Source organism: Salvia splendens, chromosome 7 (assembly GCF_004379255.2).
Source record: "Salvia splendens isolate huo1 chromosome 7, SspV2, whole genome shotgun sequence".
NCBI lineage: Eukaryota > Viridiplantae > Streptophyta > Magnoliopsida > Lamiales > Lamiaceae > Salvia > Salvia splendens.
Genome location: NC_056038.1, coordinates 15620457 through 15763172, shown reverse-complemented (window position 1 = coordinate 15763172; position 142716 = coordinate 15620457). Strand labels below are relative to the sequence as shown.

The 142716-nt window shown below is 39.8% G+C and overlaps 11 protein-coding genes and 1 long non-coding RNA gene across 18 annotated transcripts; 7 read left to right on the top strand and 5 right to left on the bottom strand.

Annotated features, from left to right (window-relative positions):
• Positions 1–20278: 20278 nt before the first annotated feature.
• LOC121811681 (U-box domain-containing protein 62-like) lies at positions 20279–25558 on the bottom strand. Of its 3 annotated transcripts, none has more exons than XM_042212579.1 (8): positions 24974–25557; positions 24647–24845; positions 23548–23629; positions 22371–22428; positions 21671–21759; positions 21374–21469; positions 21222–21292; positions 20279–20562 (listed from the first exon to the last, which is right to left on the bottom strand). In XM_042212579.1, exons 1-8 carry the CDS (start codon positions 25428–25430, stop codon positions 20439–20441), a joined length of 1176 nt encoding a protein of 391 aa, XP_042068513.1. In that variant the 5' UTR covers positions 25431–25557; the 3' UTR covers positions 20279–20438. The 3 variants fall into 3 exon arrangements, with proteins under 3 accessions (XP_042068513.1, XP_042068514.1, XP_042068515.1); XM_042212580.1 differs by having other exon boundaries at positions 21374–21466; XM_042212581.1 differs by lacking the exon at positions 20279–20562 and adding an exon at positions 20576–20865 and having other exon boundaries at positions 24974–25558.
• A 14633-nt stretch (positions 25559–40191) lies between these two features.
• LOC121741070 (structural maintenance of chromosomes protein 6A-like) lies at positions 40192–43756 on the top strand. The gene is made up of 4 exons (XM_042133763.1): positions 40192–40394; positions 40490–40595; positions 42463–42599; positions 43536–43756. The coding sequence occupies exons 1-4, from the start codon at positions 40235–40237 to the stop codon at positions 43631–43633; spliced, it is 501 nt and encodes a 166-aa protein (XP_041989697.1). The 5' UTR covers positions 40192–40234; the 3' UTR covers positions 43634–43756.
• Positions 43757–71524: 27768 nt separating this feature from the next.
• Positions 71525–74099, bottom strand: LOC121810477 (cytochrome c-type biogenesis CcmH-like mitochondrial protein). Its single transcript, XM_042211241.1, has 3 exons — positions 74016–74099; positions 71957–72088; positions 71525–71859 (listed from the first exon to the last, which is right to left on the bottom strand). Exons 1-3 carry the CDS (start codon positions 74097–74099, stop codon positions 71674–71676), a joined length of 402 nt encoding a protein of 133 aa, XP_042067175.1. The 3' UTR covers positions 71525–71673.
• Positions 74100–77390: 3291 nt separating this feature from the next.
• Positions 77391–77784, bottom strand: LOC121742431. Its single transcript, XR_006038048.1, has 2 exons — positions 77693–77784; positions 77391–77611 (listed from the first exon to the last, which is right to left on the bottom strand). It is a non-coding gene; the product is annotated as an uncharacterized LOC121742431 (long non-coding RNA).
• On the top strand, positions 77609–83994 carry LOC121742430 (DEAD-box ATP-dependent RNA helicase 18-like). The gene is made up of 11 exons (XM_042135565.1): positions 77609–78181; positions 78445–78681; positions 79514–79774; positions 79888–79967; positions 80081–80186; positions 80259–80372; positions 82288–82386; positions 82478–82567; positions 82867–82973; positions 83050–83193; positions 83369–83994. The coding sequence occupies exons 1-11, from the start codon at positions 77912–77914 to the stop codon at positions 83634–83636; spliced, it is 1776 nt and encodes a 591-aa protein (XP_041991499.1). The 5' UTR covers positions 77609–77911; the 3' UTR covers positions 83637–83994.
• A 125-nt stretch (positions 83995–84119) lies between these two features.
• On the bottom strand, positions 84120–88668 carry LOC121741645 (probable apyrase 7). Of its 3 annotated transcripts, XM_042134498.1 has the most exons (4): positions 88396–88668; positions 87515–87578; positions 85085–87218; positions 84120–84961 (listed from the first exon to the last, which is right to left on the bottom strand). In XM_042134498.1, the coding sequence occupies exons 3-4, from the start codon at positions 87081–87083 to the stop codon at positions 84669–84671; spliced, it is 2292 nt and encodes a 763-aa protein (XP_041990432.1). In that variant the 5' UTR covers positions 87084–87218; positions 87515–87578; positions 88396–88668; the 3' UTR covers positions 84120–84668. The 3 variants fall into 3 exon arrangements, with proteins under 3 accessions (XP_041990432.1, XP_041990431.1, XP_041990430.1); XM_042134497.1 differs by having other exon boundaries at positions 87515–88668; XM_042134496.1 differs by lacking the exon at positions 87515–87578.
• A 14753-nt stretch (positions 88669–103421) lies between these two features.
• Positions 103422–106915, top strand: LOC121811315 (probable methyltransferase PMT23). Its single transcript, XM_042212154.1, has 8 exons — positions 103422–104060; positions 104271–104420; positions 105104–105374; positions 105450–105560; positions 105752–105926; positions 106008–106247; positions 106339–106533; positions 106629–106915. Exons 1-8 carry the CDS (start codon positions 103608–103610, stop codon positions 106816–106818), a joined length of 1785 nt encoding a protein of 594 aa, XP_042068088.1. The 5' UTR covers positions 103422–103607; the 3' UTR covers positions 106819–106915.
• A 3676-nt stretch (positions 106916–110591) lies between these two features.
• On the top strand, positions 110592–112148 carry LOC121810476. Its single transcript, XM_042211240.1, has 3 exons — positions 110592–110750; positions 110883–111923; positions 112012–112148. Exons 1-3 carry the CDS (start codon positions 110592–110594, stop codon positions 112090–112092), a joined length of 1281 nt encoding a protein of 426 aa, XP_042067174.1. The 3' UTR covers positions 112093–112148.
• Positions 112149–115589: 3441 nt separating this feature from the next.
• On the top strand, positions 115590–118846 carry LOC121742299 (inactive receptor-like serine/threonine-protein kinase At2g40270). 3 transcript variants are annotated; one of them, XM_042135407.1, is made up of 10 exons: positions 115590–115608; positions 116020–116136; positions 116210–116348; positions 116498–116569; positions 116642–116785; positions 116861–116923; positions 117030–117466; positions 117598–117788; positions 117861–117993; positions 118078–118846. In XM_042135407.1, exons 2-10 carry the CDS (start codon positions 116028–116030, stop codon positions 118644–118646), a joined length of 1857 nt encoding a protein of 618 aa, XP_041991341.1. In that variant the 5' UTR covers positions 115590–115608; positions 116020–116027; the 3' UTR covers positions 118647–118846. The 3 variants fall into 3 exon arrangements, with proteins under 3 accessions (XP_041991341.1, XP_041991339.1, XP_041991340.1); XM_042135405.1 differs by lacking the exon at positions 115590–115608 and adding an exon at positions 115642–115680; XM_042135406.1 differs by lacking the exon at positions 115590–115608 and adding an exon at positions 115707–115852.
• A 2839-nt stretch (positions 118847–121685) lies between these two features.
• LOC121742337 lies at positions 121686–125050 on the top strand. Its single transcript, XM_042135450.1, has 4 exons — positions 121686–122268; positions 122636–123130; positions 123486–123998; positions 124695–125050. Exons 1-4 carry the CDS (start codon positions 121795–121797, stop codon positions 124776–124778), a joined length of 1566 nt encoding a protein of 521 aa, XP_041991384.1. The 5' UTR covers positions 121686–121794; the 3' UTR covers positions 124779–125050.
• A 6236-nt stretch (positions 125051–131286) lies between these two features.
• Positions 131287–139215, top strand: LOC121742047 (UTP--glucose-1-phosphate uridylyltransferase 3, chloroplastic-like). Its single transcript, XM_042135067.1, has 17 exons — positions 131287–132152; positions 132531–132711; positions 132796–132945; positions 133083–133244; positions 133340–133512; positions 133575–133641; positions 134135–134301; positions 134750–134908; positions 135670–135761; positions 135848–135942; positions 136287–136364; positions 136489–136584; positions 136803–136877; positions 136946–137037; positions 137145–137307; positions 138066–138126; positions 138805–139215. Exons 1-17 carry the CDS (start codon positions 131506–131508, stop codon positions 138915–138917), a joined length of 2571 nt encoding a protein of 856 aa, XP_041991001.1. The 5' UTR covers positions 131287–131505; the 3' UTR covers positions 138918–139215.
• A 470-nt stretch (positions 139216–139685) lies between these two features.
• LOC121740884 (U-box domain-containing protein 1-like) lies at positions 139686–142421 on the bottom strand. The gene has a single exon (XM_042133534.1). The coding sequence runs from the start codon at positions 141942–141944 to the stop codon at positions 139911–139913; it is 2034 nt and encodes a 677-aa protein (XP_041989468.1). The 5' UTR covers positions 141945–142421; the 3' UTR covers positions 139686–139910.
• Positions 142422–142716: the final 295 nt, after the last annotated feature.

Here is a 142716-nt window from a genome sequence, read left to right as displayed (position 1 = left end):
TAACGCCGGTGGTAGTGGTGGGGATGCTGAGGAGTACGAGCGTATAATGAACGAAGCGCTAGAGGCCTATACGAACCGTGAGATTGATCAATGGATGCAGAGGGCCTTGCAGCCGGCGGTACCTCGACCTCGACCAGTGGTACACCGCCGAGCGGTGATTGATCGTGATCACGTAGCTGCACATCAGCGCCTATACGAAGACTACTTCGCACAGGAGCCGCGGTTCAACGCCAACCTTTTCAGGCGCCGTTTTAGGATGCGCAGGTCCCAGTTTATGCGTATTGTTAACGGATTGGAGCAACGATATCTGTATTTCCGCTTTAGGCACGATGCGGCTGGCAGACCCGGCCACACTCCTATTCAAAAGTGCACTGCGGAAATCCGGCAGTTGGCCTACGGAGGCGCTGCAGACATGTGGGACGAGTACCTCCACATCGGTGAGACGACTGCCCTGGAGTGTATGAAGTATTTCTGTCAGGGCGTGATTGAAATATTCGGTGATCAGTACCTTCGAAGCCCTACCCCCGATGACTGCCGGGATCTGCTGCGGATGCACGGGGAACAGCATGGGTTCCCAGGGATGTTAGGCAGCATAGATTGTATGCATTGGGAGTGGAAGAACTGCCCCGCCGCCTGGAAGGGGATGTACACTACCGGGTACAAGGGAAAAAAATCCCACGATGATCCTCGAGGCCGTAGCTGATTACCGGCTGTGGATTTAGCATGCGTAGTTTGGGATAGCTGGTTCGAACAACGACCTCAACGTCCTCAACTATTCGCCACTTTTCAACGAGCAGTGTCAGGGTGTCGGTCCGGCCATCAGTTTTGTCGCCAACGACAACCGACATGATATGGGCTACTACTTGGCGGATGGGATATACCCTAGGTGGCCCGTTTTTGTGAAGATGATCCGATGCCCAGGAGATGAGAAGAAGGCCTACTTTGCGGCACGGCAGGAGTCGGCGCGCAAGGACGTGGAACGCGCATTTGGTGTGCTCCAGGCTCGATGGGCGGCAGTTAAGGGGCCAACGGGTTTGTGGCACGTCGACTGCATTGCTGATATAATGTACGCGTGTATAATCATGCACAACATGATTGTCGAAGATGAAGGTGGACAACTGACTGATTGGGCCAACGACGATAATGAAGCTGATCCAAGCCACAGCGTTGCCGCCCCTAACGTACGGAGTGGGGTACCCCACGATGAAGACGGCCGCCTCCAAGTACATGCCGACATGCGCCAAACGGAGGCTCATATTCGACTCCAAAAGGATTTAATTGAAGAGTTATGGGCGCGGAGGACTGCACGACGTTAGTTTTTTTTTATTATGTAATTTTTTTAAATTAATGTACTTTTTAAATTTTATTAATATTAGTGAATTTTCTCGTTTTTGTGTCGTAAATTTAATTCCGTATATTGTGTGATTGTTAATTATTTCATTTTGTGCATATTTGTTAATAGTGATGTGGATAGTATGTGGCTAGGCTATGACTGGGCTATTGCTGAGCTATTTGCTTGTTTTGATGATGTGGCAGTGGCTAGGCTATGGCTGGACTATTGTTGGGCTATTCCTATTGTGGATGGCCTAATAGATATAACATCCCATTAGATTTCCAAGATGTGAGGTGGATCCATTAACTCGGGTTGCGTCGGACTCGATTTCGGTTGCATTGGAAAGTAAAATTGTCAGTTCATAAATACTTTGAAACATTAATCCAAAATAGGTGTGGAATTTTAGCGGTCAAATCTCCAAATCTTTCCACTTCTTCCAAAAACGCTAACAAATCTGCACTCCTTCCAAAACTGAAAAACCCTAGTTGCATCTCGCCCTTTTAGCACAAAATTACACCGACTACATTTGTCCGAAGTTGCATCTCTTCCCAGGAGAGACTGCAAAAATATTACACCGACTACATTCTTCCGTTCTGCCTCGCAGTAGTTTGTTCCGAAATGGGAAAAAGTAGCGGGATTTCGAACACCCCTGGTGAATTTTAGGTTTTAGTTCCGGTTTGGGAATTAAGGGTTTTTTTCAATTTTGAGCAAAGAGTGCATCAAATTTTTGTGGGTGCCTGCCATCGTCCGCGCCTTACGCCCATGCTCGATGCATCGTCCGGGGTTGAAGCGCGGACGATGACCTATCATCTGCGCCTTCGGGCGCCCCATTGCGGGATCGGCGGACTATGGTCGCGGACGATGCCACACGTTTTTTAATTTTTGTATAAATACCCCTACCCCACCTTCATTTGTAACGTTTAATTTTCACGATTTCACTCTCGAAACTCACATTTTTATTATTTCGACGAAATGGATGCAAGTCCCAACAGTCCGATGTTTGGGGAGGCGCGTTGGCTGGGTACAGAATCCGACGAATATCGGCCGTTCGACGCCAACACACAATACGATCCCGAATTCAGTACGGAATCGTACGGTTTGGATGACATGGAGCCGTCTTCAAACCAACCCGTCGCCCCCTCCCGCCGCGCAGCTGCAAAGGCCGCCGCCGCCTACGCCACCCCATCCATCGCCGCTGCGGCTTCCTCCCCGCCAAAAAGAAGCAGTACCGGCAACGCCCGTACAAGTTGCCACCTCCGGGAACTTGTGAAGAGTAGGCCCCCGACCGTACGAATTACCACCCGGATGAAACTCTCGTATTGGCGAGGTGTTAGGTGGATATATCGGAGGACCCGATATTCGCGAACAACCAGAGGCAGCAGGTGTACTGGGAGCGCATCGTCGAGCGCTACAATGCGGTGAAGCCGCCGAGCGCGTACAAGCGCCAACGGGAGCAGCTCCGCAAGCACTGGGACCAGGTGAAGAGGCAAATCAACCTGTTCTCGTCGGAGTACGAGAAGTGCGCGAGGGCGCAGGGGAGCGGCGAGAGCTTGTGCGACGTGCGCGCTAAAGCGTTGTTGTCGTACCAGTCCCTGTACGACGAATTCAAGCACGGGGCCATCTGGGCACTCTTGAGGGACAAGCAGAAGTTCCAAGGTAGGATTCTGCACACCGGGGCGACAAAGAGGACGAAGACCATCGAAGCTGGTGGTTACACGAGCAGCGAAAGCGGAACTCGTCCGGTGGACCTCAACCGGACGTACGAGGACATTGAGAGTTCTGGCATACCGATGTCCTCCCTGCGTCCCATAGGCGTCAAGGCTGTGAAGGCCAAGGGGAAGGTGGCGGCGACATCATCCTCGACCACCGCCGCGCCATCGCCGATCCCGACCCCGACCCCGAGCGCGACGGTCGCCACGTATGAGTCGTTGGCAGCAGCCTCGATGGCGAAGACGTTGTTGCAGACGCACAAGGCCTTCAAGAAGTGTACGGACCCCGCCGAAACCGAAATTCACCAAGGGTTGATCGATGAGTTGCGCCGGAAGTTGGGAATTGCGTAGATCAGCCAACTTGAATCGTGTAACTTTTGTGTAATTATTAATGCAATATTCACCAGTTTTTGGTTACTCGTTGTGTTTTTAAATTAGTTTGCATTATATATTTGAAAACATTTAAATTAATTAACAGAACAATATTAAAACATATACCCATTGCAGGTGGGAGGGTAAGAGGATAAAACTGCTGACGTGACGCGGCTTAGGGCGCCCCATTGTGGATGCTTTGAAGCTTTTTTTTTTTTTTTTTTTTTTCAGAATCTCAATCCGTAAATTGAACTACACTATGTAAAGTTATTGAAGTCCTCGTGCCCCCTTAGTGTTAAACGTAACACTAATATCAAGTGTTGGATCATTATTTTAGATGGATGTATTTAATGATTCGCGTTACATCATTAGGCCAATAAAGTACATTATGAGGGTAAGATTGGAAATACACAATTAATTCCACCCGTTTCAAAACTGCAGGTTCGCTAATCACGCGCTATATTCTCAGTGACGATTCTCATTCAATGATTCCATTCTCTCTTTCATTCCACTCTCTTCCCTCCCGTCTCTCTCCATTCCCCCCACTCCAAAAATCCTAAGAGCATCCACAATGGCGCCTAGCGCACCGCTTAGGCGGTGCGCTCGGCGAACCATTGCAACCGCCTAGCGGTTTTCTGAAAAAAAATCACCTAGCGCTGGGCGATCCGCTCGGTGCCATTGCAGGGTCCAGATCACCGAGCGCATCGCCCAGCAGATTTTTTTTTAATTTTCGAAACACTATATATACGCGTTTTGCACGTCATTTTCATTCGCACCACTTGTACTTTTTAATTAATGTATTTTTTTAATTAATGTATTTTTTGATTTTATTGTATTTTTTTTAATACAATCACAGCTATTTGACTTTGGGTGTATAATGTACTCCATTATTGAGGTTGGATTTTGATTTTGGGCGTATAATGTACGAATCCATGTTCCTTTTTTTTTGTCAATGGTCACTGTTGTCGGGGGGTGGTCTCCAAATTAGATGCATGTTTTGTAAATTACCGGTCAAAATTATTTGTGTTTTAGAAATGGGCTTTTGTAAATCATTGAATTTCTGTGCTGTTCTAATTATTGCGTTGAATGTTGTTCGATTCGGCTCATTTTGTGTATTATTTAGCATTAATTCGATTATTACATTATCCTAAACATAGAAAATTAGACCATTTGTGTTCGAACCATCGGCAAGTTTTTCTGTAAACACTTTCCGGTCGAAAGTGGTCAAATTCACTTTGGTGTAGTGCTTAAATTCACCCTAAACCATCTCTCTAAGTTTTATTTTGATTGTAATGTACTGTTGTTGAGGCATTGTCGTTGATGTGAAGGGCGATTTGTGCTCTAAATTGTATGTGATTTGCAATTGGGCTTCTGTTAATTAGTGTTTTCTGCAATTGCCGTTTTGATGTATATTTTTGGTTTTTTTGTTGTTTGTTCATAGTTGATTTGAATATTGTACATTAACGGTGGGATTTATAGTAGGGAATCTAATTTCAACATTCCTTTATTTTTTTATACTATGCTTTGTTTTTGTCCCCTCTTGTTTTCATAAACTACACTATTAAAGTGCCGTACATCATTATTTCTGTTTTATATAGAAGAAAAAGACAACTACAAAAATGGTGAGTAAAGGAGGCACATCTAAGAGGCAGGCTAACCAATCGACATGTAATTGAACGTTTTTCTTTTACATTCGGGTAGTATACATTATTCACACAAATTGGTACATTAATTTACATATTTTGTTTAAAGAACTTCTGTACATTAGTGTGCAAAACAATAATACATTATACATGCATACTTGTACATGACTTAATAACATCATTTACTGCGACATCATTTACATAGATTAGTACATTAACATATGATGTTTTTATGCATCATGTCATGTTACATTATGAAGCTAAATCTGTACTTCATGTTCTATTACAGTATTCAATCATATATGTACATTAATTTAAACTGATGTGGTACATTAAATGTTGTTGTCATGGATAATTTTTTTTTACATTATTTTGACGATAAATGCTACATTATGGTGATCTATTTGTACATTACATTACCAAGATGTTCTACATTTTGTATACTTTGGTATACTACGCTCTCTTACTTCATTATTTTGGTACAAAATGCTGCATTATACTAATCACAGATGTACACTACTTACATCGGACATTGTACATTATTATGTGCTATAGTTTTCAAAAGTACATTTGTGCAACATATATTAGATTATTTCATATTATGTACTCCCTCCGTCCCGGGCTACTCGCTCATTTCTTTTTCAGCTCGGAGATTAAGGAATGAGTGTATAGGAAAGTCAAAAATGACGGCTGTAGGTGAATTTTTTTACTAAAAATGGAAAGAGTGCAAGTAACTTGGGACGCCCAAAAAAGAAATAAGTGCGAGTAGTGCGGGACGGAGGGAGTACTATATTAATATGTGTTACGCTAGTGTGAGTTACATTTCTGAACCAGATTTGTATACTACGTGGACTTGATTATCTATATTATTGTTAGATGTATTATGGTTTGTTGCTGCCGGTAATGTAATCCACTCAATGCCAACGTTTTTGAATAGGTACAAAGCGGCCAATAAATGTTATTGATGACGACTTTGACGACGACATGACACCTTCACTGCGGCAAGAAATGGCTGCAAATATCGAGGCCGAGGGTGTGGCCGAACTAAGTAGAAACAAGAAGGAAAACATTTTTTATTATAGGAGGTATCCTTTGGAGTTTGTGAAGTTCATGAAAATGCTCAATCTACGACAAATAGAAGTTGTAAATGAATTGGGTTTTGGAGAAATCCTCCACTACAACATAACAGAAATTCCAGGTCTGTTGTCCCACTAGATACTGTGTTTAACATGCCGCGTTGCAAGATCGAGTATGCTGTCGATGAAAGCCAACACTTAGGCGAAGATGACGTGCATCTAGCCTTTTGGTTTCCAAAAGGTCCTAAGCTCATTGAACGCGGAAAGTCACTGAATAACTTCGTCTACAACAATGAAATCGCAGCACGTTGTTCAAAACCCGTTATACGTGTACATAAGCAGAGATTGGGGAGTTGATGCTGCAGTACTCAACGGTGGCCCAGATTTCAAGAAGCTATTCATGTTTTTTATGGAGAATGCAGTCATTGAGACGCCGGGAGATGACATGATGAAGCCAAAGATTCTGCACTTCATCGACGATGTTGACGAGATAAAATATATAAAGTGGTGTGGTTACCTAAACTCTGTCCTTGACTATACGTACAAGAGATGGGTATCAGGCACAAGTGTGACGTTTACTAGGCTAATAAGCTTCCTTGCAGTGCATGTTGTACTGAATGTGTTGTATTGAATTTTAATTCTATTAACAATTAATCTGACATGTGTATTTGTTTTTTGTCAGTGCGCGTATGTTGACAGGGTTGTGTTCTGCCGACGTAGAGTGATCCGTGCATTGTCAACCATAAAATGATGGATAACTGATTCACATAGACTATGTCATGAGGAAGAATTGGAGCTTAATAAATTTGGGTCAGGCACCTTGGAAGGCCCAATCAACAAAGAGCAGTATCTACGGAGGGAAGAAAAAGGAGGTTACAACCGTTGAGCAGTGGTGATAGGGTAGGGGCCATCAGTAATAGAGCGAAACGAATAAGGGATGACTTCTTCGCATGTAGTGCACATATGGCTAAATCTATTTCTGCTTTGGTCGATCAATTTAAGGTAATACCGACTAAGTTGATGGAAGAAGAATGATTCAGAGTTGGGAGCCAAATTGCGAAGAAGCTTCTTGGAATGGATGATGATAAAGTCCAAGCCGATGAATAGATTGTGGCAACCGTTACTCAAGCCAAGGAAGATGAGGATGTTCTTAGTGGATTGCTGAGATGGAGGTTATGATGCAAGCTTATGACAAGAAGAAGTCCATAAATGGAGACTTCGAAAGACCGTCATTCATACTGGATGGCATCCCGGAGGGCTTTTTTATACACAGCCAGGTGAAGCCATCCAGTATGAGTGAAGGCCTTTCGAAGTATCCATTTATGGATTTCTTCTTATCATAAGCTTGCATCATAACCTCCATCTCACCAATCCACTTAGGACTGAATTCCTCCTCATCTTCCTTGGTTTGAGTAAGGGTTGCCACAATCTCTTTATCGGCTTGGACTTTATCATCTTCCATTCCAAGAAGCTTCTTTGCAATTTGGCTTCCAAATCTGAAGCATTCATTTTTCATCAACTCAGCCGATATTAATTTAAATTGATCGACCCACGCAGAAATAGACTTAGCCATATGGGCACTGATGCAACGAAGTCATCCCTTATCGTTTCACTCTGTTATTGCTGGCCTCTACCCTATCACCACTGCTCATCGCTTGCAGCCTCCTCCTTTCTTCCTTCCGTAGATACTGCTATTTTTTTATTGGGCCTTCCAAGCTGCCTAACACCCAAATTTATTAAGCTCCAACTATTCCTCCTGTCGTAGTCTAAGTGAATCAGTTGTCCAGCCTTTTATGGTTGGCCATGCACTGATCACCATACACCGGCAGAACACAACCCTATCAACACTGACAAAACAAAGACACATGTCAGAGTTATTGTTAATAAAGTTAAAATTCAATACAACACATATTCAGTACATCACTCACCGCCAGGAAGCTAATTGGCCCAGTAAATGCCACACTTGTGCCCGGTACCCATCTCTTGTACGTATAGTCAATGACCGAGATAAGGTAGCCACACTAGTTCATATTTCTGATCTCGTCAACATTGTCGATGAAGTGCAGAATCTTCGGCTTCATCATGCCATCTCCTGGCATCTCGAAGACTGCATTCTTCATAAAAAACATAAACAACTTCTTAAAATATGGACCACCGTTGAGTCATGTAGCATAAACTCCTCAATCTCCGCTGATGTACACATACAACGGCTTTTTTTACAACGTGCTGCAACTTCATCGTTGTAGGCAAAGTTTTTCTATGACTTTTCGCGTTCAATGAGCCTAAGACCTTGGAAACCCAAAGGTCAGATGCACGTCATCCTCGCCTAGGTGTAGGCTTTCATCGACAGCATACTCGATCCTGCAATGCAGTCTGTTGAACACAAACTTGTAATTTTTTGTATGTTGTAGTAGAGGATTGCTCCAAAACCCAATTCATTTACCGCTTCTATTTGTCGTGGATTGAGCATCTCCATGAACTTCACAAACTCCAATAGACACCTCCTAAAATAAAGATTGTTTTCCTTCTTATTTCTGCTTGGTTCAGCCATACCTTCGGCCTCGATATCTACAACCATTTCTTGCCTCAGCCGGTGCCCTAGTGAAGATGGTATGTCGTCGTCAAAGTCGGCATCAATAACATTTCTTAGCCGCTTTGTACCTATACTTTGACATCAATAACATTTCTTAGCCACTTTGTACCTATTCAATAACATTAGCATTGAGGGGATAACATTACCAGCAACAACAAACCATAGTACATCTAACGATAATGTAGACAATCTAGTGTACGTGATGTACAAATGTGGTTCAAAAATGTAACTCACACTAGCATAACACATATTAATGTAGCAGATAACATGAAATAATCTAATACTCCCTCTGTCTCATAGAAGTATGTCATATTTCCTTTTTCGTCCGTCCCATAGAAATAGTTCATATTCATTTATGACAACCTTTTTCTCCCTCTCTTTTACTTTATTATTTATGGGTCCCACCATCCACTACAAAATTTTAACTACTTTTTCTCCCCTGCTTTTACTTTACAAATTATGCATTCAAATTTGTGTCAACCATAAATGACCTATTTCTATAGGACGGAAGGAGTATATGTTGCACAAACGTACTTCTGAAAACTATAGAACAGAATAATGTACAATGTCAGATGTAAGTAATATACATCTGGGATTGTATAATGTAGCGTTTTATGATGATATTTTCTGTTGACACTATGTTTATACTTTCTGTTGATGTTATATTTTCGATAATGAAATCTGATTCTAGATTTGAATTAATTCAACCATAACATTTATATTATAAAGTGGAAATAAAATCACCAACCTTCATCCATGCTTCATTTGATGTAGAGGTTTGAAATCCACCAATTGATGACAGTCCTCTCTTTAAATTGATCCTCCAATTGATGTTATTTCCTCGTTGACCTCATGCCTTTAATGATTCTTTCTATGGACAAAGAATCAATGTACTACATATAATGTATATATTTGTATATACTGCCGTAATGTATACATTTCTATATACTACCATGACTCATTTCTATTCTATGCATGTAACTTTTTATTGTGTATATGATTTGCATGCATGAGCACAAATATATAGTCGATAGACGTCCTTTCTGATGAATTGCGTCTATTCACATGTACAGTTATGCACCAACCGAAAACTTTTCAATTTAATAGATACGTCGGTTTGAACTGTGATTATCAATTTACAAACTAACTTATTAGTTAGGTCACAATTCTTCATGTCACACGCACGACCAATTCTTATGTGTATATATACAATCATTAACTTTAATATATATTATATAATTATAATATATATTGTAATGTAATTTTCCGTTTATATACACATATACATATATATACTACTATTACATAATCAGAGGTAAGAGAAAGAGTGTTATCAATACACCCGATTCTAATTTTTTAGTTGAAACCAATCCATCACGGTATTGTCTTTAATATTAGAATCCAAAGTGTTGTCCAAGACCGCAATGGACACAAAATGTGAGAACGGATAAGGTTGAGGTGTTTAAGTGTTAACATCACTGTCTCGATGCATGTCGTGGAGGAATAGTTCCCAACATCACGCTACTAGTCCGCTTGTGTATCCGATTGTGTTGACTATGGATGGTTCAAAGCCAAAAACTACCTATCCTTATGCTTACATACCTCTTGAGGGTTGAGCTTGTGTCTGCATGCATATGCATTTGACAATTTCCACTCATGTGGGAGATTGTTGGAATCGTGTTTAGTCAATGGACTTTGACCAATAAAAAATGTGACGATACATGCGATCTACTTTCGGAGTAGATGGCCGTGGTATATTCATTTTCTCTAAACCGATTTTCGGTGAGTGAGAAATTATGGATTAAAGTTTGTCACAATTGTAAGCTGTAAATGAGTTATGAGATAAAACCTAGGGATTAATTAAAAGTGTTAATCATCCCACATTGGTAGAGAGAACCTTATTAGTGTTAGGTTTGATATACTGAAAAGCATGTTTCGAGCACGAATAGAATCTTGCTTGTATACGGAAAACTCTACAATCCACTTTTAACCCGATTCAGTATTATTCGAGCAGTTTGCACGAATCGAATCAGTATATTATTACATTTTGTTTACTTGTGCATTTATAAGATGTTGTTTAAAATTTGAATGCATAAGAAGCAAACAAAGCCTAAGTCTTTTGCTTAATAGACTGGTTGTGAGCATCGTCCACTTTAAGGTAACTACAGTTGGTTTTATGCAATGCTTTGCAAAAGAGAAAGAAGAATTTCACAACCTAGATAGGCTTTGGCTACCTATCGCGAAATGTTGCAATGTCAATCCGATTATTTCTAAGCCTTATTGAAATAAGATGACATTGGTGTGGTATAGCACTGAATGGATCTAACAACAAGACATGTCTTTATGCTATCTACTGAAAGACTAGGTCTTGATAAACTACTATTTCTTTATCTACATACGTTAGCATTAAGCATACGATATTGATTATGCATTACTTTGACTTATCAAATGGTGCGGGTTTTTCACAACCCAATAATCCTGATATCTTGGGTAGTGGTGATTAATATCTAACGGTGCTAGGAACAAGGTTTCTCGAGGTCAGTCTCGTTTGATAATGTCCTCAAGAGGAGCTCGAACAAGGTTTTATTATTCGGAAACTGGCCAGTTGGAATTTAATTATTCCATGAATAATAAATAAGTGTTTCTCGCTAAGTCCACTCTTGGAATTTAATTATTCCATGAATAATAAATAAGTGTTTCTTGCTAAATCCATAGCAAACTTCAGTTAATTAATGGACATTTATATCTTATGCGCGGGAAATAAACATTTAAATAAAATGGAAACCCGGATTACTTATAATTTCGGATTTGAATGGGCAGTGCAATATTATTACTGTAGTGGCTGATAATGATATTCCAATATAAACTTGTATTAAATTGTGGGTTCAATTTAATTAGTAAAGCTAATTGGGTGAGGCCACATCCAAACCACCATAGATCCCTGACTGGACCCAAATATGAAATTAATATAAATAGGAAAATAAAGGAGAGATAGAAATCATTATTTTCACTACAGAAAATTTCGTCCCTCTCTAATTAGAGAAGGGGACGAAAATTTCAGTTCCTCATCCGTGAGATTTTTCTGTCTTCTTTATTCAAGTCCTAGTATTTTGATAAGATCAGGCACACTGATTTCGGAATACAGTTCGGGAACTAGTTAGAAGATCCGTGGTCTAGTATTGAAGATCATCGTGGAGAAGGCGCGAGCAATCGATGATTCATTGGAGAATCAAATCGGTGACTCTAAACCGTAGAAATCATGTTTAGGATTTATTTTCTTTAAGCATGAATTATTTGCATTCTAGCATGCAATTCTGTGTTAACATGTGGATTGATTAATCCCATAATCCGTCAAATAGATCCAACGTCTGATTTATTTATTTTGTACAAGTCTTTCGCTGTGCAAGGGATTCAAACCCCAACAACTAGACATGTATTTAATAAGATGAATTATTACGTGTATAATTATCGTTGCCCAGATGGGCGGTAGAGCCCACATGCGCACGCTGCCTCGCCGCGAGCCGCGAACCACGCTCCGTGCACCATGTCTTGTGACCCGTGCTCAGTGCATCCTGTCCCGTGACTCGTGCTCAGTGCACTGTGTTCCGTGACCCATGCCCAGTCTGCCGTGTGCTATGTGCCATGTGTCAAAAGGTCTGCGATGGACCCGACGTATTGCAGGTGCCAAAAGGTTCACGATGGACCCAGATGCACAACGGGTGCTAAAAGGTACATGACGGATCCCGATATTGCACTGCTGACCATATTGCACTTCATGCATTGCTGACCATATTGCACACCAAGCTTGTCATTTGCATAGCTCTCTCCCTCTCTCTACATAGTCTTCCGTCGAAGCTCTGTCCTCACCATCATCCAGTTCGCCAAAGCTTGTTCTGTCTGCGGTGCTACAACAGACAAGACGAGGCCGTTTTATCTTTGGGGACGACACGCCAATCCGAGAGCACTACCGGGGCATATCTCATCTTGCGGAATTAGAACTCCTCGACTCGGCTTACATCTTTACGGTTTACAGTTTTGACTTGTTATTTCAATTAGTTTATTGTACTTTTATCTTCGTTCTTCTTTGGGTTGTATTACGTCAGGCTAGTATTTATCTTGTACCCGGAAACCAACACATAAAACTATGTCATAGCTCACATTAGCATTCAAATTAATTTACAACAACGACGTTTATCTATATTTTTCAGCTGACGACAACAAGAAAATTGGGTCTAGATGATGACGACGTTTGATGTGTTCTTCTGTTGTTTTTCTATGTTTTTTCCATGTTTTTTAGTTATTTTTTGTATTTGTTAAATGTAGGATGTTTTAATTTTAAATTAAGTATGTTTTTTATAATGTTTTTTGTCTTAGAATATATTTTTTGTTATTTTATCTCATTTATTTGACCTCAACAATGAAAAATGAAATATAGAAAGAATGAAATGAAATGGGTCGTGGGATGGGACGTGCGATAGGTTGTACCATTGCAGGGAGATAGGTTGTGGAATAAAATGCTAATGTGGTAGGACAAAATGAGATAAGCTGCGAGATAGGACATCCTTGTTGTGGATGCCCTTACAATAATCCTCAAATATAAATCAATTTTCATTTAGAAATTAGAAGCACTGAAAACTAGGGGTGGGTGTACGGTATACCTTACCGAAAATTTGCTATGTGAAAAAATCATATATTTACCTTATCAAAATTTTTGGTATACCGAATTTCGGTATACCTTATTTTCCATACCAATATATACCTTACCGATATTTGGTATACCGTACTTTTGCGATATACCTGACTTTCAACATTCAATGAAAATAGAATATTTGAGTTTTTAAAATATTATTTATATTCTATAATTTTAAAATACATTAAATATTATATATATATATAAATATATTTATAATTCACAATAAACTTTATAATTTAAAAATATATAAAATATATTTTATATATAATTATATTTAAATTTGATTGTATATATCAAATTTCGGTATGTCGCAGTATATCGTGGTACCGAAAATCACGGTATATCGAAAATTCGATATTTTTGGTATTTTTTCGGTACGATAAAGCCAGTATTTCAGTATTTTTCACCAGCCATACTCAAATCCTTACAGGTGTTGGTGGAACACTACCTTTAAGAGGTTCCGAAATTAAAAAATGTGCTCCCTCCGTCTGCGAATAGGAGTCTAATTTCTTTCCGGCATGGATTTAAGAAATGTTAAGAAAAGTAGGTAGAAGAGTTAGTGTAATAGGGGTCCCACTTGTATATATTAGTTTTAAAGATATGAGAGTGGAATGAGTTAGTGAAATGTAGGGCCTCTTTAGCATTTATAGTAATTATGAGACTCCTATTCGCGGACGGACCAAAATGAAAAAATGGGACGGACTAAAATTGCAAAGTTATAGTCGGAGATATTTAAGCTTCACAATTATGATAGGTATAGAATAAAAAAAACTCCAACTAATAAAGACCGAAGATAAACTAAAGATAATAATAAATCTAAAAGAAATACTTCATCAATAAAGTAAATAACATATTTCGACAGCCTTCAGGAATAAGTATCTTATAGGATTTCCCATGGATTTGAAACTTTGTTTTCCACTCTATAAATAGCGAGTTTGAATATGAGAAGTAGATCAAATATACTACTTCCGCCATGTCCACTACGGAACGATTTGATCAGCTATTGTCTCTATATCACTCCTTTCCCCTTGGAGAATAACTCTCATATCCATCCACGCGGTTCCTTCCCTCGCAATCCACCTCTTTCTCCCAAAATCTCCCTTCATGCTCGTAAATTAGATGGCAACGACCCCGCTGGCCTCTACGGCATCGACGAATACTTTGACTACTACAACACTCCTCCCGAAAAGCGAAGTCGCTTAGTAGAGCTATGCATGGAAGGCCTAGCTTCAAAGTGGTTCCGGTAGGTGCAGAACGCCCTTTTGTCTAACAAAATTCCTCCGGTTGTTGAATTGTCCTCGGTCCCCCTGCCTCTGTGGATTGAATTGGCTGGAGAAGTAACCTCTAATATTCTGCAAAGACAAAATTCCTCCGGTTGTTGAACCATCCTCAGTCCCCTGCCTCCGTGGATTGAATTGTCTGGAGATGTAACCTCTAATATTCTGCAGAGGCTGGCTGGGGCGGAGGTGATTCTGACAAGTGCGCAGGCGGGGTGTACTACATGGTGGAACTGGAAGGTTTCCAAGGATCCCGTTTTGTGGCGAGTCATCAATTTCTCCAACCCTAGGCACGGGCTTTTCAATAAAGAGTACAATGCCATGTGCCGCTGCGCAGTGGATGGATCGTAGTCAGGGACAATTGGTTGACCTCACCATCCAGTACTTCGGCGACGATGCACTCATGGACTACATCGCCAATAGGTAAAATTATATCAACTGTTACATGGGTTGCAATTTCACCTAAATTAGATAATGATTTTCAAGTTGTTCATTGTGTTCTAGAGTAATTGTTGGAAAGGATTGGTCAATCTTTTTCTTTGCTAATTATTTCACAGATTCATTTTAAAGATTTTAAATTGGATTTCAAATCTGTAATTGCGTAAGAAGCTTTACAAATTGGCACTACATTGCCAAATTGGTAAAATTATGTGAAGAATAACTATTCATTGTTATCCGTTGCTAACTCTTCTTAAATTGCTTAACTACAATTAATTAGAGACATCAAACTGTCAATATAGTATTAAATATATCAATATGATGCCTTGAATATGCAACATTGAATTGACATTTTATGCATATTATATTGACATATTATCAGTGGCGGAGGGAGAGGGGACAATGGGGGTACGAGTGTACCCCAATTTTTTTTTTAATAATATTATATATTTAAATATAAATTCAGAGAGAGAGAGGATGGTTTGAGTTTTTAAGAGGAAAAATCGTGGCAAGTAGCGATAATTGAGGTGTGGAATAATGGGTATGACATAAGCTGTCACTGTCGGAAGCCCCACAATTTACATTATTTTTTTAAGATTCAAACATACAAACAAAAATACAGCTTCAAATATTCAATCATTTCTTATCTTTAGTCTACACTTTCCAATTCAGAAGTTTCCGTTGGAAGTTTTAGAATTATTAAAAACGTTTCTTGGAAATTTCCTTTAGTCAAGTAAGGTTAGCGGTGACTTTTTTCAAAAGTAGATGTGTTAATGTGTTACTCCATAAATCATAACCGAAATATTAAAATTGGTCGCAAAATTTATAAATTTAAGCTTTGTAGTCAGTATTGATGAAAATAATTTTTTTTTCAAACATTGATTTGATGGACCTTGAGTGCCAATTTGATATATTCATTGGGAGATATGAGAAGTGATGAAGACTTTCAGAATTTGCGAGATATTAGTTCTCTTTTGGTGAAGCTTGTTGAAACAAAAAGATATGTGGTTTTGCTTATCAAGTTGATTTTGATTCTTCCGGTTGCCACTGCAAGTGTAGAGAGAGTGTTTTCTGGAATGCCGTTTGTGAAGAATAAGTTGAGAAATAGAATGGGTGATCAACCTTTGAACGATTGTTTGGTCACTTTCATTGAGAAAGATGTGTTTCTACAAGTATCCGACGATGATATAGTGAATTGTTTTGAAGAAATGAAGACTCGTCCAAAAATAAATTAGATATAATGTAGTTTATTTTTGTATTTTGAAATGTATGACTGTAAAATTTGTATATTTCAAAATATATTGATTTTAGTATTAGTTTTTATTTTTGGTATGTTATATAATGATTTATCATATGACTCGCACCCCCGAATATAAATTCCTGGATCCGCCACTGCATATTATGATAGCTATGTTGACATTAAACTGTTTTTTGAAAAATACGAAAATCAAATTTTGACATTTAAGATTTTTTTAAACATGAGAGAGAAAGAATAATTTATTTATTTTCCTAATCTCTTGCTTCTATAACCTTTTTTATATTTTGCCCGATTGATCATAGAAATAATAATTATTTATTTTTTAAAATTATTACTTCTGCTTCGACCTTGCTTATATTATGCCCGATTGATTATACTTTCCCATTCATTAAAAATAGTTTCATCTTTCATTTCGATACGTATATAAAAAAATAGTCTCATTCAAAAATTGAAAGTTTTTCTTAAATACTTTAACCATTTTTTCTTTCGGTCTCATATTTTTCTATCTTTTATTTTATCAATTTCTCATTAAAATTCGCGTTATCTACTTATGGGACTATTTTTAGTTGATGAATATACTCACTTCATTCACGAAAAATAGTCTCATTTTGTCATTTTGGGATATCCATAGAAAATAGTATCATTTCTAAAAATAGAAAATTTCTCTCATACTTACCTACTTTTTCTTCCATCTCTCTTACTTTACCAATTTCTCATTAAAACACTTCATAGGAGACTATTTTTTGTGGACGGATGGAGTAGTATAATGTATAGTAGGCATGAGAAGATAATGTATAGTAGGCATGAGAAGATATGACTTGTTTAGAAAAGTTTCTCATTATTTTATATCGAGGCTTCCTTTATCTTTAAAATTTATCTAATCATTTATTTATTTTTCAGATCACCAAATCTCAAACGACTTAAACTAGAAACTTGCTTTTTCATATCAGGAGATTGTGCAACTAGAATGGTTACAAAACTTAGACACTTACACTTGACTATTAGACCCGGGATTGGTAGTACCCACATTGAAGCTATTGGTAATTCTTGCCCAATGTTGACATCATTTTCATGCAATGGATTTAAGTGCAAGCTTCCAACACCTGAATATAATGATTTTGATGATCAGTTTCGGAATATATTTGCTCTTGCAATTAGCAAAAACATGCCTAATCTATGCCATTTTCAAGTTTTTGCTCATTGGATGGGAAATGAAGGACTTGAACTCATCCTTAACGGTTGTCCGCACCTTGAATCACTTGATATCCGACGATGTTTTGATCTCGATCTTCAAGGGGATTTGGGAAAAAGATGTCGTCTGCAAATAAAATATCTTAAACTCCCTCATGACTCGGTTAGTGACATACCGTGGCCAAATTGCGATGGTGGTGATCCGTTTAGTACTTCTGCCTTCAGATTTGAACATAACGTATTCGACTATTTTTTATAGTTTTACAATAAATATTATAATCAGCCAGCGTTTTAAGTACAACTTCAGTAGATAGTAACACTATATTTCCTCTATTGATTTTTGACTTTATATACATGCACAAATAACAGGTACTTTTTTTCATTTATGTGTTCTGTGTTTAAATAAGTTGTGGTTATAACTGTTCTATTTTTGGTGTATCAATAATCCTTTATGTCTTTATTACTACTCTTTCTCATCAATAGACTTTATGCATATATTTTATTTCAACTTATTACTATTTCCTCCGTCACATTCAAGATGTCCACATTTTCTTTTTAGTTTGTCTCATTCAAGATGTCCACTTTCTATACTTAGAAATAAATCTCTCTCTCTCTCTCTCTCTCCTCTTTCCTCATTAAATTATTCAACAACATTTTCCTCTCTACTTACTCCACCTAACAACTCCTCATAAAATTCCGTGCCACTCAAGAATGTGGACATCTTGAATGAGTCGGATGGAGTATAATAATAATACCACTCTAGGAAATTTTGGACAGGAAAACTGCTTCATGTAAGAGTGTCTACAGTGGTGAGCCGCGGCAGAAGAGATCGTGCCGCGTACGCGGCGTCGACGGGGCACTGCCGCGGCGGCCTATTGCACACCGCCGACCGCCGCGGCGGTGTCATCAGATTTTTATATTTTTTTTTATTTTCTTAATTTATTTCTATAAATTCAACATATTCCTCTCATTTTTTACTTCACACATCCACATCTACACTACAATTCCACAACCATATTTTCATCTTTCTAGATTTCTTTACTCAATATGCGCAAGGCCACGATAGTGATTCCCTCGTCACAGGAGAATCCGGGTACCCGAGCAACGGGTACTACAATAGCGGGTCAGGTGCAGCGAGTACCGGCACCAGCACTAGCAACCCCGCAGTCGACTCGGGGGTAAGCGCCGGCTATGGCAACCATTATTATAGTCACGCTCCGCCTCCATCCCAAACGTGGAGATCCAGTCCCCCTCCCCCTCCATCCCAGGTGTGGGGTAGCCCTCCATCCCAAACATGGCAACATTCACCCCGGTTGCGAGGTCAGTCCTCCTATCAGAGGACCGTGGGTCGTCCCCAATCTCCATATGAAGAGTACCGGCTCAACATGGACGCGGTCAACAATCTGCACGCGGATACGACTACTCCCATCGTCCTACCCACCCAACCGCTGGGTGATTTTGATATTTTCACATTCGAGCAGATGAGTTTGAGTCCGGGGCGGTGGGACCCCGCTGTACCGCCCCCGTCATCGGCGTCGGTACAGGGACGCGTGGAGACACCGGTGAGGGGCCAGAGAGGCGGAAGCTGCGGTCGCGGTGGCCGCGGCAGTGGGAGAGGCAGAGGCGGCGGCAGTGGCTGAGGGGTAGGGTCTTACTACTCGAGAGATGCGACAGTTGGTACAGATCAGACAGAAGTAGGCTTCTGGATCTGCGTCCTGGAGGCCTACAATGAGTTCAAGCCAGAAGACGTTGCGGAGCAGAATGAGGATCAGATCTGTAAAAAGTGGGGGAGGATTGCGGCCGTTGTCAAGAGGTTCTCGCGCATCTACGAGAACAACTTCCGCACAGCTGAGAGCGGCCGCAGCGAAGCCAACATAAGGGCTATGTCATACGAGATGCATCGAGTTGGTGGGCACCGCAGATTCACCTACTGGGAAGAATATCTCGTTCTCCAGGATTTTCTGAAATTCAAGGCTATTTGCGAGGGAGAGGGTGGGTCTGGGCTGAAGTGGACGAGACTCAGCCTAGCCGGGAACTACAGCAGCAGCAGTGGCTCACATTCTATCGACCTTAACGAAGAGGTCGAGGAGGAGCCCCCCTCCACATTCTCCCGCCGCCGACGTCCCCAAAGCCAGCAATCGCAATCCAGTATCCGAGACGCTAGAGCCTCCGGTGCCGGTGCTTTTACGTCTGGATCCCGCTCAGAATTGTCTACCCGGTTGAGGTGCTGGACAAGAACTTGGACCTCTAGAGGACGAGGCAGCTGATTGAGATCGCTGGAAGGTACGAGAGCTCGACCGACCCGATCACCAAGGGGGTATACTTCGACCTCATGCAGGCTGAGGGGTCAGCTGTGGATGACGGGGGCAGGACAGAGATGGGGATGGAGATGAAGCGGTAAATTCTAATGATGCCACCAAGTGAGCAACGACGGTTTTTTTTAGTGTTTCTAGTTAATTGCTGGGTTGTTTGGTTAGCCGATGGCTAGATTGTGAAAAGTCCATGATGATGTGGCAGGAAGAGTTTTTGAGTAGCCTATGGCTAGTCTGTCTCTTATTGTGGATGCTCTTAAAACTAATCATGTCATTTGAACTAATGAGGTTAGAAATGCTAGTCAGTGTGCCATCACACTAAAAATAACTTTCCACCCATCTACACCTGTTCATAATCTCCTATTCCGAGTAAGATAGTGGAGTAATAAAAAAGAAATGAGACGGTTTTATGATCTCTATACATTATCAGTGAGATAAATGCCCCAACAAAGTAACAACAGTGAAGCATAACACAATTAGACACATTAAGTTACAAAAGAGCAAAGACATTATAGCACATCAGCTTGTCACTACAATACAACTCTACAACCAGCTAGGTGTCGCCTTCGTTGGTAGTGGCTTTGAAGATGGACTCTCTGAAACTTTAGCTAGCGAGCGATATTGAAGCTTCACGCTTTCTGCATTATCCAAAGTCTTCACCACATACCTAGCACGTTGTATAGGCGAAGCAGATTGAGCAAAGCAGCCATACAATAGTAAAAGACAAACCAAAAGGCACATCAATAATCAATGGATAATATTATTTCAATAAAAAAACAGAGGAAGGAGTTCATTTCATCTGTTTTGTCCTGACAAGCTTTGCTCTCCCTAGGATTGCACATTCAAGAACATTGAAGTTTTACATGCATCACAGCCACCTGGGAACTTGCAGATGTGAATCTAATCTGAGTATATTTTTCATCCCTCATAGAAATTTAGAGCATGAATACTCAAAACGCTCTCTGACAGCCTGATGTTGCACACAAGAAAATTGCATCAGACTTGGAAGGTATTTTACCAGCTTCTACACTCAACTTTCTTTGGTTATCCCGATTCGCTATCATTATCTTTTTTCCTACTAATCAAGACGTATAGAGATTTAGTGGAACAGATGCTACTCAAACCATGATGATAGGAAATTCATTTGCAATTATTTAAACTTCCTCCAAAAGATCAATCTTAAATCTTCCTAATAAACAGGGAGTGAATACAACATATGCACATAGAGTGTACAGTAACAATGTCCATTTATCAGATAAATACCCACATAATAATGAAGGCTACCATTAAAGAATAGTACTGCAAGGTTTTAGGACTAAGATTTACCATCCATTCAAGCACTGATTGGTAACAATTGCCTCACGCCCCACAAATCGTTGAGGTGTTCTCTTGTTACCCTGATTCAGTTATTCAGAGTTAGAAATAAAACTTGATTCACCAAGTTGTGCACAGGAAATTTTGATATTCTTCAGATAAACCTTTATTATAACTCGATCCATAGCGGAAAACGGGAACTGGACACCTTTTGCCCTTGGCTGATATGTGAGCATAGAATCAACAAATGTCCCCTTCTGCTGTACAACAGGGCAATGGAAACTTTTTTAAATTCAACAAATTATAAATGAAGCCCTGAGCTATGGAAGGCCGAAAAATTAGTGTAGTTAGAGAAACCAAAGTACATATTTAATGGTTTATTCCTATTGGCTTCTCATTTCGAAGGCTTGCTATATTTAATTTACAAGAGAAGAATAGTAGAAGATGAGTCGATGACTAACCAGATCATATCTTTCTCTTCTTCTTTTCAGCACATAATTAACATGTGATTCTTCTTCCCTAATGAAAGCCTGAACAGCTACGCGTAGAGCTATAGAAAACAAAGCCAGAGAAGTACATAAAAAGTTAAAAACAGTTACATTTTCGTTATAACAACTATCATTTGCAGAGCTTTTAGCCATTCATAATTCACGAATTGGCGTAACTGAGAGTCCAGATATTATGTCAAGAAAAGAATGTTTAAATGGATTTTACATGTGTTTAGTTCAAGCTAAAATATATGATGAGCCCTCGAAACAACCTCAGGCCTGAGCATTTGTCATGTAATAATAAAACTGCAAACCAAACATCCTATCATTATATATGCTCCAAACATAGTTATAGAACCTAACCCTATCGCGACTTGTCATATCTAGTCACCCAAAGTAACCAGAACCTAAGGGTAGGTACTGGGTTGAATAGAAAAGAATGATAATCCAACCTCTATTTAAAGAGCCCAAAAGGATGATTTGCAAGAAGTACTTGTGATAGAAAGTGAAGGCAGGGGTAGAAACGATGTATAGAAAAACACACACATCAAAGTCCATATTCACATACTTGTCGAGAGAAAATGGTATTGACATTCACACCCCAAGAGACACTAGGGGACTCATCAGTTTAACAGTTTTTCTTTCCCCAATAACTGTAGTGTATTAAACTTACAGAGGTTTGGCGTAATTCTGTCCTCTGACACTGGTTGCGAGCATGTATAGCAAGCTTTCTGAAAATGCATTAGCTATTGTTAATTGCATATTGTGCATTGTTAACATAATTAATAACACTAGTTAACTGGAAAAACCTAGAAATTCAATATTTAACTGTATCAGTTGTTTGATATTCCTTGAAACATAATTCAAAAAATATTCCCATGTTAAAAGAAAGTAAACTCAATATAGACAATCATTGTAGCATATTAGCTGTTCTTGTAGGGCTTAAACTATTGTTCGGTGCACAATGTACTTAAGTTTTAGTTTGACAACATACATCACAATATAGTTTATTTGTATGCACATTTGTATAGAACCTTTTAATTTATTAAAGTTCTCTAGTAAGTTCTAAAATCTCAAACTAGATTATGCATAGATTGAAATTTTAATAAAAAAGTAAATATTTGATTTATAATATTACTCCCTCCGTCTACCAATGCAAGGCCTAGTTTAACAGGACACGGTTTTTTAATAAATGTTGAGGAAGGTGGGTCCCATTTTTATATATTAGTTTCATAATGAAATGTGAGTGAGATAAAGTTAGTGGAATGTGTAGTCCTTTAGAAAAAGTACTAAAAATTAAATGGTATCAGTGGAAGGAAGATAATAGCAAAATGAGATTATTATTGGTGGACGGAGGGAGTATAATGCTAGCTGGAGCATGCTGAAGTTCCAGTTAGTGGTATATATTATGTGGCTGGAAAAGAAAGAATCATTTCGTACTTGTTTTGCATACCAAAGATGCTACAGTATCATGCAGTTTCCGTCATTGTTGCATTCCTAAGTTCATACGTTCATCCCTTTATTTCTATGACAACCTATATATTTGAAATAAGAGTGTAGATTTCTGAATCCATTAAGTTACTATATATATTTTAATATTAATGAAAACTAGTTTGAACATGTGAAAGGGGAGACGGATTGATTGGTTGGATATGAAATTTAGATAGATTGTAAGCCAGGGGTTAGAATCTCTTAGCTACTAGTCCTTGCAACTTTGCAAGCATTATTCCTTGAGATAAAGTTTAAAAGGTAAATTAGTTACATTGCTACTATGAATAAAAATTCAGTGTTATAAACAATAAATATGTTCTCTCTCAAGAGTGAACTTATAGCTTTCCTTGGAAACTTACCATTCTAACAACTTGTTGTATTCCATCACTGCCGAAGGAATGCCCACAAGGTAATATCATAGCTTCTTCCATAAGTGTCCCGCTGTAAAGAGGGAACATTAATGCATTTATAATATCTACTTACATTACATAAAACCTACTAATATATAATAGAAGATAAATGATAACAGATAACACTATTTAGTAGCAACCACCTACATGTTATTCTTTTATGTTTCATTTTCCCAAAGAAACAAGTATTCCCTCCATCCCACCATAAACGACTCGTATTACTTTTTGGGACGTCGCAGCTAAAGTGAGCCATTTACTTTTTTGGTAATAATATAACACAATTACTCGCTTTTACTTTATTCTCTCTTCACTCTACTTTATTCTTTCTCCACTTAACTCTCTAAACATCATTTTCTTAAATCCCATGCCCAAAAGAAACGCCTCGCTTATGCCAGGACAAGTACTATTATATGCCATTAAATATACTAATTCTTTTACCATGGGTCCATGAGATACAAAAACATTAAATACAGTGAAGCAATACATAAATATGCCTGCTAAATGTATAGAAATGTCATTAAAAGATAATACTACTCTATAAAATAAAATAAGTGAAAGGCACTAACTATCCTTCTTTTCAATCACAAGACAAACCATACTTTCATTAGACAGAAAATATATCCATTAGGCTAATCTATCAAAATACATGTTTAAGAATGACAGCTGCATATTACTTTCCAGAATCAGGTACTCATTTTCAAGAAAAGACAATACCTTCCTAAATCCTGAAAATGCAATTACCCTAAAATGATCACCATCTCCAATTCAACCGACCACCACCAGAAACTACTAAAGAACTCAGATCCCTTACTCCCAGTCCAAATTTGAGTACTTGAAAAAGTATGTGTTGCAATGATATCCTTCACAGTTAGGATCGGTTATTTAGTAAATTAACAAAATTATGTGGGTGTACTTTCGATTCAACTACGTTTAGGAATAACCAAATACTAACACCCAAACTGCAGTGTGTGGACCAAAACTCAAATGGCCCGCGCAAAAATTAGCCACAAATGGAATACAAAAACATGTATGATGGAGAAGCACATACGTTAGCGGGTCCAATAAAGTAGCCCTCAAGGAATCCCCCGATTCACTTAGATATGAGCCCTCCTTACTTCCGCTAAATCCACAACCATTCTCCGCGGTTGGAATCTCCTTCTGCCCCGATGAAGTGCTGGGACCCTCTGCCCCATTCAAATACTGCGAGTAGTATTTTCCAGACTGTCCCATATTTGCATCTTTGAAACCTAAATGGCAATAGAGGATAGATGAAGTTCAATAACATTGGAAATGCAACTGATCACCTCTGAGTTTAAGGGAAACAGGTACACGGATAAACATTGGTTTGATTATATCTTTCTCTCTTTTAACTCACCTAGTGATGAAATGTGTTTCATCTTGTGACTATTACTGTTAGCACTATACCTATCTTTCTGATTGCTGTCACATGCTTTAGCGACAGTAACAATATTCTCCACATCATTTCCAACTTCTTCCTCCTCCTCCTCCTCCTCATCATCCCCGTCGTTGTCTTCTTCGTCATCGTTGTCGTCGTCCACATCACCAGGCTCCGCCGCGTCGCCGCCAGAGCTGCGGCTGCTGGCATTCCATTGGTGGCGGAATTGGGACGGCTGAGGGTTGAAATAGTGGTGGTGATCGAGGAAGGAGGCGGTGAGCTCTCGGGTGGCAGCTTTTGGAGCGGGATCAGCAGCGGCGGAGGGACGGCGATGCGGCGGCGGAGGAGTGCAGGCGAAAGGTTCTGGGAAGACTAGCTGGGGATGCTGGTTGAGAATTTGTTGGGAGGGGACTAGTCCCAACTTTTCAGAGGCCATTAAGATTAGGGTTTTGAGATTGGGGAGAGCGATTAGGGCGAAAATTGGCGAGGAAGAGAACGATGGAAGAGCTACCTGGTCTAGCCTAGCCACATATGTCAACTCAACTGCTGCTCACCCGAAACTTCTTGTTTTTATTTTTACATTTGTAATTTTGTATTCTTCCATCAAAATGATCGAAAACTAATTTTAATATATCCTTAATCACTAAAAAATATTAACATTTACTTTCGCACAAATTTTAATTTATAGTAATTAGTAAAGTAAGAGATAATAAAGGATAATTAATGTAAATAGAGTTAGTAGAGAGTGAGCTCAACGTTATTACTTATTAGTAGTGTAGTGTAATGATATAAGTCGTAAATAAAATGACGTGTCTGACTAATGTGTTACTATTTAATTATTCCAAAATTAGAAAATTCATAACTTTTTAGGATGAACTAATAAGGAAATAGTTGTTACATTGGTAAATCAAAAAATAAAAAAAATAGAATTACATTTAAAAAGTACGATTAATTTTAAATAATCGGACGTAAGTATTGTGTTACATATTGGCTAGCGGCTATTTCAATTTTCATTCCATCAAAATTTGGAATATAACGCATGCTCGTTTTAATTACAAAAAATACGTAAAATTGATTAATATTGTTTTGTGAGTCAATGAGAGATAATAAAGTAAGAGAGATGAAAAAGTCGAGATGATATTGTTTCTATTTTAGAAAATATTTTATTTTTAATATGACGATCAAAAGAGGAAAATATTTCATCATTAATGAGACAGAACAATATCAAAATTAAATAGGACAACCTAGAATATAGTACCAAACAAGTTATCATTGATCAGTGATTCGCATCAATCAAGGTAATATCCAACGATTGAATAAAAGCCCGTGAATAATCAACGCAGAACGATATCGACATTAAAGAATAAAAAATCTTACATTGGAGTCAATTATTTTCAAGCCATAAGGTTATAAGAATATAACTATCTACAAATAGATAAATTAAAACCACAATTAAAAACATTACTTGTCTAAAAATTAAAAACATTACTTGTCTAAAAATTAAAAACATTACTTAGTCAATGATGGGGTACGAACTAAACAAGCCCAACAGCAGTGACGGCCCATCAGCCCAAAGCCCAAGGAAGAGTATGAGTTCGGCATTACCAAAGAGTTCGGAGGAGTTCGGCATTACCAAAGAGTTCGGCCTCAGCCTACAGCTCGGTAAAAGCCAACCAATCAAGCTCTGCTCTCAGGTCGGCATCAAGCTCTACTCTCAGATCGGCAACCAAAGCAGTTCGGTCTCAGTATTCGACCGAACAAGGAGTTAGTGGACCCATGCAGGATTTCCACAACTTCCAACACACCCACTACCACGTGGCGTCAACTCAGGCCACGATCTTAGGCCATGACCTACACGACATCCACGACTTAGGGTGGTGATGCAAGCCACGATCTTAGTTCAATATATAAATAGAACTTAGATCTGATAGAAAGAGGTTGGAATCTCTCTAGAGAAATAATCATATAGCAAGTCTGTGTTGTAAGCTGTAATTCGCAGATCAAGCAATACAAACCTGCCCTCATTTCTCCCCGTGGACGTAGATTTACCTCAGTAAATCGAACCACGTAAAATTCTCTGTGTCGTAATTTATTTTTACGAGCATTCATCATCATCGAAAATTCGCCGATTCATCACTGGCGCCGTCTGTGGGAAACAGAGAACCAAATTTGTGATAAAGCGAATTTTTGACCATTTTTTCAACCCAAAAAATGCATACCAGATCGCAGAGTACCCGTATTCCTGCCCGTGAGAACCAGGAGGAAGCCAATCCATCCCATAGGTCTGGAAAACAGCCTAGGGATAAATCCACCACCAGTTCTCATGGCGGAGGAACAAGCCGCTCCAAAAGCCGTCACACCGAGTCTTCCCAGCAGCCCGATTTGAACGGGGCTGTCAAGCTGTTTTTGGCTGAAAAGCAGGAGGAATTCTTAACCTTCCTGCAGAGAAGCCAAAAGCAGCCGGAGGCGAAAACGGCGGATTCTCTCTCTCCCTCCATACGAGACAGTCACTACCGCAGTAGTATCATGTCTTCCAGAAGAAAGAATCCTCGGTACCGGAATCACAGGAGAACTCCATCTCCTCCATACCGAAGAAATGTCGGGTTCGCCATGTACGGAGCATTGAGGACTCCGTTCTCGGACGATATTACCCGAACTTCCCTACCACAGAACTACCGAACTCCGTCGATGACCTATGACGGACTCGTGGATCCTCATGATTTCTTGGGACGCTATCAATATAACATGGCGAACCAGGGTCTCAACGAGGTCCACATGTGCAAGCTGTTTCCCGAGCTGCTAATCGGGAACGCAAGAAGGTGGTTCGATAGCCTCCCTCAAGGCAGCATTAGATCCTACCGAGATCTAATGGATGCTTTCCACAGGAGGTTCTTTCAGAAAGCGGAAGCCAGAAGCACTTCGGCTCAGCTGCTTTCTATACGTCAAGGTCGCGACGAAAAGATCAGCGATTTTATGACGAGATTCCACAAGGAATGCCTACAAGTAGATAATCTCAATGATCTACTTGTCATTTCGGCATTCCAAAATGGAATCCTGCCCGGAGCTCTCTACAGAAAGCTCGTGGAGTGCGGTCCGCAAACAGCTCAAGAGATGTGGGACATTGCGGACAAGTTTTCTCGTGCCGATGAGGCAGACCGTCGAAAACGGTCTTTAGACAGCTCATCTAGAGAAGACAAAAAGAAGCCCGGTCATAGCGATCAGAGGCATCCTCGCCGAACACCTTCTCCACTAAAGGAGAGATAGCGGTCATCCGAGGTGATCGAAAAAGAGCAAGTGTGTTCGCAGATTGCGCTTAAAAGTGCCGAGCAATCAGTTCGGCACCATCAAGCATAGCAATCACAGCAGCCGGAATCAGAGGCCGGCGAAATGACCGAAGTCACACCGGAGCCGAACTCGATGGTGTACGGCACTGAAGCCGTGATTCGGTTGAGATCGGCATATCCAGTCCCCGAACTCAAGTTCTCCTCAGAAATGAATGGTGATGGACTGAGAGCCGAACTAGATCTTGCCGAAGAAAGAAGAGAATTGGCCTGCCTAAAAGCAGCCAAGTACAAGGAGCAAGTAGCCCGGTATTACAACCAAAGGGTGAAGAAGCTGCAATTTCAAGTGGGAGATCTCGTCTTGAGAAACAACGAAGTAAGCCGAGCAGAAAAGCTGGGCGAACTCGAGCCCACATAGGAAGGTCCATATCGGGTGTCAGAAGTCCTCGGCAAAGGGTCTTACAAATTGACTCACGCGTCAGGAGCACAAGTACCCCGAACATGGTACGTTTCCAACCTCAAAAAGTTCCATTTGTAAGAGACAGTCCGGTCAGTCAGTCTTATGTGTTTTCTTTGTTTTTTACTTGTTCTTGTCTCTACGTGCGTTGTGTCTATGTGAGTGTCGTCTCTTACAAATAAAACTGAGGTATCTCGTTCTTCAAAGGCTGATCCCCTTTTTAGAACATACAAGCCAACGATTGTGCGTCAAAGCTTCTAAAGAGGATACAAGACCACAATTCAGCTTAAACAAGCAGTTCGTCTGAAACGAGCTGCAACAAGCCCACGATTGTGTGTCAAAGCTTCTAAAGAGGATACAAGACCACAATTCTGCTTAAGAATCAAGCACTTCGTCTGAAACGAACTGCAACAAAAGTCCGATTCTCGCGATAAAACTTGCCTGAATTAGGACAAGGGAAAGTCCAATCCACGCGATAAAACTCGCCGAATTAGGACGACCAAGTTCGGTCAAAGCAGTTTACCTCATAAGACCGAGGACGACCATGTCTAGTCAAAGAGGTTTACTGCATAAGACCACTTCGGTTAACTGGGAAAGTCCGATCCACGCGATAAAACTCGCCGAATTAGGACAAGGGAAAGTTCGATCCCGGCGACGAAAATCGCCAAATTAGAACACAAAGACGAGTCCGGTCAAAAGATGTTTATTTCATCAGACCAAAGACGAGTCCGGTCAAAAGATGTTTATTTCATCAAGACCAAAGACGAGTCCGGTCAAAGATGTTTATTTCATCAGACCAAAGACGAGTCCGGTCAAAAGATGTTTATTTCATCAGACCAAAGACGAGTCCGGTCAAAAGATGTTTATTTCATCAGACCAAAGACGAGTCCGGTCAAAGATGTTTATTTCATCAGACCAAAGACGAGTCCGGTCAAAGATGTTTATTTCATCAGACCAAAGACGAGTTCGGTCAAAGATGTTTATTTCATCAGACCAAAGACGAGTTCGGTCAAAGATGTTTATTTCATCAGACCAAAGACGAGTCCGGTCAAAGATGTTTGTTTCATCAGACCAAAGACGAGTCTGGTCAAAGATGTTCATTTCATCAGACCAAAGACGAGTCCGGTCAAAGATGTTTATTTCATCAGACCAAAGACGAGTCCGGTCAAAGATGTTTATTTCATCAGACCAAAGACGAGTCCGGTCAAAGATGTTTATTTCATCAGACCAAAGACAAGTCCGGTCAAAGAAGTTCACTTCATAAGACCGAGGACAAGTATGATGAAATTTTTTCGCGAAGCTGTAAATACAGTGTTAAAAGCGAAAACAAAATTTCATTTTTCAAATCTTGTTCGGCACACAACTCCGCTACCCTACGAGATGGCGTTACGCTATTACAAAGGACTATTCTACTGTCCAGGGTTGCTAAAGTTGAGCCATCTATTCACAAAATCCTCGTGAAGCTGAGTTCGGGCGTTCCAGGCAGCCGCAGAATAAGCAGGTCGACGAGATGCTCTAATCGACCTGCCACCTCTTCTCTGAGCCCGGGAAGCCCTAGCACCTCGGCGGCGAAGAGTCTCTTCACGAAGCATCTGCTGATCTTGCTCGCTCATAGTCACAACTCCTCGGCGAATTTCAGTCCGTCCCTGTCTTGACGATTCCGGTTGCTCCTGAGCCCGTTCTCGTCTTGACGTTTCCGACTGTTCCGGAGTTCGTTGTTGGCTGGGAGTAGGATTTTGAACAAGGGAACCAGAGGTTTGATCTGGAGTGCGAGCATCTGTTGGCGCGATATGCCGAAGGAATCTTTCTATGGAGGGGCGCCGAGAAAGAACAATGTTGTACCGAGAAGCCCAGCGCCGCAATGATGTCACGACTTGTTGGCAAGCCGAGCTCTCCAGCGCATTGTTCCTCCGGAGTACATTATATTCCTCCCACAGTTCGTCAACTCGACTCTGAACATCTGATATGGTCATTCCCCCGCGCACACGGATGTAATCCTCGTACGCAGTCCTCTCAGCAATGGTCGTATTCAGCTCGGCCTCCAGATCATTCTTATCGGACTCTAAGTCCTTATTATCGGCATCCAGCTTCACTAAACGAGCCAGAAGCTCGTCATTCTTCGTCTGATCGGCTATAGCTCTTTTCTCAGCTTCGTCTAAAGCCGAAGAGTACAGCCGCTTCCAGTGAAGTACCTCCAGCTCCTTGAGAGTTAAGAATACAAAGCAGCTACGTCAGTTCGGCATTTCAGCTTACCGAGCAGGTAGTAAACCACAACAGGAGTAAGAGAGTACGAAAGGCTATACGAAGACACAAGAGCAGAAAGAAGAATTTTTTCATTCATAAGAAAAAAAAAAATTTTTCTATACAAGGAGGGCTTCAAGGCCATTTTACATAAAGGAAGAAACTAAACTAAGAGAAGGGAGACGAAATCATACTTCGCTAGCTTCGTCTCCACCTTCTCGGTGAGGTTCAGCTTCCTTCTCTGCTTCAGCTTCAGCCTCTGCCTCCTTGCTCTCCCCAGCCTGCTCGGCGCCACCGTAGCCGATCTGCTGCGTCTCCTGATCGGCTTCCTTCTCCGGATGCCCGGCTCGCTCGACTTCGGCCTCCCGCTCCAGCGGCTCGGCCTCACCCTCTCCGTTGTAAGTCGAAGCGGGTGAAACGGGTCCCACGGAGGCAAAGATAGCCTCCAGGTTCTCGTCCCGATCAGCTCGACAACTCCGGACTCGGTCTGCAGAAAGCAGGACCGAGGATGAAGCGAGCTCCTCAAGGAGCGGCAGATTCTGAAGCCGAGCTGCTATCTCTCGGCTGTACAGAGGCAGCACGACGTCGGCCCCCTGCTCGCCCTTATCGGCAATTAGCCGTACCAGACTACCGACAAAAGCCGAGAACTGGCTACTCAAAAAGAGTTTCTCCGTGTAAACACGGAGAGCCTCCCCCTGGGCAACCACGGCGGCAGCATCACTCCGTTTCGTCTGCTCTCGCTGGATGACGAGCTGGTTTTTGGCAAAACTGAGCTTCATCCTGGGCCGAAATCCTAGCAGCTCTGGCTTTCTCAAAGTTTGCCTCGGCCTGCTCGGCCCGGTGACAAGCAGCCGCCAATTTCCTCTGCATCTCAGCATAGTCGTTGGACGCTTTGGAGAGTTCGACGGCGACGAGCTTGGAGAGCATATCGTTCCTCTGAAAATGGATAAGGAAAAAAGTCAACAGAGGGCACCAAAAATACAGGACAGAAGCCAAGCCAAAGAATCAAGAAGACAATTCACCTCGGCGAAGTCCGTGGGCCATAAAAATGGCTCACAGATATGCTCCGAAGGAGGCGCCAAGACCACGTCTTTCTCTGGCGCTCTCGGGGGCTTCTGGGTCTTCCCCTTCCTACTTGCCGAAGTCGACTCCGGCTTCTTTGGACCCGAAGAGGTCTTTTGCCTCTTCGGATTCTTCTCGGCATCAGGCGCCGAGCTGGTAGCCTTCTCTCTCTCCGGCTCCTCAAGCTCGGAGGACTTTCGGATAGCCTTATTCAGCATGAACACTGCCAAAAAGCAAGAAAACAAGGTTAGTTTTCTTCGTTAAAGCAGTAGAGCATAAAGATAAAGAGAAATCCTCACCCTCGGCCTCTTCGTCCGAAGACGAGATATTGAACACGAGGTCGCCCTTGACGAGCTCAGTTTCCGAATACTGTTTCCTAATCATAGGAATCTTATTGAGCTCGCCCTCGAGCTCGGCCAACGGTTCTAACCGAGGATGGGGAATCACGGACTTCGGCCTTCTCCAAGGAAAGCCCGGAGCCGAAGTCCTATTATAAAAAAAGAAACGGTTTTGCCATTTCGGCCACTTGGTTTTGCAGAAGGCCCTAAAAGGCTGTAAGGGGATCAAGTAAAACCAAGATCCTTTCCTTTTAAACTGGAAAAAATTAAGGATTGCCCTCAGAGACAGATCCTTATCTAGCCTACGCAGTTCGGCAGCAAAAGCCGATAAGTGCCTCCAAGAGTTCGGAGTCACCTGACCTAAAGGGAGTTGAAAAAAATCAAGAAGCTCTACAAAAGGTGGGGGAAGAGGAAAACGAAGCCCGCATTCTAAGCAGGCTTCGTAAACGGTGGCATAACCCTCCGGCGGGTCGTTAGCCCTATGATCATCGTCGGGAACCACCGCCTTCCCCCCAGGTAAAAAATATTTCTCGTGAAGGGATATCACAGTATCCTTACTCAAGATACTGTGAAAATACTCTACGGTCTTCTCCCCGGATTCTTTCCGGCTAGAAGACCCCTTATCCCCTTTCCTACCGCTACCCGACACCGAAGAAGAAGAAGAAGACATTCTTCTTACTTTTTGAAAGTGAAGAAAGTCTGAAGAAGCTCTGGAAAGCGGAAGAAAATTTCTCGAGAAAGAGAGAGTATAGAAGACGCAACAGCAAAGGTGTTCAAATGAGGAAGAAAGAGCATATTTATCAGATTCGGCGAAGATTTCAAAATCGTTGCACCGTTTCGAATCCCACCTTTTCAGGATTCAACGGCCGGATTTTACTGTCGCATTTAATGCAGTCACATGCAAGGCACGTCCCCTGACGTCAGCCTCCCCCGTACCTTTATCCAGAATGCCGAAGTGACTCGCTTCGCCGAAGTGATTCACTTCGTCTTTCGGGGGGGGTAGTGATGGGGTACGAACTAAACAAGCCCAACAGCAGTGACGGCCCATCAGCCCAAAGCCCAAGGAAGAGTATGAGTTCGGCATTACCAAAGAGTTCGGAGGAGTTCGGCATTACCAAAGAGTTCGGCCTCAGCCTACAGCTCGGTAAAAGCCAACCAATCAAGCTCTGCTCTCAGGTCGGCATCAAGCTCTACTCTCAGATCGGCAACCAAAGCAGTTCGGTCTCAGTATTCGACCGAACAAGGAGTTAGTGGACCCATGCAGGATTTCCACAACTTCCAACACACCCACTACCACGTGGCGTCAACTCAGGCCACGATCTTAGGCCATGACCTACACGACATCCACGACTTAGGGTGGTGATGCAAGCCACGATCTTAGTTCAATATATAAATAGAACTTAGATCTGATAGAAAGAGGTTGGAATCTCTCTAGAGAAATAATCATATAGCAAGTCTGTGTTGTAAGCTGTAATTCGCAGATCAAGCAATACAAACCTGCCCTCATTTCTCCCCGTGGACGTAGATTTACCTCAGTAAATCGAACCACGTAAAATTCTCTGTGTCGTAATTTATTTTTACGAGCATTCATCATCATCGAAAATTCGCCGATTCATCAGTCAACTAAATTTTGTGTTCTTGAGTTGTATTCTAATTTCCTAAGATCTCCTTTGGATCATGTGATTCTTCAATGAATTTAGAGCACCAACGACCGTGCTCTTGCCAACGAGCACGGTTGTGGGTCCGGTCCCACTTTTTCTGCCTGCTCTTAGTCAAGAGCACAAGACCCACAGCTGTGCTCTTCCGCAAGGACGAGCACAAGGGTCCCGACATTATATTATTCAATTTAAATAAACACATTTCCATAATATTAAAATTCATTAAAAAATTGAAATAATATTACAAATTACAAATAAAATAAAAAAGACATAATTAAAATCCTAAAAAATAAAAATTACATAATTAAAATCCAAAAAATTAAAAATTACATAATTAAAGCTAAAAATATCCTCGTGGAAGACAATTCATCCGGCGGCACTACCCCCAATTATTTTTGGAGGCCCAATATCATAGCCTCGTGCGATCGAAGTTGCGCGGGGGTCATAGTTGACCTATTGGCCATATTGAGTTGGGCCAAAATCCCCCACAACGAGTTGGTGGGGGTGGAGGTGGCGTATAGGGCACGTGAACGGGAACGGGTTCGGGAGCATTGCCGGATAGAGTCGCGGCGCGACGGCGGTTGGCCGCCGCCTTCTTCCTTCCTTGCGGTCTGCGTTGGGAACCGCTCGGGCCGGCGTCGGGGCTACCCAAGTTAGCTCCGGCGAGTTGGCTAACCACGTCTTCGGAGCCGACGTCGGATAGGAATACCGACCTTGACCGTTTGGAGGAGCCGCTAGAGGAGGATGTTACGCCTCCCCTATACTTCGGATGCGACCGCGTCTCCTGCCAAATGTTGAGGTACTTGAACCGCTTGTAGTTCATGGATTGGTAGGTGTTCATCGCGACAGTGATGACGTCGACCTCGCTCCGGCCGCTCCCCGCCGACCGCTCTTCCTGGAGGTAATACCCCTGGAACTTTTGGATTTCTTCGTTGGCTCGGTAGATGGCGTTGCGCACCATAGTCTTGTTGCGTTCGATTGTTCCCGCCGGCCTATTTTCATTGTACCGGCGACAGATGCGCCACCAATAGTGATCGACGAATTGGTTCGTGCCAACCTCCGGATCTTCGGAGATTGACAAGAACGCCTTGAACAATTGCTCCATCTCCGCCGGAGTGTACGGTGTGCGGACACCGCGAGTAGGAGGAGTCAAAGTTTGGGAGGGGGCGGTCGACCTCGCTCTAGGCTCGGGTGTCTACCCGTATAGCCCTTCGGGGGCATCTTGGTCGTCGATCGGGTAAGGCCGGTAGCCACCCGGAACTCCCGAACTTTGGGTTTGAGGAGGGGCCGAAAATTCTATTTCCAGACTATGAAACGGTTGTGAACCGAACCAATCGGGGTTCCAACCGTGGGAGCCCGGGGGGTGATTGTCGTTGTAGACATTGTTATGTTGTAGGAGTGGAAGAAAGATTGAGAATGGAGATGAGAGAATGTAGATGAGAATGGAAATGAGAGAATGTAGATGAGATTTGTGTAGTGTGGTGTGAATTTTTTGGTGTGAAAGTGGAAGTATTTATAGATGAAAATGTGTTTTTTTAGGGAAAAAAATGAAAAAAATGAAAATGGGAAAAAACGGATATAATGTTTTTGGGAAGTGAGAAAGTATTTTTTTTTATTTTTAATCATTTTTTTAATTAAAAACCGATTAAAGAAATTCAAATGCAACGGCTATGCCGTTTCCCAATCAGCGTCGGCCACGTCACCTGCTCGCTGACACGGACGTGCTCGATGCATCGAGCAGCGCCGTGCCAGCGGCGGACAGCGTCTCCGTGCCGCTGGCATGGACGGACGGACGTCGTCCTGCTCACCGTTGCAGATGCTCTTAGTATGAATAACCGATTTAGAGATATGGAATTATAGACTGAGATGTGGTAGTTAACTGTTTATAGGGCTTCAAATCTCTATGTTTGAGTTGAGATATGTACTAATTAGGTATTTTTGGATTCTGCACGATATAGCTCCTAGTTGGAAAAATTTGGCTTCAACTAGTATATATTAAAACATCCTAAATTTTCGCCAAAATTTATAACTTTTGGATCAGGCTACATAACTTTGTAAAACAGTCATAACTTTATGTACAGAACTTCAATTTAGGCGTAAGATATACCCAAGCGAAGCTATTTCGAAACTAGAGACATTGGAATGCACTGAAGACTGGTCGGAATTCACCAGCTTTAACTATTTTTCCTTCAAAATTCAGCAAACATATCAAAACACCAAAATTTTGAAATATGGACTAAGATGAACTAAATTAATGCAATATTCATTCATTTCAAACCAACTATAACCCCTAAAAAAGTACTCCTATAAAGTCCATTTTCATTAGTTCCCCTCATGTTTATGGCACTCCTCTTGATTTTCGAGCGTATGCAACCTTGTTGACCCGTGATAAAGAGCAACAAAACCGATTTCAACAAGATCTAACTGAAGAAATTTAGGCCACTTTGGCCACATCGATGGTCCGTAAATTATGTATTTTAATTTTAATTATGTATTGAGATTTTAGTAGTATAGTAAAATTATTTTATTTTATTTTATTTTATTTTATTTTATTCATAAATCTTAATTTTAATACTCCATCCGTCCCAAGATAAGCGACTCACTTCTTTTTTGCCCTTGTTTATAAAATAGTTAAAGTGGAGAGAGATTGAAGTAAGAGAGAGAATTATGTAGAGGAGAGTCTTCTCTATAATTCTTACTCTTACTTTTTCTCCACTTCAACTATTTTATATTATTTTTTCAAAACGAGTGCGAAAAAGAAGCGAGTCGCTTATCTTGGGACGGAGGGAGTACTATAGAATAAAAATAATAAATATAAATAACGTCAAATGTTTGATTTAAGTACTTTACAATGTACAAGATGTATGCATAAAATAGATTAAATCACATAGTAATCTGTTTGGTTGTCAGGATTCTATTTGAGAAAGTAATCAAATTTCATAAATTTTAAATTTATGTGTTTGTTTGGAGTTTTAATCAAATTGAAAAAGCAATCAAAATCCTGAAAATAAGGAAAATAATACAACTTTCCAATATTCTGAATCTTAACTTTTCTTATGTTTTTTTTTACAATTTTAAGATTCTTTCATATTCAGATATTTAATAGGGTATAGTAGTATAATTTTATTATGATTATATTTATTATTGGTACTAATTAACTAATTAGAATATTTCTAAAACTAATTTTTTTTTAAATTATAAATCATGCGTACTACTTAATTTTAATATAATAAATAACTATAATTACAATAATAATAATAATAACTATATTATTATTATTATATTATTATTTATAATTGTTATTATCATAATTTTTGTAATTATAATTTATTAAACAATAATAATATAATTAATTAAATTATGAATCATATAATAATAATAATAATAATTATTATTATTATTATTATATTATAAATTATTAATTAATCAACATACATGAAATTTTAAAGTTATTCAACTATAATATCAATAACTATTATGATTATAATATATTTATTATTATATTATTTATGATTATAATAGTAGTAAATAACTATAATTACAATTATATAGTATTAAAAAAATCTTAATATATAATAAATATTATTTTTTTATTAATAAAAAAGTAGTTATGTGTTTATATCAAATATAAATCTTAATACTCCCTCCCTCCGTCCTTAAATTTTGTCACATTTTGATTGAACACGAATTTTAAGAAATGTAATGAAAAGTGAGTTGAAACGTTAGTGGAGAGTGAGTCTTATTTTTATATACTTTTATAATAAAATGTGGGTTGGAATAAATTAATAGAATATGAAATTCACTACTAAAAATGATAAAAAATGAAATGTAACCAATTTTATGGGATGGACATAGATGAAAAAATGTAATAAAATTTAAGGGACCAATGGATAACTATTTTTCAAGCACAGGAAAGAATATTCTCAAGATTCATTTTTCGAGGAATTATTTTTCTTGCGTAAATATAATGCAGAAGATATCACTACTAAGGCCATCCACAACGCTGTTCCTATACCGTTCCTTAAACCACTATTTGAGGGCCCCACTGTACTTTTTTACTCCATTCCTTAACTAAGGAACGAAACCTGCACCCCTCCGTTCCTTATCCGTTCCTTAACCGTTCCTTAAATTACTATTCATTCAATTTCATTTTTTTTATTTCCAACCCAATTCAATTTAAATAAACACACTTTATTAAAAAACAAACACACTTTATTAAAAACACACACAACATTAAAAAAAATTTAAACTTTTAGAAAAATAAAAAGCACACAATTAAAATCCTAAAAAAATAAAAAGCACACAATTAAAATCCTAAAAAAATAAAAGTACACAATTTTAATAATTTCATCCGCCAAAATTTGCCCAAATGTGCTCAATTAGATCCTGTTGGAGTTGGGTGTGGGCACTAGAGTCGCGTGTCCTTGCACGAATAGATAACCGTTCTTGTATAGACGGATGCGCTCCACTTCGAGGCGGACTACTTGCGGTTGAGCTTCCGGGGGATTCGTCGTCGAACCAATTTCCCGCCTCGGGTCCTTCGTCTTGGACAATCATGTTGTGCAAGATTATGCACGTATACATGATGTCGACCATGTTTTCCACGAACCACGTACGAGTCGGGGCTTTGATGATGTTGAAGCGCGCTTGGAGAACCCCGAACGCCCTCTCCACATCCTTGCGAGCAGCCTCCTGCTTCTGCGCAAAAAGAGCCTGCTTTGGGTTCGCAGACCCACTGCACGTCTTCACGAAGGTAGGCCACTTCGGGTAGATGCCATCGGCGAGATAGTACCCGATTTTATAAAGCCGGTTGTTGGCGACGAAGTTGATGGCCGTCGCTTTACCATCCAAAACTTCGGTCAAGAGGTCGGACTGGTGGAGCACGTTTACGTCGTTGTTCGACCCGGGGACCCCGAAGTACGCGTGCCAGATCCAAAGGCGGTAGTCGGCAACGGCCTCAAGTATAACAGTTGGGTGGGTGCCTTTGTGGCCGCTCGTGTAGGACCCCTTCCACGCCACCGGGCAATTCTTCCATTGCCAGTGCATGCAATCGACGCTGCCGAGCATCCCGGGGAATCCGTGCACTGTTTCGTGAAGGTCGAGCAGGAACTGACAATCGGTCGTGCTTGGCCTCCGGAGAAATTCGTCGGTGAAGGCTGCCCGGACGCCTTTGCAGAATTTGAGCAAGCACATTCGCCCAGTGCTGTCTCTGATGTGGAGGTATTCGTCGAACATGTCGGCCGTTTGTCCAGTCGCAAGCTGGCGGATTGCTGCAGTACATTTCTGCAGCGTCGTGTGGCTGGGACGGCCAACCGCGTCGTACCCTTCCTGGAAGAACTCTTCCCGGGCTGCCAAAGTATTCGCGATGTGGAGAAATAAAGGTTTCCCCATGCGGAAACGGCGACGGAAGTACGTATCTCCCCAAACCGGGTTATCGCAGAAGTAGTCGCGTAACTAACCTTGCAGCGGCTTCCTCCCAGTTACGATGGATGTACGTACGGGAGCGTCGTTGGGGCGGCGCGGCTTCTTCGGCCTCCCGTCATCGATCTTCTTCAAGTGATTGTTGCAATATTTGACGCATTTGTTCAAAAGGATCCATTAGTTTGATTAAATTTGGGAGAAGGAAAGCAGAGTTGATTTGAGATGAAAATTGGGGTGGAAATAGAGAGGAATAGATGTGTGTTTGTGATTGAAATGAGTATGAAATAAGAGTATTTATAGAGTAAATAAATAAATAAAAAATAAAAAAAATACAAAACGGATATAAAAAAACGGTCACATTACCGTTGCAAATATATATATATATATATTTTAATAAATTCGATTTTTTTTTAAAAAAAAATTGAATTATTGCGTCACCGGGACGAAGCCCACTCGCGGGGCAGCGAGTGGGCTTCACGCGTCGAATGGGAGGCCGCCACGTCGCCTCGGCGCGTGGCGGAACGTTTCGTTCCGCGTTCCTCCGGAACGGAACGCGGCACGGTATGGGAACAGCATGAGAACGGAATGGCGACGGAACGAGGCCTGCAACGCGTGCCGCCGCGAAACCGTTCCGCCGGAACGGCATAGGAACCGCAACGGCATAGCGTTGCAGGTGCCATAATAAATAGGAGTAATTAAAAGATACGGGTTTAAAAATCTGAAATAGCAGTAACGAAGAACCAAAGAGAATTTGTGCCCGCGCAGAATACTCTTGTGTTCTGATGGAGCCCTCCTCTCTCTTCCCCGACGACCCCTCTCGCAGGTCGAAACGCCCGCAAGCCGGTATAATCTCTAGAATCCATCACGAGAACTTCATGTGCCACAGCAATCTCGACATCGACTTCGGAGACTTTGTTAACTTCATCACCGGTCAAAATGGGAGTACGCCCCCTCACTCTCTATATATATACCTATCCGTGCCCGTGTGTATATGTGTGTGATTTGGTTCCTATTTTTAATTTTCCCTGTTTAATTAGGTGGAAAGAGCGCAATATTAACGGCACTTTGTGTAGCATTCGGGTGCCGAGCTCGTGGTACGCAGAGAGCGAATACTCTTAAGGATTTTATCAAAACTAGCTGCAGGTTTGTTTTATTTTTTCACTTCCTGGAAAGGTTTATGTTTAGGTTTAGGTTTGGGTTAGAAATTGCAATCAGATTTTTCTGATGTTTTTACATTTTGTGAATTTAGAGCATCTCCAATGCCGGCGTCAAAACCGCGACGCCGATTTTCGCCGACGCCGGTTCTGACGCCGAACCATTGTGACCGGCGTCGGCGAAATCGGCGTCAAAATCGGCGTGGCCATGCCGATTCGCGCGATGACCCCGGTTCTGATGCCGATCCTCACGGCGCCATTGTAGGCCCCGGGTCGGCGTCAAACCGACGTCAAATTTTTAATTTTTTTTAATTCGAATTTAAAAAAAAATTAAAAATACTATTTATTTATAAAAATTGTTTTTAATATTTAAAAACAAATTTTACAAATAAATTTATACAAGAAATTCGTAATAGCCCATATATATTTAATGGGCTTGCGAATTATGAAACCATTCTAGGTAGTCTCTCTTTTATAAAGACATCATTGAATGTTTTATGTTCCACATTCGATGTGGGACAAAAATCACTCTAGGTAGTCTCTCATTTATAGAGACACCTTGAATGTTTTATGTTCCACATTCGATGTGGGACAAAAACCACTCTAGGTAGTCTCTCCTTTATAGAGACATCCTTGAATGTTTTATGTTTCACATTCGATGTGGGACAAAAATCATTTTAGGTTGTTTCTCTTTTATAGAGACATCCTTGAATGTTTTATGTTCCCCATTCGATGTGGGACAAAAACCACTGTAGGTAGTCTCTCTTTTATAGAGACATCCTTGAATGTTTTATGTTTCACATTCGATGTGGGACAAAAATCATTCTAGGTTGTCTCTCTTTTATAGAGACATCCTTGAATGTTTTATGTTGCACATTCGATGTGGGACAAAAATCATTCTAGGTTGTCTCTCTTTTATAGAGACATCCTTGAATGTTTTATGTTCCACATTCAATGTGGGACAAAAATCATTCTAGGTTGTATCTCTTTTATAGAGACATCCTTGAATGTTTTATGTTTCACATTCGATGTGGGACAAAAATTATTCTAGGTTGTCTCTCTTTTATAGAGACATTTTTTTTTAAAAAAATTAACTTCTTTTATAGAGACATCCTTGAAGGTTTTATGTTTCACATTAGATGTGGGACAAAAATCATTCTAGGTTGTCTCTCTTTTATAGAGACATCCTTGAATGTTTTATGTTTCCATATAGAAATATTGTACTTTTTTAATTGTACTTTTTAATTTTTGTACTTTTTTTAAATTATTGTACTTTTTTTTTTAAATTAATGTACTTTTTAAATTTTAATAGTATTATTCGAATTTTCTGTATTTGTCTCATAAATTAAATTCCGTATGTTGATACGAGTGTAAATTAAATTATATAATTGTTATTAGTGATATGGATAGGTAGTGTGAAGGCTATGTGAGGGCTATTTGATGTCCAGTTGATGTGGCAAGCTGAAGTGGCAGGAGAATTGTAGTGCTGATGATGTGGCAGTGTGAAGGCTATGTGAGGGCTATTTGACGTCCAGTCTTACTGGAGATGCTCTTAGGGAAGATGCATGTGTGATATGTAGTACTACTTGTTTGATTTGAAATTTTAGCCTTCCAAGTTCGAAATCAAATATCATGTGTCCTCAATTCTTTTATGTATGTAATTTATGAAATGACTGCGCGCATCTCATTTCTAGAATTTTTTTCAAGTGTGCCTATTATGTAATACTATACACATCATTCTGTAGAGTGTAGACATCATCTGTCCAATTTGGGCTAGCAAGTTATTACTACGTAATTGACTAGTTGTTTCTTGTTATACTGATCTTGCTACCAACCCTTTTTTGTTTCATATACAGCTCTGCACTTGTTCAAGTTGAGATAAAAAATCAAGGTGAAGATGCTTTTAAGCATGAATTGTATGGAGATGTCATCATTGTGGAGCGTAAAGTTACAGAATCAGCTAGTGGAGGCATCACATCAAGAAACAATCAAGGTTTTATTACTTGGTTCGAAGCTCACATTTGATATGGGCAGTATGAGCAGAAAGAGTTTAATATGTTTTACTTATTTACTTTGTCTAAGCTCACATCTGCTTTTTGTATATGTCCAGAAAAAGTTGAATATCTCCAAACTCCAAAGTTACAAACTCCATGCCATTAAAATGATATTTTAAGAAGTATATATAAGAGTAAAAGTGATTGTGAATTTTCAAACTCCTTTTGTAATGCCTTCTTTAAACTGTCAGATTTCATGATGCTTTGCCTTGGGTAATCGTTTCTTATAAATAAATTACCTTCTTACATTTTAGTGCAGCTTACAAAAGAATTAGTGCCATTACCTTGTTATTGTTCTATATGCATATTTTCTAAAATATTTATTAGTAAAGATTGTCCCTGTATCTATACATATATATAGCTATAATTGATTAACCTGTACCTATGACATGCTCTTTGTTACACTACTGAAATTTCCTTTTGACATAGGAAGAAAATTAAAGTGTAACATTAGTTTTCTCCCATGAGAAAAATTGTTGTCTTCGTTTTTTTTCACAGTGCTCAGGTAACAATACTTTTTGTAAGATGTGCTTCCTTGCATTTGATGTCTTGAATTTCTGGCATCTTGGTAGTCTTCAATTTTATTAGTATTCTCATGCATGTTTCTCTTTATATTACTCCCTCCGTCCCACTCTAAGTTACACATTTTCCTTTTTGGGATATCCCAATCTAAATGACACATTTCTAAATATAGAAACATCACTATCTCTTAATTTATTCTCTCTCCTTTATTATAAAACATCACAACATAAAATCCTGTGCAAAATTAGAAATGGTTCACTTAGAGTGGGACGGAGGGAGTATATAATTTTACTATCTTTAGTTAATGACAACACTAAATATCTGAATGCTATCCTGATTTCTCACTCATCCAGGTAGGAAAATTGGCACCAAGAAAGAGGATCTTCGTGAGCTTGTAGATTACTTTAATGTCAGTACTACAAACTTTTTCAATGCATTTTTTGATTCATGAAAGATGAATTGATTCTGCTGCAAATTTTTTTATGTAATTTTACTTCTTTTATAACTTAGGGAAGCTATCCTTTGGGTTTGATATGAACAAGTTATTGACTTGGTTATTTGTCCCTTATCTGAGTTCTCAACTCTGGCCTTGTTGATTCAGGATGCTATCACTTGATGTTTATTGATTCTTCTGACTTTCATTTCCCCGACTTCATTTCTTGCTTTTCTCACTCTTTCAATAGCTTTGCAGTCCATCATTTTATCGTTGGATAAAATCTGTCCACCATCTTTATACCAGGGACAATCCTGTTCACATATTAAGCCTGCAAAAAACCAAAAACTCATGTTTAATATAAAAGGGTATGATTATGTCGAAAGCATGATAATATCATGTTGGAAAAATAGTAAACTTACCACCGCAAAAACACTTGGTCCAACAAAATTCTTCTTCAGACTCTTTAGCCATTTCTTATACGTTTCTGCAATTCAGATATCACATATCTACATCAATTAAAGTTTTTGATGTTCTCAACATCAAATATGATACCCAAAATTTTAGGCCTCACATTACCAACTGGTGGAGTGTTAATCAATGCCACCTCCATTAGAATCATAAAATACCACTTCAACCGCTGACCAACCTTTCTTGTCCTTATGCATTTGCGTTACAACTTAAGTTGGCAGCATCATACCATCACAGTTTTTAGCAATTTCTGTCTTTATGTGGAAATTCTTCTTGTATTTCCTTCTCTTCATTTCAGAGGTCCCATGGAGAACTGAAAAGTGATGTACACACATCTTCTTCAGCTAAAAACAATCGATTTCCACTGTTCAGCATAATGGAGGATTTTCTTTCGTCATAGCTCTCGATGAGGTATCGTGCCAATTTTCCTAGAATACTTCTCATATTGAAGTGTAACAATGCACCAAATCCCATTTCTATTTCAGCTACTCTTTTTTTTACATATCATATTAAGAAAGAAATCTGGCAACTTATATTCTACTAGTGATTTTACTTTTGACTCCTTGTAAACAATACCTTGTTTTCTCTTTCTTTCTTCATTTATCTTAATCTTCATCTCCTACTTTCTTTCTCTTTATTCTTTCTCCTCTTGTTCGGTTGATAAACGTGAGATACAAGTCTTGCCGGGCGAAAATTACAAGGAAAAGAAAACAATGAAAATTACACGTTAAACAATTGAACAATTACACGGAAATATGTTGTGGAAAGCGGTAAGCCGAGTCGAGGAGTCCTCTTTTCGCAAGACGAGATACGCCCCGGTAGTGCTCTCGGTTTGGCGTGTCGTCCCCAAAGATAAAACGGCTTCGTCTCTAGAGTAGCAGCACCGCTAGCAACAGAGCTCCGGCGAACGGGAGTGAGGCGGGGGCAGAGCTTCGACGGGAAGTTATGCAGAGAGGGAGTATGCAAAAATGCTTGTGTAGTGTTGTCTCTAGAATGCAGAGGATGCATGCCTATTTATAGGCCAAGTCCACCTGCAGGGCATTGATGGAGTCAACAGTCATTATGTGTGCCATGATGACTTGACTGTAACCGCCGGGGGTTATTGACTGGTGCACTAGCTAGTGGGAGCTGAAGAGACACGACGCACCTGGACACGCTACACGACGGGATACACCATGGACCCGTCGGGGTCCATCGGGGACCTTTTGTCTCCCGTTATGGGTCGGGGTCCATCGGGGACCTTTTGACTCCCGTTGTGAGTCGGGGTCCAACGGGGACCTTTGGTCTTCCGTTCTGCGTCGGGGGTCCAGCGGGGACCTTTTGTCTCCCGTTGTGCGTTGGGGTCCAGCGGGACCATGAAGTGAACCAGGACCCGTCGGGGATAGCGTGGAGTTTGGGGTGGTCTAAAAAGAACAAGTGGGGCTCGAACCACGCTCAACGACCAGCTCCAAAGAACAGCCCAAAGACCACCCAAAGACCAATTGCCAATTGCCAAGATCCAAGGCACAAGGCACCAGGCAACCGGTGTACGGGGCACGGGCATGGGCACGGGCACGGGCACGGGACACGGGACATGGGTCACGGTGCATGGTGCACGGTGCACGGTGCGCGGGTCGCGGGCGGGCGGCGGCGGCGCGCACGTGTGCGCGCTTGTGGGCTCTGTCACCCGTCTTATTCCACGATAATTATAACACATGATAATTCATCTGATTAAATACTTCATCAAAGAAGTCTATCACCCCTGATATGGGATAATTAATACTTAGTTAATTTATTCCTTAGTCTTTTCTAGCTTTATTGTGACCAACTTTAATGAATATACTCCATAGCTCATTTCTAGCTTTATTGTGACCAAATTTAATATATTATTTCTCACTCACCGGGAATCGGATTTGAGAAAATGAATATACTACGGTCAACTACTCGGAACGTAGATCGACATTATTGCATTTAATTTCACAAAATTAAATGTCTTGTAACATTTATTATTAGTCAAAAATCATTTGACCAAGCACGATTCCAACAATCCCCCACATGAGTGGAAATTGTCAAATGCATATGTATGCAGACACAAGCTCAACCCTTAAGCGAACTATCCATAGTCAACACCATCGGATACACAGGCGAACTAGTAGCGCGATGCTTTGAACTATTCCTCCATGGCGTGCACCGAGACAATGATGTTAACACTTAAACAACTCAACCTCATCCGTTCTCACGTTTTGTGTCCATTTCAGGCCTTGGACACCACTTTAGATTCATAAGTGTATTGTTTGAAGCGGCCCCACTTCACACTTACATAGGTGATTCCTCGTTGAGTATCTTGTCATACTCGTTCTCCTTGAGAACTTTATCTCAACGAGATCCTTTAGGAATCATTAAAAGTTATAGACTTAACCTCACCACTAGGCAATTTTTTTTTCAACACTCTATTGCTCTCTAGGGAATAGATATAGATGAGTGTTTCACACGAACTCTTATAGCATAGTTTTCCCATTGAACCAAGTTCTTGAGATCTTCAGTCATCATTGTTGGGTTACCACTATGACAATTCTTTAGTTTGTGGATTTCAAACTCATTCCCTCTATCAATTTATTCATTTGATCATGATTTAACCCTTTGGTTAGCGGATCCGCTAGATTATCCAATGACTTCACATAGTCAATTGTAATCACCCCTGTTGTGATTAAATGTCTCACGGCATTATGTCGTCGATAAATGTGTCGAGACTTACCATTGTACAAGCCACTGTTTGCCCTCCCAATAGCGGCTTGGCTATCACAGTGAATTAACACTGGAGGCACGAGCTTTGACCAACACGGAATATCTTCAAGGAAGTTTAAAAGCCATTCGGCTTCTTCCACGGCTTTATCTAAAGCTATGAATTCAGATTCCATAGTGGATCGGGCGGGCTATACATGTCTGTTTCGTGGATTTCCACGAGACAGCACCACCTCCAATAGTAAAGACATATCCACTTGTTGAAAGTGAGTCTTTGTTATCGGATATCCAATTTGCATCGCAGTACCCTTCAAGTACCAGGGGGTATCTCGAAAAGTGTAGCCCATGATTTTGAGTATACTTGAGATATCTCAAAACTCTTATAAAAGCTTTCCAATGCTCTTTGCTTGGATTGCTCGTATAACAACTCAACTTGTTCACGGCGCAAGCAATATCAGGTCGAGTGCAATTAGTAAGATACATAATGCATCCAATGACCCATGCATAATCTTCTTGTATAACGGGCTCACCCCTGTTCTTGCTCAAGTGAACATTGAGCTATATAGGCGTCTTAGCCGGGACGCCATCATAGGCGGTGAACCTCTTTAATACTTTCTCAACATAATGAGATTGTGTTAATGTGATTCATTCGGATGTTCTTATAATTTTCATTCCAAGAATTACATCGGCTAGACTCATATCCTTCATGTCAAAGTTTCTCTTTAACATGGCTTTCGTGTCGTTAATCACTTGGGTGTTACTACCCATGATTAACATATCATCAACATAGAGACGCACTATAACATATCCATTATCAGTGTTCTTAATGTAAACACATTTGTCACATTCGTTGATTTTAAATCCATTTGATAACATCACGTTATCAAATTTCAAGTGCCACTGCAACGGGGCTTGTTTCAATCCATAGAGGGATTTAACCAGCTTGCATACCTTTTTCTCTTGTCCAGGTACTACAAAACCTTCAGGTTGTTCCATATAGATTTCATCTTCGAGGTCACCATTTAGAAACGCAGTCTTAACATCCTTTTGATGAATCTCAAGATTGTGCACAACAGCAATCGCTAGAAGCACTCGAATTGATGTAATCCTCGTTACAGGTGAGTAGGTATCGAAGAAATCGTACCCTTCCTTTTGTTTAAAGCCTTTGACTACCAGACGAGCTTTATACTTATCCACTGTTCCATCGGCCTTAAACTTTCTTTTAAGGACCCATTTGCATCTTAAAGGTTTAGCACCTTCAGGTAGATCAACCAACACCCACGTGTGGTTTAGCAAAATTGAATCAATTTCGCTTTGAACAGCTTCTTTCCAATGCAACCCGTCTGGGCCTGCAAAGGCTACTTTTATCGATGTTGGTTCTTCATCCAACATAAATGCAATATAGTCAGGACCAAATGTCTTTGATGTTCTGATCCTGCTACCACCTCTTAGTACCGCATCATTTGGATCATGCCTTGTTCGCTTGCGCGATTCAGGCTCTTCATCCACTGATTTAGAACTAGTGGCTTCATCCTCAATTCTCGTCTCAGAATTAGGTGCAATATTTTCCTTGTCTTTGTGAGGAAATATATTTTCAAGAAATACAACATTTCTTGACTCGATTGTTGTTCCCACGGTCACAGTTGTAACTTGTGGACAACGAATCGATATGCACTACTATTAAGTGCATACCCAATAAAGATACAATCAACCGTTTTAGGACCGATTGTAACTTCTTTGGGCGGAGGAACCATTACCTTAGCCAAACACCCCCACACTTTGAGGTATTTGTAGGATGGCTTCCTTCCCTTCCACAGCTCATAAGGAGTAACATCCTTACCTTTGCGTGAAATTTTGTTTAGGATGTAGTTGGCTGTCAAAACAGCTTCCCCCCACATGTTCTGGGGCATCCCCGAACTGATCAGTAACGCATTCATCATCTCTTTGAGAGTTCGATTCTTGCGTTCTGCAACACCATTAGATTGTGGTGAATATGGTGCAGTCGTTTGGTGAATTATACCACTTGCGTTGCATAATTCCTCAAACGGGGCTACGTATTCACCCCCTCTATCACTTCGAATCATTTTGATTTTACATCCAAGTTGATTCTCGACTTCGTTCTTATAATTTTTGAACGCTTCTATTGTTTCGTCTTTACTTCCTAAAAGATAGACATAACAATATCGTGTGCAATCATCTATGAATGTGATAAAATATTTTTTACCACCTCTCGTTTGCACCAATTTTAAGTAACATACGTCTGTGTGAATTAATTTAAGGGGTTTCGTGTTCCGTTTAACCGAATGAAACGGTAGCTTAGTCATTTTCGCCTCAAGACAAGTTTCACATTTGTTTTGAGTTTGTACTTTATTTGTCTTTAGTAAATCTAAACTTACTAATCTTTTAATGACAATTTGATTTACATGTCCCAATCTATTGTGCCACAAGTTAGAACACTCAGTCAAATAAGAAGAAGTAGATGCATTCTTATTATTAGCCAATGGCTTAGGAACATGGCGTACAGCTACACTAAGCTTGAAAAGTCCGTCGGCTACAAAACTTTTTCCGAGTGACTTTCCAAACTTATACAAACCTATCAGATTCAAATACAAGTTTAAATCCCTTATTCACTAGTATTGATCCTGACACTAGGTTCTTGCGGATGTCCGGGACGTGCAGCACATCCTTCAAAGTGATGGTGACGCCGGACGTCATGATGAGAATCACGTCTCCAATGCCGAGGACTTGAGACGAGGCTTGATTCCCCATGTTGATTTTCCTCCCTTCAACAGCGGTGTAGGAGGCGAACTTGCTCTTATCGGCACAGACGTGGGCAGTAGCTCCAGTGTCGATATACCAGCCACCTTTGTTATCAACAAGGTTGACTTCTTTCGTGACCACAGCAACAAGGTCACTTTCATCCCAGTCCTTGAACTCTTTTTCAACAACGTGGGCAGCCGGCTTCTTCTTCGGCTTGCGGCAGTCTTTGGAAAAATGGCCAGGTTTGCCACAGTTGTAACAGTTGCCTTCAACCTTCCTCGCAGGCTGCTTCGTCTTGCCCTTGTCCTTTGCAATTGGACGTGAGCGTTTGTTGGAGGGACCGCCCCGCTCCAACAGATTGACCTTAGCAACAGGTGGGCCATGGCCCTTAGCCAAACCATCGCGTTTGCGCACGTCTGACTCGATGCTCAGCTTCACGATCAAGTCTTCAAGATTCATCTCCTTTCGCTTGTGCTTAAGGTAGCTCTTGAAGTCCTTCCAGCCGGGTGGAAGTTTTTCAATGACCGTGCCCGCCGTGAAGGCTTCAGGCAGGGCCATTCCCTCGGTGGCGAGGTCGTGGATGATCAGCTGGAACTCTTGCACTTGGTCCATGATAAGTCGGGAGTCGACCATTTTGTAGTCCAAGTACTTGGCTATTACAAATTTCTTAGTACCCGCATCATCACTACGGTACTTCTTATCTAGCATTTCCCACACTTGTTTTGATGTGGGAATAGTACAATACACATTATAGAGACTATCATCTAAAGCACTTAAAATAAAGTTTTTACAAAGATAGTCTCCTTTGCGCCAAGGGTCATACTCGACGTACATCTCGACACGTGCTTCGTCCTCGCTTGGTGGGGTTGGCTCGTTCTCCTTGAGGAAGTTCACGATGCCCAACGTTGTTAGGTAGAACAAGTCCGTTCTCTTGAAGTCCGTTCCAGTAAAATTCGACGGCTTCTCGGCGGGTGGCATCATCCTTGGTGCCATTGGTGCCGAGCTTGTCCTATGAAAGAGACCAAGTCCGTTGCCCCCGTAGGAGCTAACAATTGGTTGGGGCACAGTACCTCCCATAGTTGAGTGGAGCATGGAGCCCCCCGCATTTGTACCGACCCCGAAGGATCCAGCACCCGTGCCGACCCCGGAGGATCCAGCACCCGTGCCGACCCTGGAGGATCCAGCACCCGCGCCGACCCCGGAGGGTCCAGCACTCGTGCTTCCCCAGAAGGAGCTAGCACCCGTGCCGACCCCGGAGGGTCTAGCACCCGTGCTGCCCCCGAAGGAGCTAGCACCCGTGTTGACCCCGAAGAGTCCAGCACCCGTGCCGTGCCCGAAGGCCCCGACACTCGACCCAATGAAGGATCCAATGGAACCATTGAAAGTGGAACCGACCGATCCACTCGAGGTGAATCCGGTAACCGTCCCGAAGGGGTTGTCAAACACTCACGGGGTTGTTGATGAAGAAGTTGAGAAGCCAGGGGTCGGAATCATCGTTATGTCCGACGACGTGTTGACGGGAGCGACGAGGGACACGGTGGATGGAACGATGGCAGCGGCGGTAGACGGGTCAGTCGACATCTCCAAACAAAGGTGTTGATTTCAGTTCAGTTGGTGTGTGTAATGTCGTTGAGTGGCAAGAGTATCTCGTCTTGCGATTGTTGATAAATGTGAGATACAAGTCTTGACGGGCGAAAATTATAAGGAAAAGAAAACAATGAAAATTACACGTTAAACAACTGAACAATTACACGGAAATATGTTGTGGAAAGCGGTAAGCCGAGTCGAGGAGTCCTTTTTCCGCAAGACGAGATACGCCCCGGTAGTGCTCTCGGTTTGGCGTGTCGTTCCCAAAGATAAAACGGCTTCGTCTCTAGAGTAGCAGCACCGCTAGCAACAGAGCTCCGGCGAACGGGAGTGAGGTGGGGACAGAGCTTCAACGGGAAGTTATGCAGAGAGGGAGTATGCAAAAATGCTTGTGTAGTGTTGTCTCTAGAATGCAGAGGATGCATGCCTATTTATAGGCCAAGTCCACCTGCAGGGCATTGATGGAGTCAACAGCCCTGCAGAGGATGCATGCCTATTATGTATGCCAATTTTCAAGGCACAAGGCACCAGACACCAGGCAATCGGGGCACGGGTCACGGTGCACAGGTTGCGGGCGGGTGGCGGCGCCCGTGCGCGCGCGTGTGGGCTCTGTCACCCGTCTTATTCCACGATAATTATAACACATGATAATTCATCTGATTAAATACTTCATCAAAGAAGTCTATCATCCCCGATGTGGGATAATTAACAATTAGTTAATTAATCCATTAGTCTTTTCTCATAGCTCATTTCTAGCTTTACTGTGACCAACTTTAATATATTATTTCTCACTCACCGGGAATCGGATTTGAGAAAATGAATATACTACGGTCATCTACTCGGAACGTAGATCGACGTTATTGTATTTAATTTCACAAAATTAAATGTCTTGTAACATTTATTATTAGTTAAAAATCATTTGACCAAGCACGATTCCAACATGTTCAACATCCAATCTAATAATCGTGTGTTATCCTTATATTCCTCCTCATTTTCTGTTGAACAAGAAGAGAGAGAATAAGGAGAATGTGCAGGAAGGAGTTGATGAAGATAAACAAAAACAAAGAAATAAAGAGAAAAAGTAGTTGTTTACAAGGAGCTAAAAATAAAATCACTACCAGGACATATAGGTCACCAGATTTCTTTCTTAATACTCCCTCCGTTCCTGAAAAATTTGTCACCTATTTCCTTTTTCGTCCGTACCTAAAAATTTGTCACCTTTCACTTTTACCATTTTTGGTAGTGAACCCTACATTCCACTAACTCATTCACACTCACATTTTATTATAAAACTAATATATAAAAGTATGACTCACAAGTCACCAACTCTTTCAACCCACTTTCTATTACATTTATTAAAACCCGTGCCGGGTCAAATGGTGACCTAATTTTGGGAGACGGAGGGAGTATAATACAATCGTTAAATAGAAAAAAAGAGTAGCTGAAATAAAAATCGGATTTGGTGCATTACTATGTAAAAATCATGGATTAAATATGTCCGGTCAATGGATTTTGACCAAATAATAAATGTGACGAGACATTTAATTTTGTGAAATTAAATGATATAGCGTCGATCTACATTTTACGTAGATAAATGTAGTATATTCACTTTCTCAAATCCGATTTTCGGTGAGTGAGAAATAGTGGATTAAAGTTGGGCATAATTAGCTTTTAATTAAAGTTTGGAGTTTGAGCTTAGGGAATAATTAATTAGTGTTAATTATCCCACATTGGAGAAGTAACACATCTTTTAATGTGTTTAAATTAAGTGACTTTATGCTACTTAATAATTATAGTGGACCAAGATGGGTGAAAGAGCCCACACGCGAGCACACGCGCGAGCGCCGCTGCCGCCCGTCCGCCTGTGCACGTGCTCATGCTCGCGGTCGCGGGGCCGCGGGCCCGGTCCAGGTCCCGGTCCCGATCCCGATCCGACCTTGATCTTGGACTTGGACTTGGATCTTGGCAATTGGTCTCCACACGCGAATGGCACACTCCTGCCACACGCTTGTAACCGCCGACGGTTACGAATCTGCCATGATGAGCCTTCATGGCTTGGTTGACCCTGCATGGTGGCTTGGCCTATAAATAGGCTAGCCATTCCACTGCATTAGATAGAATATACCATTCACAAGCATAAGCTCTCTCCCTCTCTCTGCATTGTCTTTCTGTCGAAGCTCTGCCCTCTCCTCCATCCAGTTCGCCGGAGCTCTGCTGATAGCGGTGCTGCTTCACCAGAGACGTAGTCGTTTTACCTTTGGGGACGACATGCCAAACCGAGAGCACTACCGGGGCGTATCTCGTCTTGCGGGAAGAGGCCTCCTCGACTCGGCTAAGTTCTTCTTTACAGTTTCGAATTCCCATTGTAATTTTCGTTTCTGTTTTTTCTTTTCTTTTCTCTCGGGTTGTATTACGCCCGGTTAGTGTTGCTTTTGTAGCTATATCTCCAACAATCGCAAGACGAGATATATACTACAGAAGACCTTAGACTTTCAGAAAACGAATTAAAAAACTTTCGAAACTTAAACCTTTGCTGGAAATGTCGACCAACGTCAACACCATCTCTGCCACCACTCCGGCCACTGCCGCATCCACCGTTCCGGCCACCAACGCCGCCGTCACTCTTCCCACTCCATCCACCGGTGCATCTGCCAATGCATCCACCATCTCCATGATGCCGACCCCTCGCTTCTCAGCTGCCTCATCAACTGTCCCATGGGTTTGGGACAACCCTTTTGGGGCGTCCACTGGTTCCACCTTTGGTGGTTCGGTTGGTTCCACTTTTAGTGGTTCCTTCGGATCCTTTAATGGATCGAGTGTTGGTGCCTTCGGGCTCAATACTAGTGTTGGATCTTTCGGGATCAACACGAATGTGGGGGGCACTATGCCCAACACGAACTTGGGAGGTTCTATGCCCAACCCAAATGTTGGCTTCTATGGGGGCAACGAGATAGGCCCCTTCCATGGGGTCAATCAGGCACCAATGACACCAAGAATGATGCCACCTGCCGAGAAGCCACCAAAGTTTGGAGGATCTGACTTCAAGCAGTGGTACCAAAAGATGTTGTTCTACTTGACAACATTGGGCGTCGCCAACTTCCTCACAGAAAATGAGCCGCCCGCGCCAAGCGACCAAGAGACTAGGCTCGAAGTCATGACGGACTATGAAGCTTGGAGAAAAGGGGATTATATATGTAAAAATTTTATTTTAAGTGCATTAGATGATAGCTTCTACAATGTATACTCCAATGTAACCACATCTAAACAAATGTGGGAAAGCCTAGAAAATAAGTATAGCATAGATAATACTGCAGGTACTGAACAAGTTGTAGCATCCAATTTATGGACTACAAGATGGTCGACTCTCGACCTATCATGGAGCAAGTCTAAGAGCTCCAAATGATCATCCACGCATTAGTGGCTGAAGGGATGACCTTGCCCGATAAATTCCTAAGGTGCACGATCATTGACAAGCTTCCTCCTAGTTGGAAGGACTTCAAGAGCTATCTCAAGCATAAGCGAAAGCAGATGACCCTTGAAGACTTGATCGTGAAATTGCGCATTGAGGCTGACGTGCACAAAAGCGACCAAAAGGCTAAGGGCTTCACCCCACTTGAAGCCAAAGCCAATCTGTTGGAGCGGGGCGGTCCCTCCAACAAACGCCCTCGCCCAAATCGTCCAAATGATAAAGGAAAGGGAAAACAGCATACAAAGAAGTTTGAAGGCGATTGCTACAAATGTGACAAACCGGGCCACTTTGCAAAGGACTGCCGCAGCAAGAAGAAGAAGCCGGCTGCCCACGTCGTTGAGAAGGAGTTCAAAGACTGGGATGAAAACGACCTCATTGCTGTAGTCACTGAAGAGGTTAACCTTGTTGATAACAAGGGTGGCTGGTACATCGACACCGGCGCTACAGCTCATGTCTGCTCAGATAGGAGCAAGTTTGCCTCCTACACTGCTGTTGAAGGGAGGAAGATCAACATGGAGAATCAAGCATCCTCCGAAGTCCTTGGCATCGGAAATGTGATCCTCATGATGACGTCTGGCGTCACAATAACGCTGAAGGATGTGTTGCATGTCCCGGACATCCGCAAGAACCTAGTGTCAGGATCAATACTAGTTAATAAGGGGTTTAAACTTGTATTTGAGTCCGATAGGTTTGTATTGTATAAGTTTGAAAAATCCCTCGGGAAAGGTTATGTAACCGACGGGCTTTTCAAACTTAGTGTAGCAACTCGTAGTGTTGCGAAGCCTTTGGCTAATAATAAAGCATCTACTTTCTCTTACTTGACTTAGTGTTCAAATTTGTGGCATTGTAGATTGGGACATGTGAATTCAAAAGCCATTAAAAGATTAATGAATTTAGATTTACTAAAGGCTAATGAATTGGATATCCAAGATAAATGTGAAATTTGTCTTGAAGCAAAAATGACTAAGTTCTCGTTTCACTCGGTGGAATGAAGCACAAAACCCCTTGAATTCACACGGACGTATGTGATTTAAAGATGGGGCAAACTAGAGGTGGTAAAAAGTACTTTATCACTTTCATAGATGATTGCACAAGGTATTGCTACATTTATCTTTTAAGAAGTAAAGATGAAGCAATAGAAGCGTTCAAAAATTATAAGAACGAAGTTGAGAATCAACTTGGTTGTAAAATCAAAACGATTCGAAGCGATAGAGGAGGCGAATATGTAGCCCCGTTTGAGGAGTTATGCAACGCAAGTGGTATAATTCATCAAACGACTGCACCATATTCACCACAATCTAATGGTGTTGCAGAACGCAAAAATCGAACTCTAAAAGAGAAGATGAATGCACTGCTTCTGACTTCAGGATTACCACATAACATGTGGGGGGAAGCTGTATTGACAGCCAACTATATCTTGAATAAGATCCCTCTCAAAGGAAAAGATGTTACTCCTTATGAGTTGTGGAAGGGAAGGAAGTCATCCTACAAATACCTCAAAGTGTGGGGGTGTTCGGCTAAGGTGATGGTTCCTCCGCCCAAAGAAGTTACAATCGGACCTAAAACGGTTGATTGCATCTTCATTAGATATGCACCTAATAGTAGTGCATATCGATTTGTTGTTCATAAGTCTGAAATATCGACTATTACTGTAGGAACAACAATTGAGTCAAGGAACGCTGTATTTCTCGAAAATACATTTCCTTGCAAAGACAAGGAAAAAGTCTTAACCAATTCTGAGACAAGAATTGAAGAAGCAGCCACTAGTTCTAAACCAGTGGAGATTGAAGCCACTAGTTCTAAATCAGTGGATGAGGAACCTAAATCACGCAAACGTGCAAGGCCCGATCCAAATGATACAGTACTAAAACGTGGTAGTAGGGTCAGATCACCAAAAACATTTGGTTCTGACTACATTGCTTTTATGTTAGATGAAGAACCGACATCTATAAAAGTAGCCTTTGATGGCCCAGACGGGTTGCATTGGAGAGAAGCTGTTCAAAGCGAAATTGATTCAATTTTGCTAAACCACACTTGGGTGTTGGTAGATCTACCTGAAGGTGCGAAACCTCTAGGATGCAAATGGGTACTTAAAAGGAAATTTAAGCCCGATGGAACAGTGGATAAGTATAAAGCCCGACTAGTAGTAAAGGGTTTTAAACAAAAGGAAGGACATGACTTATTCGATACCTATTCACCTGTAACAAGGATTACATCTATCCGAGTGCTTCTCGCTATTGCTGCATTGCACAATCTTGAGATTCATCAAATGGATGTAAAGACCGCGTTTCTAAATGGTGAACTAGAAGATGAAATCTATATGGAACAACCCGAAGGGTTTGTAGTACCTGGACAAGAGAAAAAGGTATGCAAGCTCGTAAGGTCTCTACATGGATTGAAACAAGCGCCATTGCAATGTCACTTGAAATTTGATAATGTGATGTTATCAAACGGGTTCAAGATCAACGAGTGCGACAAATGTGTCTACATCAAGAGCACTAATAACGGTCATATTATAGTGTGTCTATACGTTGATGATATGTTAATCTTGGGTAGCAATACTCAAGTAATTAATGATACAAAGGCCATGTTAAAGAGAAACTTTGACATGAAAGACATGGGTCTAGCCGATGTAATTTTTGGAATGAAGATTCTAAGAACGTCTGATGGAATCATCTTAACACAATCGCATTATGTTGAGAAGATATTGAATAAATTCAAAGCCTATGATGGCGCGCCGGATAAGACTCCAATTGAACTCGACGTTCACTTGAGTAAGAATAAAGGCGAGCCCGTTGCACAAGAAGAGTATGCACGGGTCATCGGATGCATTACGTAGGGGTGTCGAAACGGGTACCCGCGGGTTCCCGTACCCAGAGAACCGGGTACCCGTACCCGTTTGTAGCCAAATCTTTGTCCCGTTACCCGACCCGCACAGTGACGGGTACCTGCCTTGTCGGGTACGGGTATCCCGTACCAGACAGGCGGGTACCCGTACCCGACCCGTTTAAAATATATTCATCACGTTGGCACATAGGTTACGTGTTATAATCCTAAAACTCATCCCCAAATACTTGCCACCTAAATCTATATTTTAATGCATAAAGAGGTTGCATGAAAGAGTATGCAATATTTTGTAAACACAGAACAAAATCTTGTTTTAGTTTTAATAATTTCCAATGCAGTTTCTTAGGAATTGGGGCAGCAATATGGAAGTTATTGACTTGAGCCCTTACCTTCTTCGCGGCAGGGGTCGGCGGCTGATGTGGGTGGCGGCGGGCGGCGGGCGGCGGTTGGCGGCGCGGGTGTGAAGAGCAGACAATTTAGGGTAATGGACAAAAGACTTCAGAGTTAATCCTAAAACGTGTATTAATTAAAATTACGGTAATGGACAAAAGACTTAAACGGATATTAATTAAAAAATTTAATACAATATTTATATTTAAACGGGTATATAAGCGGGTATCGGGTATACCCGATACCAGCAAAAACCTGAAACTCAATACCCGTACCCGAACCCGTTCCCGCTTATGTCGGGTAGCGGGTACCCGAAACCCGACGGGTAACGGGTCGGGTGTGCGGGTACACAATACCCGCTACCCGTTTCGACACCCCTAGCATTATGTACTTAACTAATTGCACTCGACCTGACATTGCTTGTGCCTTGAACAAGTTGAGTCGTTACATGAGCAATCCAAGCAAAGAGCATTGAAGAGCTCTTGTGAGGGTTTTGAGATATTTAAAACATACTCAAAATCTTGGGCTACACTTCTCGAGATACCCCCCGGTACTTGAAGGGTACTGTGATGCAAATTGGATATCCGACAATAGAGACTCACTTTCAAAAAGTGGATACGTCTTTACTATTGGGGGTGGTGCTGTATCGTGGAAATCCACAAAACAGACATGTATAGCCCGATCAACCATGGAATCGGAGTTCATCGCCTTAGACAAGGCAGGTGAGGAAGCCGAGTGGCTTAAGAACTTCTTTGAAGATATTCCATGTTGGTCTAAGCCATTGCCACCAGTGCTGATCCACTGCGATAGCCAAGCAGCTATTGGAAGGGCAAACAATGGCTTCTAGAATGGTAAGTCTCGACATATACGTCGACGACATAACACCGTGAGACATTTGATCACAACAGGGGTGATTACAATTGACTACGTGAAGTCAATAGATAATCTAGCGGATCCGCTGACCAAAGGGTTAAACCGTGATCAAATGAATAAGTTGCTAGAGGGAATGAGTTTGAAATTCACAAACTAAAGAATTATCATAGTGGTAACCCAACCATGATGACTGGAGATCCCAAGAACTTGGTTCAAAGGGACAACTAAGCTATGAGAGTTCATGAGAAACACTCAACTATATCTATTCCCTAGAGAGCAATAGAGTGTTGGAGAACTTGCGTAGTGGTAAAGACTAAGTCTATGACTTTTAATGGTTCTTAAGGATCTCAAAGAGATGGAGTTCTCAAAGAGACCAAGTATGGCAAGGTACTTGACTAAGAATCACCTATGTAAGTGCGAAGTGTGGTCGCTTCATAAAAACGCACTTATGAATCCAAAGTGATGTCCAAGACCGCAATGGACACAAAACGTGAGAATGGATGAGGTTGAGGTGTTTAAGCGTTAACACCATTGTCTCGGTGCACGTTGTGGGGGATTAGTTCAAAGCATCGCGCTACTAAGCCGCCTGTGTATCCGATGGTATCGACTATGGAGGGTTCAAAGCCAACAACTACCTATCCTTATGCTTATATACCTTTCTAGGGTTGAGCTTGTGTCTGCATGCATATGCATTCGGCTCTTTCCACTCATGTTGGGGATTGTAAAAATCATGGATTAAATATGCCCGGTCAACATTTAATTTTGACCAAATAATAAATGTGACGAGACATTTAATTTTGTGAAAGTAAATGATATAGCGTCGATCTACATTTTACGTAGATAAATGTAGTATATTCACTTTCTCAAATCCGATTTCCGGTGAGTGAGAAATAGTGGATTAAAGTTGGGCATAATTAGCTTTTAATTAAAGCTTGGAGTTTGAGCTCAGGGAATAATTAACTAGTGTTAATTATCCCACATTGGAGAAGTAACACATCTTTTAATGTGTTTAAATTAAGTGACTTTATGCTACTTAATAATTATAGTGGACCAAGATGGGTGAAAGAGCCCACACGCGCGCGCGCCGCCGCCCCTCCCGCCCGCCTGAGCCCGATCCCGTGCCCGTGCTCGCGGGCCGCGGGCCTGGGTCCGGGCCCGATCTCGATCTTGGACTTGGACTTGGATCTTGGCAATTGGTCTTTGGGTGGTCTTTGGGCTCGGGGTCTGGACCCGTAATAATCTTTTTAGACCACCGCTGAGTCAGCAATCCAAGTGGCTTGACACGTCGTCAAGCGTGGCACAGTCAAAGCTGACACGTGAGAAAAGCACACGCTCCACACGCGAATGGCACACTCCTGCCATACGCTTGTAACCGCCGACGGTTACGAATCTACCATGATGAGCCTTCATGGCTTGGTTGACCCTGCATGGTGGCTTGGCCTATAAATAGGTTAGCCATTCCACTGCATTAGATAGAATATACCATTCACAAGCATAAGCTCTCTCCCTCTCTCTGCATTGTCTTTCAGTCGAAGCTCTGCCCTCTCCACCATCCAGTTCGCCGGAGCTTTGCAGATAGCGGTGTTGCTTCACCAGAGACGTAGCCGTTTTACCTTTGGGGACGACACGCCAAACCGAGAGCACTACCGGGGCGTATCTCGTCTTGCGGGAAGAGGCCTCCTCGACTCGGCTAAGTTCTTCTTTACAGTTTCGAATTCCCATTGTAATTTTCGTTTCTGTTTTTTCTTTTCTTTTCTCTCGGGTTGTATTACGCCCGGTTAGTGTTGCTTTTGTAGCTATATCTCCAACATACTACACTTCAATATAAGAAGTATTCCAGGAAAATTGACACGATAGCTCATCGAGAGCTATGACGAAAGAAAATCCTCCATTATGCCGAACAGTGGAAATCGATTGTTTTTAGCTGAATATGATGTGTACATTACTTTTCGGTTCTCCATGGGACCTCAAGATGAAGAGAAGGAAATACAAGAAGAATTTCCACATAAAGACAGAAATTGCTAAAAGCTGTGATGGTATGATGCTGCCAGTTTATGTCGTAACGCAAGGACAACAAAGGTTGGTCAGCGGTTCAAGTGGTGTTTTATGATTCTGGTGGAGGTGGCATCGATTAACACTACACCAAATGGTAATGTGAGGCCTAAAATTTTGGATTTCATATTTGATGTTGAGAACATCAAAATCTTCAATTCAATTGGTATAGATATGTGATATCTGAATTGCAAGAAATGTATAAGAGATGGATAAAGAGTCTGAAGAAGAATTTTGCTGGACCAAGTGTTTTTATAGTGGTAAGTTTTATTATTTTTCCAACATGATATTATCATGTGTTCAACATAATCATACCATTTTATATTAAATATGAGTTTTTGGTTTTTTGCAGGCTTGTTATGTGAACAGGATTGTCCATGGTAGTGGAGAGATGTTATCCAACGATAAAAGGATGGACTGGCTGCAGAGCTATCGAAAGAGAGAGAAAAACAAGAAATGAAGTCGGAGAAATTTGGTCTTGGACATAAGTATCCATGGTACAAAAGCTTCCACATGAGAGGGTGGAAGAATGCGTTGAACGTGTAGCTGGGTGCAATCATAAAAGTGAAACAACACCAACAGAACCCGTGCCAAGAACCAGAAATCCTAGAATAAATTTCATAAATGAATGCAAAGTGCCTACCAAGGAAATGTTAATTTCAAATTTAAAGATAGTTAAGCTACTGCAATTGTCAACAGAAGAAACCAGAAACAATGACTGCTTCAAGATCTTCTGTGATACTACATGATATGCTATGGGGTTGAGCAAGCAGGGTGATGTGCAGGTGATAGATGATCCAGAGACAATGAAGGAGGCAATGAGCATCAATGAAATTGATGACCTTGAATTGATTGACATGACCAAAGCAGCGGAGAACAGGTATATCCTCAATAAAAGAATGTGTTTCCTATCCTCGGTTCAAGTAGAGAACGAACAAGAGATTGAGAAGGAGCACGAGCAAGATAAAGAAATACAAATGGAGCTTAACAAGGAGCCTGAGCAAGAAAAACATATGGAGATACAGAAAGTGTCAGAGAAAGATGGAGATGAAGAATATGAGGTAAGTTTAAAATGATTTTCTTTATTTATAAAAATGATAGTTTTCACCTCTACACGTGATGTTCATATGCAGAGTATAAAAATGATAATTTGCATGTGTAAATATGATACACTCATATTTAATAAAATGATATTGTCTATACATGTATAAAAATGATACTTTCTGTGCATTAAAAAGATATTATGCTTTCCTGAGGAGGATCTAATCGATGTAAGCGGAGCTGACGACATTTTCATACTGGGAGGAACAAAGAAAAAAAGATTGTTGAATAAGTTGAAAATGCCCATGACAAGAACAACAAAGAGTGTTGTTGAAGCACTACTTTCTCCACACAATATCATACCCATACAAATCAAAGGAAATTTCACAAAGAAGAGAAAAAATTGTTGTACTAGTGGATGAAAGCAGAAGATAAGTAAGTTTTAATTATATAATTGTAATTTATATAAATCTTTTCAATGATACTCTGCAGATAAAAATGATATACAACGTTTATTAAATGATATGGTGTTGCAGATGGTTTAGGGCTCTTATTTTATTGGGTAAATGATAGCTTGATTTGTTTTTATTAGGTATTCTTCTCAATTCGGGCAAGTGATCATTTCTACATCATCTGCTTTGATCTTAGCGAAAACGGTAGAAGTGATCGACAATGCAGATAATAGTGCTGACCAAAGGGATGGTAAATATGGAGATATACCAGGAGGGGTATTCGTTACATGCATTCAATATCATTTTATATGTAGCATAGTATCATTTACAAATATCATTCTTAACTGTTAAAAATATCATTTTATATCAAACTCGTGTATTGTTTGTTGTATTCGAGCAGAAGAGTTTCTTCAACATATATTTCAAATATGGAGATAATGTCTCAATGGAGAAAATCATCCGGACATCAACATTGAACCACATCGACATGCGTTGGAAGAATAATAATAACAGAGTTGATTGTGGTGTCTATGCCATGCGACACGTGGAGGAAACCTATGCGGGAGTAAGTGTCCGAGGTTTGACCAAGAATAGAACAAAAAATCTTCTTAAAATCCGTGTACGATATGCTTATGCATTGACGATGGCACATACAAACAAGGAGGCAATGGAAATGTACATCTCTGGTCATAGAAATTGTACGACCGCACTTTGCTAAGGATAGCAAACTCAGTTTATTGCGACTAGAGGAAGATTAAAGAAGTGGGGAAGAAAGCGGAATCTTAGCACAACTGAATCATGAACAAGATCAACTTGGGATAACTTGGAAAATATATCAGAGTACATGATAAAAAGAATAATATACGCTCGACTTTTACACTGCAGCAGAAGAGTCAAGAAACAATGACACCGTGTATGGAGACACGATTCATCCGAGCATTAATACTGAAGCACGTTCGTCATCTTTGCTCAACACTGCCCTTCGTCATCACCGCTTAACATGCACATTTTTAAAATATATGCAGGGCTGAATACTTGATATACTCAGTGGACACATGCCGAAATATATTTTTCATAAAATTTGTCAAGCTATAACTGAGTGAACCCGGGGTTTTATAGAAAATGCCCGAGAACACTAAAATCATTTTCTCTTTAAAACTGTGACGGTGCAATCAATTTTTCCTGGAACATATACTATATCTGAACTTCTTTATGGTGCTGGGAATGTGGTCACATTCCACGGTCACAACGACCGGCCAACTCGAAATATGGCCCCCGGTCCCTAGTGTACACTAGCCCGAGCAGGGAATCACTCCCACACTCAGACCCGAATTCGATTCATAACATAGCTGGTCTAGTAGGGTCGCCCCCCTTTCAAGACAAACAGATAGGTAGGTAATGCTCAAAACAAAAACATGGCAAGAAAAAACATTCTGTAAATTTAAATAACTGAAAACATACTTGAAATCTCACATAATAATGTAGGATAGAAAGCCCACCTCGTTCGTTTAATTTCCTTAACTTGATTTTCTCGCTCGGACCTTAACTCACGGAGATAACATTTTTGGAAACATCACAACATAATTTACTAATTAGACTCAAGGACAAATTTATTTAAATTAGAATAATTAATCCCTTTTATTTTTAACTATTCTTTAAAATATTTCTAAAACTCGCATACTATTTAATGCTTCTTCTTGCACTATTCTCGGCTTCGATTGAATTGAACTTTATACTTAACTTCAAAAATTTACTCTTACACAAAACTCTAAAATAATTTAGGGATATTGTCACCTAATATCATGAATCTTTCAAAAAGTTGGGTTTTTCCCACGAACTTTAAAATTGACAAATAATATCACGAACTTTACCCGGAGTTTGTTATTTCCCACCAGTGAAAAAATTCTGACAAATAATATCATGATACGGATTTTTTTCATAATTTCTCGACAACAACTTCGAGAGTTTCAAGATTTTCAATCATTGAGAATAGTTTTTCTTGAAGCACACCCTCCAAAAAAATTCAATCTATTAATTTAGCCAGAATTTTTTCATTGGTGGGAAATAACAAACTCGGGGTAAAGTTCGTGATATTATTTGTCAATTTCAAAGTTCGTGGGAAAAATCTAACTTTTTTAAAGTTTCATGATATTAGGTGTCAATGTCCCAATAATTTAAAAGATCAATTATTTAGCTTAGTTACACTGTTAGAAGAAACCGTATAAAAATATTAATTGAACCTTAATTTAAAACATAGACTAAAATTTAATATTAAGTTTCCTCCAAAAGATATTATTTTCGAAACTGGGCCAAGTCCCTATCATTTTCAGTCCAAAAGATAAGTAAATTTAAATTTCGGAATTGGGCTTCTCTTCGTTTGTTTACTGCAGCCACAATTGTTAAAAGGAGTTGGGCTCAAATTTAAATTCTTCAATTCCCTTAACCCAAGTAACTAGTAATTCATTAGTCCAATAACAAGAAAATAAATAAAACCCATATATAAATACCAATTCTCACAACCTGCCGCCGTCACACCCTCCGGCGGCGGTCCTCTTCTCCTCTCCGTCTCCCTCTCTTCTCTCTCTTTCCCCTCCTCTATCTCTCCCTCTCTCGGCTCCGCCGCCACCGCCCTCTCTCTCTTTCGGATCCGCCACCGCCACCGCCGCCGCCCTTCTCCCAGCAGTCCGGCCGTCTCCGGACAGCAGGCGAGCTCTCCGCCACTGCTCTCTCTCTCTCTCGGCGCTGCATCCTCGCCCCGTCGCCACCACCGCCGCCGTTTCGCCGACTCCCGAAGGATTTTCCATAATCAATTATGCATTTAATTTTGAGTGAATGAGGGATGTAACACAACAATCAAGCATATGATCATATATTTCAAACACTAAAACCTCTAGCACGAAATTATTTATCCAAATGTATTTTTCAGTTTCACATAAAAAGCAAAATAGTACTCCACAAATTAGTTAAAAATCTTACACAGTCCATCAACAATAGAAGAAAGGCCATCTTGTCACATATTATTAATTCCACACATTAAAAAGTGTGTTGCCATAACCGCGATTTAGAATTCAGAACCACTAAATAAAGCATCCTCGGTCGGTCTAAGTAGGACAGCTTGTAAAACATTTAGAAATCAAACTCGTTAGTTCAACTCTTTGCCAGTAGAAATTGAGAAATTTCATATGTTATCCTTTGATATCTGGTTTGGAGAATGATGCCTAGCCTTTGCCAGTAGCTCGAATGGTGAAAGAGAAGTAGGGAAATTGTGAAATCTTGTATTTTCTAACTTGAGTGTTGATTTAGAGGTTTAGGGTTAGGAGGATCATAGCAATATTCAATATTATACAATTAAGATTCACAACCATGTTTGTGATATTCATATAAAGCAACTAAAATTCACCACCACGTGTGTGTGATATTCATATAAAGCTATCAAAATTCACAATCACATATGTTTAGATATATGAACATGAGGAAAATCGGGTTTCTAGGGCACTTTGCCTTTAAAATTATAAAAATGTACCCATTTTGTTATCTATTCCATATATGGGAAAAACGCCAACCGCATTGGCGTTTCAATAAGTAAAGACGCCAACAACATTGGCGTTTTATAATTTCGTCGTATTTTAGCTGTTTTTTCTCCAAATACAGCTACGTTAGAAAACGCCAACTCAATTGGCGTGTTATATGAAAAAACGCCTACTGTGTTAGCGTGTTCAATTTTGAAGACGCCAATGAGATCGGCGTTTTTATCATAAAACACGCCACCCTGGTCGGCGTGTTTCTGTTGAACCATATACCAATCAGATCTCCCCCAACATCGCGAACCCTAAACACTTTCCCTCCCCAAAACGCGAAAACCCTTCCCAAGGCGGAAAAACCTTAAGGAAACCCTTGCTCGGGTCGACCCGGTGGTGGATTTGAGCGTGGAGATTTCGATTTTGGCTCATTCTTCCAAACATTAGTCCTTCTAATCGGTTAGTATATCAAATTTTAGACTCATGGATTTAATGGATTGTTGTGATAATATATATTTTAGTGTAATTAATATAATATTTTGACCAATTGTTATGGGCACACTAATATTTTGATGGATTATTATGATAATATATATTTTAATAGAAATATTTTGACCAATTGTTATGCTATTATATGTTGTAGTATATCTAATTTTGTTACCAATATTTAATGGATTGTTATGATAATATATTGTAGTGTATTTAATAGAAATATTTTGTCAATTTTTTGGCTGACTCTACATAATGATGAATGTAAAAATAATACATATTTATTTGTGTTTTACATTATTGCAGATAGTATGACGTGGTGTGTGAATTTATATTGGGGTGGAAAGATAATTCCCGGAGCAGTTATTTTGTATGATCCTCCTTTTGCTAAAGGATTCATTATGTTGGATGAAACAATTTCGTACGATGAGCTTGTGGAAAAAAATTGTGAAAGGATGGGGATAAGCATATATGAAAACAAAATTCAAATAATATGGAAACGTACTATATGCTTTGGATCCAGAGTCACGTTTGTAGGTGTTCTACTAGAAGAAGTATGCATGCAACTAATGTTTAGTAAGAGTATGGTTATTGGAGGTCTAATTGAATTATAAGTTGAGTATTCGGTAATTACTCAACATCATAGTCATCATGTCATAAGTTATGATGTTGGTACGTCTACGAGAGCCCAAGAACCAAATTTTGTTGTTGGTACGTCTACGAGAGCCCAAGAACCATATTTTGCTGCAACACAAGATTTTGAAGCTGGAGGCGTGCATTTAGAGGAAAATGACAATTGTGATGTGGTTGAGGACATAATAGGTCCTGATAAAGCTGACTTTCTTGATCCACAATCACCTTATTATTCTGAAGATTCCGACCCGGTTAATACAGACTCAGATGGTGATTCGTCGGATGATGAACAATTTGTTGCTTCAAGACCATCCATTCCACTTGGAGAAACAGCAGTTGGAGAAACATCAGTTGGTGGAAGGGCAGTTGGAGGAGGAGCAGTTCCACAGTTCCCACAGCATGGAATCAACTATTTTCACCCCTTACCAGGTCCATATGATAGTTTTGATCCAAAAAACTTTGAGCGTGATGATCCCAGTGAGCATTATTGGAGTGAAAAGATCCTAGCAATGTCGGTTTGCATACTAAATTTAGAACGAAGTTGGAATTGAAGGCAACTGTGACTCATTGGCATTTGGAAAAAATCCGACAATATACAGTTGCTGAAAGTAAAGGAAATAGATGGCATGCAGTTTGTAAGTGGCCACAAGGAAATCCGAAGGATACCTCATTACCGAAATGTTTGTGGGAGTGCCGAGTAACACTGAGAAAGCAAGATGAACACTGGCAAATTAGAGTGTTTAGCACTGCTCATACTTGCATAGGGGATCGTAACTATAATGGGCACGCTAATCTTTCGTCGGGTATGATTGCGTTGAGTGTTCGACATCAGATAGAAAATGATCCTTGCTACAAGGTAAAAGCAATTGTAGTGGATATTGAAAATAGATTTCATGTCAAAGTTAGTTACAAGAAAGCATGGTATGCTCGGAGGACAGCGATTGAGCTTGTATACGGTGGATGGGAGTGGTCGTTCAAAGTTTTACCAGCTTATTTGAATGAAATGCAAAGACAAAATCCTGGCACAATTGTGGAATGGTTGCACGATGACATATTAAGCAATGGTATGAACAAGGTATTCAAGTACGTATTCTGGGCTTTTGGACCAGCTGTGGAGGCTTTTCAACTATGCAAACAGTTTTAACGGTTGATGGAACTCATCTGCGTGGACGATGTCGAGGTAAAATTCTTATTGCCGTTGGATTTGATGCTAATAAGAAATGTTTGCCTATTGCATATGCCATTGTTGATGAGGAAACCAAAGAAAGTTAGAATTGGTTTATGGAACGTATTAGACTTCATGTAGCAAAACATGAAATATGTGTCATATCTGATAGGCATGTGGGAATCATAGATGCAATGAATTCTCCCATATGGAAAGAAGAACCTTTAGGTCATCACAGGTTTTGCTTGGTACATGTTAGAAAGAATGTTATGCAGAGTCACAAAGGTATCATGATTAACAGACTTGTTTGGAAAATTGGTATAGCTACCAAAAAGAGCAAGTTTAAGAAAAGACGTCGTTTACTTCGAGACATCGACAACGAGGCTTTGCAGTACCTAGATGCCGTGGAGTTAGAAAAATGGAATTTGGCATACGACAAACACAAAAGATGGGGTGAGATGTCCACTAATATTGTGGAATCTTACAACAATGTGTTGAGAGGCGCAAGACAACTCCCAATCAAAGCTTGCATTGACATGATATTTTGGAGGACTATAGAATGGTTCAATGAGCGGTCAATTGCAGCAACACAGTGTGTCACGCCACTTACCCCGTGGGCGCATGAGAAAGTGTGCAAACACGATGTAAAAGGTCAGTTACATAATGTCAGAGCATCAAAAGCAATTGCAGGGATTTATGTGGTTTGAACAAAACGTCGACTTGGTGGAAAGGGTGATAACAAGTGGAAGATAAAGTACTTGGAGTCGAAGTGCAAATGTCAAAAGTGGCAGATGTGGAGACTTCCATGTTCACATGCAGCGGCAGTTGTGCGGTTTAGAAACGACAACATGTTGTCGCTTGTTGATCCCGTATACCGCACAAGTGCTTGGGTACACCAATATTCTACGGTGTTCAATCCACTCAGACACCAAGATTATTGGGCCGTGCCTGAATGGACTTTGCAATGTTCACGAGCTCAGTTAGTGCCTAAAAGTCGCGGTCGATACCGTACTACTAGGATTCCTAATCAGATGGATGTCTGTGAAGCTGACCAGCCACGAGCCCGACGCCGATGTAAACATTGCCGTCAACCGGGTCACGACAGGCGCAACTGCCTGAATGCTCTTTCAAGGATGGATACTCAGTTGGTAGATGATGCCGCTGACGATTTTATGCCTCCACCTCCACCAAGATCTGCAGTTCGAGGTCGTCATTCTGTCAGCCACACTGATGATGCCGATCATGATTTTATGCCTCCACCTCCACCAAGATCTGCAGTTCAAGGTCGTCATTCTGTCAGCCACACTGGTGGTACAAGCGAAGACATCGGTCTCAGTGATGTCCCACATTCTCCACCTCGGTCTTCTGTGCGAGACGATTTTTTCGGGGTTGATTTAGAGAATGCCGTTGTGCAAGATACTCCTCCGTCTAGACTCTCAACCGCCAGAATCGGGAAGGGTATCCGTAGCTTTTTTACGCGGAAATGGCGAGACAATTGAACATTTAACAACTATTTAGTTGAATTGAACATTGTTTTGTTTATAATCCTAGTTATTTATTGAGTTGAACATTGTAACGTTTTAACATTTTTTTTTGTTTGGACTTATGCATTGTGTAATATTTGGACTTCTGTATTTATGGCTGGCGGTTTTTTATATGAAACGACAACTTGATTCTCGTTTTTTCAGTAAAACACGCCAACTTTATTGGCGTTTTTCATTAAAAACGCAACTTGTTTGGCGTTTTTTGATAAAACACGCTAATGGGGCTGGCGAGTTTTTACAGAATGTCCGATTCCTTCGTGGGAAAAATTGGCCAAAATTTCTCCATCTTAGAGACGCCAATCAGAGTGGCGTTTTTCAGAAAAAACGCCAACGTTGTTGGCGTGTTATGAAACACGCCAATGGCGCTGGCGAGTCTTTACAGAATGTCTGCTTCCTCTGTGGGAAAAATTGGCCAAAAATTCTCCATCTTAGATACGCCAGTGAGAGTGCCGTTTTACAGAAAAACGCCAATGTTGTTGGCGTGTTATGAAACACGCCAATGGCGCTGGCGAGTCTTTACAGAATGTCCGCTTCCTTCGTGGGAAAAATTGGCCAAAATTTCTCCATCTTAGAGACGCCAGTGAGAGTGGCGTTTTTTCATTTTAATTATGAACTCCTAATTTCATTTATCCAAAACAAGTTATCATGTTTTATAAAGAGGATGTATCAAATTACTAATATAAAGAGTTCAAATCAATGAAAAAACACCAATATCAAGAGGATGTATCAAATTACTAATAAAACATAACAATGTTCAACTGGAGAAATGAACACAAAAATTGTTAAAACGCTATAATGATCAATTCAACTAAATACTTGTATGTTCACTCGTCTCGCCTTTTCCGCATAAACAGACCACGGATTCCCTTCCCGATTCTGGAGGTAGGGAGACGAGACGGAGGAGTATCTTGCACAACCATGTTCTCTACATCAACCCCAAAGAAGTCGTCTCGCACAGAAGAACGAGGTGGAGATTGGGGGACATCACTGAGACCGATATCTTCACCGGTTCCACCAGTGTGGCTAACTGAATGCCGTCCTCGAACGACGGAGCTTGGTGGAGGTGGAGGCATAAAGTCGTCATCGGAATCCACTACCATCCTTGCGGATGACGACTCTTCACCCGCTTTCTTCTTACCACGCCGCTTCCCTTTTGCCTCAAGGGCATGTCAATGTCCAGCTCAGACCGCTGGGAAGGACGGCAGTCCATCATCTCAGGTTCCCCAGATATGTGCAGGCCGTCTTCAACCATCCTCGAAATTGTGTACAAAGACGGATGTCCTGCCATGTCTTGCTCACTAAGATAGTGGCGTATTTTGTGAAGCGTCTCTACCTACAATTTTCAAAGTTAAATACATTTCATCATATGAAATAAAATAATGAATAGTTGTTTCAATATATTTTCAGTAAAACACGCCAACCTTGTTGGCGGCTTTTCCTAAACTCGCCATTCATTTCGGCGTTTTTACTTTTCATAAACACGTCAACTTAAAAGGCGTTTTTTACGTATACACGCCAACTTAAAAGGCATTTTTTACGTATACACGCCAATTACATAGGCGTCTATAACTTTAAACACGCCAACAAAGTTGGCGTGTTAACACGTAAAACGCTAACCTAATTGGCGTGTTTTAAGATAACTGTATTTGGAGAAAATACGAGTAAAATACGCCGGAAGTGTAAAACGCCAACGTTGTTGGCGTCTTTACCTGTAGACACGCCAGTACCATTGGCGTTTTTACTTATAGAAACGCCAGTTTCGTTGGCATTTTTCCCCTATATGAAATAGATAACAAAATGAGTACATTTTTGTTATTTTAGTGGCAAAGTGCCCCATAAACCCGATTTTCCCTATGAACATGCCTATAATACTAACCAATTATAGGCCAAACAAAAATACATTTATATGAAGCCCATTTAACTGTTCTGAATAATACATATTCAATGTTTCAACACCACATTACAATTATTTATTTTAAACAGATAAATTGCTGCACTTTCCTAAAATCATGTTTGCAACATGGTGAAAAGTTTGACACTCTCAAATCATCGAGGAAGCCATTTTCCCCACCATCGAGTAGAAGGTGGCGTCAGAAGCTCAGGCATCGCCTCCTTCTCCTTCGGAGTCAATGGGACTCCTCGGACGAGGTCTAGGCCCATGATATGCACGTTGTTCTTTCGCCTGTATCTCTTCAATGCCCATATCAACACAGCGCCACCAGTAAGTGTAAGCTGTTTTCAGATTTTGCATAATCGACAACATTAGTGAAGTAACTGGGGAGACGAACGTAAATTACAGAGCAAGTTCAGAGTGCGTCATGCTACTAACCGGTGCCAGCCATATAGCCATTGTTTGTATATCGAATTTTGATGTATAAAGCACTGTCTCACCAAAATCTTCCTCCAGCTTCTTGTAGATCTCTTTATCATTTTTACCAGACCGAATCTCATCTCGTATTAACTTACACAAACAAAGATGCAAGAGATATCAAAATCAATGTACACAATCAAATGTATACACATTACAAAAGCTAGTAGAGAAATGAGATTTGCTGTTTATAGCAGAAGTGCCTAAAAGCTGAACCTTGTCAAATAAAGTTGATCCTCATGCATCGTTTGTTAATGAAACGTATGAGAGTCATGCGTTTTACAGAACGACGCACAACAGTTATGCGTTTTTGTATTTTTTTTATTTAAAGACGCATGACTCTCATGATTCTTTACCTAAAACGCATAAGGGTCATGCGTCTCTCTTTCGAACATAAAACCCAGTTCCAGTAGCAGAATATCATTCTGCGCGAAACAAAAGAGACGAAGGGCAGCGCGATTTTCTTCCAATTTCCAGCGCGATATATCGGTAAGTTTTCTTCAATCTTTCAACATTATTCCCTTATTTGGTGTTTGTTGCATGTTTTGTGTAGGTTTGATAAGACCTATTTCATGCATCGGTTTAGAGGTAAAATGTATGCTACTTGATCATGTTTATCGTGTAAAGCGAGTGTTAATTGTGCAGGAATGCCGCTTGACCAAGGGCAACAAGGCCAAGCTGATCAAGTTGGTACAGAAGGCGAAAAAGGCCAAAAACCGGGTGGGTTGATCAAGGGAGTAATCAACCAGTTAGCCGAGGGACCACTTCGTTCTAGAAGAAAGACACGTGAGGCTGATGCGGTGGATGGCGATCATCAATCGGTTATCAAGGACGACATTCTATAAGGGGACACGTGCTGACATGTAAGACGCAAGGACGAAGCCGATCATCATTCTGTTATTGAGGAGCGACGTCATTCTAGAAGAAGGGCACGTATCAATCGATGAGGCGCTCAATCCCAGCAAGGACGAATATTTGCTGCCAGAGACGTTACCCCAGCTGGAGATTGTTGCGACGAGCTTATAAATAGAGGATGCACCATGCTAATAATCATCTTCCTTCTTCCGTTTCTAGTTTAGCTTTTCTTTTCATGTTGTACGAGGAGACCTTGATCCACCATTGTCGTCATCATCATCTGATGATATTTTAAGTGATGATTCATGTGATCTTTCTAGTGATGAGGAGATAATGTATAAACCCGTCGTGCAAGGTGAACAACCACTTCCAGAATACGTTCACAATGGGTTGAAATATTTTCGCAGACTGACGAGTGGTCCTTCTGAGGTACCTGAAGTTGGTAATGAACGCAGTACTATGTACTGGGATGAAGAACACCCATACCGGATTAATGCGGGAACAAAATTTAATAGCAAGCTGCATGTGAAGACTACTATTATTATGTGGAGTCTGAGGCAACACCGACAATATAGGGTGGTTGAGAGCAAATTAAGAAGGTGGCATGCCGTATGCAAATATCCAGCAGGGATGATAGAAGATGGGATAGCTATTATCAGCAAGACCGACGCTGAAAAAGCGAATGAATGTCTAGAAAGTTTCTGTTACACATATGACCCATGATGATATGTGGGAGATTAGGAAGTGGTGGGGACGCCATAGTTGTGAAGGCCATCGTAATGATAGAGGACATGCTAACTTTTCATCACCAATGATTGCTATGTGTATTCGCCATCAGTTGCTAAAAAATGCCAAGTTCAAAGCCGCAGCCGTAAGAAATTTTGTTCATGACAAATTTCATGTGGTAATCAGTTATAACAATGCATGGTATGCACGGAGAATGGCTTTAGAGATTGTATTTGGTGGATGGAAGGAGTCATATAGGGATTTGCCAAGCTACATGCTTGAACTGCAGTATAGGAATCCAGGCACAATCGTTGAGTGGAGGCATAACGAGTTGTTGAGCCAGGGCCGTAATAAAGTCTTCTATTACGTTTTCTGGGCACTTGGGCCTGCTATACATGCTTTCCAAGATGCATAAATAAATAAATATTTAGATATATACCTGGCGCCACATGGTGTATATGGCTCGTGCACGACTGATCCTATGAACCAAGGCCTCAATGTGAACATTCTTTCCCACGCCCATAGCTGTAGAAGGATCATAGGCCCGCCCAACTCTTTCCTCTTATCCATGGAAGCCTCGCACAGATACTGAGGCCATCCACAACGCTGTTCCTATACCGTTCCTAAACCGTTCCTTAAACTACTATTTGCGGGCCCCACTGTACTTTTTTACTCAATTACTTAATTAAGGAACGGAACTTGCAACCCTCCGTTCCTTAGCCGTTCCTTAACCGTTCCTTAAATTACTATTCATTCAATTTCATTTCTTATTTTTATTTCCAACCCAATTCAATTAAAACACACTTTATTAAAAAACACACAACATTAAAAAAATTACAACTTAAACTTAAAAAAAATAAAAAACACACAATTAATATCCTAAAAAAATAAAAAACACACAATTAAACGTGGGAAAATAAAAAAACTACTCCGCCGGCTAATCATCCTCCGGAGGCGGTCGAGGTTGAGGGGGAGTCGGAAGGCCAAGTTGTGCTGCCATATGCACAATTCCGTTCCACCAGGCCGCGAATTGGGCGTACGAGAAGCGGGAAGTGTCCGCCATTGTGGCGGTCATGTACGCCACCATAAGTGTGTCCGAGCCTCCCCGCGAGCCCGATCCCGAGGCCGGCTGGCTTGATTCGCCTCGGCCCTTCCTCACTCTAGCCGCCTTCGTCCCTTGCGGCCGACGGCGCCCACGACTGGATCCCCCGTATTCGCTTGGGTAGTGCGCCGCTTCGGCCGAGTAGATGCCGCAGAATTTATTGACCTATAAGTCGACTCGGCCAAAGTGAGCACGGAGCATTGTATATTTGCACTTCCGGGCCCTTTTCGGCTTAGTCTGGTGGTAGACATCACGGACCTTTTCCTAGAAGCACTTGGCGGCTTGTTGATTCCCGACGATGGGATCGTACGAGACGGTGAGACAGGCGTTGTACGCCGCCTTTGTTTCTTCGTTGCTGTACGGATGTCGGCCCAGATCCTCCGGTTCCTCCTCCTCCTCCTCCTCGGCCGCCTCAGACGCAGCCCTGGAGCTTCCACCGCCTCGACCTCCTCCCTGGGTGGGTTCAACGGGGATATCCTCCCGAATCTGGGACAATCCCTGAGAAGGCCGCGAGGCGGAGGGTCGAACGTATGCATCCACATCGAAAGTGGGTGGTTGGTACCCACCCGGCGTCGCCGACCCCTGGGTGCCCGGCGTCGACGAACCGGAACCACCAAGTGTGTTGTACATGGTCTCCCAATCGCCGAATGCGTTGAGATCCCACCCACCGGAGCCGCCACCGCCGTAGTTGCCGTCGTCGGACATTTTATGAAGAGATTGAATATGAAAATTGGAGAGGAAATGAAGTTCATTTAGGAAGAATAGATTTGTAGTTGTGTGTGAAATGAGGATGAATTAGGAGTATTTATAGAATAAGAAAATAAAAAAAAATTAAAAATTAAAAAACGGTAAAAAAAACGGTAATAATACTGTTAAATTTTTTTTTTATAAAATCATTTTTTTTTAAAAAATAATTATTGCGTTAGCACGTGACGTCGCCCACTCGCGGGCCGGCGAGTGGGCGTCACGCACGACGCGGGGGAGAGCCACGTCGCCGAAGCGCGTGGCGACACAGACCGTGCCGCGAGTCGTGCCGTCGGCACTCGACACGGCATGGGAACGGAACCTCGACGAAACCATGCTCCGCAACGCGTTCCGCTGCAAAGTCGTTCCGGCGGAACGACACGTGGAACGACGGCGGCCCGCGTTGCGGGTGCTCTGATAAATGTAGGACAAAGCCGCACTTCCCCAACTAATATTCTCCACCTCTTCCGGATCCTCAAGCGCATTCAACCACATAAATGGAACTTTACACCCCGTTGTGTCTAGTAGAATGAGACCTCCTAACAAAATTAGGGCATGGATACGTGCCCTTTGGATGTATACGTACGTAGGTAGCTCATCACCCAGAGGTATCCTCGTCTGATTGACTAGCGCGGTCATCAGCAAACCGCCTTGCTTTGTCTCTGTGGATGTATCTGGTATCCATCCCAACAAATCGCGGCACTTGCTAGTCCAATCTGGATAGCCGACATGACAGTCAAGCCATGTGAAAACGTGACCGTCCGCCCTCAACCCCAAATGGCTTGCACATCTTCCAAGGTGATCGTGGCCTCTTCGATCGGTAGATGGAAAGTGTGCGTCTCCGGCCTCCAACACTCGATCAAAGCCGTGATCAGCTCATTGTCGACCTTCATCGACCTCCCACAATCCATCACGCCTTTGAAACCAAAGGCGCCAAGCCAATACCTAACATTCATATGAATGTCGACGTCCCAAGTCTTACTTTCTGTCCTTCGGACTTTAAATACTTGTGTTGTGCCCTCTTTCATTAGTTTATTTGAAATATGATGTTTCTGCATAGATAGCACGGACGAGTCTTCGGGTCCATATAATAATTGTCTGCTTGAACTTGAAGTCTCCATCTAATCTAAGTACATATTCACAAAACAACATTTACAAACTCACATTTACAAAACAAATAACATATACATTCAAATTCATCGTCAAAATAACAACACATCATAAACCAAATGATTGATTCACTCCAATTCAACACAATTCATGATTTATAAGGCCTAATTTACATATAACTACTAAATTACAAGGTTAAATTAAAAGATGCATTTCAACCTATACTCTATTCTCCAATAACAACCAAAATCACAACACCAAACATATCAAACATATCAATAAATATACAATAGAATGAATTTACCCACTAAAATCCATTACAATTAACTACACAACAAAAAATCGGCCAAAATTGAGCAATTTGTTATAAACCCTAATTTACAAAAATTAGGGGAAATCTAAACAAACTAGGCAAATTAACAACAAATAAGGAATGAATGTTGAAGGATTGAACGAAACTTACCGGAACACAAGGGGAAATCGTCGGATTAGCCGGAATTGCCAAGGAAAAATCGCCAAATTCGCCTTTCTCTCTTGTTGTCGCGTCTGAATGAGGCTACTACCTCTGCCTCGTCTGATTTAATTCGAATTAGAGACGCATGAGCCACATGCGTCTCTCCCTAAGACGCATGACGCTCATGCGTCGTCCGTGAAATTAAAAAAAATAAAAGACGCATGAGGGAGATGCGTCTCTCCCTAAGAGACATGACCCTCATGCGTCGTTAAAAAAAATCGAAAAAATTAAACACATGACCCTCATGCGTCTCCCATAAAGACGCATAATCGTTATACGTTTCATTAAAAGGATATCCTAAAATCAGAAAAAAAAAGTTCAGTACACTCGAGGAATGATATCTCTAGTCCAGAACAAAAATAGAAAAAACCCATCAAAATTCACAATCACATGTGTATGATATTCATATAAAGCAATCAAAATTCACAAAAACACATTTGTATGTATAATGCTTTAGCAAAATCAGAAGCAACATTAAAGAGAGGAAACCGTGAGACGAAGGTTCAGGAGGTCGACGGAAACTGGTGAGGGAGAGGAAGTGGTGGCGACGGGATTGAGTAGAATTCTGTATAATGAAGAATTGTGTGCTATTAGACATGATATTGTGGGATATTGACCTAATTAAATAAGATTTTCGAAGACATACCTGATTTACAGAGAAGGAAGAAGTTGTTTGTTGAAGGAGAGGAACAGAGAAGACGGCCTTCTTATTTGTAGGTTTTAAATGGGCTTTGGGCTGATAATTTTAGTAAATAAAATTAATGTTGTATGAATTAAATTCATTGGAGATGCGCATATTTATTTAGTTTTCGGCTGCTTTAACAAGTGGTTCTACGCCGGGTCATCGTTTTAAGGAGATTTTGCTATGGCCGGCGTTGAAGACAATAACCCAAACAAAGCTCTCACCACCACCAGGTTCTCCGACCTCGAACCGCCACTCTCCCAACCAGTGCTCGAAGCTATTTCAGCTGCCGGTTTCGAGTTCTGCACACCGGTTCAGGCCGCCACCATACCCTTGCTATGCACCTACAAAGACGTTGCGGTCGATGCTGCCACGGGCTCTGGGAAAACCCTAGCCTTCCTCCTCCCCCTAGTTGAAATTCTCCGCCGCGCTGCCCCTCCCAAACCCCACCAGGTCTTCAATTTTATTTTACTCTAAATGCACAAATTATCATTTTTTTGCTCGTTTTCTTTTTATTTACTACTCCATATGATAAAAAGCAGATTTATTTCACAGACTTACTGAATTGATTAATAAGGAGTTGTTTCATGTGTATGTTTGTACTGCATTTTGTGTTAAAATGCACTTCTTTCCATTCTTAGAACGAAAAAGCTTGTAAATTTAAGAGCCAAAATATTTTTATATTTGAGTACCTTACTCAATATATGTGATTACAGGTGGTGGGAGTAGTAATTTCTCCAACTAGGGAGTTGGCATTGCAGATACTTAAAGTTGCACAGCCATTTATTGCGACATTGTCAAATGTTAGACCAATGTTATTAGTTGGAGGAGCTGAAGTGAAAGCTGATACGACTAAAATTGAAGAGGAAGGTGCTAATGTGTTAATCGGGACGCCTGGAAGACTTAGCGATATAATGGAGCATATGGATATGCTGGACTTTCGAAGCCTTGAGGTTCGTTTAAGTTGCCTGTCTTTTTGGAAGTAATTGTATACCTCTTTTTGTTTCTTATCTGTAAATTACGTTAGCTTTATAACGAATATGTTGGCATATTCTGTAATTAAGATGCTTTGTCATTTTCTAGCTCTGTCAATTTAGATGCACCTGTAAATTATTCTTTATATATTGTTTAACTCTTTTAGATTCGGTATTCTTTTTCCTACTGGAGGTTTTTTCTTAGTGGGTTTTCTCTAAAGGTTATAAATTCTAATGAGGTGCAGGCTCGTTGATTTTCCATTCGTGATTTCCTGGCTGTTTTAGGACTCTTTGGCTTTTTGGATCTTTTGTACACTGTGCTCATTTCTTTGGCTCTTGATAAAAATCTCATTTCTGATTAGTCTGAACGTGCTAACACTATTCTTCATCATCTCATATTGGTTATTACATTGATTTTTTGTGTTATTATTTAATTCAACATGTTTTTTTGCAAATATTAGTTGGATGTGCTAATCTTTTTTAAGCAAAACTGAATGGTAAAGAAAGCTTTATTTTCTGCAAGAGGTTTAATAAGTGATGCTTCTTTGGTTTTAGTGGTATCTATGAGGTCAGTCAAATTTACTGTAGATTTTCTTCTTCTGTAACCAGGCTATTCTGGTTCTGTTTTTAGTTGAAAATTTGTGGATACGGTTATTGTGATTAATGATGACTCTTGTTCTGTTGTTAGTTGATTTTGGTGGTGAAATGTTCTTCTCTTTGCCTCCATTATTTTTCATTTGCAAACTGTCACTATCTTGAATCATTTCCCTTTTATGCATTGTAATGTTACTTGTTTAAACTTGTGAAACAGATATTGATTCTGGATGAAGCTGATAGGTTGTTAGATATGGGATTCCAGAAACAGGTAAGTTCAATCATATCTCGCTTACCAAAGCTTCGTAGGACCGGGCTTTTTTCAGCTACTCAGACAGAAGCAGTTGAAGAGCTAGCCAGAGCAGGATTAAGGAATCCTGTGAGGGTAGAAGTGCGATCCGAAATAAAAAGACCAAAGGATGTAACCTCTTCACAGCAAATTGCCTCTTCTAAAACTCCTTCAGGGCTCCAAATGCAGGTTTTCATCATTTTAATCATGCTGCCTCTCTCATTTTAAGATCTAGAGCATAAATGTTCCTTAATCACATGAACTGATAATTGTACTTGTTGCCATGGTTCCTGACTCTACAGTATTTTCAATGTGAAGCAGACCAGAAACCTCTACAGCTCATTGATCTTCTCCTAAAAAACAAAGCCCAGAAAATAATTATGTGAGTGGCGATACAGTTTTACATTTTCAAGTTGCAGTACTCTTGTATAAGTTGCTTCAGCTGAAATAAGTTCTCACTTCTCATACACGTATTGTATTTCCTTTCTTCTGCAGCTATTTCATGACTTGTGCCTGTGTTGATTACTGGGGAGCTGTACTTCCACGACTTTCCTTATTGAAAGGGTTCTCTTTGATCCCTCTTCATGGAAAGATGAAGCAGGTAGTTTTTAGTTTGGAAAAATCTTAGGAAACTTATACTAGGCATTCCTCTGACACTACATTATGTATGCAGGCTGCAAGGGAGAAGGCATTAGCATCATTTACTTCTCTTTCAAGCGGCATTCTTCTTTGCACTGATGTAGCAGCTCGTGGCCTTGACATTCCTGGTGTTGACTGCATTATACAGGTAGCTACTGACCACCGCATACTGACTTTTTAGTTCTTATATCAAGTTCAGCTATTTGACACAATGAAATTTATGGCTTCTAAATTGGTTTGACACTTCCATAAATGGATGTCATGACATGTTAATTTCAATCTTAACATTGTTATTTATGCTAAAAGATATAACATGGTTATAGATTTTTGTCTTAAATTTTAGATTTTGTGATTACTTCAGTCTTCAATCAAGATGGCTGAGTTTAGGATATTAAAAACTTGAGCACATGATATGGTTTATGGATCATGCACCCTGTAGAAAAAGTGAGAGAAGCACAATGGAAATGGTGATAGTAAACTATTTGTAGATTGCATGCAGAACTTTTCGTTGCTTTTCAATACAAATATAAATTCATGTCATAATAATGGTAAGTTTATGTAGAAGTTCTCCACGAAATTGACAGGATAAAGAAAATTAAGGTATTGAAATAACAGAAAGCCTTTCATCCCTAAGTTGCTTTGCAGAATAACAATTTACCCTCCAAAGTTTTTATCCCATCTATTGAAAATGATATTGATTTTCTTTGTTCTTCATCTTTTCATACTTCATCTAATTTTTCTGACGTGGAAGTGAAATTTCCATTGCTGGAGAAACTATCATCATAGTTGTGGTCAAGAATAGAAAAAATTCTGGCTTTTTATTCTTTGTGCTCATGAACATGGTGACTTTAGTTGAACAACATATTGTAAAACCATCGTTTTAAGATTTTACATTTTGCTACGTCATCTAAAGATACTCAGCTTTCTTGGTTGTGTTTTTCTAATGATTACAGTGGAAGCTCTTTTGCACCATTCGTTTGTTGTTTTTTATGGCAGGGGGAGGTGGGGGTGGGAACTCTCCAGAAAACATGTAAACAGTAAAAGCTATATTGGACTTGGTTGGAAATTTGAAGAATGAACTTATGAGTTGGTTATGATATGCAATGATCATATGAAATAGGGAGCATCTAGATTGGAGTGTACCACAAAATAGTTGTAGGTGGCATTGTGTTGAAACAAAAATAATATTATAATACTATGTTAGGCCGTGGCAAAATGTTTAGTGAAATCAATAATGTGACTAAATGGCTACATCACTCGCAAGAGAGTGAACCGTGAGACTGAGAGAAATGTTAAATTTATGGAGACCAACCTCGTTTGGTGGTGGTGATGTGCAAGTACCCTCGATAAACTGTTTTTAGAGTTTAGTAACTCTAAAGTAAATGCTATCAATCTGGGATGTAATTTTCTGTTGATTGGCAATTAAGAGTTTGGTCAGGAGGATAAACCGCTTTTAGGTTCAGTATGACACAAGACACAAGTGGATTAATCTATATGCATATGTTACCTGTGAATGTGCATCATATAGTATTACATTGTGATAGAGTCGATGCTTTATCAAGATAGAAGATAAAATAACTAAACTAATATTGTAAGCAATGGAAATGAAAGATAAGAAAAACCACTTGCAGGATAAACTGCTGCAGAAATATTGGCAAAAGAAAATTAAGGGCTGCAGGAAAACCTGCCCAAGCACTAACAAGGATCCGGAGGAAATTCTGCAGCTAACTTTTGATCAAATCCTACCTCACTTTCTAAGGTTCTACTCCACTTAATAACAAATAAACTGGACATAAACAAAAATACAACGAACTAGTGCTTCAAGAACAAAAATTCTGCAATACGCTGGAGGGCTGTTTGAATGATGTTCTTATTTTCTTTGTTGGCTTTGTCTTTAGGGTAATAAGGTTAGACAATAAAATAGATGTATACTGGTAGGAATTTCGAACATGCTATTGATCTTTTACCTTACTGTATCAGTTGCGATCTCTTTTTAATCCATAGCCTAGTGTTATTTGAAAGCTGTCACTGACATTTTGAGTTGTTTATTTTTTCTTGTACAGTATGACCCCCCACAGGATCCTAATGTGTTCATACACAGAGTTGGCCGAACTGCCCGAATGGGACGACAAGGAACTGCTATCGTGTTCTTGTTGCCAAAGGTTTGATACCGCACAACAGCGTAGATACTTTTTTTTAGCAAACTGCTGCCCCGTTATTTTTGTGCTCATGGAATTCATCTCTAATTAACAGGAGGAAGCATACATAGAATTCCTCAGGATAAGGAGAGTTCCACTCGAAGAGAGACAATGCTCGGATGAGGCTCCCGATATCATACCCCAGGTAAATACCTTTATGTTGACATTATCCATTATTCTTTGCACTCTTCTCTTTCCAGAAAAGTAATTTGTGCTTCTTATGGAGCATGTGAGTTGGCTTGTACAAGTTGAGCCAATTGTTTTTGCTAGTCTGCCTCTTCTTCTGTCCTTTGTCCCTCAGCCTTTTGATACACTCCTGGCCGCTGATTTTATGCATTGTTCAGTGATTCTTGTGTATAAATTCAATTATTTCAGAATTAGGGAGGTTACCCTAACATAATAATTTATTCTGTTTCTCTAACTAGTGAATTAATAACTTTTCAGATACGTTTAGCAGCCAAAAAGGACCGTGAAATTATGGAGAAAGGAGTCAAGGCCTTTGTATCTTACGTTCGTGCTTATAAAGAACACCAATGTTCTTTTATCTTCAGGTTGTTAAATTGTTGCCCTTATCCAAAATCTTAATTGTTAAATTAGTCAGTTTTCGTTAATTGCTCTGAAAAGCAGGTGGAAAGATCTTGAAATCGGGAAGTTGGGGATGGGATATGGACTGTTGCAGCTCCCAGCGATGCCTGAAGTAAGGCACTACTCTCTATCCACCCAAGGTTTTGTTCCCGTTGAAGATATAAAACTGGAGGATATCAAGTACAAGTAAGGGTTGTTTCGGAAATAATCTTCTTTGCTTGAATGGTTTCTTTCACCTGAATATATATGAAGTACCGAGTTAGTAACATTATCCCAAGCTGCGCGAGTTTTAACACGTAACTAATTGTTTACTTATAAAGTGCATAACTAGTTAACTGTTTGCTTATTTCAATATTATCAGAGAGAAGTCCCGGGAGAAGCAAAGGAAGAAAAACCTGGTAGCGAAACAGGCTGCAAAAGAGCAAAAAAAGCAGCACTCAAAAGCAACGACAAAAGCTTCAAGCTCTGCTGTGGCCACAAGTAAGAAAACAGCCAAACAGAGACGTGCAGTTCAATCAACAGATGATGCAGATGAGTTAGAACGGGATTATCGCCTCCTGAAGAAATTGAAAAAAGGTAGGATCGATGAAAATGAATTCGCAAAATTAACTGGAACAGAGGAATTATGATACTGGGAATAGGAAGGGGTTGTTGCACGAACAGCTACATACGAATAGTAAGATGATTACATCATATCTAAACAACGCGGTTTCTTTGAGATGAGGTGACAATTAACAATATTTGCAACTGGTATCAGCTTTTGTTTTGTTGATGGTTTGGTTTGGTTCGGTTCAACTTGAGCTGATAGTTTTTGTAGGAATACTTCCCTACACGTCGGATTTCATGTATCCTAGTTTGTAATTTAGTTGAGAATGGTCATCTATTTTTTACTGTATGCTTTAGTTGAAAATCAGGTATTTTTATTTTTTTAGAAGAGGACTCATTTTTCCGTTAATTAGTAGTTTCATTTTGGGTTTACTTATCTTATCATGGTTCAATGAAAAATTATTGGTCTTGTTTAAATTGATTGCCCAATTTTGATAGTCCTCCCGAGCTTTACAATCCCTATTAAAATTAAAATTAAAATTAAAATTAAAATTAGAAATAAACAATAAAAATATAAAACTTAAACTTCAAGATGAAGAGAAACAACAGTGTCGTGTCATTTGCTGTTTCAAATAATCGGGTTAATCTTACAAGACCCTCGAGATTAAGTCAACTAAACTACTTATATTCTATCAAATACTGAACTAACTAATGCCTCTACCCAAATCAATGCAGTCTTAAATCTTTATACAAATAGAAACATAGATTTATGTATCACAATTCACAACTTAAACCTCCTAAAGACTGAGCTTCCAAAATTCTTCAGTGAGGACGTTCGTAGGAGAAGCCGAATCTGGGCAGACGAGTCGACCCGAATCACATCACAACTGTACATAGCCCATTCAAATGTACCTGCACATTTTGTCTGGCTGACTGTCGCCAAATTCTCATCCATCACTGTTGTACCTTTGGGCCGGTTGTCATATCCTATGTTAAGACGGCAGTTAAGTTGTCCCGGAAGAAGCACAGGTCTCAAACTCTATATACCGAATCGGTAGTGAATCACTTCCTTGATGTACACATCTTTTCTATGTAATTTATCTTCACCAGCAGCCTCAGACCTTTGCAAAGTGTGCATCGGCAATTGAATTACTGAGGTCTTCTCGAGATTGGGATCTCCTACTCTGAAGGCGCATTTGACTTCCGTTCGGTGTCCAGAAGTTGTAGTCAAATTGCACATTCCCTAAGCTGCCTGAAGAATAACTATGTGCTACACTGCTAGATGAAGAGTACAACGATGAATCGGTGAACTGGAGGCCCCCAGCACCAAAACCAAGTCCGGCATCAAATGGTCTTTGCTGATTGCTTGCAACTGTAGGACTCAGCGGCATCTTAACCCTTCCATCCCCTAAACCAAAATTATCATAGGGCGAGATGATATATTTATAGGTCCATATGTTAATACTAAAATTAAGAAAGTAAACACTGCATCACCATTCTTTTCTAATTTATCTGACAAATATGAGTTTACCTGTATTCATTGGACTCCAGCGCTGGAATCGGAAAGGAGCTGGAATATTGAGCACCGATGCCGATGATCCACTGTTATGGCTGAAAAGAGGGAGATATGACCTTCGGAAAAGATTTGGAATCCGCCAATGGCCAATAAATGATAGTGCACAGAGCAAGACGAAGAATGAAGCAAACAAAATGGCAAAAAAAACGAATGGATCTATCTTGACCCTCAATGTCTGGTAGCTGTAAAGCTTTCCCACATTCGGAAATGCCTTGCCTGCTTCAAATAAAGCAACCCCAAGTGTCCAAGTGATGCTTCCAGAGCCAATTGATACCTGCTTATCCTTAATATGCAATCCTTCTCTCAAGAGGAGAACGATATATGGTGCCCTGAAACAGTATTGTTCTACAAAAGGCTGAGGTTTAACACTTTTTCTTGCAGCATCCCAACTTTTGTCACAAAACTCACGACCCTTCTCTAACACATGATCCAGTGTAGCATCAGGAGTCAAGTTGAAAAACCTATAAACCACAAAGAAGCCAGACATAGCATAAAACTGGCCGACAGGGCGAGGAAGTTTTTCTGCAAGTGCACAAGGCTGCAAATTGCAATCAATTCCCGGCGTATGATCTGACCATTCAGACAAATTGACAGCAGCTTTGGCTAGAGCACTGCATGCTTCCCACTTTGGCTCACCAACAAGCTGAACTGGAACGCCGCGTTTTGCCGCTTTACCTAATTCTTTCCTTTCGTTAGGAGGAATCCCATCTTTTAGCCTAGCAGATGCACACAGTGAACATAGATATCGCTCTTTGTAACCAGACTGCAAACAAGGATGTCTGATCTCCACTCTTCCCTTAACCAGATCGGTGTTGCTAATTTGAGGGACCTCTTTTAAAAGACGAGCTACAGATTTGTCAAAAGCATCATTGAGTCCATATCCAGTTAGGGAATATGCACTTAGATGATGGTTAACAGGGCCAATACTCAGCTTTAAGCTTGTTTCCTCATGGTTACCAGGGCTACCTTCAAATGTGACCTGCAGTGACGAGCCACCTAAGTCGAGCGCACCATATGTTTCCTTTTTTGGAATGGACCCCAAGACCTCTGTATGATAATTTAGAGCTATCCATCCATAATAAGCTTCCTCCATGCCAGTGAGAGTCTTTACCCACTCCTTCTTGCACAAGAAATGGGAACTCTTAAGAATTGACCAAGCACTATTAAGAAGCCAATCAGAATCTGAATTTGGTAACCTTCGAACTCCAGCTGTAGCATATAGAAAGAGAGAAGTAGTCTTATGAGATTTTTCTGGAATTTGTTTTTCAGCCCATCTGATAAGAGGCTTAATTGCTTTCTTCAGCCCAGAAACATTACGTACTAATTTATCAAATCCAGGTTCAGTCTCCATTCTGTTGTATGCCCGCCCAGACTGGGATCTAGATTTTCTCTTGAAACTCTCAGGCAACGATCTTAATACGATAGGAAGATTATCATCTTTTTGGTGATTAACTGATGCCTCATACACATACACACGGGTGCCGGTGCTTCCGCAGTCAAGAACAACATAGAATTTGGAACGTCCACCAGACCAGTTTGAGTATAGAAATAACAAGGCAACACAAAGACAAGTAAACACCAATAAACAAAGGAGAGAGCAGATAAATCTACCCCATTTTTTCCTTCCAGACGGACCTAATGATATCTTCTCCTTGGAAAAACTTGTTGCGCCATTTTCTTGCTGGTAGAAAGTTTGTGGTAGCACAAGACCAGAACTTCTATCTGATCGAGAGCTAATATCATCTTCTGGATCAAGCTGGTTATAAGTAGACAGATCTTGAAGGGATGAAGAGAATCTCAGATTAACCTTGTTTTTAGTGCTGGAAAACGTATAACCGTGAAGAGAACCAGAAGTAGGAGGCAATCCAGGTTTATGTTGAAGAGCAGATGTCTTTGGCACTGTTAGATGAGTTGTTGCAGAGGAAACAAACTCCACAAGTTTACTGAGGACCATTTTAGCATAAGTAGCAGTTCAAGTATTTTTCTCGAAACCTTTGAGCTTGTTACCACAAAAATAACCAAAATACAAGACTTGGTAGATCACACTGTCATTCCTGGCAGTCAACTAATGGAATCAATAAATGGCATCCTGCAGGATCCCAATACAAGAGAAGATAAATTATTGGATAGAGGATAGATTTATAAATGACCAATATGGTTTAGCATATACTTTATCATTGACAACTGTCTGAAATGAAAAAGTCATAATGTAGCATAGAGACAAAGTAGCATATTTTGTTACCAAATTATCAAAATCATACAGTTATAGCTGCATTTATAAATATCAAATATAATAGTTTGAACATTTTATATAAATTTTTTTTAAAATAATAATAATAGTCTTTTAGGAGAAGAAGAAAGGAGAGGCTAATCAGTAATCAGTACCTTCACATCACTGACATAGAAGGAAACTCAAATATCCAATTAACTATTTGACAACTACCTGGCCCTGGCATCAAAGGAGATTTTAGTACTATAACATTATAAGCTATCTGATGGTGCCTCATCACATGACAAAGACAATAATAGGTGATCACATTATAATAAACCCTATATTGTCCATTGAGGGAGAAAAACATAATTTAATCTCAGAGCACAACCCAAAGCCATAACTATTAGTCTTGTCCAAATATAATGACAAAATCACGTGTTCTGATAAGTTCTTTCCAAGATAGACAATGGAAAAAAGATACAACTGTTTCAAATCTGGGATTTGGAAAATAAAATTTGATTCACTAAAAATGCAACACAGCAGAGGACCATGAAAAGATAAAGTTTCCATAATCTTCACATTCCCAGTCAATAGCTACAACAAACATCCAAAATTCTCCAGTGTAACTGCTTACTTATTTCACTCCAAGACCAATCCAGCAAAACCTCAACCACACTAATTGGTGATTCACTAGAGACGTTAAGCGGAATCTCAATATAGTTCAAATTACGAGGCTATTTATTGATAATGCACCACAAGTTAAAAAAAACGAACTGCTAATGTTCCTCATTCTCCTTGTTCCGTGTTTTCAACCAAAACGCACTAGATTGTGAGTCACAGAGATCAACCCTAATCGACATTTGGAGTTATCCACAGCTTCCATCATCGCAATTTTAAATCACATCAAATTCGCATCTCCATTAATTGACAGTAATAGACAAAACCATAGATCTCTGAAAGCCGCAAACGCAACAATAAGAACCACACTGACGCGTATAGACACGGAAAGCATCCACAAAAACCAAATTCAAGTATACAAAGATTTTGAACTGACCATCAGATCATAAAGGGGGTTATGAGTTGAGATGCAATGATTTTACACTCGGGCACCATGCGGTAGATCCAAAATCTGAAAATGGAGTTTTTGATTATCAATCGAAACAAGCAACCTGCAGCCAAACTCCGGTGCCTGTTTCAACTAGCAATTATCGCCTCCTTTCTCTCTCTCTTTCTCGATTTTAAGAGGGTTTTGCAGTCTGATTGATAAGTTTTGTTGTTAGAAATTAGAATAAGGAGCAGTTGTTTGATTGTCTTTCTGGAATACCAGTCTCACTACTATTCATACTTATCCGCGCTCGTATAAATCATTTTCATATTTCTATTACTATTAAAACAATAAAATTGAAAGCAAATACATTAATGTGGTGAGCATATTTTATAATTTCGTTTAATAGAATGTCAAATGCGTAATGACTCTAATTATCTACATCAAATATTTAAATGAATTCAACTATTTAAATAGTCATTTGTTTGATTATTTTCATTTTGGTCTCATGTCAACTGATGATAGTAAATGAATTGGCCTTTTTTGTGCTGAGAATAAATCGAATATTTCTGATTTCCAAGGATCTTATACAATGACTTAAAAACGTTTACAAGTTAATTTCACCAAACTAATTATATTCTAGAATGTAACTTAATATGCCACATATCTAAAATAATACTCCATCCGTCCTATTGAAGATGTTTCACTTTCCTTCTTGATTTGTCCCAATCAAGATGACCCATTAAATAAAGTTGCATAAATTCTCATGCTGCCCAAGAAAGAGGTCATCTTTCTTGGGACGGAGGGAGTAAGATTTTATAATTTTATAAACATGCTCTTATGGATCATAATATACCTTATTACAAACCCTTCTTTTTGTAGACGAGGGCTTTACAACTCTTATCACTCTACCCAATAATTTATTCTTGAATCTTTTAGTCAATTACACTTAGTAAACGTTTGATTATCGCATGAACAATAATCTATCAAATAGTAAATTTACAAAAGAGAAGTAAAAATCTGAATATTCCCAAAGAATAATTTGAAATTTGCATGCAGTGCAAGTCAATGAATTTTGTTATATAATTTCCATTATAAATTGTCACGTCCGTAGCTGATTAAGGATAACCTAGCCCGGGGTACCGTGACTAGTGGGAGTAGAAGAAGAGGGGGAAAGAAGAGGGGGAAAGAAGACGGATAACAAGCCAACCGACAATTAAGTATTCAAGATAAAATAATAGAAACAGTACTAAACACGAAATACGCTCGATCATGCAGACTCAAGCGGTTGTTCGTACATATTCAAATTACCAGAGTCTTAAACGAAATAGAATATATCAGAGTCTTAGATAAAAATAAACGTTGCCTTTCTAGAGGCACATCGGAAGCAAAAGAACTCGGTTCCATGTATGGAGACATGAACCTCCGAGAGTTTATTCTTGGTGGACCAACAACACTCACTTCACCCCGCCATTGCTCAACTTGCACATTTAGAAATACATGCATGGCTGAGTAGAAAAGGTACTCAGTGAACACATTGCCGAAAAATACAAATATACATTTGAAAAATTGTAACGACCCGTTAAATCGTTACCTACACGAAAGAATAAACCACGTATCAAATACACTTTCGACAACAAATCGAGATGAAAAGTTGGATAAGAATCGCGTCACATCAGGCATGTTTTCCAATTGGATAAGAATCGCGTCACATCAGGCACGTTTTTCAATTGGATAAGAATCGCGTCACATCAGGCACGTTTTTCAACGCCGCATTAATTACGCGTCACATCGAAACGAAAAGACGTAAATTTTTGTCTTTTATGAAAATATTTTCTATAAATACAACCTCCTTTCATTTCATTTCATTTCATTTCTTTCGAAATCGAGAATCCGAGAGAGAGAAGAGAGAGGAGGAGCCGATGGCGGCGGATCCGCGACGGCGGATTCGTGGCAGCGGTGAAGGGAGAGGGACGAATCGTGTCAACGTTTGTTTCTACCGTTCGTTTTTCTTGATTCAAGAAGGTATATTGTTCACTTTCTATCATCCTACCCGTTTTGACCATGTTCTTGAGTCCTACATGCATGTAGAGGGTGTAGGTTTGATAGATCGCAAGTTTAACGGGAGGGAAAGTGTGTTTCGTAAGAACTTGTTTGATTTTGCGCTGTTGATTGAAATCATGTGTATTGGATTGAAATATTTGGTGAATAATATGAGTTTATGTGCAAATATGTGTATGAGGAACGTGTAAGCATGATTATGTGTTTTCGAGCATGAAAAATCGGTGTTTGTGTTGTGGAAGTTTTAAAAAACCCTATTTTCGAACTTGAACCAGAAATCTGTGATGCACGACCAGTGACTTATGATCTGTATTTGACCCATCAAACGGTCGAATTTTGATACGAAAATTTTACTGAGTAAATTTCAAGGTGATTTCTGTGTCTCGTATAAATTTCAGCCCTTTTTGTCGAAAAATGAAATTTTGAAAAATGTTTGAAGTCGACTGCGCAATTCTGCCAGTAACGTGTGTTCTCGGCCAGAATGTTTCGAAATCTGTTTGACTGACCAAATGACCTCCGTTTGATGTGATTCTTGAACTAGATGAAAATTTGAAGTGTCTTCTAAGTCTTGTGAAAATTTCAGCCTTATTGGACATCGTATGAATTTACGGTGAATTTTTCAAATGAACTGTGCAGTGCTGCTAGAATTTTATGTTCCGATCAGAGAGTTGCATAAATGTTTTTACTGACCAAATGATATGATTTCGGTGTGAAATTTTAACTGGGTGAACTTGAATGTGTCTAATGTGTTGTGACCAAAGTTTAGCGTCATATGAGGAAGGATTAAATTTTGGTGAATTTTTGAAGTTTACTGCGCAATACTGTCAGAAATTATATGTTCTGACCAGAGAGTTCAATATGTGAAATGACTGACTAAATGGCGTGATTTCGATATGAAAATTTTCATGGATGAACTTGAATGTGTCCTCTGTATTGTGACCAAAATTTAGCATCTTTTGAGGTTGGGTGATTTTATAGTAATTTTTACAAAACGGTCGCGCAATTCTGCCAGTTTTCTGCCTTATTAAAATGACACCTAGTTTCAAGATTTAAAAGTGTTATATGATGCATGTATGTCCAAGAAACGTGTTTAAATGTTGAAATCACTTGTAATCAGTTGAAATGTGTTACGCGTGTCTTACACCTATGTGACGTATGCTGGGTTTGGGAAATTGAGGAAAACGACGAGAGAGAAGCGATAGGACATGCATAGTAAGATGATGTTGTGTGAGGCTGACTTGTGTTGTCATTGACAAGGGTGTTGTGTACTCGTGAACTCGAGGATCGAGAGTTGCTAAGTTGGGGTGTGAATTGCTAAGAGAACGAGGTGGGCTTTCTTTTACTAAACTCTTTTACGCTTTCAAAAGTATGATTATGGAGAAATAAGGGTGGTTTAAAGTGTTATGTCAAGCCATGATGTTTTGTTTATGAGATTGTTGCCTGATGCCTAGTTCGTCTGAGCTTGCTCCTTAAGGCTATATGGCTGTAATGAATGAATGAAACGAATTCGGGTCTGAGTAGGGCCGCAAACCCTATCAGGCTGTGTACACAAGTGGGATCGTGAGCCGTCCTTGCTAGTCGGCCGGTCTCGTGGGCGAATAGTGTGGCCACACTTTCGTCGCACTATGGAAAGAGAATGTGATTGAATGATTGATGAGAAAGTGGGGAGATTGATTGTCTGGCCAGACTTTGAAATATTTTTGTGTTCTCGTGATATTTCTTAACTACATAAAACTCGAGATCACTAGTATGGATGACATAACTGTTTTTATGAAAATGTTTTTGGCATGAGCCCATTGAGTACAATAAGTACTCAGCCCTGCATGTGTTTTCCATATGTGCAGGTTGAGCGGGATGTTGCGGTGGATGTTGAGTCGGCATAGGGAATTTGGATGCGTTGTGTCTTCATACATAGGCGTCATCCTTGACTCTCTTTGAAACCTTATTTCCGCTGCTATATATATTTTTGAACTAAAATACTATTCTTTTAAGCTAATTGAGCATTTCTTATGAACTGTTATCCTTAAATGCTATACTTAAATGTTTGACCCTAGGTCACGATCGCCTCGTTTGTAACACCCCTAGTATGGGCGGTCGTGACAAAAATATTATTAAGCCATTATCACAGTAACACTTGGGGTTTTACTTTAAAAAAATGTCTGAGCTTACTAAAAATCATTAATTGACTGCAGTCCATTTTCTTTCTGTCTTTTGCCATATCAGATCATCTTGTGCCGTAGAGATGATGTTCTCTCACTGTCACCTTAACATTCTTGTGCCGGGAAGGTGGCCACCTTCCTCGGTCAAGGTGGAGATTTGTTAATATGCCTTGAATTTGTTTCCTAATTGGGTTAGGATTATGTTCCCGAATTAGGATAAGATCCCATGTGTGCCTATTTATATGGGCGTAGAGCACATAATTCTGTGATCGTGATCTTAGATCTGAAATCTGTAACTGCAGTCATAATGCAATTTGTTCTCCGTTCTTGCCCGTGGATGTAGCCAATTGGCGAACCACGTAAATTATGTGTTTCTTTACGTTCTTTCGTTTGTCGATTACACAATTGCTCTATTCTGTCACAACAAACTGGTATCAGAGCATGGTTTTCGGACTAGGGTTTTGAATTCCGCATATGTTAGGGTTTCTGTATTAATCGATCAAGATGTCTGCTCTGAACGTAAAGGTCGACAAATTCACCGGGAGAAATAGTTTTGGCTTATGGCAGATCAAGATGCGATCCCTGCTGAAGCAGCAGGGTTTGTGGGCGCCGCTCAAAGTAAAGAAGGCAATGGAGGATGATGAGGAGTGGACAACCTTAGACGAAAAAGCCCACTCTACCATCATGTTGTGCATGTCTAACGATGTTATCATCGAAGTTGCTAATCAGGAGACTGCTGCTGCCCTTTGGACGAAGTTGGAGAGTCTATACATGGCGAAGTCTCTAACCAACAAGTTGCTCCTGAAGCAACGTTTGTTTCGATTACGCATGCAGGAAGGTATGCCCCTTCCGGATCATCTGGAAAATTTGAACAAAATTTTACTGGATTTGCGTAATGTTAATGTCATGAGCTGTTAGTTGCCCATGGAGGGCAAATTTAAGGCAAGGATGAAGAAGTTTGTTTGTTTGGTATTATGGTAATACATTTGGAAGGAGGATTCAAGTCAAGGTGGAGATTTGTTAGTATGCCTTGAATTTGTTTCCTAATTGGGATATGATTTTCCGAATTAGGATAGGTCTCATGTGTGCCTATTTATATGGGAGTAGAACACATAATTATGTGATCGTGATCTTAGATCTGAAATCTGTAACTGCAGTCATAATACAATTTGTTCTCCGTTCTTGCCCGTGGAAGTAGCCAATTGGCGAACCACGTAAATTCTGTGTCTCTTTACGTTCTTTCGTTTGTCGATTACACAATTACTCTATTCTGCCATAACACTGGCCTTCTCCACGAGGTCCAGCTCGCTGTGCCCGCTCGGCCACATCCGGATTACGTTGGTCCACTTGCCATTCCACTTGTTCATCTCCTTCTGGACCCGACTCAAATGCTTGCGTAGCTACGCTCGAACGACCCTCTAGGACGACCAGCGTTGTACTTCTCCGCAATCCGCTCCCAGAAAACTTTGCCGCTCTGCTGGTTGCCAATGATAGGATCATCGGAGACGTCGATGAAGTTCTTGGCCAGCCACAATGTCTCCTGCGAACTATACTTCTTCGGTCCCTCATCATCCGCAACCTTGCCCTTGCCCCTCCCTACAGCGGGCTCCATATCACTAATTTCGTACTCATCAGTGCTAACTGGCGATGTTATTTCCATGTTGGTAGGCAACCCCGGACTAGGCGTTGCATTAGGGTCGGGCGACGACGGCACGTACCAGTTGTTGGCGTTGACAAAATCGTCCATCTGTCGTTGGTCGCTGTTAAACCAATCCATAGAAGCCGAAAATATTGTAATACAAGAGGATTGAAATTGAGAAAGTGTGGAAAAATGGTGCACAAATGGAGTATATATAGACAATAAAATGAAAAATAAAAAATAAAATGTTGGGGACTTGCGGCCCGGCACATCCAACGTCGGGCCGAGACTCATCTCGTGCGGCACGGGCACGGTTTAACGCCTGCAGGCCGGACCCCGGGCGCGTTCTTGGGTCGCGACTGAGTCCCCGGGACCGGCCTAGGCCGCAAATTCATCACCTCCATCGCGCGGGGTCGCGGGCCGGGACCCGGGTGCCATTCGGCCTACGGCGTTAAGGATGCTCTTAAAACTTATTCTAGAATATGGACTTGACATGGAATTCAATACAGTTGATAATATAACTTATTTTAACATGTTCCCTTCTTCGTGTAGGAAAAGATTACAGCATAACCATTGGTGGCTCTTGACAACCAACTAGGGTTGGAAGCACGGCGTTCAACGAGCCGTCCAGGACTTGCACGTCTCCTCTTTCTCCAACGTGTAGTAAATTAAATTTAGATAATTTGTAATGTTAAACTTCATCGAACTTCCCGCGTGTGTACCGGACATTACAAACTTTTATTTGGATTTAATATATTTACATATATTATTCTCACGTGTGCCTTGGCTCGATTTCCAAATAGCCCAACGGTTGATTATTTAATACGAAGAGAGAGATACTCTTTTATATCGTAACAACATTAATTTATAATTATTCGTAGTTAAGCTATGTTTAGTAATAATAGTAATATCATGAAGCTTTGGGTTGTTACATAAATATAGTACCCTCTCTTTCCCATTGTGAGTGAGTCACTTCTTTTTTGCATGAGTTTTGGAAAAATCAATAATTATAAATAGTTAAAATAGAGAAAGAGTAAAGTAAGAAAGAAAGTAAAGAAAGAGATATCTCTCTTGCTTTACACTCTCTCCACTTTAATTACTCCATCCGTCTCACTTAAGATTTCCACATTCTTAAGTAGCACGAGATTTTAGGAGGAGTTGTAAGGTGGAGTAAGTTAGGGGTGAGCATTCGGATTTTGGTTCGATATTTTGGCCTAACCTGAAACAAAATCCAAACGACCCGAACCTGAAATATAGATATTTTTTTATTTTTAAAACCGAACCGAACCGAATTTTAAATTTTGGTTTGGTTCTATTCGGATATTCGATTTTTTTATTTTTTTTGCTCACCCCTAGAGTAAGTAGAAAGAAAAAGTAGTTGAATATTTTAATGAGAGAGAGAGTTATTTTCAAATATAGAAAGTGGACGTCTTGAGTGGAACAAACTAAAAAGGAAAATTAGACATCTTGAGTTGGACAAAGGAAGTATAGTACTACTATTATTTTCACAAAACACATACAAAAAGAAGTGTCACACTTTTAGTGTGACGGAGGGAGTATAAATAAACTTGTCTAGAGATCAATGGAATTGTTTACCTCAAGTGCCACCAAAATTAATGGAACTAAACCAAAATAAGGTTAGATTTAAAGAAATTGGATGAAATGAAAGGGACGTAGAAAGTGTACGAGATATGAAGCCTCTTTAAGACTTGTGAATCTCACCTAAAATAAGATGACAATCAAGACAACTTTCACTAAGACAATCACTTACATTCGCTCCACAAATCTAGCCACACTCAAGCTAGATTTTACAACTTTATTTAATTAATTGGACAGTTAATCAAACAACTCTTCAATAATAGAATTTGATAAACTCGTTCTGGAGAGAACAACACTCAAAAGAGGTTTTAACACTTATCTTGTAGAAATGGTATATGGATATATTCAGGGACGGAACTAGAAATCTATATAAGCCGGTGCTAAAATTCTAAAAAGTAATGCTCCATGTATATATTATATACTAGTATATTACAAAAAATATAATAATATGGTAAATACGGAGCACATAATATGGTAATAAACTTCTAATCAAATATTAGTAGTTTATTTTTATTTGGGATGATACTCATTTGAGTAAGAAAGTTTAGTTAAATAGTTTCATAACATTTTAAATCAAAATACTATAAAATTTCAAGTTTCTAAATTGTCTTATTCATATATAAATATTGTCTTATAAAAATGTTGTTTGATTAAAATACAAAAAAAAAAGAAAAAAAAGAAATGCATCATTTGAACATCACAAAAATGAAGTATTTGTATGAAAGAAATAATTAAAAAATAAAAAAATTGATAATTTATATTTTACTAGTAATATTTTAATTTCAAACTTCCAAACTGACTACAATGAAATTAAATTCAATTATTTAAGTAACTATTAACACTTTTCAAAAGAAATAAAAAGAAATACTACATCATTTTAAAATAAGTTATTAAAGTACTACTACTATTTTAAATATAAATTCAACAATAAACCTTAAATACAAATTAAAAGTACACAATATTCTTTCATAAATAAATGATCTTAATATATCGAAACAAATGAAAAGATCTTGACAAAATATTTAAATGATTATTTCTTCTAATCCAATATCTATGATACAATATGATTATTTCTCCTAATCCAATTAAACATAAAACTGAGAAAAAAATCAATAAGGGGGTCCCACAATTGCCAACTGTAAAGTTATATCCCGTCTTTTTACTCCCCCCTCTCTCCTCTCCCCTCCCCTCCTCTTTCACACGCTCTGTAAAAACCGAAAACATATTTCGATCTCGGAATTCTTCACGCAAGCATAGGTAAGGGGCGACTATGGTGGATATTGGGTTTAGCACCGGCCAAGCCCCCGCTGAAGCGGCGGCTTGGCCTGTGCTAGCTCCGTCCCTGGATATATTTAATCCTATCTAGAGAATATCCTATTAGATTTGGATAATGATAATCGAAGATTTGATTTATCTAAAAATTTAAGATTTGATTTTATCCAAATACAATGTAGAATGATTCTATATGAATTTAGATAAATTTAACTCTATCTATATAAAATCTTAGCAGATTTTGGTATATCTTAAATCTTTCGTCTGAATAATCCGAGATTTAGTTAAATTTTGGAATTTTGGATTTTATATCTATCTTGTGAATTTGAATAGATTTATTTCTATCCAAATTTCCGTAAATGCATGCTCTATCGCATCCTTACTTTTGTGTCACACGTTGCACATTTCCTGTGAATTTTGTGGTCTTATAGCCTATTCATTCAGATAGTATCGAACACCTTCAAACGAGATTAGGAATCCATTGTTGTTCGCATAATCATTGTTGTAAAATTAAAACTAACCTAGTTTTGAAATGAACTCGAGTTAAATAAGTCATAATATCATCAGAGTAGCTTAAAAAATAGCAACCTTTGGACACTTTGACACCATGTGTCCGTGTAACCGCCTTGCGAAGCACCCTAGCGTATCCAACGAAACTCTCCCAACCAACCAGGACATAGATGAAGCGCATGTCCCTAGTACACACCGCCAGTGTATTAGTAGTCACTTACCCCTTCCAAGTTCGATATCATTGCATATCATTGCTCCCAACTAACACGCTAATGTATGTACTACAATCTAATGCATAAGCAATCTGGCACCATTCATCAAATAAAAATATTTATTTGTGCATTATGAGTTAGAAAAGATACAAAATATGCAAGCCATGAGACTAAAATGAGAGATTTTAATGGAAACTATTTCCATCTAGAACCTTGGCATAGCATCCACAGGTAGAGGTTTCGCAAGAAATAATTCATGTAGCATATCACCGCTTTGAGGATGATGTGGACATATTGTGAAACTGTTTGACCGGATCTCCAAAAATCAAAGCCTACTACACGGTTTTTACGATTAGGAAGAACACATAAGAACATTGCAACTTGTTCTTCAACAAAAACAAACTTTCCATCTTCTAGTCCCCCGGCTCACAGAGTAAGATGCATAAACTACCAAATCAGTTTTAATCCATTCGTAAGTTATCAATACAATCTCGATCAGTTACTCCAACCTAACCTTTGAATCTATAGACTTTTTTTTTGTTTTTTTAAATAAACTCCTATATAAAGGAGCAAATTGCAAATGATGTCAAGAGGGCTCGAACTTGACACCTTATTATATAATAATGTCTAAGTTTCTTGTCGCTAAGACAAAGGCTCTGAACCTCTGAATCTATGGACTTCAGCGGGGATCCTATACGACTGGCTAAATTTACGCCTAGGGCTCCTTGGTTTTAAGCACTAGCACCATCTCTCAACGACTCGTGTTCATACAGACAACAAATATATATAATGCCCACGAAAAATCCCAACAATGGACATTTTTGGATAAATTGGATCGATTTTCCTGAAAAAATGATTGAATGTATTTGTTTAAAAAAACTTAGTCTGATATACACATACATGTTCTACCTAATTAGCCTGCATTGAAGCTAAATACCTTGAATTGAAAGGATCCCTGGAGTACACCTTGGCATTCCTCATTTCAAACTCGATACACACGGCATTAGGGCTTATTGCACAATGAGTAAAGTCTATTTGTCTTAAATATATGATCATTTTTACGAGTTAAGTCAAAAACATTTACTGTATTTTTTTATTTTTGAATTCCAAACAATGAAATGGTCCGGAAATGGTCCTTTTTTATGGCTCTGTCACAAAACTAACTCTCAATGCTAATTAAGTCAAATTCTCACATTTACGCGTCTCCGCCTCCGCCCTCCACCTCGCCACCGCCTCTTCACCGTCTCTGCCTCCACCCTTCGCCATCTCCGCTTCCACTCTTCGCCGCTTCCACCATTAAATTATTACAAAAAGCAATTGCTCATTAGAATTAAAGAAGTAATGCAATTTTTGTTAGAGTGGACGAACTGTAATGAGGTTAACTAAATTAGTATTGTGAAAGTATTCTGGAAGTATGCTTCTTTGGAAGTATTTTGTTGATAATCTATGATTTTGTAGAAAATTAGTACTATTTTAGTTGTTGCTTTTGTGGAAGCAGTAGTGGATGATAATCTACATTTTTTTTTATGGATTAACTAAGCAAGATTAAAGTGGGAGAAACAATCATAAGCAAAAATACGAAAATGAGGTTAAATATAATTACAGTATCAAATTTAATAATCACTAAATTCCTAATCGTGAAGCATTTTTCATAACTTCAAAAGCGAAAATAATTTGTTGGGTGAGAATATGAGAGAGCATATTAATATTTAGGACATTTGGAGGGAGTAGAATGAATTTTTTGAGAAATTAGGCTAAATGATAGTTTAGACTTTAGACAATTTATAATTATTGGAAGGGAAATAATAAAAAAAATGAAGAGAATAAATATAAAAAGGTGAAAAACCCTTATTCCGAAAAATTCGCATGCCTCGGACCCATTTTTCGAAAGGTCAGCGTAATTAATCACTCATTTTGAAAGGTCGGCGTATTGAGACCCAAATTCCGAAATTTCTCTCAAAATGGTGCCCCTCTCTCGATTCTTCATTCTAAAGAATCACGTTGCTGTGAAACCATAGCGAATAAGGTGTTTTAGTGGTGGAATTTTTGCAGAGTATGAAGCCGTGGACAGCGACGGCACCAGACTCCGACCCTTCCCTAATACGGCTGTTCTCCGACCGGTCTCCGCCCCAGAGCTTCAAGCGCCGCTGCATCTGTGAAATTGAAAATGGAACTAGGTTGGAGAAGATAAGGGCTGGGCTTATTAATTTTGGGCTGCGTTTATTGCTGGGCTGCTTTTATTTTTGAGCTATAAAAACTAATGATGCACTTGGGCTTGGCAGAATTGGAATTAGAATTAGTATAAAATTGTTTTTATAGTGCTTAGAAATAGTATAAATTGTTTGAATTGTGCAAGTTTTAGTTAATAAATTTATTAATATGTGAATATATTATCTAAGAAATCTTGTTGTTATTAGTAGTAGTTGTGTATCGTTTTTTTAAAAAAAATCAAGGAATGATTCAACTAAGTGTTTCAACTAATTGTAGTATGAAAGAGTTAATGTTGCAAGTGTTGAATCTAATGCGGAAAATATAAATAGTGACATGGGACTACGAAAACAGTTATATGCAAAATTAAATAATTTAATATTATTATTTTTAATATTTAAATATTATTCCTTCCGTCCCACAAGAATACGTATTCTTTCCTTTTTTAGTCTGTCCCACAAGAATATGCACTTTCTAATTTTAGAAAGTCTTTTCTTTTCTAATGAGGTAGGATCTATTCTCCAAAGGGGGAGTCGGTTAACTGACTAATCGGTTCTGTCGGGACTGAACCGACCGAATCCCTAGGTCTAAATTTTACATTAAAACCTGCGCCGAACCCAAAGTGCATATTCTTTGGGGACGGATGGAGCATTATTTTTCAAAATTTGAGCCCCGGCTTACTTAATTTTCTGCTTCCGTCACTGGCCGTGGAGGTGGCACATTATGCGTATTGAGTGAGGGATCGGCTGAGGAAGGGGGTGCTCGTGTCGCTGAAGAAGGCGTTGCACCTGTCGGAGGTTTACATCGGCGCCAACGATTGAGAATCTTTGCCCTACAACAGAGTAGCTTCCCTGGCGATGTAAAACTACAAGACTCATTTCTCCAACCACAATGAAGAAAGGTTTAGTGAGTATTTTGAGAAAGTGATATCCGACAAAGCCACGATTGCCGTTGACGCATTGCTTCCTCACCAGATAGTCGATTCATTGAATGATGACGACGACGAAGTGGCAGAGCTGCAGTGGAAGAAGAATGGTGGATGACATGGCTTATATTAATCAGGTAAAAAAAATGGCTTAATTAACAATGATTGTTAGTTTTGTGACGTGACTGTCAAAAAATGACCATTTCGGACCATTTTCATTTATTCGAGATTCAAAAATAAAAAATTAAATTTTCTAGACCAAAATTATAAAATGGTCGACCAAAAATGGACACTACTACTCTTGCATAATTGACAAAACCACATTCAAACATGAAAACCTATAAGTGAACAATTGGAAAGACAATGAAACTAATCAAAATCAATAAACTGGCTTAGTTGTGAAATTGGTTTACGGATTCAGTAGCCTGACCTCGCCTCTTTACAAAATAATTTAGATTTGCCACTGGACTGAAACATAACAAAAATGAAAAAAAATCACTGGTAAGATGGATAAACAAAATTAAGTACTACTATTACGGAACACAACTCCAGCAAGTGTTGATGAGCTACGCCCTGAGCGTACATTAATCTAGACTATGAATTCACCAACCAAAGATTCAAAAACTTCGGAGTTGAAAAAACGAGGGAAGCGATTTTCAACAAAGCGTCTTAAGAGTGTCCACAATGGTGGCCTTTGGGGCCACCAAAGTTGGCCCGGCCACCAAATGTGGCTCTCCTGGGCTCTTCACAATGGTAAATAACAAGGGCCACGAAATGTGGCCCGCTCCAAAATAAAAATTAATTTGTTTACTTTTTTTAATGATATTTTGTAATTTAACTACAATAAATTTTATTAGACTATAATATATGATATTTATAATTTTAATTAAAATAAAATAATTTGGATTGTAAATAAAAAAAAAATTCACAACCTAACCAAAAAAAAGTTTAACAAGAACTTCGTTGTATTATATTAAAATGAGAAAATTATACAACGAAATTTTTCTAGTTTAAAAACAACAACCCGAAAACTCATATCACTCTGCGGCGCTCCTTCTACGGTTCCAGACCTCTTCAACCAAATCAGCCTGCAGTGTTGTATGAGATATTTGGCTCCGCATATCGGTGTACCGCTGGATCAAGTATTCATTAGTACGTGGTACACCCATCTGCAGGGGCTCCATGACAATACCCGAGCTCGAACTAACACCATCTTCCGGTGCCCATCGCTCTGCAGCAAATCCTTCGCCAGCTATTATCATATTGTGCAATATGATACATGCAGTCATGATGTTTGAGACATCATTTTCGTGCCATTGTCGAACCGGGCACCGTATAATGGCCTATCGCGCTTGGAGGAAAAATAGTGTGTATTTATAAAAAAAAGAAGCAAAAAAAAAAATTCGGTGGCTGGGCCACGAAATGCGGCCCGCTGCAGTGGTGGGCCGCGGAACACACGGCTGAGCCGCGTGAAGGCCGCGGCCGCGGCTCCCGGCTCCCAGCCACCGATCGTGGCTCTCTGCAGTGGGGGTCGCGCACCCGAGCCACTGGCCGCGGCTCTCCCACTGTGGACACTCTAAAATGAAGGACAACGAAGGAAAAAAAATATCAACTCTAGAGGCACCTCATGAGGCAGATTAGTATCGTAGGTGAGAAACCGGAAAAGGTAACATTTGTATGCAAGAATATTAGCTAAGGCCTCACCGGGCCAGAAGGTTTTACACGAGTCTGCTTGCAAATAATTCATGGGTGATCTAGAGGTGCCCACGGTTCCGGAACCGGCGGTTACGGTTTTAGAAATTGCCGAATCGGAACCGAACTGTGAGGGTGTTTCGCAGTTACTGTTCCGGTTCCAAAACCGCCGATTTTGGTTTCGGTTCTGTACCTGTAGATTTTTTACGGTTTTTCACGATTCTAAACCGCCGGTTTTTTGCGGTTCCAGCTTGGTTTCACAGTTTTCCTACTGTTTTTCGCGGTTCCGGTTCGAAAATTTTTGAACCTGAACCGAACCACAGTTCAAAAATCGACGGTTTCGGTTCGGATAAATTTTCACGGTTTTGGTTCGGAACCGTAACCGGCGGTTATGGTTTCGATTTTAACCGCCGGTTCGATAAATCTTGGGCAGGTCTAGGGTGATCCAACTCAAGAGTGTGACCACATTTTCTTGGAAGAATCCCTAAATTTACATTCCATAGTCCTGAATTATAGCCAAACCTCACTACTTAATGAGATGTGAAATGCGAGGCTAAAAGTAATTGTTAGACACGTACATTGATAAATAGCAACTTAAATCAGGTTGTAAAATAAATACTACTACTAGCATTTGAAATCATAGATTCATAAATATGCAAAAATCATAAAAATGTCAATTTTGGCTATTATTGCACCTTTTTACAATACTACATTATTAAATGTGATGCTTCTCCATATTGGCGGGTCCTCATTGATTGAATTTGATCAAGAAAAGTAATGTAAAGATTTGTTCTTGCCATGCTATACTGTAATTCCTCAGTAATAAGAGTAAGAAAATCATTATCGCTCTCAATGTCATCCGCCTTTTGAATTGAGAGTTCAGATCTTTGGCTCTCTTTAGGAATTCAATCAAGATCTGATCCATCTCCGTATCGAATTGGAAGATGGCGGCGTTTTCAGTGCCGAGCATCTTGAAAGAGAAGAAATTCCCTTTCGTATTCGCCTTCTTCCTCTTGCTCATACTCGTCACATTTCTCCTCATCTCCAACTCCCACTCCCCAATCCCCATCGCCACCAATCTCGCCGGCTCCATCTCCGCCGCCACTCCAGTGCCCCTCCCCTCTTCCGCCGCCTCGTTTCCTGAAATCCCCGCCGCCGCCGCGCCTCCTCCGGTTTCCGGCCGTGTAGATTATCAGTCTGTGGAGTGGGAGCTGTGCAAGGGGGTGGATGTGGATTTCATACCCTGCTTGGACAATTGGAAGGCCATCAAGGAGCTGCAGTCCCGGCGGCATAAGGAGCACCGCGAGCGGCATTGCCCCGACCCGCCGCGGCGGTGCTTGGTGCCTCTCCCCCAAGGCTACAAAGCTCCGGTTGCTTGGCCCAAGAGCAGGGATATGGTGAGCCCTTTCATTCTTCATTTCTTGTGTATTTGAACTCTCAATTCATTAATTCATGTTGAAAGTTGCAATTGATGTTTGAAAGAAGTTGCAAACTTCAATAGTTTGAAATCCACAGCCTCTTATGATTTGAAACAGTTTGTGCAAAGCTTCATCATGTCTGTGCAAACTGAATTATATCAATTTGCTGCTTGATAAATGTGTTACTAGATATGGTACAACAATGTTCCCCATCCCAAACTTGTCGAATACAAGAAGGATCAGCGGTGGGTGGTCAAATACGGGAACTACTTTGTTTTTCCGGGCGGCGGGACACAATTTAAGAACGGTGTCAAGCATTACATTACAACTATTGAAAAGGTAATGAACTGACTTTCGTTGTTACTTCATTGTCTGCATACAATCATCTTAGAAACTGATTGGGAGGTGATAGGTAAGAGTAAAAGCTTAAGAAAATAGGCCATGCCTGCTGGCATCATTGGAGTATTTTCTTATGGAGTTCACCGTATGCTTATTGGTTGGTTAATTGGTTTGTATATCGATGCATTGTTTAGTATGTGTTTACCGTATTCTTATTGGTTGGTTAATTGGTTTGTATATCGATGCATTGTTTAGTATGTGTTTACCGTATGCTTATTGGTTAATTGGTTTGTATATCAATGCATTGTTTAGTATGCTAGGTGGTATTGGGGAGATCAAAACAATGAGTATGAGTAAAAGTAGAAGCTTTTTATTTTACAGATGAAAAGATTTCCTTTTCTGACTCCAATTTTCCTCGGTTACTATTTTTTTAATTTGAATAATAAAAATTCTCATTCAAACAAACAAGGATCTCACCGTTTCACTCTTAGTCTTAGCCAGGGTATCATATACTATATGTCTAGATGAATATTGTTTTTCTTGTTTTCTGAACTACCATTAGTTAGTAGGAGTATGTGTTTTGTGAGTCTTGCTATATAGTAGTATTTGATATCTAAACTTTTTCACTTCATACCATGCCCTAAAATTCAAGTAGTACTGCTTTCTTTGCTTCGTTACTCTAGATGTTACCAGAAATTGGATTTGGGAAGAAGACAAGGATAGTTTTAGATGTTGGCTGTGGTGTAGCTAGCTTTGGTGGTGCTTTGCTGGACAGAGATGTCATGACTATGTCATTTGCCCCGAAGGATGAACATGAGGCACAAATTCAGTTTGCTCTTGAACGGGGAATTCCAGCATATCTCTCAGTCATTGGAACGCAAAAGCTGGCATTTCCTGATAATTCTTATGATGTAGTCCACTGTGCAAGGTGCCGGGTTCATTGGGATGGAGATGGTATCTCTCTCTTCTGATAGCTTTAGCTCTATGCTTCGCCGCATTTTAATCATAAGGTCCATTTTCATATTGCAGGTGGACAACCGTTACTGGAACTAAACAGAATTCTTAGGCCCGGAGGGTATTTTATATGGTCCGCCACACCAGTCTACAGAAAGGATGATAGACACAAGAGTATCTGGCAATGTTGGTTATTCATATACTCCCTCATTTTTTTGTTATCAGAAATAATTTATGAAATTCAATCTAGATTTGTAATGATTATTAGATATTAGATGGATTAAATAGTTACGACTAGATTTTCAGCATCCACCAACTAAGCTGTATTTTGCTCGTAATTAACATATTTTGGATTTTGTAATCCATCTTTCTTGCAGCTATGGTAACCCTGACAAAGTCAATATGCTGGAGTGAAGTGGCAAAAATTTCTGCTGTTGGTGCTAATGATGTTGGACTAGTTATATACCAAAAGCCCATTACATCTTCCTGCTACAAGAGTCGCAAGGAGCAGAATCCACCTCTCTGTGATCAGAGTAGGTCCAACAGTTCATGGTATTTGTTGCCAAAATTCGATGAGTTCCCATCGTTAATTAAGTTACTTCTACTAATGTTTTTACATCTATCCTACAATAGGTACATGCCTCTGGATAGTTGCCTAGTGCCACTTGCAGATGAGTCCTACACTTGGCCTTCACCCTGGCCACAGAGGCTCAAAGAAAAACCTCGAGCCCTCTCCGAGCCAGACGCTGAAGTAAGCTATAGAGATGACAGCACTCACTGGTCTGCACTTGTCTCTGAGGTTTATCTTGGAGGCCTCGGTATAAATTGGTCAAAGTTGAGAAATGTTATGGATATGAACGCACGCCATGGAGGGTGAGATATTACTTTTCCCCGAAGAATCTCTTCATTTCCCTTTTGTGCGTTTTGAGTTGAAATGCCAGTTTGTTTTTCATGCTGTTTACAGGTTTGCTGCTGCACTCGTTAATCTACCTATATGGGTAATGAACGTCGTACCCATTCAGGAAGCAGATACCTTACCAGTCATCTATGATCGAGGGCTGATTGGTGTTTATCATGATTGGTGCGAGTCATTCAATACATACCCGCGAACATATGATCTTCTGCACTCGAGTTTCCTCTTTGCAAATTTGAGTAAGAGGTACAGTTACAGTACCACCAAAGCTGCACAGTCTTTCTATATAAGCTTCGTGTATTTCCTTTACGTATAGAACTTGAGCTGGTTTGTGCGTTCAGGTGCGATATAATTGAAGTGGCTGCAGAGATGGATCGTATATTGAGACCTGACGGATACCTGTTGGTTCAAGACACGGTGGAACTGCTTAACAAGATTTCCCCTATTCTGAAATCCCTTCACTGGGCAGTAAATTTACATCAAGATCAGTTTCTTGTTGGCAAGAAAGGTTTTTGGAGGCCGGGTACATAAGCTAGACCCTTACCACAATCTACTATGTATAATATTTTCTTCCGGACAAAATGTTCTATTCACATTGGTTACAAAATAATATAGGTATTTTGGAGTATACTGTATTGTTGGAAAGGCTTTATAGTAACAGAGTTGGAAAGAGATCACAGTGCATTTTGGTCAGGTTTAGGTTTGATGCTAAAAGAGGATAAAAAACGAAAAGGAAATGTAAACATGTTTAATTTCAATCAATGCTGTAATAAGATGAGATTGGTAGGATATTTCCATTATGATTACTCATTATTCATTGATTGTTAGTAAATTCGTGGATGACCACACATTCTTTGTGATATTACTAGGATGTAGGCATGGAAAAATATTTGATTATAAAAAATGAATAATTTTGAAGAATTTTAGGTATGTATCAATTTAAAAAGTAATCTTGAATAGTCATCAGTTAAGATCTATGGACTATACTCATTTTTATAGCTAATAGAATCAAGTGTGAACTGCACAAAAGGGCAATAACATTTCGTCTTGTAACAGCGGAGGCCCCTAACATTTAAAAATCTCATCACAGGAATCTAACAAAATATATAATCACAAATCGTGTTTTTTCGGACCATAACACCCTCAGGGCTTGGAAGGGCAAAATCGTCCTTTTGCATGGCAGCCACTGCAGTGGCTGCTGCATGCACTATTGATGGGACGGCGAAAAGCAATTGATGTGACAGAAAAGCATGTGCCTTGTCCCCTATTATTTTCCCACGCTTCGGACCTGCATTGTAATTTCCAAAATTTTGCCATTTCGCCAAAACAATTAGTCGGTTGCTTCTCTTTCTTTTTTCCCTCCAATCCACTTTCACTTCATCATTTTCGTCTGGCATAACCCTATCTCACCACAATTTTCTACTAATTCTCAGAAAACGCCGCTGCCTTTCACGCAATTTTCATCAATGCCTCCAAAACGGAGACGAAGTTCCGCTGGAGCGTCCTCTGCCCGTAGTTCTTCAAGGCGCAAAAAGAAGCCGCCAACGCCATCGTCTTCGTCACCATCACCTAGATACGGTAGAAGGGGTCGAGGACCGGAGATAATCGACGTAGACCCAGAAACATGGAGCATTCGTGATCCTCGGCTGGATTTCTTTGTTCCGGAAGATGAATATAGTAAGTTCAAATTTAAAATTCCAAGCAAGCGATTTTGACTGTGATTTAGGGCTTCGAAAATTGGTTGTTTTGTGAAATTGTTTTGATGTCGTCGCGTTTGGGAAATTGTTTTGACTGTGATTTTTAGACCTTTATATGTGAAATTTGTTGGTTTGAATTTGTAATTTTTCTAACTCTATACAAACCCTAACAGAGGACCATGTCGGGATGTTTTCCGTTGCTTTTCATCACGGAGGGTCAATCTTCGAAATCAATGGACAGAAGAAGTATGTTGGGGGGCAATTGACATTCTTTGACTATTGCTGGATTCACCAATTCGAGCTCTTAGATCTTTCCAGAATGGTGTTGCGGTTGGGGTACAATAGGAAAACCATATGTGAGTTCTATTATGTTCATCCAAGGTACAGTTATGGCTGTATGGGCGTGGAAATAGGAGGTCCATTGCTGCCCATTACTGACGATCCACATCTGGCCCCTTTTCTCGAAGTCGCGGCTACTAGCACAAAGTTAGTTTACATTTATCTCGTGGAGATGACAGAGGCGGCGGCCGCCTTGCTCAAGAAGCGGAGGAGTTTCTAAAATTTGTGAACGCTTGTAAAAAACCCACAGTGGTCATTGAAGAGCTTGACGAACCGGACCCAATTATGCCGAAGAGTAAACCGAAAAGGAAGAAACATCAGCACGAGGAGCAAAGGAAACCATCTGCACCATTATTGATGCTTGAGTGGTACCCTAGGGATGTCGAGTTTGAAGAGTATTTGACCAAAAGTTTAGAAGACAAACGTCGCGAATGGAAGAAGGAAGAGGAGGCAGCACGTAAGAATTTGATGGATGCATTTGCATCATGTAGTGCAGAACAAGCCGAAGCTGTTGTGGTGGAGGTTGAAGAGAATGATGCAGTCGATTGAGTTATTGGACAAGTTAGCCATGGTGAACATGTTATTCAACCTGAGGTTGAGGTTGAAGCAGTTATAGACCATGCAGAGGTTAGTACACCACTGTGAATATGTTTGTGATTTGTTATTTATGTTTGGTATTCATATGTGATTCATCTTTTGGTCAGATTGGGCAGCATGAAGATGAAGCAATTGTAGATCCTGATAACATGACAGAGGTTAGTGCACACCTTTGTAATAGAGTTGTGATCTATGCTTGTATGTATGGTGTTCATTTGTGATTTTATGTTAAATAAGATGGGGCAATCTATTCATAGTCAAGATGTTCAACATGTTGACGATAGTGTGTACAACCCGACCCTGGATTTTTCAGCCGAACCTCAATGTCAACTGTAGTCGGAAGTTCCCATTATCGAGGAGATTCCAGATGAATTGCTAATGTCCGGACTTGAACGTGATGTGGAACAAGCTGGACAGGAAGTGCATGATGGGCCTGAAGTGCAGGGTGGACCGGAAGTGCAAACTGGACCCGAAGTAGAAGGTGGACCGGAAGTACATGATGGTCCGGGAGTAGAACCTCAAGAGGAGGTATACATTCCATCGTTTGAGTACGTTCCGGACGGCTGCCATCTACATAACGAGGGACCGCCGACTGATGATGAAGATGATGAGATGGACCATTTTATCTCGTTGGCACACATGTGCCGAGATGAGCAACTTTTCACCTCATATTACGAATCCATTTTCAAACAACAACATGCGAGACATGAGCCAGAGAATGTAGACTAGCCGTGTGAAGGCGAAGCCCAGCCGGGTGAAGGCAAAGACCAGCCGGGTTGTGCCGAAGACCAGCCGGGGTTAGGGGGGTCAGGGGATAAACGGAGGAGGAAGTATTCGCCTTATGTGGGCAAGAGGAACATGACAGACAACCCACTTTTCGAGGAAGAAGTTGTGGACGAGCTACAAGATATTGATGACTTTGAGGATTTTGAGGGTTTGGAGGGTTTGAAGAAGAGAGGCATAAAGTTTACCCCGTTCAAGCTCGAGAGTAATGAGCTTCCGTTGTGGAAGCCTAGTGATGTTTTTAAGCATAGAGATTTCTTCTATGACGTTTTGAGGCAGTACGCAATAATGACCAGAAGGCGGGTGCACGTGAAAAGAAATGACGGTGAAAAACTTCGTGCAATTTGTAAAGGGCAAGGCTGTGAGTGGTATGTGTACTTGAGGAAGCACGAAATACACAACGGTCATGATTACGTGGTGATGAATATGCAACGCGATCACACGCACACATGCTCTCAGGTGTTGGATTCGAAGTGGCTGACGACAAAGTGACTAGGTGAGCGCTATATGGAGAAGATCAAAGCCAACCCTCACATTCCACTTGCAGCTATACGGCAGTGTGTCGATGAAGATTTTGGCCTGAAGATAAGTAGAATTAAGGCATATCGGGCCAGAGAGCACGCACTGGACGACATATTCGGCTCTGCGGCAACCCAATACAGAAACTTGTTCTACTACAAAGCCGAATTGGAGCGGACGCAACCTGATTCCAGTATACATATACATTATGAGAATACGAGGGATTCTGACGCCGTGGGTCCGAGATTCCTGAGGTTCTACTGCTGTCTAGGACCATTGAAAAAGGGATGGATGCAGTTATGTCGGCAAATTATCTTCTTCGACGCTGGTTTCTTATGAGGGATGTACAAAGGACAGCTCATGACAGCAATGGGGATTGATCCCAACAATGGCTGGTGGCCGATTGCTGGGGCTGTGACTGAGGCCGAGAGTTATGTCCAGTGGAAATGGTTCGTGGAGTACTTGTCTGATGACCTGAACTTGCATGCAAATGACCCACGATATGTGTTTATGTCTAACCAACAAAAGGTATGGCCTCCGTGATTTCAATATTACATAATATACGTGGTATGTGATTTAATTTTATCTGTGATTTGATCAATACATTATGTACTGGAACTGTGATTTTGTTGTAATGTTTTGTTGTGTTGCATCCATCAGGGCCTTGCAAAGTTGATTGTTGAGGAATTCCCACAGAGCGAGCATCGCTTCTGTGTTCAGCACATATACAACAATTTCAAGAAGAGATTTGTTGGAGAAAATTTCAAAGACCGGTTGTGGGAGATTGCCTCGAGTACCACCCTCGAACATTATGTGGACAAGATGGATGCTTTGCAGACTGAGTATCCCCAAGCACATCAGTGGCTTTCTGGATTTGCTCCCAAAGAAAAGTGGGTCAAGGCATTTTTCTCTCCACACACTTGTTGTGATGTGCTCCTCAACAACATTTGTGAGACATTCAATTCAAAGATTGCATTGGCTCGAGAGAAAGCAATTATCAGCATGTTAGAGGACATTCGAACAAGTCAAATGGAAAGAATTCAGATCAGAGGCCAGTGGATCAAAAGCTACGATCACGCAGTCCCTCCTGTTATCAAGGTGCTTGTTGATAAGTGGTACGCGAGGGCTTCATCGTGGAGGGCTACATGGAACGGACAGTCTTCGTACCAAGTAACTGGGCCGTCTGGCCAATATGTTGTCAACATGAGCGATTTTACATGCTCCTGCAGATTGTGGCAGCTAACCGGAATCCCGTGCACGCATGCTATCGCAACAATCAACAAGAATGGCGACGACGTGACGCGATTCGTTTCCCGCTATTATTTGAAGTCAACAATGATCATGTTGTACGAGAATGTCCTTTACCCCATCAATGGGGTGGACAATTGGCCTAAGACTACTTCTGATGGTGCGGTGGAACTGGCGCCCCCGAGGTCAAAGCGACAGCGTGGTAGGCCGAAGAAACTGAGAAGTGAGGAGCCCCAGATTCGTCTTCATGCGGACGGAGGTGAGTCATTGCGTCGTACCTTCGTGATGAAATGTCGTCGGTGCGGTCTAGAAGGTCATAATAGGAGGACATGCAACAATGATCCTCGGACAGATGCCCGTGCTCAGGTTGGGGAGACTTTGCAGTACAGCGGGTCGCGTGAACGTGGTGAGAGTACTTTGCCTGAATCGTCAAACAATCATCGACGCCAAGAGGTACTATGCAATAAGCATCTGCAACTATATTCTCTAATTGTACACAGTGCTTTCTCATATATACTTACTATACTATTAATTGTTGCAGCGTAATGTTTCGAATCCGGGACCAAGCACTCGGACCAGGACTCAGCCTCAGAGATGCGGCTGCCCCGGTGATCAAGATTGATGGGCCTTACTTAATCTTAAAACTTTGTGTTTGTTTGGGATGTGTGAACAATTTTTTGTGGGAGTGTTGATATGATGTGTATGCTAACTACGAGTTTTTATATTTTGGTGGCAGTGATGATATGATATTTATGTTATGTATGTTATAGACTAGTTTGTAACAAATTACTCTAGTATTTTGGTGGAAATGATATCTTGACAAATTACTCTACTTCGTCGGTTTGTATCCATTTTTTTACATAGTATGTGATTTCAGTCATAGTTGGGTAACTTCATTCGTGATTTCAGGCATAGTTGAAACAAAACGTAATCAGTCATCATCAGGCATTTGAAAGAGTACTTCGTCGGTTTGTATTCATTTATGTACATGGTTTGTGATTTCAGTCATAGTTGAGTAACTTCATTCGTGATTTCAGGCATAGATGAAAACAAAACGTGGTCAATCAACATCAGGCATTTGATAGAGTACTTCATCGGTCTGTATTCATTTGTGTACATGGTTTGTGATTTCAGTATAGTTGAGTAACCTCATTCGTGATTTCAGGCATAGATGAAAACAAAGCAAAGCGTAATCAATCAACATCAGAAGATAACGACGGAGTCAACACGACATAGCTTTGTTATAACAGTAGAAAAATTACAATATATAATAACAAGATTGTGAATTTTAACCGTCGGAGAGTTGTTGTCGTTTTCCAATTGTTAGCGCCAATGTGTCACACTCTTCAGTTTTCATACCCAGTTGTAACTTCAAGGCTTCAAACTCCACAGTTTTCATGCGCAATTTCTCATGTAGAACACCTTCAAGTAGCGATTTTGCTCGAAGTTCAGATTCGAATTGGTCTCACTCAAGTTTCACTCTCTGAAAGTAACTGTCTTGGCTTGGCGATAGACTCGCATCAACCCATCGAAAAAACTTGCAATCATCTTCCTGCATAATACTCTCTCATTAATCTTTATGCCAACAAAATTAATGGAAAAACGACCAAAATACATGGTTTTAACCTTCCATATTGGGCAGCGATAGTAACGCCTACCCGGGTTAGCAGCCGTCCTAGATGTCACAAGCTCAGCCTCAAGATCGTGATTACAATTCACAATTTCGGGACGAGACCAATTCCAATTGAAGCTTGAGCCGAAAGATTGAGAAGAAGAAGACATTGCAACACGACCTGAATTCAATTCGACAGTATAAAATTCAAATCAGCAATGCAATTTCGCCGAAAGATAGCACATAGCACATAGCACATAGCACAAAAACTAAAATCATAATTCTGCCCAACCAAGAATAGCAAAATTTTCCACATGCCTCGACTGTAACCCTACAACCATTAAATTCGACCAAGAATTGCAAAATAGTTTTCCAGATGCCCGACAGTAACCCTACAACAAAAAAATCAACCAATAATTGCAAAATAAAATTCCAGATGAAATCGCCTAAACCCTTGTGGATACCCTAAATTCAGCGAAATCCAGATGAAATCTCCTAAATTCCATCTGCCGAACAGATGCCGAACAAATTAAATCCCCTAAATTCCCATATGCCGAACAAAATAAAATCGCCTATTATGTTTAAAGAGGGAAATATGAAATCAGACAAAAATGAAAGACGAAAATGAAACGGAGAGGGAGGGAATGATGAAAGAAAATAGGATGCAGGTGTAGTACGTAAATTACTATTCTGTTTGACAAGACAACCCCTGCACATGCAGACTATGTGCAACATAGGGTGCAGGTGTAGTACGTAAAAAGTCTAAACTGCCCTTCAGCCTATTTGGGCATTTTCGTCCGGAAAATGGCAAAATACACACGATTTGTGATTATATATTTTGTTAGATCCCTGTGATGAGATTTTTAAATGTTAGGGGTTTGTGCGGTTACAAGGCGAAAAGTTAAGGTCCTTTTATATAGTTAACTCTAGAATCAATCAATATCGATGGATAGCAAATCAAATCTTATAAAGCTAGATTTATTTTATAGTATTAAATATAGTTTGGAAGCCAACGTTGATATCGAAATTTCAGTGCGATTGTGGAGCCTGATTGGGGTATCATGCATCTATCCAACCAAGTATATGAATTCCTTAAGTTAGAAGACATAATTTGATACTAGTATTTAATGTCCCAGCATTTTATTCTTCAATTTTTATTATCATAGGGCTCAACAATAGCTAGACAAGTAATCTTAATTGTCAAGACTCCATGTAAAATTGATGGGTTTTTTTTTTTAATTTAAGAGAAATATCATATTTTGCTTTTAGTTTATGGTTTTGTTGCTCAGTGAGCATCTTTGTATTGACACCACATAATATGTCACATAGGATTAATTATGCCACGTCAATTTTAGCAATTGTTGGAATAAACTGCCGTGGGATATTGGCTCATTATGTAAAATCAAAACTATCATATTAGTATTTGGGTGCACTATGTAGTGAAAATGACAACCCAGGTAAGCAATCTGCGATACATAAGCAAACAACTCGGTATATGGTTCCAAGTAATCTGCGATACGAAATCAGAGCACAATGGTGAGTGGTAACACTATAGTTAAAATGACAACCTCGGCAAACAATCTGATATACATAGGCAAACAACTTGGCATATAGTTCCAAGTAATCCGCGATATGAAATCACATATAATCAAGCACTTTGTGATACATATGCAAGCAAGTTTGCCACATGACATACTAATATTAAATCTGTTCTTAAATCTAAGGGCCCTTATTGAATGTAGGTTGTCATTTTAGTATAATCCTATTAGTATCTTCAATCAACTATAATCGGGCATTCGAACATTCATTTAGTTTAATATTTTGTTTTTGGGTTATTTAAATTAGGCGTTGTGATTTATTTTATCATTATATCAATTTTCTATAATGATAATGGAAATTTTTTAAGACTAAAATAAAACAAACCAACGGTAAAAAGGTTTCCAATATATAAAATGTGTGCATGGAGCAATGAGCATAAATTAAAATTGAAGTGTACCCATTTAAACATTTTTCATATGGTTAGAAACCAAATAATACCAACCAACTAAACTAGAAACCTACCCTATGCCTACAATCACAACCAATTTCCTTGAGTAGATGAGTCAACATTATTTCCTCCTCTACTGCAACAAAAAAAATTAAAATGCAAAAAACAATTAAAAATTTAAAATTCTGACGCATATATATGAAGACTGTGAGTGTAAATGTAAATGCTTTTAGAGCAATCTTGGTGATCGCTTAAGAGAGGCGCTACGTTTGATGTTTGGTGTCACCTTTCGCCCCACTCATTTTCAATACCTATTTCATGATTTTAAAATTTTACCCACCACAAAAATATTGGTGATCAACATATTGAAGTACAAGACTAAAAGTTTATAATTGTCAATGTCATTACAAAAATACTAAAGATGGGATTTTTTACCTGCTTTCTATGTTTGAGTCTCATTTAACCAATATCACCATCATTGACCTGTTAGTATAGCATTAAATATATACTATCAAAAATGAAGTACCTATTTTGAATAGGTTGGCCCCTTCACTTAGTTGTCTTCTCCTCCTTGGATCTTTGCAATTACAGAAGAAAACTGAGTCAACTTTGTAAACTACTCATTAATTTCTACCCCACTAATTCCTAGGATTATATTCGTACAATCAGTATCAAATTGTTATTATACACACCACACTACTTGCTCATGCACAAATTCAACTGTATATACATCACAGGCCACCAAGATTCCTTAATTTCAATGGCTTAACTATTTTCCAAATTGTACTATACTACTTTTCATTTTTCTGTCTTCTTGTAAAGGAGGTTCTTCAACTCAAAAGAAGGAGCTTTATGAATGCTTTTGTTTCAGTTTGCTTTGTGATTTTCTTTTGTTTCAAATATCTGGGATTGTTCATGTGCCAACTCCGCGTGTGATGCGATATTTGTAGTGATTCTGATGAAAATGGAGGAGTTTTTCAGAGCGAAACGTCGTCTGTTTGTGGCATCACTATTATGCTGCCTTTGCCTGTTCCATCTTAATTCTTGCTTCTCTCTAAATGATGAAGGTACTCTCTCTCTGTGTCATAACTTAGTTTTGAGCTTGTAAAGTTTACTCTAATAAATGATTTTCATGTTAAGGTGTGGCTCTGCTGAGGCTTCGGGACAAAGTGGCGAGTGATCCACACGGGGCTTTGTCGAATTGGATTGATGAAAATGGAGTCGAAACCCCGTGTTGTTGGTCTGGAGTTGAGTGCTCAAAAGGACATGTTGTGGCTTTGTAAGTTTGATCATCTGAATTGCTTGAGTTTTCCACAGTTGAAAGGCTTCATCTTTTTTAAGTCTTGGCTTATTGAGCATCATTTTTTTTAAGTATGGAGATGTATTTAGCAATCTACAGAAATTGATATTCACAGCGATAATCTGCAGGAACCTGAAAGATCTGCGTCTCAAAGGTACGCTGGCTCCTGAGATCGGGAACCTGGTTCACGCCAAGTATATGTAAGACATCAACCTCAGTCCTTCTTCTTGCCTTCTGTTGTCTAACTCCTGTTATCTGAAAACTGTCGATAGTACTCTGCGCAACAATTCCTTTTCCGGGGTAATCCCTAAAGAGATGGCGAATCTGAAACAGATACGAGTCTTAGACCTTGGACATAACAACTTCAGCGGACAGCTTCACGTTGTGTTCCACAAATATTTCTCAGAAGCAATCCTGTAAGTTTTGAAATAAAATTTGATTTGCAAAACCGCGTTTTTCTGATCTTAATAATGTGCGTCTCTGTGTTGCAGTTTACTCGACAAGAACGAGTTGCTTAGCACGACTTCATCTACTAACGAACTAGTAAAATCTAGGTAAGTCTTCTCTAGTCTGGTGTTTGTTATGCTAAAGATAGTGATAATGGAGGCACTCAAACAAGGATTCTACTGTTGTTATGGCTTACGATGCGAACATGGACAGACGTTTTGCACGTAGAGAATTGTCACAAGATCCTCCTTTTGTGCAAATGGAGACCTTGCTTTGGTTTCCTCCTCCAAGTCCAGAATCCACATTGCCACCAATTAATCCCGTACCAGCTCCAGAGACGGATCCTTTGCCACCAGGAACGAAACCTTCACCCTCGCCTTCAATTTCTCCTTCTCCTTCTTCTCCTTCTCCTTCTCCGGTTACATCTATTTCTCCGCCTCTCCAGCCTACACCAGCTTCAGCACCAAGCACACCAGCTCCATCTTCTAGTAGGCATCATCATCGGATTCTGATAGTGTCTGCTGCTGCTGGAGGTCCTGTTTTGCTTCTCTTGATAATCGGTATCTATTTTTGGCGAAGTGGCAAGGTTTCTACTGTCAAGCCCTGGGCTACAGGATTAAGTGGACAACTTCAAAGAGCATTTATAACTGGTAATTCTTTACCACTTAAGTCCTTTTTTGGCTGTTTTCAGTAAGATTTATTCGTGATAACGAGAGATTTATGTGAGACGTGATTCATATTAATAAAGCAACCTTCATTAGCCAAAATATCTACATCTCAGGTGTCCCAAGGCTGAAGAGATCTGAACTTGAGGCCGCGTGTGAAGAGTTCAGCAATGTGATTGGCTCGGCATCTTTATGTACGCTGTATAAGGGTACGTTGTCAAGTGGAGTTGAGATAGCAGTGGCGTCCATTGCAGTGGGATCGCCTAAGCAATGGTCGACGAGTATGGAAGCCCAGTTTAGGAAGAAGGTGCCCCTTCATTATTCATTTTTGTGCAATGTTTGCCTATATTTGATGTTTTTGATCTCTTCGTTGTTTCAGATCGACACGTTATCAAAAGTGAATCACAAGAATTTCGCGAGCCTCCTCGGATATTGTGTGGAAGAGCAGCCTTTCACTAGAATGATGGTTTTTGAGTATGCTCCAAATGGAACACTCTTTGAGCATCTTCACAGTCAGTATTTTCTACTTCTATTGATTAACTATTTCACCAATGGTTGTCATTTGATGATGAATTGTTCTTTGTCGAACTCTACAGTAAGAGAAGCAGAGCACTTGGATTGGACTACTCGAATGAGAATAGCAATGGGCACGGCCTACTGCCTCGACCACATGCACCAGATGGCTCCACCGTTCATCCAGAGAAACTTCAAGTCCTCAGCTGTGTATCTCACTGAGGACTATGCTGCAAAAGTCTCCGACTTTGGCTTCTCGGATGAGAGGTCATCTGCAGCCATGAGGGAGCTAGACGTGCAGAGCAATGTCTACAGCTTAGGCGTTGTGCTGTATGAGATGATAACCGGGAAACTCCCATACACGGCAGGCAGTGACGCTCCTGAGAATTGGGCCTCGGACTATCTTAATGGGATGCAGTGCCTAGGAGAGATGGTCGATCCGACACTGGAGACGTATGGCAAGGATCAGCTTCAACGGGTTGGTGGTGTGGTAAGATCATGCACTGATCCAGATCCGAGGCAGAGACCAAGTATGAGAGAAGTTTGCGCACAGCTGAGGGAGATAACGGGGATAGAACCCGAGATGGCCGTGCCAAAGCTGTCGCCTCTGTGGTGGGCGGAGCTCGAGATTCAATCAAGTGATGCTGGCTGAATATGTGAAGGTGGAAGGGTAAGGGTAAGTATTTGAGCCTTTGTTTTTTTCCTTTCTCATTGCACATTTCTTGAATGTGGAAGAAAGTTGTATATAGATAGAGGATAATAACTTTTTTGTGTGGATTTTTTCCACTTTGTGCATGTTGTCTTGATTAAGACATGAAGCATATGTTACAACCGAATGACTATTTTTGGCAATCTCGTGTTACAATAAAGATTTCATATCGATGCACTATTTATTAGTTTATAAATTTCACTATAAGTGAGCAGTGCAACTATAGTATAACTAAGATAAGCACGAGATCATGCTCAAAGTATACCTAAATCTACGTAATGAAATATGGTAATAGAATATGATGTTATGTCATTTTTCTTTAGCCACTTTTATGCTTAAACTTTGACATGTCATTCATATTTTTCCTAGTTAGCTTCATTGAACTTAAAGACGATTTGTTGATTAGTCAATTTGTTTTAATTAAAAATTCTATATCTTTTGATCTTGAAAATATGCATTCTACTTGAGAATTAGGTATAAAGAATTGAATTTATTTAGATAGGAAGAAGGGGGGAAATGAAGTAAAATATGTAGTATGTGGTAGAAAAGGATGGAAATAAAATAAAGAATGAATGGAAGATGGGAAGTGGGAAGTATGGAAACAGAATGGTGTTTGAAAAGTAAGAATGAAGTTAGAGAAGTCTAAAACTCACTGAAATTTGATTGGAAGTATGGTTAGAAAATGGAGTTTGAAAACTAAGAACGATGTTAAAAAAGTATAAATTCACTCAAATTTTTGATTGAGTTGGTTGATGATAATGTTTACGTAGTGGTGGTTGATCACTTTTGCTCTACTTATGTTTAGTTATTTAGCTTATATTTATCGCACCTCGTCCAAAGAAACTAGATTACAACATATAGCTCATTTTTTTATTCTTAATTTACATTTATACGAAGGAGAAGAGGGATCAGACATTGGGCAAGTGTATAGATATTGCTAATGTTATATTGTTTGATAGTATACATTTTGCCTATACACTTGAGAGTGAAAGTTCATAGGCTTGTACATGTATACTTGTGAGGTCATAGGTGCAATACAAACTGAATTAAATTCCTCCTTTAAAAATAGATACTTTTATTATTTTTTATTTTGATAAATCCTTAAAAATAAAAATTTTACAGTATATTTTAATTTTCTCTAATATGGTGATGTTCATTCTTCACTAACTATACATCAATAACTTTTTTTATCTTTTTTTACCTCTCTCTTACTTTACCAATTATGCACTAAGCCCGTGACATTTTAAAAGTTTCAGTTTTGAAAGACGGATGTAGTATACTCCATTCCATTCCACCCTTAAAAATAATCACATTTGTCATTTTAGGAGGTCCCTTAAAAATAGATCAATTCTCTTTGAGGAAACTTTTTTCTTTCCAATGAGGTGGGTCTAATTCTCCACTAACAATTCTCCAATTACTTTTTTCTTTCTAACTTTCTTCTTTTACTAATTGTGCATAAAAACCTGTGTTTGTTTTAAATGTTGTTTATGTTTAGGCACAAATGGAGTATAAGTTAGTAAACTTTGTATTTTAAAAAACTTTTTTTCTCTCAATGAGGTTAGACTCATTCTCCAGTAACTATACTTCAATAACTTTTTTTTATCTCTCTTTTATTTTATAATTAAACATTAAAATCCATGTCATTTCATAAGTTTCTAATTTTGAAGGACGGAGGTACTATATAAGTTAGTAGCTTCAGTACAAGTTAATAGCTTCAGAATACTACTTGCTAATTCTACTAGAGTTAGAATATTACTTCCTCCGTTTCTCATTAACTAAGGCATTTCTTTTCAACGCGAAATATAAGAAAATAAGGTTTTGTTAGTTACTACATAGAAAGAATAAACTACGATAGATGAAAAAATAAAGAAAAAAGTAAGAGAGGGAATGCTAAAAAAAGGAAACGACTCACTTATGTCCGAAAAAGGAATATAAATTACTTATTAAGGAACAAAGGGAGTATAAAATCAGACTGCTTGTATATATAGAACTCTTTATACATTTTTACCGATTAACGAGAATGAATATTATTGTTACATTGTGCTTTATTTATTCATTTTTAATACGGAGTAGTTCTAAAATTTATTGTCAAGAAGTAAATAAGTCTAAGTGTTTTTGTATTGTAAAACTATTTTTACAATCTAGATATGATTAAGCTACTTATAGATAACTATTATAGTGTCAATCCGAAAATTTTCTTACAAGACTAATAACACTAGTATGGTATAACAATGAATGAATTTAAAAGTGAGATAAGTCTTTCTTGCTATGTACCGAAAGAATATATCTCAATAATTGTTATTCCATTCTTCCTTAAAAATAGTCTTTTTTTCCATTTTGATCCATCCCACAGAAATAGTCCACTTCCATTTTGGTAAGTTTTTCTCTAAGATGAGTCTCGATCTTCACTAACAATATCCTAGTCATTTTTCTATCTATATCTCCTCTACTTTACTAATTTGGCATTAATAACTATGTCGTCCCCCAAGTTCCAATTTTTATAGAATGGAGGGCGTATTTCTTAATCCATGGATAAAACATTGAGCATACAACATTTGTCATGCACTACTTTGATTTATAAAAAAGTGCGAATTTTTCGTAATCCAAAAATCTTTATAAGTTGGGTAATGGTAACTAACGTATAGTTGCGCTAGGATTGTTATTTCATGGACCGATCTCATAATATCCTCAAGAGGTATTCGGAAAAATATTACTCCATATTATTCAGAAAATTGGTTTGTTGAAATTTATTCCGCCGAATAATAAAATTTAAATACTTTCTTTACACAACTTATTAGTACTCCCTTTGTCCCTATCAAGTTATTTGTATTCCTTTTTGAAATGTTTAAAAATAAATAAATCATTTTCTTTTTTATGGCATTCTTTCTTTGTTTTCCCAATTTTATTAAATATTTTTTTTATTTTATTCTCTTTCTATTTAATGCACAAACTCTATATTTTCAATATTTCGTGCCAAAAAGGTGTCATTTAAATTAATCAGTCCTCATCTGGCATCTAAAATTGACGGTGTCGATCAGCAGCTACTCATCTTCTCACTATTCAGTAACCGCTGCCGATCATCTCTTCCCCGATGGCAGCTCAGCCGGAAACACCGATTTCCCACACCGAAGATCTCGAAGAATTGGACGATTACTTCGATGATTACGAAGACGACGATGACTTGGAAGATGAAGGGAGAGAAGACTCGATTCAGATGCCAGCACTTGGCGCTAAGATAGAGTCTCTAGTCAGGCGGCTAGCGGCGGAGGAGAGGGTGGTAGTTCGGGTGAATGACGTCGTCATAAAGGGCAACACCAGGACCTATTACTTCCTGATCGCGGCGGAGGTGGAGCCGATCTTCAGGGAGGCCACTACCTTCCTAGAGCTTCTGCGCGCCGCTACAGCCGTCGACGCAAGGCTGCGGGGGCTCGGTTTGTTTGATTCGGTTACCGTAACTCTCGATGCCGGCCCTCCGGGACTCCCGACCGCCGTTAACGTTGTCGTTGAGGTCTCTGAGGCGAGGAACCAGCTCACCGGAGATTTGGGGATTTATTTTGAACCCGAGGTAGCATTATCGAATTAACATATGTGTATTCATTCTTTGATTAATTAATTATTCTGATTTATGAGATGTACGCTTCTTTAATTGTTCTTAATTGTAATAAACTTTATCTCGATTACAATTTGAAGATAGATTGAGTATTAATTAAGTGAGGTTGAGATTGGGAAATAGAAGGCCATGGTTTTGATTGCACCTGAGATTCAGAGAGAAGATAACAACTGAAGTTAGTTAGTAAAATGCTTATTCAACTATGCTTTATGGACGACTTTCTACGTTTGTATTTGCAAAATAAGTGCATCACTTTATCCACTCTTTCCTTATGATTATACCTCTTTTTTAAGAATATTCATGTTTTATGGTGCTTTTGTAGGCTCGATCGAATTCTGTACAAGGGTCATTGAAACTGAAAAACTTGTTTGGTCTTGGAGACCTATGGGATGGTTCAGTGACTTATGGCTTGGATCAAGTGTCAGAGGTTAGTATAGGTTTGTCTCTTCTCAAATGTACTGGGTTGGCTGCACCTTTATCGGCTAGAATATCCCTGCTTTCCCTAGATGGGCTTAAGTTCTCTTCGCGTAGGCAACAAGTGCTAGGTCTCTCGCTTTGCCTATTATCAATTGGCAATCATGACGTGTCTTACAATCTCTCTTGGCGAAGTTTAGATGATCCATCAGAGGACTCACAAATGTCTTATGAGACCTTGAGCAGGAAGCTTGGACATAGTTTATTCTCGACTTTGAAGTACGCTTTTAAAATTGATCGAAGGGATTCATCTACGAGGCCAACTCGAGGGCATGCTTTTGTTTCCACTACTCAAATTGGTGGTCTTTTCCCTGATATTCAGAGCTTAAGTCTCATTCGCCAGGTTTTCATGTCTACTACTGTTTCTGTTGTGCATCTGCTGCTTCCTTTTTTTTAGTTATGATCCGAACCTTTAAATTTGAAACCATTGATTGTGATAAAAGGTACCAGCATCATGCCTCAATCTATTTACTAGTACTTTTTATGAGATCCTGTATATGTACCTCAGATTTCATGCATCATGACAAGTAAATGTCTCCTTTGTCATTTAAATTTATGCTATTTTCTTGAATAAATTTTCTTATAATTACGATTTAATTGTTTATCGATCATGCCAGGGAATGCTTTTCCACCAACGCACTAATGTTCAGTTTGTTAATAAATGATAAGGTTTTATTTTTATCTCTTGTTTTGTACAGGAATTTGACCTTCGTTATGCTATCCCTTTGGGAATCTATGGGGCTGCATTCAATTTCGGAATTTCAGGTGGTATGATATTCCCATGGGGAAATGCATCCTTGAATGCATCCTCATATTTGCCTGAGAGGTTCTACCTGGGTTATAATTCTTCTCCAGTTTTGTCCTTGAGAGGCCCAACAGCTGTTTTAGGTTTCAAGGCTACAGGGCTAGGCCCTGCTGAGCATAGAAGAGTTGTCAGAAATTATTCTAGCGATGGAGAATCTAAAATTTCTGAAAAAGATCATATAAGTGGAGACCTTGCTGTGACTGCTTTTGCTGACTTTTCTTTCAATCTACCTTTTAGAGTTCTCCAGGAAGTTGGTATCCATGGACACATATTTGCTTGCACTGGTAGCCTGAATAAGTTTTCTGAGAATGCATACAAAGGGTTTTCTTTCCAGAAATTCCGAGACTCTTTTCGTAGCTGGGTGGGATTTGGAATCATCATACCAACCAAGCTATTTCGTATGGAGGTGAGCTATTTTACTTTAAAAGAAATTCCTCTTGCATTCATACTTTCAGAAAGAAAGACTTGCTGGCATTGGATTATACAAATCTCACATCGGTTCCACATGAAAGTGTGGAATGGCATATAAGTGGTAGTCAATCTTTTACCTTTGATCATGGTTTTGCTTTAAGTTAGCGTTGTCTAGCTTATACACGGATGCGGCTGGGTTTAATATAATCTTCTCTTAGTAAAATCTCTAGAGGTAGGCAAACTCTTTGTCTGCTTATTAAAATGTTGAAGTAAAAAACTGAGAAAAATGGTCCAGGCTGTGGTGTGCAGAGAATAATATATCTGATCTTGTTTTATATGTGTTGGTGGTTTAGATGCCAACTAGTTTGATTTGATATTTAGTGTTTGCATTTCAAAATTACGTCTATTACATAAAAGAAATATTTGTGGCAAATGTTTTCCTTGTGTTCATTATAATAGTCTCTCGTATTGATACATGGACCACAAAAGGAGTTCCGCCTTTGTCTTGGATAGTTGATGTGAAGTGCTAATCGGGGCAGGGAAAGTAAAACCAACTAAGAAATAAACCCTTTTTTCTTTATGCATATACGGCTGCAACCATGGACCAACTGTCTTCTGTAATCTTCAATGTTCCTTGCTTTTAGGTTGCCTCAAGGTGCTTTCTAAATGATATTTCTGACATTATTATCAGGTAAACTACTGCCACATTTTGAAACAACATGAACATGATCGTCCAAAGATGGGTTTACAGTTTAGCTTCTCACGTCTGCTATAACTTCTGTGGTAATGCTTGTTCTCCTCTTAATACCTGGAAGCATTTTATTGACCTCTGAAGATGTTTATGAGAGATGGAATGTGAGATGTGAATAGGTAATGTTTCACAAACACACACAAAAAGGTATCGATAACTCTAAGTAGCATGGTATGGCTTTCCTGTTACTTTGCTAACTTGATGTTGACGATGATGACAAAATTTTCAGACTGATTTAGAGAATCAGCTGTATTTCTCATGGCAGACATGTTAAAATAAGTTGGTTGCCTTGTTAATACGTCCTTCAGTTTTTTCCTCCAAAATTGGAGCTAATTTTTGTATGTAGAAGAACACATACATATCTTCTTTTCTTCCCTTGTTTTTCAATCCTCTGCATCGGGACCAAGTTTCCTCGCCACATGGCTCGATCACTCATGACATTGTCCTATCCATCACCCGCTTCGCTGCCTCTGCACTCTGCCCATAAAGTTGACAGAAAATTTTCTCTGGAGCCGCAGCCAAAGGAGTATTTATGCATTTTGATGTGGACGGCAGTGTATTTATATTGCCGACGCTAAAAGTTGGAGTTGATGCTGAAAATATATTTACCCAACACGCAGTATAGTATATTGTAAATTTACAACTATATTAAATTAAAATAATAAAAATCCCCGAAATTTGCAACAACTCAATGGTTGATGACTTTTTTGTAGTATTTCGTTTTTACCTTCATGATCTATGCTCTAGCGATGTGTACTACAGTACTAGTTGTTGAAATTCCTAATCCAACTATATTGTTGACTCAAAACGGAGAGAGGGAATAGGTATTTCAACAATAAATGCACTCGGTCACAATGGAAGGACCCTCTCATTCTACGTTAGCATTCGACCTTAGGGCCTATCTCCCTGCAATAGAAGGGCCCTCCCATTCCATTTCATTTTCACATCATCCCTATTTTGTTTAAATTTTTTAGTATTTCTATATTTAATATGTTATCAAATTAAATAAATTTAAATGCAAAAATATTCGTTGTATTACAATATTGAAAAGAAAAATACAACGAGATGCAAATTTAAATAAAACTAGATACAAAAATTATTAAAAAATGAGAGAAGAAAAAGATGGGTGTAGGAATTAGAACGAAGGGGGTGGGGTATTTATATTAGAAAATATGGAATAATAAAAAAAAGGGATCGGCCTTGGCCGATGTATCGGCCCATTGGGGGGGGGCGTTGATCGGTCCTCTTCCTGCTATGGTGGGGCGATGGAGGCCGATGGGGAAGGCCCTCCATTGCTAATGCCCTTAGCACACCTCGTGTGATGCATGGAGGATAACATATACTCTCTCCGTCCTATAATAGAGATATCACATTTTTTTTAGTTTGTTACATAAAAGATGTCATATTTCCTTTTTTTTTAAAGGGTTCTCACTTATATTAATATAAATATACCCCTATCATTTTATCTCTATACTTAACATACCCCCTCTGTCCCCAAAGAGTATGAACTTTGGGTTCGATAGTAAATAAGGGGAAAAGAGAGAGTGAAAGAGAGAGAGAGGGTAGTGGAAATAATGTTAGTGGAGAGTGGGGTCCACATTATTATAATGGTATAAGTGTTAATGGTGATGATATAAGTTGTAAATAAAATGAATTGTAAGGGTAGTATGTTGTTTGAATTTTTCAAAATTAGAAAATTCATACTCTTTAGGGACGGACGAAAAAGGAAATAGTTCATACTCTTTGGGGACGGAGGGAGTATAAAACAATTCTCCCTCCGTCTACGAATATGAGTTTCATTTCTTTCCGACACGGGTTTTAAGAAGTGTTAAGAAAAGTGAGTTGAATATGGTCACACTTTTATATACTCAATCCGTCTCCTAAAAATAGGAACTTTTAAAAGAGCATGAGTTTTAATGCAAAGTTAGTAAAGTAAGAGAGATAGAAAGAAAAGTATGCTAGTGAAAAATGGGCTCACCTTATTAGAGAAAAGAAATTTCTTAAAATAGAAAGTTTCTATTTTTAGAGGATGAACTAAAAAAAGGAAAGGGTTTCTATTTTTAGGGGATGTAGTATCAGTTTTAAATTACACACGAGTGAAATGTGAAGCCTCGTTACAGGATGAAAGCCGACTTGGAGAAGAAGATGTGAATATTAACCTAATTTAGTTCTCTATTAATACTTGGTTAATTATTAATTAGTGGGCTAGTCCATAGTAGTATACATCGGCGGATCCAGGTGGGGGCGCGCGGGGTCGGCCGACCCCACCGGCGGTCCACCGAACACTGCCGGAAAACATCATCTTCGACCTTTGACCTGGTGCAGTTCCGTCTCCGACCCCACGGCCAGCTTCAACTCTACCCGAAGCCTTCCGCCTTTTCCAAAAACTAAGAGGAGAAAGGAACAATACTAATAAGAATAGAGTAGAGATAGATAAGGGGAGGGGTTGCAGAAGACGTTGATGTATTCTCAACGAAGAAGATGAACAGAGAGGTTAATATTGATTTTTGGGCTGAGGAGTGGTTAATACTCCTATTGATTGTTGGGTTAGAAAATCTATAAGTAAAAAATCTAATTGATTGCCTCTGGTCACTCGCCGTTAATACTGCTTTTTCATTTAATTCGCCTGCCAATAATTTTCTAAGCCATGTAGTATTAACTTTTTTTCTCCTTAATTTTCCCACAAATTTACATAAATTCCTAATTTATTTAAGTTTATTAGTTAAAAAAATCAGTCAATACTGTCCTTTTTAAATAATTCTATCTTTATTACAAGAGTTACAACTTTCTTTATAAATAAAAATTCTAGATTTCTACCCAATTATTATTTTGATTAAATAGAAAGTTATAGTAGGAGACTAAGATTAAGATTTTTGAGAGGCATATGCTTTGCACAAAAAAATTGGTGCGTTATTGATATTCTTTTAATCATGTTTTATTATTTTTTTACTTTTATTTTGTTTATTTGACCTAATTTTTATGAATATAATAATTATATACTTATGCTTTTTTATTATTGATTTTAATTACCATCCATATTAAATTAATGGATAAATTTATTTTAAAAATATCTTGAGTTTGTATCTGTTCTCATGAGTTTTATCTGTTCTTCTGGTGCTAATGTTGAACACAATCAACGACTAGAAGATATGTTTGCAATTATTTCCAATGATAAAATTTCGGCCAGCTTCAAAATATGAATATTCGTAAAAGTTAAAAAATATGAACTCGTAAAAGTCAACTATCGTGATAAAACAAAGATAATTTTATTTGTAATGTATTTTTATAACATATATAATATTATTATATTAATTATCTCGTCCGACCCCACGATTTTTAAATCCTGGATCCGCCCATGGTAGTATATATTACAAGTTAATATTATATTTGGAAAAAGTTAATCCAGGAGTATTATTTAATTAAAAAAACGTTAACTGTTTTGTTATTTTCTTAAATAGAGAATTTGTTTTGAATATAAACCTGTGGACGACATTAGTTAAATTAATACTATAGGTACATTAATATTATTCAACATAATTCAATATTAAGAATTGTTTATTTTAAATTTTTTAGATTATGTAATTTTTTATTTAATAAAGTAATAGATATATAGTTATATTAATTAATATTATTATATATTATTTAATTTAATTTAAATTATTGGAAGTGTTATTGGATTAGTGTATAATTTAGATAAAAATATATAGGTATAATTGAAAAGTATAAAAAGTAAGTGAGTGGGAATTCTTTTGGGTTTGAGTTTAGTGTAAATGGTGGAGTAAAATCAATATTTAGTGTGATATTTACACTAAAATGAGTTTAAGTTTTATTTAATAGTTGGAGATGCTTTTAAACGTGCTATATTCTGTTATTAGTACATGTGATTAGATATAAATATAATAAACGGGGTGTGTTAGGGTCCCTACAACATCTTAGTGTAAAACACAACACAAATCACAACTCTTGGATCTTTAGATTGGATGGTTGTGATAAGCTACACGATTATACTAAAAATCTACATTATTAGGGCACCCGCAACGCGTGCCGCCGGCGTTCCGCGTGCCGTTCCGCCGGAACGGTTTCGCCGCGGAACGCGTTGCGGCGCACCATTCCGCTCCCATTCCGTTCCGCGTGCCGACGGCACGGACCGCGGCACGGCTTGTGCCGCCATGCGCTGGGGCGACGTGGCGTTCCCCGCTTCGTGCGTGCTTCCCACTCGCCGGCCCGCGAGTGGGACACGTCAGCGATGACGCAATAATTAAATTTTTTTTTAAAAAAAATATTTAAATTTTTTTTTAAACGGTCCATATTACCGTTTTTTAACTTTTTTTAATTTTTTTTTATTTTTATTTTTATTTTCTTATTCTATAAATACACCTAATTTATTACATTTCACACACAACTACACATCTACTCTTCCTAAACCAACATCAATTCCTCTCCAATTTTCTATTTCAATCTCCTTCACAAAATGTCCGGCGACGGGAATTACGGCGGTGGCGGCTCCGGTGGGTGGGATCTCAACGCGTTCGGCGATTGGGAGACCATGTACAACACACTTGGTGGTTCCGGGTCGTCGACGCCGGGCACCCAGGGGTCGGCGACGCCGGGTGGGTACCAACCACCCACTTTCGATGTGGATGCCTACGCTCGACCACCCGGCTCGCGGCTTTCTCAGGGTTTGTCCCAGATTCGGGAGGATATCCCCGTTGAACCCACCCAGGGAGGAATGCGAGGCGGTGGAAGCTCTAGGGCTGCGTCTGAGGCACCAGAGGAGGAGGAGGAGGAACTGGAGGATCTGGGTCGGCATCCGTACAACAACAAAGAAACTAAGGCGGTGTACACCGCCTGGCTCACCGTCTCGTACGATCCCATCGTCGGGAACCAACAAGCCGCCAAGTGCTTCTGGGAAAAGGTCCTTGATGTCTACCACCAGACTAAGCCGAAAGGGGCCCGGAAGCGCAAATATATAATGCTCCGTGCTCACTTTGGCCGAGTCGACGCACAGGTCAAAAAATTTTGCGGCATCTACTCGGCCGAAGCGGCGAACTACCAAAGCGGAGCTTCGGGCGCCGACATTCTGAGGGCGGCTTTGCGCGTCTTCTACCAGGACACCGGTCTACAGCTCAAATATGTTGATATTTGGCAGCTCGTCAAGGACGAGGAAAGGTGGGCCGGCGGTGTCCGCTCGAGCTCGGGCTCAACCTCAAAGCGCACGAAGCACACGGCGAGCGGCAACTACTCGTCTGGTGACACCGGTGAGGCCAGCGAGTGTGAACCGCAGGTGTTTGGGGGTACGGGGGATCCAACGCCCGACGAATACGGGGGATCCAGCCGTGGGCGCCGTCGGCCGCAAGGGACGAAGGCGGCGAAGGCGGCTAGAGCAAGGAAGGGCCGAGGCGAATCAAGCCAGTCGGCCTCGGGATCGGGCTCGCGGGGAGGCTCGGACACACTTCTGGTGGCGTACATGACCGCCACAATGGCGGACACTTCCCGCTTCTCGTACGCCCAATTCACGGCCTGGTGGAACGGAATTGTGTATATGGCAGCACAACTTGGCCTTCCGACTCCCCCTCAACCTCGACCGCCTCCGGTGGATGATTCGCCGGCGGAGTAGTTTTTTTATTTTCCCACGTTTAATTGTGTGTTTTTTATTTTGTGTTTTTTTATTTTTTTAGGATTTTAATTGTGTGCTTTTTTTATTTTTTTTAAGTTTAAGTTGATTTTTTTTTTAAATGTTGTGTGTTTTTTAATAAAGTGTGTTTGTTTTTTTTTTATTAAAGTGTGTTTATTTAAATTGAATTGGGTTGGAAATAAAAAAAAAATAAAATTGAATGAATAGTAATTTAAGGAACGGTTAAGGAACGGAGGGTTGCAGGATCCGTTCCTTAGTTAATGAATGGAGTAAAAAAGTACAGTGAGGCCCTCAAATAGTGGTTTAAGGAACGGTATAGGAACAGCGTTGTCGATGGCCTTAGCCGATGTACATTATTAGACTGGAAATGTACATTATTAGCACTGGCGGAGCCAATTAAGGACAAGGGGGGACGGTGGTACCCCAAAATTATGTAATTATTCTTATTTGAGAGTAACCAATGTCAAAACTATTACAATGGTCTAATGGTGTTGCACTCATTTCTCATTGCTTAGATCATTGCTTAGATCATGTGTTCAAATTCTATTTGGAAACCATTGGAAATATTTTCAATAACACTTTCCAAAAATAATGTAAAAGTTAGCGTTTTGATATGAATACAACCATATAATAAATAGATTATACATCTAGTCAAGTTTTAAATGCCTATAACAATTACGTAATAATTGCATTAACATAACGTGTAAGACTTGGCCGACTCAACAGGGAGCAGATCAAGCAACATTAATAGTATGTAATTTTGTTTAATATTTTAATAATTCCATTTTTAATTTAAATCGAAAATAATAATACTCCTATGCAAGTGATTTTGAAGGGTGTTGTAAAAAAAATGAAAAGTTAAAAGAAAGCCGTTAGAAGGTGAGAATACGGGCAGCCAATGAGAAGCATGAACAGGATTTCTCGTCACAGTTGCCTTTCCTTCTTCAATCCGTGATCGCTTTAGTTTATTCGAATTCAATATTAGTATATGCTTCCCGCATCTTCGTCTTATCCGCGCTAAACAATCAATCCTCTACATCGTTTTCCCTTTCAAAAACACACACACACACACACACACACAATCCAATACCAATTCTCCCTCTCCCTCTCTCTACAATGGCACGAACCAATTATTCAGTTCTGCCCAACAATAATCCACTCTTCACCTTCAATTCAAGGCCATCTAACTCCTTGTTCTTCTTCTCCAACAACTATATCTCTCTCCACTCCAACTATTCCCTTTCTTCTTCGAATCACTTGCATTTACTCACACACTCCTCATCCGCTCCTATCCCGCGGGTTTCCACCGCGTCGGTAGAGCACGCGCCTCCTCCGGACCTTAGTTTCTACCAGGAAATCGCGAGGTTGAAGAGGCTCAGTGAGTTTTTATCTGGCTGCCGCACCTTCACCGACAAGCTCAGGGTGATCGACTCGGATTCTAGGGTCAAGTCTTTTCTAAAATCGTGGAGGATTCGGTTTGCAGGGGTGAGTTTAAGTGATCGTGAATTGTTTTTGCTTAAATGTGTGGCGGCGGCGGGGCAGGAGCACGTCTTGGCTGATTTTGAGAGCGGAGAGATTCAAATGGGGATGACTTCTCTCAAAAGCGCGCTCTATGGATTGGCGGAGATGATTGAGAATTGGGATGGGGATGGTGGTGTTGGAAGTCAACGTGTGGGCCAAGAAAAGAGGGCGGCGTTGAGGTCTCTGCTGAAGATGCTTGGTGAAGTCGAGCACTTCTATGATTGTATTGGTGGAATAATCGGGTTAGTACTTGTGATCATTAATTTTACTTGGAAGCTTTGATACTTTGAAAATGCAATCTATGTTTCTTTCAACTCTGCAATCGCTCACTGAGATTGGATCAACAAATATGGTAAATAAAAAAGAGGATTATAGTTTTTTTGGATTGAGATAATGGCAGCTCATCAAGAGGCTTATAATGTTATTATTAGCTTTCGTGATTTTTGGTTTCTCCACTGTTTTATTGTGGCAATTACATCCTTAGGGTCAAACAAGGATATATGTTCCTAGTTTGTGAAATTGTGCCTACCAACTTTTTATTTTGATGTTTTAAAGAAATTCCATTTCCATATCAAATTTAGTAAGTAGATGTTACTCCTAAGCACGTGTTCCCATTTTAGATATCAGATTTCAGTGTTAGAGCTGCTTGCTCAATCTACTCAGGAAGGGCATACCACCCATTGGAATGGCCAAACAGCTATGTCGTTGAGACGTCAATTTGTGGAAATTCATCCGCCCTCTGTTCTTGATCTTTCTGAAAACACTGAATATGCATCTCAAGCTGCTTTTTGGGGGATTGAGGTCAGATCATTATATTTTTCTTTTCAAGGGGGATAAATTTCTGGATTTTGTTTCTTTGGTTTTACATTTTTAACCCATTTCCAGGGTTTGCCTGACTTGGGAGAAATTTATCCTCTAGGAGGGTCGGCAGATAGGCTTGGCCTGGTGGACCCTGAAACTGGTGAATGTCTTCCTGCTGCAATGCTTCCTTACTGTGGGAGAACTTTGTTGGAAGGCCTTATAAGAGATCTTCAGGTATGCTGGCTCAATATATCAACCACATATAATTCTGTTTGTGTTGATGAAACAAAAAGATGTTTGTGAATCACAATGGTCCAAAGGGATGAAAAATACATCGATTGTATTTTAATTGGAAATTTCTATTCTGCAAGGCTAGAGAGTTCTTGTACTTCAAGTTGTATAAGAAACAATGCATCACTCCTGTTGCAATTATGACAAGCTCTGCGAAAAACAACCATGAACACATTACTAATCTTTGTGAAAGGCTTGGATGGTTTGGACGGGGAAGGTCGAATTTTCAACTCTTTGAACAGGTTTTAATTTGGTGCTAACATATTTCTGATATTCATACTTATCAAATAAATTTCTTTATTAGTAGAAATGTTATGTAATTTGCTGCCCATTGTAGCCACTTGTTCCCACTATTGCTGCTGAAGATGGCCATTGGATTGTCAAAAGACCTCTTGAGCCCGTATGTAAACCTGGAGGTCATGGTGTGATATGGAAATTGGCCCATGATAAAGGGGTTTTTAAATGGTTTCGGAGTCATGCAAGGAAAGGAGTTACTGTTAGACAAATCAGGTCAGTCCATTCTTATTTATTTTCTTTTTATTGGATAATGTACTAATATTGGGGTTTTACAGTAATGTTGTAGCTGCTACGGATGTAACTCTATTGGCTTTGGCTGGAATTGGTTTGCACCATAGAAAGGCAAGAACATGAATTCTAACTGTGGTCTACTTCATGAGTCCGTTAAATGTAGTTGAATTATGTGAAGGTTTGTCGCTAACAGTGGGTTTGGTGAGCGAGTGAAACATAAAAGAGTGCCATATACCTTTACTAAGTGTCTTAGACGGAATAAATTATAAAATATGCAACTAAATTATGGATTATATTCATCTTATTACTCCTTTAGTGATTTTTCTATTGGCTCTATATTTGTCTTTCATACATAGCTGTATGATGAGTTGCTCTAATAATCACTACTATGTACATAACAAAAATGGTGGTTGAGATCTTCATCATCCGCCATTGAATGACGGGGTACACTTTTAGGGTTGGGTTCTTGTTGTACAACATATGCTGCATGAATCTTTGGACTTCTATTTGTGTGTGTACGTGATCAAATTTGTCTATAGCAAAGCTAGGAAGAAGCTGGATACCCTTTACAGCTAAATTTTTAGATGAATTTCTATCTTTTCAGAAATTGGGATTTGCCTCATGTAAACGAAATCCTGGGGCAACAGAAGGCATCAATGTCCTAATTGAGAAGAAGAACTTAGATGATAAATGGGCATATGGTTTCTCATGTATCGAATACACGGAGTTCGAAAAATTTGGAATCAGTGTCGATCCCTATTCTCCCGGCAGGTACTTTCTCTTCTTCTTCATGCTATTTCATTATCTGTTATTTCAACCACGAACCACCTTATCTTTTTATCATGATCAACAATTAAAGCTTCGAGTTTTTATCAATTTTGCCTTTTGGACATAATTTGTGTGACTTTAAAGCCACGGATTGACCATTTCAGATGATCTGTAGAATGTAATTAGCACCCTATCTCTGATTGTACCTTTGTGTAATTTAGGACTGCAGCATGTAATTATTGTGAATTTGTATGCACCGTCAGTAGGATAAAAGGCCATGCATATGCACATCCACATCCACATCCATTGGCCTATATTGCTTGTCATGGATCATGATGGACTCTCACTCACTAGCCATGATCTTTCTCATGCTCGCCTTTTTTTAAAATGTCACAACTTCCATATTTTTCTTGAACAGAATTCTAATTTGCATTGTCTTCCTTGTGTGAAGTTTACAGGCACAGTTCCCTGCCAACACAAATATACTTTACGTGGATTTAGCTTCTGCAGAGCTTATTGGATCAAGTACAGACGAGAGAAGTTTGCCGGGGATGGTGCTTAATATTAAAAAGTCAATCACATATATGGATCAATTTGGAATCAAACACTGGTAAAGCCTAGGAATCTTCACTCAAGTTAAACTACTTATGATTTAATCTACACCATGACATGGCTGTCAATTCAACATTTGTTAAAATATTGTCTCAATACTTTCCGCTGATGTTGTGATTCTACCTGGGATCTTATTAATAAAACACTGAATATCACGGAGAAAATTCTGAAGATGAAAGGGGAGTTGAAGTGATTTTGTTCCCTAATATTTTGACATTAAAAGATGGACTATTTTTTTTATATAGATCCTTAAAAAATATGATACCCCTCTTTGTGTAAGTAGAAGATCTGCGTAAAATTTATTCAGAAATTTTCATTTGTTTCATCACTTTATACATGAACTCCAAATGAAAAACATTGAAATATGTCATCTATATGAGAAATTTTAAGTAAAGAAAAAGAAATCATGAAGTTCATCACAGTCAGGTCATAAATACTAGTAGAACTTGAAACTGGATTGAAACATTTTGGTCTACTTCAGGCTAAAAGCTGCTGGAAGATGTACACAATATATACATTCTAACAATAAAATCAGCTATCAACTAGGTTTTCATTTTTAATAACCTTTTCTCATTTTGTCTCTTATTAAAGTTGACTGTGTCTATGGATCACGATTTCACTTGTCTGTAATGAAGTACTCTGGGGAGTTGTTATAAGCCATAGCTTCATATAACATATGATTTGTGTTATTTTATCATGTCTATTGATATGCATGGTGATAATTCACTGAAGTGTTCTTCATGTTTTGATATGTGGTAGTGTCCCCGGAGGCCGTCTGGAATGTACAATGCAAAATATCGCTGATCATTTCACCAACAGATATTCTTCTCGATGTTATAAAGGTGTTGAAGGTCTGGTCGTATGTACGGCATATTGCAAGTTCTTTAGGAATTGTTGTATGAATTTTGCGCTGACCATGAAAAATTATTATTTTCAGATGATCTAGATACCTTCATTGTATATACTGAAAGAAGAAAGGTCACATCTTCTGCTAAGAAGAAAAGGCGCCATACTGATAAGTCTCTGCACCAGGTCTAAATTGATGAACTTTTGATACTTATCCTTTCGCGGACAGATGTTTTTTGTGATTTTTTCACAAACCAGGTCATGCTTGCTTTTATTGTTAACTAAAAATGCCAATAAGAAGATTTTCTCTTAATAGTTTTCCATGATCATGTCTTACTGTCTTCTTAAATGTAATATGTTTGTTTTGTATATCAGTTATATTTGTGCACTTTTGTCTCTGCTATAAATTCAAATCAGCATGCAATGAGCTCGTTTGTCAAAAAAACTGCTTATTAAGTGGTCATGATGAATTTATTTATTTATATTTCACTATAAGCTTAAAGCACTCTTACACCAACTTGTCATATCAGACTCCAGATGGTGCACTATTGGACATGATGCGAAATGCTTATGATTTACTTTCTCGGTGTGGAGTAACAATTCCTGAGGTAAATTTGATATTCTTTTCAGCATTAATGAAATATCTGATCAATTTATCCAACCATCATTTCTTCCACGTTATTTTGTATACTTGAGCTGAAGTCTATTTATAGTATATTTCATGTTTTGCAGGTAGAAGATAATGAAATGTATGTTAATTGTGGACCACCATATCTTATCCTTCTTCATCCTGCTCTTGGGCCCCTTTGGGAAATCATCAGCCAAAAGGTTCTAAATTCATGCTAATGCTATTAGGACTATTTATCTTCATCCTGCTAAATTAATTTTAATCCGGGCCCATTTTCATGCTAAATCAATCCTGCTCATGGGCCCCTTTTCTGATATAACTATAGCATTTATGCATGTTTTTTGTTTTATTTTTTCATCTTGAGCATATGTGGAATCAGAAAAGTGAATCACTGTTCTGTCTGCCTTCTTTTTGCCAGTTTGTGGGTGGTTCAATAGCCAAGGGTTCTGAGTTGCAAATTGAGGTTGCTGAGTTTCTATGGAGAAATGTTCAGGTTGTAAACTTGCTAGCATAATTTCTTCATTAGTTTACCCATTTACTGATGTCTCTCACTTAATGCAGCTTGATGGAAGTTTGGTCGTTTTAGCTGAAAATATTGTGGGCTCAACTAAAACCAATGAGATAGGTGAAGCTCTATTACAATATGGAAGGAGGTATTACTATGCCCAGTTGTAATGAACTATGGAGATGAATACGATGGAGTATGCGCTCCTTCAGTAAAGGTCCTAGATTTTACTAAAATGAAGTTTCATTAACACAGGTGTGCTAGGTGCAAGCTAGAGAATGTAAAAGTCTTGAATGATGGAATAAATTGGAATTCAGGAGATAACTCGTACTGGAAGCATGATATGCAGCGGTTTGAGGCTTTAAAAGTCATACTGCATGGAAATGCTGAATTCGAAGCAAGGGATGTTGTAATACAGGTGAGTTTGGCAATTCCATTTATAATATTTAACATAGTTACCTTATCCTTCTCTTAGAATCAATTTTACATGCATTACATAAATGCATTTCATCCTAGAACAATAACATCGTTAGAAGAAAAGAATCTTAGTTTTAAATTATTGTTTGGTGCCTCAAAATAGATCAGCATATGGAATGATTTTTGAGTAATGGAAAATATAGGACCATTAAGGTTTCATGTGGTTGGTGGTATTTGGCACTCATGAGAGCTGTAAGATTCAAATATCAAATGGGCCGACACAGAGTCAATTTTGGGACTGTTAAATCAACGGTAGAAACATTGATGTTGCGGAAAACTTTCAAAGAAGCATCTATATACACACAAACACTTTCCCTCAACTCAAGTTGGAGCATATATAATTAGATATTAATCATAAGTAGCTAGTAACAAAGATTGAAAGCTTTAGTGAGGATGAGAAATATAAATGCCCTTGCTGTGATAAGAAGCTACACAGTAAAAGAAGAAGAGCTTCTTGAATTCTTCTCTATTGTAGATATCATCTAAGCGGTCTGATTCTCTACATAATGTTATATCTCAAATAACTTAATTAAAATTAGTGGGCTTTTAACTTTTAGTGCTTTTCACTTCTAATCCCAAAGATCATCCAAGGCAGGGTTTATAGCATATTACCATGACTAAGTTATTGTGTATTCCATCCAGAAAATTCTTAGCAAGTATAGATCCATAAAATCTCAACTTTTCTTATCTCCTATCCAGGGAAATTATACTTTTGATGTCCCAGATGGCCACAAATTGGAGATTACCCCAGGAGTTTCAGGTTAATGTTGCATATAGCTGCTGTACATGATTTCTTCTTTTTTTTCAAGCCTTCATAAATCAGTGGTTTGGCATCCATTTTTCAACTATTTGTGCAAAAACCACTTGCGGTGATTTGGATGGACAGCAGGAAATTATTTTTCTTTTAACACGTGAGACAATGAACCACTAAGCTGCTGATTCTCATCCAGAATACTATTCAAAGTACAACTTCATATGATATCATCTTCAATTCATTACTATCTGAAATAAATTGGAACTAACATGATATGACATTAGGTTTCAGTAGAAGCATTACTGTCAGTGCCAAATCTGCATATCAAACTCTTTTCTCCCAATGTTGCTTGGTCTCTGGTTACGTATCTGAGATTCTTAAAAGTTTACCCTTAACTCTAGTATGAGATGGGATTCATGCGTGGAACTCTATGGTATCTGTAGTACTTCTAAAATGACAAGGCATATGCTTGTGTTAGATGATACAGCAATGCTAGAATAAGTAAAGTCAGAAAGAATAGACTGTTTTAAGGGAATTCATTCAGTGCACAAGACACATACATATTTTTATCATATATTGAGTTTTTAGATTTATATGGATGTCTTTGTACGCCGAATCTAGTGAAATGTTTTGCATGTTAAACACGTTACTAATTGTATTATATCATTTGAAATCCCAATTCAGGTTTAGATATTCAGTTGAAGCCTATTGAGGCAGAGTTGATGGACAGTGGAACTTGGTTTTGGAACTACAAAACAAGGGGGAGACACATCGAACTGGAATTGATAGAGATATAAAATAATCCTTCCAAATCTTGCAACATGTGAATTATTGTTCACTGATAAATGCAGTGGTTTCCTGTAGCTGCTCCACCTTGCTGCTTGGTTGAACACAAGTTGAACCTGTTTGAGATTCTGTCCTTTTGTAATATTATATTGACTGAGCATTGTATGATTATTAGGGTGATAGCTCCTGATGTAATTTATATGTATATCTTGTAAAGAACGTTCAACTGGTATAGTTGTTTTCGTTTCTTCCAGATCTCCCCCAGAAGAAATGTATTCCAGATCCTTGCTTATATACATTGTTTTCTAATTTGTGATTGTTCAGTGTTCTTACTAGATGATTTACAATTTTAAGATTTGATTTGCTTATACTATTAGGAAAGGAGAAATGATCATCACCTCCTGAATGCAAATCTTGTTTAACCATCAATTAGAATCCCGGCTTCATTTCTTAGACAAACGAGATAGCTACACAAAAGTAATGTACTTCTTCCTCCTACTCCTATTTGTACCTATTCCATTACTTTTCTAATTCTGGTTTTAACTGATTCAAGTCTTCCCAGAAGCAACTGGAGTAATGCTTTCCACTTATCAAGTTTTTCACTTTGGAAGTTTTTACCTTGCGACTTATTAATCTAACATGGTTATTCATTTTTTAAATATGCAGATTAGTTGGGCTTGAAACATTGACAATGACAGGTAGGTGTGTTGTTGGGTTTGCAGCTCATTTCTTGCACTGAAATTGGTGTGATCTTTATGTTGGGTTATGAAGTCAGAAAGTAGTCACATTGAGATGAACTGGGTAAACAATTCGTTGAGTTCTGTTTTCGTTTTGCAATTTCTGTTTTATAGCTAACACTTAACCACATTTGTTTCAGATATTTGGATGCAAATTACAAAGTAAGGTATTGCTTATGTAATAGAAATCATCTGTATGTCGGTGCTGTGTACAGATTTACAGAAGAATAAATTGAAGACTATTTAACATCCAACATGAAGTGGGATTTAAAAGCAGCATCTGTTGAGTATTCTAAGCAGTGCATCAGCTTTTCGTCGAGCTTTCAGTGAGCCATCAGCTGTTAGTCTCTGAAGAGAAGGAATGCTGTAAGGATTCATCAACAGTCTTGGTGCAACTTCCTCTCCCCCATCTTTACAGAGTCCGAGAAGAAGGGTGATTGCATTCTCCTTCCCCCTGGAAGACCCGAACCTCAAAAGATCGATAAGAAGGGGCACAAGATCGCGGCTCCTCTGTATCTCTTCCAGTCCTTGAGCACATCCCAAGAGAAGGGAAAGCACTGCTAGGGCATCATCTGTGATACCTGCCTTATCATCTGTCAGCAGTTCAATAAGCAACGGAACTGCGCCCGAAAGTATTACCTTGCCTCTGTTAGCATTGAAGAGTGCAAGGTTGAAGAGCGCTGTTGCAGCATCGCGTTTTCCTGCAGCTGTTCCTTCCCCTAGGAGCCGCACCAATGCTGGAATAACTCGTGGGTGAGCACCGATTATTGCTTTATGCTCACCTATTATTGACAGACTGAAAATTGTTGCTGCTGCATTCTCTTTCGCTTCCATTGTGCTTCCTGATTGCAGAACTTCCACTATGCTGTCAATTGCTCCAGCAGCCATGATAAGCATTTTGTTATTCTCGTGTATGGAGAGGTTGAGCAATGCAGTCACCGCATTTTCCTGGATTCTCGAATCTGGTGAACCTAGAAGAGTGACCAGAAATGGAATAGCTCCTGCCTCAGCAATTATACTGCGGTTGTCCATTCCAGTTTTTGCAAGCAACCGGAGCTCGTACGCTGCCTGCCTTTGGATATCCTGCGACCCCATTGCTAGTTTCCCTACTAGAAATTCAGCCGTCATCTTTACAGCATCTGCAGCAGCTTTAGTTACAGAGATATGATCAACAGCAGTCTCACTAGACCTTCTCTTGCTACTACTTCTTTCCACCTCTGATGCAGTTGGGATCATGTTCTCTTGGCACCATTGCTGGATCAAGCTTCTCAATGCGTAGTTTGGTATCAGGGCCATGTGGATCAGCCTCTGCCCGCTCTTTGGGCACGTGTGGTGACCGGAATTGATCCACTGTGCTATCGAACTCCGGTCATAAGTATGCCCCGATGCCACGATCACAGGATCATTCATCAAGTCAAGCAAGATCGGGCAGCGGAACTCAGCAGGTACACTCATTGCCATAAAACTAGAAAATGACTGGTCCTGGCGATTGCTTGTGGGCAGCTTACGCTTCTTCAAATCCACGTGAGCTGTTGAGTTCTCTTCCACACTAGATTTCGACATTGATATCAAGGAGATGAGACTGTTAATATTAGAAACCACTACCAGCCCACCTGTCCCTGCTTGCTTCTCTGCTTCTGCCTCTAGTTTTGACACCTCTTGTGCAATTTGTTCTGGGCTATTCACACCAATGCTGCTCAAACTGTCTCTGACTCTAACGAGATCAACGAATCCCTTGCTCTTACGGCTCCCCTCTTTGTTTGTGACCGCAGCTTGGATGAGGTGATCCCTTGTTTGAGCCTCCACATGGTCCACATACAGCTGGGCTCTTGTTGCCTGCTTATGGAGAAGCTCAACCTGCTCCTTGGTATCCGCGGTCAAATCGAGCAAGCTGAGAGGAAGGATATCAAGCGCCCTGGCCATCTCCTTCACCAAGGTGTGGAACTGATTGGAGATGCTCTCAGTTTGCATGAGATTCCACAAGAGGCTGCCTTGCACGGAGCTCTCAATCAGAATCTTGGCTCTCCGAATAACGGAGTAGAGCTCGGTGAGGCACAGCACTGAAGATGGTGGGAGTGGCTGCTTCTGCACTTGTTCTTTGATCTCCTCAAACAACGAGGACAGTAAACAAATCCTTCTGATCATCGCAGAGATGTTCTTTCTCTGCAGGAAAGGAGCCTTCTCGATGGATGCCACGTCATGTGAGACGAGGATCAGTGACTCCAGCAGCGTTGCAGCCGGAAGAAACCCTGAGGAGAGCATCAGAGGAGGGTGAGCACCTTCCGTGGCTGTTGCGTCCATCGGTATACGTTTCCTTTTGCATGACTTTTGCTTTGTTTGGGACAATATTGTAACTCAACTAAATCTTTATTTATCCAGATGAAATTAAATATTAGGACAGACTCTTGATCTTTTCTGCTTGGACTGACTGAGAGGGACATTGGAATTCTTGGAGGGCTGCCATTTGGAGGGCATACCGGCCTGCCTGCAGGCTCATCTTAATTTTATTCTTTTTTATGCATATACTTTATACTCCATATGTTAAAGGATAGAGTCATATTTTCAATATATGTTTAGACGATTGGCTATAGCTTAAATAATGACATGTTTGATATGACCATATGAATGTATGAAATTAAGTAGATGAGTTTGTTGCATAGTTTATTGAATTAGTCTTAATTGTTGATTGCTGACTTCAAAATTTGGAGTTTAGCTATTTGTAATGCATGCCCAAATCTTATGTGGGCTATTTCTCTCTTTTCCATTTAAAGAAATTCAACCTGATGCAGTTGCCTGGAAATTGATTTAAACTTTTATTTTGGTTTGTATTGAACAAAAGAGATCTTATTCCTGGATGTCCATTTCTCAATTGTGAGACATGGATTTGCTATCGTTTCAATCAATCCTTCACAATTGTGAGACATATGGATTTGCTATTGTTTCAATCAATCCTTCAAAATAATAAGACCAAGTTTATTGGTGGGATGGTCGGCCTCCACCTCATTTTACAATTTAAAAAAAAAGAAAAAAAAATTGAAATGGTGGTTTGTCTCTCTCTTCGGCCATAGTCTGT

Excerpts from the sequence above, each read along its gene's own strand:
- LOC121742430 (XM_042135565.1), top strand. The coding sequence starts at position 77,912 with ATGGCCGGCGTTGAAGACAATAACCCAAACAAAGCTCTCACCACCACC. Across the intron at positions 79,968-80,080 it reads AAAGCCCAGAAAATAATTAT|CTATTTCATGACTTGTGCCT; the intron begins GTGAGTGGCGAT and ends TTTCTTCTGCAG. Across the intron at positions 82,387-82,477 it reads TCGTGTTCTTGTTGCCAAAG|GAGGAAGCATACATAGAATT; the intron begins GTTTGATACCGC and ends TCTAATTAACAG.
- LOC121810476 (XM_042211240.1), top strand. The coding sequence starts at position 110,592 with ATGGGGATTGATCCCAACAATGGCTGGTGGCCGATTGCTGGGGCTGTG. Across the intron at positions 110,751-110,882 it reads TTATGTCTAACCAACAAAAG|GGCCTTGCAAAGTTGATTGT; the intron begins GTATGGCCTCCG and ends TGCATCCATCAG. Across the intron at positions 111,924-112,011 it reads ACAATCATCGACGCCAAGAG|CGTAATGTTTCGAATCCGGG; the intron begins GTACTATGCAAT and ends TAATTGTTGCAG.
- LOC121742299 (XM_042135407.1), top strand. The coding sequence starts at position 116,028 with ATGAAAATGGAGGAGTTTTTCAGAGCGAAACGTCGTCTGTTTGTGGCA. Across the intron at positions 116,786-116,860 it reads TATTTCTCAGAAGCAATCCT|TTTACTCGACAAGAACGAGT; the intron begins GTAAGTTTTGAA and ends TCTGTGTTGCAG. Across the intron at positions 117,789-117,860 it reads AAGCCCAGTTTAGGAAGAAG|ATCGACACGTTATCAAAAGT; the intron begins GTGCCCCTTCAT and ends TCGTTGTTTCAG.
- LOC121742337 (XM_042135450.1), top strand. The coding sequence starts at position 121,795 with ATGGCAGCTCAGCCGGAAACACCGATTTCCCACACCGAAGATCTCGAA. Across the intron at positions 122,269-122,635 it reads GGATTTATTTTGAACCCGAG|GCTCGATCGAATTCTGTACA; the intron begins GTAGCATTATCG and ends GTGCTTTTGTAG. Across the intron at positions 123,999-124,694 it reads CCAAGCTATTTCGTATGGAG|GTAAACTACTGCCACATTTT; the intron begins GTGAGCTATTTT and ends CATTATTATCAG.
- LOC121741645 (XM_042134497.1), bottom strand. The coding sequence starts at position 87,083 with ATGGTCCTCAGTAAACTTGTGGAGTTTGTTTCCTCTGCAACAACTCAT. Across the intron at positions 84,962-85,084 it reads CTGGAGTCCAATGAATACAG|GGGATGGAAGGGTTAAGATG; the intron begins GTAAACTCATAT and ends ATTTTGGTTTAG.
- LOC121740884 (XM_042133534.1), bottom strand. The coding sequence starts at position 141,944 with ATGGACGCAACAGCCACGGAAGGTGCTCACCCTCCTCTGATGCTCTCC.
- LOC121811681 (XM_042212579.1), bottom strand. The coding sequence starts at position 25,430 with ATGGCCTCTGAAAAGTTGGGACTAGTCCCCTCCCAACAAATTCTCAAC. Across the intron at positions 22,429-23,547 it reads TACAACAAGTTGTTAGAATG|AAAGCTTGCTATACATGCTC; the intron begins GTAAGTTTCCAA and ends ATGCATTTTCAG. Across the intron at positions 20,563-21,221 it reads AATCAGTGCTTGAATGGATG|GTATGTGGTGAAGACTTTGG; the intron begins GTAAATCTTAGT and ends ACAACGTGCTAG.
- LOC121741070 (XM_042133763.1), top strand. The coding sequence starts at position 40,235 with ATGGAGCCCTCCTCTCTCTTCCCCGACGACCCCTCTCGCAGGTCGAAA. Across the intron at positions 40,395-40,489 it reads CATCACCGGTCAAAATGGGA|GTGGAAAGAGCGCAATATTA; the intron begins GTACGCCCCCTC and ends CTGTTTAATTAG. Across the intron at positions 42,600-43,535 it reads CACATCAAGAAACAATCAAG|GTAGGAAAATTGGCACCAAG; the intron begins GTTTTATTACTT and ends TCACTCATCCAG.
- LOC121742047 (XM_042135067.1), top strand. The coding sequence starts at position 131,506 with ATGGCACGAACCAATTATTCAGTTCTGCCCAACAATAATCCACTCTTC. Across the intron at positions 135,943-136,286 it reads CTGATAAGTCTCTGCACCAG|ACTCCAGATGGTGCACTATT; the intron begins GTCTAAATTGAT and ends TTGTCATATCAG. Across the intron at positions 136,365-136,488 it reads GTGGAGTAACAATTCCTGAG|GTAGAAGATAATGAAATGTA; the intron begins GTAAATTTGATA and ends CATGTTTTGCAG.
- LOC121810477 (XM_042211241.1), bottom strand. The coding sequence starts at position 74,099 with ATGGGCGTGGGAAAGAATGTTCACATTGAGGCCTTGGTTCATAGGATC. Across the intron at positions 72,089-74,015 it reads TATACACCATGTGGCGCCAG|TTAATACGAGATGAGATTCG; the intron begins GTATATATCTAA and ends TGTTTGTGTAAG. Across the intron at positions 71,860-71,956 it reads TGGCTATATGGCTGGCACCG|CTTACACTTACTGGTGGCGC; the intron begins GTTAGTAGCATG and ends ATCTGAAAACAG.
- LOC121811315 (XM_042212154.1), top strand. The coding sequence starts at position 103,608 with ATGGCGGCGTTTTCAGTGCCGAGCATCTTGAAAGAGAAGAAATTCCCT. Across the intron at positions 104,061-104,270 it reads GGCCCAAGAGCAGGGATATG|ATATGGTACAACAATGTTCC; the intron begins GTGAGCCCTTTC and ends ATGTGTTACTAG. Across the intron at positions 106,534-106,628 it reads TTTGCAAATTTGAGTAAGAG|GTGCGATATAATTGAAGTGG; the intron begins GTACAGTTACAG and ends TTGTGCGTTCAG.